This window comes from Oncorhynchus mykiss, chromosome 9 (genome assembly GCF_013265735.2).
Source record: "Oncorhynchus mykiss isolate Arlee chromosome 9, USDA_OmykA_1.1, whole genome shotgun sequence".
In the NCBI taxonomy this organism is placed as follows: Eukaryota; Metazoa; Chordata; class Actinopteri; order Salmoniformes; family Salmonidae; genus Oncorhynchus; species Oncorhynchus mykiss.
The window spans coordinates 70723009-70863008 of record NC_048573.1 but is presented as its reverse complement, the minus strand read 5'-3'; the positions used below and the strand labels follow the sequence as shown (position 1 = coordinate 70863008).

General features: G+C 42.3%; 8 protein-coding genes across 11 annotated transcripts; 2 read left to right on the top strand and 6 right to left on the bottom strand.

Moving 5' to 3' along the window:
* Nucleotides 1-24168: 24168 nt before the first annotated feature.
* LOC110533038 (LHFPL tetraspan subfamily member 5 protein-like) lies at nucleotides 24169-32633 on the top strand. Its single transcript, XM_021617163.2, has 4 exons — nucleotides 24169-25280; nucleotides 26875-27045; nucleotides 31642-31878; nucleotides 32049-32633. The coding sequence occupies exons 1-4, from the start codon at nucleotides 25004-25006 to the stop codon at nucleotides 32057-32059; spliced, it is 696 nt and encodes a 231-aa protein (XP_021472838.1). The 5' UTR covers nucleotides 24169-25003; the 3' UTR covers nucleotides 32060-32633.
* A 903-nt stretch (nucleotides 32634-33536) lies between these two features.
* LOC110532780 (SRSF protein kinase 3) lies at nucleotides 33537-62825 on the bottom strand. Of its 2 annotated transcripts, none has more exons than XM_036988900.1 (15): nucleotides 62724-62825; nucleotides 62024-62078; nucleotides 53556-53692; nucleotides 52229-52337; nucleotides 51706-51793; nucleotides 51361-51555; nucleotides 48547-48712; nucleotides 48397-48422; nucleotides 46980-47220; nucleotides 45994-46671; nucleotides 44480-44580; nucleotides 44146-44253; nucleotides 42891-42960; nucleotides 40526-40618; nucleotides 33537-35281 (listed from the first exon to the last, which is right to left on the bottom strand). In XM_036988900.1, exons 1-15 carry the CDS (start codon nucleotides 62734-62736, stop codon nucleotides 35094-35096), a joined length of 2268 nt encoding a protein of 755 aa, XP_036844795.1. In that variant the 5' UTR covers nucleotides 62737-62825; the 3' UTR covers nucleotides 33537-35093. The 2 variants fall into 2 exon arrangements, with proteins under 2 accessions (XP_036844795.1, XP_036844794.1); XM_036988899.1 differs by lacking the exon at nucleotides 40526-40618 and adding an exon at nucleotides 35900-35992.
* A 15336-nt stretch (nucleotides 62826-78161) lies between these two features.
* On the bottom strand, nucleotides 78162-84668 carry fam50a (family with sequence similarity 50 member A). Its single transcript, XM_021616928.2, has 13 exons — nucleotides 84330-84668; nucleotides 84079-84163; nucleotides 83852-83951; nucleotides 83563-83702; nucleotides 83386-83462; nucleotides 80498-80564; nucleotides 80268-80329; nucleotides 80051-80127; nucleotides 79670-79724; nucleotides 79530-79578; nucleotides 79350-79420; nucleotides 79129-79239; nucleotides 78162-78572 (listed from the first exon to the last, which is right to left on the bottom strand). Exons 1-13 carry the CDS (start codon nucleotides 84438-84440, stop codon nucleotides 78564-78566), a joined length of 1014 nt encoding a protein of 337 aa, XP_021472603.1. The 5' UTR covers nucleotides 84441-84668; the 3' UTR covers nucleotides 78162-78563.
* A 35-nt stretch (nucleotides 84669-84703) lies between these two features.
* LOC110532784 (transmembrane emp24 domain-containing protein 4) lies at nucleotides 84704-87183 on the top strand. Its single transcript, XM_021616929.2, has 5 exons — nucleotides 84704-84935; nucleotides 85258-85358; nucleotides 85506-85631; nucleotides 85745-85891; nucleotides 86070-87183. Exons 1-5 carry the CDS (start codon nucleotides 84797-84799, stop codon nucleotides 86217-86219), a joined length of 663 nt encoding a protein of 220 aa, XP_021472604.1. The 5' UTR covers nucleotides 84704-84796; the 3' UTR covers nucleotides 86220-87183.
* Nucleotides 87184-87572: 389 nt separating this feature from the next.
* LOC110532785 (pyridoxal phosphate homeostasis protein) lies at nucleotides 87573-103022 on the bottom strand. 2 transcript variants are annotated; one of them, XM_021616930.2, is made up of 8 exons: nucleotides 102865-103022; nucleotides 99364-99471; nucleotides 99236-99271; nucleotides 99076-99151; nucleotides 98644-98784; nucleotides 88603-88745; nucleotides 88377-88475; nucleotides 87573-88230 (listed from the first exon to the last, which is right to left on the bottom strand). In XM_021616930.2, exons 1-8 carry the CDS (start codon nucleotides 102952-102954, stop codon nucleotides 88075-88077), a joined length of 849 nt encoding a protein of 282 aa, XP_021472605.2. In that variant the 5' UTR covers nucleotides 102955-103022; the 3' UTR covers nucleotides 87573-88074. The 2 variants fall into 2 exon arrangements, with proteins under 2 accessions (XP_021472605.2, XP_036844793.1); XM_036988898.1 differs by lacking the exon at nucleotides 102865-103022 and adding an exon at nucleotides 102586-102786.
* A 293-nt stretch (nucleotides 103023-103315) lies between these two features.
* Nucleotides 103316-108714, bottom strand: LOC110532786 (small nuclear ribonucleoprotein G). The gene is made up of 4 exons (XM_021616931.2): nucleotides 108577-108714; nucleotides 104160-104182; nucleotides 103680-103804; nucleotides 103316-103539 (listed from the first exon to the last, which is right to left on the bottom strand). The coding sequence occupies exons 1-4, from the start codon at nucleotides 108606-108608 to the stop codon at nucleotides 103489-103491; spliced, it is 231 nt and encodes a 76-aa protein (XP_021472606.1). The 5' UTR covers nucleotides 108609-108714; the 3' UTR covers nucleotides 103316-103488.
* A 143-nt stretch (nucleotides 108715-108857) lies between these two features.
* Nucleotides 108858-112171, bottom strand: LOC118966110 (zinc finger protein 84-like). Its single transcript, XM_036988896.1, has 2 exons — nucleotides 112055-112171; nucleotides 108858-111445 (listed from the first exon to the last, which is right to left on the bottom strand). Exons 1-2 carry the CDS (start codon nucleotides 112157-112159, stop codon nucleotides 109928-109930), a joined length of 1623 nt encoding a protein of 540 aa, XP_036844791.1. The 5' UTR covers nucleotides 112160-112171; the 3' UTR covers nucleotides 108858-109927.
* Nucleotides 112172-113679: 1508 nt separating this feature from the next.
* Nucleotides 113680-135114, bottom strand: LOC110532787 (TBC1 domain family member 22B). Of its 2 annotated transcripts, XM_036988894.1 has the most exons (13): nucleotides 134842-135114; nucleotides 132691-132747; nucleotides 130976-131325; nucleotides 130641-130808; nucleotides 127901-127971; nucleotides 127474-127602; nucleotides 126946-127011; nucleotides 121203-121317; nucleotides 120241-120347; nucleotides 120015-120090; nucleotides 119768-119895; nucleotides 119526-119621; nucleotides 113680-119250 (listed from the first exon to the last, which is right to left on the bottom strand). In XM_036988894.1, exons 1-13 carry the CDS (start codon nucleotides 134895-134897, stop codon nucleotides 119122-119124), a joined length of 1548 nt encoding a protein of 515 aa, XP_036844789.1. In that variant the 5' UTR covers nucleotides 134898-135114; the 3' UTR covers nucleotides 113680-119121. The 2 variants fall into 2 exon arrangements, with proteins under 2 accessions (XP_036844789.1, XP_036844790.1); XM_036988895.1 differs by lacking the exon at nucleotides 132691-132747.
* Between the last annotated feature and the right edge of the window lie 4886 nt (nucleotides 135115-140000).

Here is a 140000-nt window from a genome sequence, read left to right as displayed (position 1 = left end):
ACAGGCTCAGTGAGCACAGCCTTGCCATTGAGAAGGGTAGACACAGGAAAACCTGGCTCCCTGTAGAGGAAAGGCTGTCCAACCACTGCACAACAGCAGAACCTGAGACAAAGCTGTACTTCCTGACAAAATGTCAAAAATATAAAACAATTAGAGACGGTCGTTACCCAAATGTGAAACCCTTATTCAACGTTTCAAAGACCTCTCTGATGAGAGTAGGCTACCCGTCCTGTTGGGGGAGTACGCAGAGAGCTGTGGGTTGGCAGTGCACTACATTGCTGCCTGCCATACGTTGAGGGACAGTGTCTGACAGACCAATCAACCTGCACATGTCCTCTACTGTATGCTTATTGTTATTGTTCAATGTATGGTTATTTTGACCCTTGGTTATTGTTGTTACTGTTGTCCCGTTGACAATTTTGATCCTCTTTTTTTTCTTTTCATATTGTAAATATCCAAAATAAGTTTTGGCAATATGTACATTGTTAAGTCATGCCAATAAAGCAAATTGAATTGAATTGATAGAGAGAGAAGAGAGAGACAGAGAGAGTTAGAGAGAGAGACAGATATAGTTAGAGAGAGACAGAGACAGACAGAGGTGGAGAGTGAGAGACTGAGAGACAGAGAGAGAGAAGTAAAGACAGAGAGACAGAGCGAGACACAGAAAGAGAGAGAGAGAAAAAGAAATGATGTCCACATACTTTTGGCCATGTAGTGTAGCTACACTGGGTTAGCTTCACTCCCAGCTCTCCGAAGAGACAACACCTGTGTTGCAGTGCCACCATGCCAGCTGTCCCTGGATCTAGAGAGAGAGAGAGAGAGAGAGAGAGCAGAGATAGCGACTGAGAGAGAGAAAGAGAACGAGAGAGAGAGACAGAGACAGACAGAGAGAGAGAGACAGAGACAGAGAGAGAGAGAAAGAGAGAGAGAGACAGAGACAGACAGAGAGAGAGAGACAGAGACAGAGAGAGAGAGAAAGAGAGAGAGAGAGAAAGAGAGAGAGAAAGAGAGAGAGAGAGAGAGAGACAGAGAGAGAGAGACAGAGAGAGAGAGACAGAGAGAGAGACAGAGAGAGAGAGACAGAGAGAGAGAGAGAGAGAGAGAAAGAGAGAGAGAGAGAGACAGAGAGAGAGAGACAGAGAGAGAGAGACAGAGAGAGAGAGAGACAGAGAGAGAGAGAGAGAGAGAGAGAGACAGAGACAGAGACAGACAGAGAGAGAGAGACAGAGACAGAGAGAGAGAGAAGGAGAGAGAGAAAGAGAGAGAGAAAGAGAGAGAGAGAGAGAGAGACAGAGAGAGAGAGACAGAGAGAGAGAGACAGAGAGAGAGAGACAGAGAGAGAGAGAGAGAGAGAGAGAGAGAGAGAGAAAGAGAACAAAAGGGACACACTGGGCTCTGACTCATCCAGCTGATTCCCTTGCAGTACGTGTCACAGCTGGTCTCCCAGAGGAATGAAGGATTCTATGATTCAAATCAAATCACATCTTATTGGTCACATACACGTGTTTAGCAGATATTGAGGGTGTAGCGAAATGCTTGAACTTCTAACTCCGACAGTGCAGTAATATCTAACAAGTAATATCTAACAAATTATACGACATATAGCCGAAACACACAAATCTAAGTAGGAATTAATTAAGATTATATACGTATGGACGAGCAATGAGCGGAATGAACTAAGACACAGTATATACATATGAGATGAGTAATGCCAGATATGTAAACCTTATTAAAGTGACTAAGATACCGTAGAATAGTATAGAATACAGTATATACATATGAGATGAGTAATGCCAGATATGTAAACCTTATTAAAGTGACCAGTGATTTCCTCCATTCCTTAAAGTGACCAGTGATTTCCTACTTTCCTTAAAGTGGCCAGTGATTTCCTCCTTTCCTTAAAGTGACCAGTGATTTCCTCCTTTCCTTAAAGTGGCCAGTGATTTCCTCCTTTCCTTAAAGTGACCAGTGATTTCCTCCTTTCCTTAAAGTGACCAGTGATTTCCTCCTTTCCTTAAAGTGACCAGTGATTTCCTCCTTTCCTTAAAGTGGCCAGTGATTTCCTCCTTTCCTTAAAGTGGCCAGTGATTTCCTCCTTTCCTTAAAGTGACCAGTGATTTCCTCCTTTCCTTGAAGTGACCAGTGATTTCCTCCTTTCCTTAAAGTGGCCAGTGATTTCCTCCTTTCCTTAAAGTGACCAGTGATTTCCTCCTTTCCTTAAAGTGACCAGTGATTTCCTCCTTTCCTTAAAGTGGCCAGTGATTTCCTCCTTTCCTTAAAGTGGCCAGTGATTTCTCTGCCTGTAGGCAGCAGCCTCTAGTGTGCTAGTGATGTTCCTAGTTCCTCTACTTATCAACAGCCATAGTAGTCATTAACAATGTGTTGATATGAATGTGACTGACGTGCAGAGGTATCCACCGGACCAGTCAGTACACCTGTATGTAAATAGCCCTGTAGGTAGCAAATAATGGTGTTGGAACAATTCTAGATGATATATGAGTGCAGTACTAGACATGCAAGTTCAATTGACTGTAAATCTGTTGTGTGGTACACAAAGCAAGTCTATTACTGCAAGGGATAACATGGATGAGGGTGAGGCTGTGTAAATATAATTCATATTGTACTCAGAACTTCTCTTTTTATTTTTGAAAACACACATTTGCATGAACATAAAATCTTAAACATTTCTCGTCTCGGCCATCGTCTTTTATTTTCAAAACGAGGTCAAAAACATTATTCCAACAGAATAATTGGGAGGAAAATTGTTTAACTATGTTTTCTTGAACTTCCAAAAGTCTTAATGTGCTGCTACAGAGGTTTTGTATAATTTCAGCCTGTTGTTTTGAAAGCAGTCTTCACAAGCTAAAACAGGTCCCCCAAAATTGTGCACAATGTCATCCATTTCCTGTGATATGTTACATCCTGCAAAATCTAAATATTGTTTTCCTGCAATTTGAAAATGTTATGAATTCCAATTTGTACAATATGTTCCAAATTTTAAAGATCACATTCAAGCACTTTAACAATTGCTGTTCTCTCTCTCTGTTCCCTCTCTGTTCTCTCTCTCTGTTCTCTCTCTCTGTTCCCTCTCTGTTCTCTCTCTCTGTGTTGTCTCTCTATGTTCTCTCTCTGTTCCATCTCTGTTCTCTCTCTCTGTGTTGTCTCTCTCTGTTCTCCCTCTCTGTTGTCCCTCTCTGTTATCTCTCTGTTATCTCTCTCTGTTATCTCTCTGTTATCTCTCTGTTCCCTCTCTGTTCTCTCTCTGTTATCTCTCTCTGTTCTCTCTCTGTTCTCTCTCTGTTCCCCCTATGTTCTCTCTCTCTCTCTGTTCTCTTTCTGTTCTCTCTCTGTTCTCTCTCTCTCTCTGTTCTCTGTTCTCTCTCTGTTCTCTACAAGAATACAAATACCTGGGTGTCCTCTTGGACAATAAGCTTCAGTGGAGTAAATGTACAGACCTGAAATACAAAAAGAACCAACGGAGGCTGTACTTTCTCAAACAGCTGGGATCTTTTAATGTAGACTGTACTATACTGACTCTGTTTTACAAACCTTTCATAAAGAGTATTTTTACTTGTTGTATTGTTTGTTAGTTTGGCAATGCCACTGTCAGACAGAGAAATATGCAGAGAAGGATTATCACCACAGCAAGCAAGGTACGTGGAGTCAAACAGACAGGCCTGGATGAGATCTTTAAGGTCAGGGCCTTCCCCAAGGCTCACAAAATACATTTTAGACACAAGCCACCCCCTGTACCCAGACTTTGAACTACTCCCCTCTGGGTGCAGGTATAGGGCACCCCTCAGCAGGAAAAACAGAACTAGACAAATCATTTGTGCCAGGTGTGATATCCCTCCTAAATAGCTCAAGCTAAAGTTCCTATCAACTCAGTAAGGCCAGCAGGCTAGACTTTTTTTAATGTTTAATTGTTATGTAACTGTTATGAAATTTGCATGACCAATTTTGTTTTGTACTTAAATGCCACTTTAAATGTGTACATGACACTGCAACAAAATTTCCCCATGGGGACAATAAAGTCAGTAAGTAAGTAAGTTCTCTCTCTGTTCTCTCTCTGTTCTTTCTCTCTTCTCTTTCTGTTCTCTCTCTGTTCTCTCTCCTATTTCTGTACTGTTTCCATTCTCTCTCTTCTCTTTCTGTTCTCTCTCTCTTCTCTCTTTGTTCTGTTCTCTCTCTGTTCTCTTGGTTCTCTATGTTCTCATCTCTCTCTCTTCTCTTTCTGTTCTCTCTCTCTCATCTCTCTCTTCTCTTTCTCTTCTCTCTTTGTTCTCTCTCTGATCTATTTATTTTCTCTCTCTCTTCTCTTTCTGATCTCTCATCTCTCTGTTCTCTCTCTGTGTTCTTTCTGTTCTCCCTCTGTTCTCTCTCTCTTCTTTGTTTTCTCTCTCTGTTCTCTCTCTTCTCTCTGATCTATTTCTGTTCTCTCTGTTATCTCTATTCTCTTTCTCTTCTCTCTCTGTTCTCTCTCTTCTCTCTTTGTTCTGTTCTCTATCTTCTATCTCTGTTCTATTTATGTTATCTCTCTGTTCTATTTATGTTCTCTCTCTCTCTTTCTGTTCTCTCTGTTCTTTCTCTATTATCTTTCTGGTCTCTCTCTCTCATCTCTATCTGTTCTCCCTCTGTTTAATTTCTCTTCTCTCTCTGTTCTCCCTCTCTCTTCTCTTTCTGTTCTATTTTTGTTCTCTCAGTTCTCTCTCTGTTCTCTCTCGGTTCTCTCTCTGTGCTGTCCCTTTTCCCAGTCTCTCTACATTCACCGCTGTGCCCATCCTTCTAAGTTTACCCCAGCTCAGACAGTCAGAAAGAAAGTGAGAGGACACAGTCACAGACAACACTACAGGGTAGTGTCCACTAAGCTCTACAGGGTGGTGTCCACTAAGCTCTGCAGGGTGGTGTCCACTAAGCTCTGCAGGGTGGTGTCCACTAAGCTCTGTGGGGTGGTGTCCACTAAGCTCTGTGGGGTGGTGTCCACTAAGCTCTGCAGGGTGGTGTCCACTAAGCTCTGTGGGGTGGTGTCCACTAAGCTCTGCAGGGTAGTGTCCACTAAGCTCTGCAGGGTGGTGTCCACTAAGCTCTGCAGGGTGGTGTCCACTAAGCTCTGTGGGGTGGTGTCCACTAAGATCTGCAGGGTGGTGTCCACTAAGCTCTGCAGGGTGGTGTCCACTAAGCTCTACAGGGTGGTGTCCACTAAGCTCTATAGGGTTGTGTCCACTAAGCTTTGTGTGGTGGTGTCCATGGTGCTGATTCAAGATACATTTTGACCGGTACTGTGAGGACAGCCCATTGAAGGTTCAGCTGTAGATTTTCCATTATGTTCTTGGGTAGAATGTCTAAGAACAGGCTTACCTTTCCGCCTACCTGTGGGAGTATTGTGTGCTTGGTGAATTATCAACGTGATCACACATATTACAAGCTAATAGGAGTGCATGCTGATCAGATCGCTGTCTCTATAATGTCACCATTAGTTTCTGCAGGATCAGAGAGATGGTCCTTTAGATGTAGTTTAGCCTTTAAAATACGTGTAGAATATTTAGTTAATTATTACGGTCTCATGGCCCCTCTGGGCTTAAGGGGTTGTCTGTACCGGTTCTCTCTACAGGATCTCTACTAGTCGGTCTGCATCCCTAAAAGCAACATATTCCCTACATAGTGCACTACTTTTGTCAAAGGTCCATAGGGCTCTGGTCAAAAATAGTACACTGAGGCGCCTCCCGGGTGGCGCAGTGGTTAAGGGCGCTGTGCTACCAGAGACTCTGGGTTCGCGCCCAGGCTCTGTGGTAACTGGCCGCCGACCGGGAGGTCCGTGGGGCGACGCACAATTGGCCTAGCGTCGTCCGGGTTAGGGAGGGGTTTGCCGGTAGGGATATACTTGTCTCATCGCGCACCAGCGACTCCTGTGGTGTGCCTGGCGCAGTGCGCGCTAACCAAAGGTTGCCAGGTGCACGGTGTTTCCTCCGACACATTGGTGCGGCTGGCTTCCGGGTTGGATGCGCGCTGTGTTAAGAAGCAGTGCGGCTTGGTTGGGTTGTGTATCGGAGGACGCATGACTTTCAACCTTCGTCTCTCCCGAGCCCGTACGGGAGTTGTAGCGATGAGACAAGATACTAGCTACTAAACAATTGGATACCACGAAATTGGGGAGAAAACGGGGTAAAATTAAAAAAAATAAAAATAAGTTGTACACTGTGTAGGGAATAGGATGGCATTTGTGACACAGTCCAAGAGATGGTGATGCAGGTTCCCTCCCTAGTTCTAGAACCCTGCTGTACTGATGGGGGTTAGATGTGTGGCTGCTGGACTCCAACTCCTCTCTCTCTCCATGTCCTATCACATCTATTGTCCACATATACAGTTCTGCTCTTCTCAGCAAACTCATCTTTAGTGAGCTATAGGTTACTGCTATTGTGCAACGTAAAACACAACAACCCTTAAATGAGATTGGGAAGATCCGTGATGTCATTGTTTTCTTAATCACGTTGGAGAAACAAGAGTGGGTGTCGTCTGGAACGGCATTACATTACAGTCTCTCCCATTGCACCCGCAGTGTCTTTAATTACACACACAGGAATAAGCACAGCTCTGCCTGATGAAAGTTGGCCTCTAACTGCAATACAACTGCCATGGTTACTATAACGGCCACTGTGCCACAGGGCATTTTTTCCTAATGGTTCTGCCCTCCTATTGGATTACCCAGAATACATCCCAAATTTCACTCTATTACCTTCATAGTACACTACTTTTGGACCAGGACCCATTGGTAGTAGTGCACTATACAGGATTCCAGTTGGGACGGAGACAACCTAGTTTAAAATATGATGTAGTGATTTTCCCAGGCAGGACACCTGTCTGTTTATAAAAGATGGATGCCAGAGAGAAAGTTTAATGCCACATGATTTTAGTCTGTCTGTAAATGTTTGATCTTTGAACTTGTATTAGGTGTTATACACCCAGATCTGAAACCGATGCCCCGATGACTTAACAAAGCCAGAAATGCATCACTTGTGCAGTTAAGGTGAAATTAGTCTTTATTCACGCATTTTAATTATCTGATTGCTTATTAATTGCTAAAGATATATTTTATAAGCAGCCTACTTAAAATGATTAAAGACCCATAAAATAAAACACAAAGGGTGAGTCAAAGTTAGCCTGGTCCCAGATCTGATTGGCCTGTCAAACTCAGTTTTGATCATCTGGGACTACATTAGAATCAAACTCAAAACAGATCTAGGACCAGATTAGAATCCGATCATTCCAGAGACAGCGACAATCATGAAGACTTATTGATGAAATGACCTGAGGCGTGTGTTCAGCGAGGAACATGTATAGGCAGGCTACACTCATTTTTCACACCGACATAGATGTCCAGACCATATAAATAAAATCACAACAACAGTTATTCTATTTCTGTGGCCCAGACACATCTACACACTTACCCGAATGCAAATCACCTGCAAATCATCTTTGACTTGCATTCCAGACGCTGGGTTCCAAAAACAGAACTATATTCCGGAACCAACGTGTACATTTAGAAGGGTCATCAAGCACAACAAAAACAGAACTATGTTGTGGTGTTCCGGAACCAATGTGTACATTTAGAAGGCTCATCAAGCACAACAACAACAACATTGCTTCGGAGAACAAAAGGACGAGCTTTTGATCTGTGATTCAGATACTGAGAGACAAGATGCCAAGTCATTTAGACTGTCCTTTTTGGCACCACTCATATTCTACTGAGAGTGGGAAGTGTCTGTCTTGCTGACCTCTCCATCCGCAGTCATCTCAAACGTAACCTCTCCCAGCAGCTTCATAGGGGCAGGACAGGGTCACTTTTCCTTTCATCTTGTTCGTTTAATGTTACTACGGTAAAGACATATGACAGTGAGTTGTACGGTCACCAGCAGTAGGTCTAAACTGTGCTTGTTTACTATTTTGAAAGGATCTTCGTGCTCCTCAACCCGGAACAGGACGAGTTGAGGAGACTGATAAAGAAACGTGACTGTCTGGTCCATCTGATGAAGCAGAAATACTAGGGGAGATGAGTACTCTGATGGAGTCCCGTGTAAGTGGCAGGGTAGCCTAGTGGTTAGAGCGTTGGACTAGTAACCGGAAGGTTCAAATCCCCGAGCTGACAAGGTACAAATCTGTCGTTCTGCCCCTGAACAGGCAGTTAACCCACTGTTCCTGGGCCGTCATTGAAAATAAGAATTTGTTCTTAAATGACTTGCCTAGTTAAATAAAGGTTAAATAAAAAATTTAAAGCAGCCGTTTCTTTCAATGAACCGCATTTAGGTCAAATTCCTTCATCAAATCAGGTTGTTTCATCCTGTTTGAATGAAGACGTACCAGGTTGTTTTTATATCATACCACCAAAGACGGCACAATAGGATTTCATTTTAAGTCAAAAAATATATATATTTGAAATTTATCAAGATACTAATATTTGACATTTTACTATTGATATTTCTTTGCAGCCTGTTTTTATTTGTGTTCTGCAGAGTTCTTGTTTAAGGCCTCAACGATTAAAGACCATCTCTGAATCTCTCCTGGATACTCAACCCGTTGTTAGAAGAACCCAAGCGTTACCATGCACTTCAATGTGTTTAGAAATGTAGAGTTGGCCAAGATGAAACAATGGTAAGATAGCTGGTCAGAAAGACCTTTAATATACCATGACTTTATTGGGCCTGTGTTTTTGTGTGGCATAACAATAACTACATGGACGGCCTTTATATAGAAAAATACATTATTTGAGGTGTAGGGTGAAAATAAGATATGCAGGATACAATGTGTTCTCTTCATAACAATAACCAGAGCCCTATGGTGCTGTCATGTGTCAGGTCTGTTATAGTGGATGCGTTGTGTTTACTGTGTTCCAGGCAGGCATACAGAACAGCCCTCTGCTCCTGACCCTGTTCTCCAACAGTGACAGTGTAGAGGAGCAGTTAGACTCAGACTGCTGGTCTCCCTCTCCTCTCACAGAGAGACCCAACATGACCTCGTCCAGAGGCTGCCCTCCTACTGCAACATGCTCCACAAACACCACATGGGATCCTGCCAAGTGGTGGGGTTCTGTCAGTCTTCTGTCTCTGTCAACTCCTGTCTCTCTGTCAGTCTCCTGTCTCTATCTGTCTGTCTTTCTGTCAGTCTCCCTGTCTCTCTGCCAGTCTCCTGTCTCTCTGCCAGTCTCCTTTCTCCATCTGTCTCTTTGTGTTTTCTCCATCTTTGTCTCTTTGTGTTTGTCTCCTGTCTCTCTGTCAGTCTCCTGTCTCTATCTGTCTGTCTTTCTGTCAGTCTCCCTGTCTCTCTGCCAGTCTCCTGTCTCTCTGCCAGTCTCCTTTCTCCATCTGTCTCTTTGTGTTTTCTCCATCTTTGTCTCTTTGTGTTTGTCTCCTGTCTCTCTGTCAGTCTCCTGTCTCTCTGTCAGTTGATCCATTCTTTTTACATTTAGCTGCTTGTGACACGGCTCCTCATCAAGCTAAGAACAGAGATCTGCTGAAGTCTCTCCTCAATTGCAGGGTGACTGAGTCGTAGCAATGTGAATGAGCGAGTCGTAGCAGGGTGAGTGAGTCATAGCAGGGTGAGTGAGTCATAGCAGGGTGAGTGAGTTGCAGCAGGGTGAGTGAGTCGTAGCAGGGTGAGTGAGTGAGTCATAGCAAGGTGAGTGAGTCGTATCAGGGTGAGTGAGTGAGTCATAGCAAGGTGAGTGAGTCGTAGCAGAGTGAGTAAGTTGTAGCAGGGTGAGTGAGTCATAGCAGGATAAGTGAGTGAGTCGTAGCAATGTGAATGAGTGAGTCGTAGCAGGGTGAGTGAGTCATAGCAGAATGAGTGAGTCGTATCAGGGTAAGTGTGTCATAGCAGGGTGAGTGAGTGAGTCATAGCAGGATGAGTGATTTGTAGCAGGGTGAGTGAGGGCGTCATAGAAGGGTGAGTGAGTTGTAGCAGGGTGAATGAGTTGCAACAATGTGGGTGAGTGAGTGAGTCATAGCATGGTGAGTGAGTGAGTCATAACATGGTGAGTGAGTGAGTAGTAGCAGGGTGAGTGAGTCATAGCAGGATGAGTGAGTCATAGCAGAGTGAGTGAGTCGTAGCAGGGTGAATGAGTGAGTCATAGCAGGGTGAGTGAGTCATAGCAGGGTGAGTGAATCGTAGCAGGGTGAGTGAGTCGTAGCATGGTGAATGAGTGAGTCATAGCAGGGTGAGTGAGTCGTAGCATGGTGAATGAGTGAGTCGTAGCAGGGTGAGTGAGTCGTAGCAGGCTGAGTGAGTCGTAGCAGGGTGAGTGAGTCGTAGCAGGGTGAGTGAGTGAGTCGTAGCATGGTGAATGAGTGAGTCGTAGCAGGGTAAGTGAGTCATAGCGGGATGAGTGAGTGAGTCATAGCAGGGTGAGTGAGTCATAGCAGGATGAGTGAGTCGTAGCAGGGTGAGTGAGTCATAGCAGGATGAGTGAGTCGTAGCAGGGTGAGTGAGTGAGTCGTAGCATGGTGAATGAGTGAGTCGTAGCAGGGTAAGTGAGTCATAGCAGGATGAATGAGTCGCAGCAATGTGAGTGCGTGAGACGTAGCAGAGTGAGTGTGTGTGTCGTAGCAAGGTGAGTGAGTGAGTCGTAGCATGGTGAATGAGTGAGTCGTAGCAGGGTAAGTGAGTCATAGCGGGATGAGTTAGGGAGTCATAGCAGGGTGAGTGAGTCATAGCAGGATGAATGAGTCGCAGCAATGTGAGTGCGTGAGACGTAGCAGAGTGAGTGTGTGTGTCGTAGCAAGGTGAGTGAGTATTAGCAGCTCCTTACAGGTCTCTCAGCCAGACAATGGACAGCAAATGTATGTCAATCACAGGCTATAGACCTGGGCCTGACCCTCATTATAGAGCCATTCAAAGCAGCTCCCCCCTGTCCCTCACACACAGTCACACACAATCACAGGACAATCCAAGGCCTAACCCTCTATACAGAACCATCAAAGTGGCCCCCCCACCCCCGTCACATACACTGATTTGTGGTCTGAGTACTGCAGGCGGATCAGGGTCACCTCCCTCCCACTTCTCTTTTGTGTAGCCACCTTTCTTCTTTGAGTTTTTTTTGGTTGTGCAGTTTCTTCTTTTCATTCTTGTTATAGTACTTGTTCCACCAGCCATCAGTGCTGTTCTCATGTCTCTGTGTTCTATTATATACAGTGCCTCTGGTGACAAACCCCATCTAAACCGTTCATCCTCTCCCCCAGGTGGAAGCATGGTTTCTGTCTGTGCTGCACCACTCCAGCCCCAGAGACAGTCTCCTCCGCTGGCTGGGCCTGCTGTCTAACCTGAGCTGCAGGTAGGTTTCTTCCTTCTAGGAAGTTGCTTTGCTTGCTGTTTTAGGGTTTAGGCCGGGTTTTCTGACTAGCCTGAGTGAAATTCAGTTTAATTGTGTTATCATACCATCTCTCCTTGTCACTCATTTTCATACCAGTCATGGCATGTCTGGCTTGACAAGGACACCAGTGGAGTAGGTACGAGCATGAACAAATCTGGGACCAGGCTACTTTGTGAAAACTGCAGCTGTAAATAGGGATATAACAATACATAAATGTGATTGTATTCTGCAGGGAACCACCAGGGGGAGCTCTGGGGCAGCGGTAAAATGAGGCCTCCCTGCACGCCCTGCTCTACTCCTGGCCCACCACGCTCCTCCAGGCCCTCTGGCCCCTCGCCCAACACAGTTACCCCAGGGCGAGGACTGCTGCTGGGTACACGATCTCCATGCTTCCCCTGCCTGGATCCCCCACCCCTAGATCTCCTCGTAGGTGCCAGACCAGGATGAGGCATGGATGAGCAGTGACAGAGCGGCTAAGATGCAACAGATAGTAAAGAACGGAGCGATCTCCCAGGGTGTGGTTATGGAGCGATCCCCTAGAGTGTGGTTATGGAGCGATCCGCTAGAGTGTGGTTATGGAGCGATCCCCTAGAGTGTGGTTATGGAGCGATCCCCTAGAGTGTGGTTATGGAGCGATCCCCTAGAGTGTGGTTATGGAGCGATCCCCTAGAGTGTGGTTACGGAGCGATCCCCTAGAGTGTGGTTATGGAGCGATCCCCTAGAGTGTGGTTATGGAACGATCCCCTAGAGTGTGGTTATGGAGCGATCCCCTAGAGTGTGGTTACGGAGCGATCCCCTAGAGTGTGGTTATGGAGCGATCCCCTAGAGTGTGGTTATGGAGCGATCCCCTAGAGTGTGGTTACGGAGCGATCCCCCTAGAGTGTGGTTACGGAGCGATCCCCTAGAGTGTGGTTATGGAGCGATCCCCTAGAGTGTGGTTATGGAGCGATCCCCTAGAGTGTGGTTATGGAGCGATCCCCTAGAGTGACGTTACGGAGCGATCCCCCTAGAGTGTGGTTACAGAGCGATCCCCTAGAGTGTGGTTACAGAGCGATCCCGCTAGAGTGTGGTTACAGAGCGATCCCCCAGAGTGTGGTTACAGAGCGACCCCCTAGAGTGACGTTACGGAGCGATCCCCCTAGAGTGTGGTTACAGAGCGATCCCCTAGAGTGTGATTACAGAGCGATCCCCCTAGAGTGTGGTTACAGAGCGATCTCCCAGGGTGTGGTTACGGAGCGATCCCCCTAGAGTGTGGTTACGGAGCGATCCCCCTAGAGTGTGGTTACAGAGTGATCCCCCCACGGTGGTTTAGACAGTTGACACATACACACCATAGTGTCATAGTGGTTGAAATAATATCAGTTGAAAAATGAAAATAGGGAGAATGGTGATTTGAATGCCTTAAAAAAAGGTAGAGAGCCATGGAAAGAGTCTGTTCTAATTCTGAGCAGCATCTTTCTCTATACTGGATCGACTGTGAAGGGTGAAGACTAAACATATCATAAGGCCGTGTACCGATTGCGTTTGTTTTAACGTCCTTGCTGTTTGTATCATTTCTATCCATAGCTATTTCCTCTATAACATTAGAGTGATGTGACTGATTTACAGTCAAATTTAAAAACAAATATGTTTATCAGACTTAAATGAATGCATCCATTTCATATGGTGTCATATGCAAATCTGTTTAGGAAGAGCAGATATTTCCTCTTTGAAATGTGTTAACAAAAGTAACTTGATCTATGAGCCAATTTAAAAACCTATTCAGCCAAGCCAAGGCATCAGCATTGTGATCACGGTTAAACCCCAAGCAGACAGCAAACACGGAAGGATGAATTTATATGGCACTTAGCAGCCGCTTTTATCCAAAGCGACGACATCCAACTGAGCTACACAGGTGAATATATCAATCAACATTTAATGGCTTAACGTCCCAATGCATCCATTGATGTCCAAGCAAGGAAAGATTTGGATGGATGACCAGGGTTTGAAGAATCACGAGTTTATAGAATAGTTTCATTTCTCCACTCAAGTGGAGATCTTTTGTTGACGCCCTTTTCCTGCTGCAATGGGGGGGGGGGAAGAAAGGAGAGAGAGAGAGAGAGAGCGAGAGAGAGAGAGAGAGAGAGAGAGAGAGAGAGAGAGAGAGAGAGAGAGAGAGAGAGACAGAGAGAGACAGATAGAGAGAGACAGAGAGAGACAGAGAGAGACAGATAGAGGGACAGACAGAGAGACAGACAGAGAGAGAGAGAAAGAGAGACAGATAGAGAGACAGAGAGAGAGAGAGATAGAGAGACAGAGAGAGAGAGGGATAGAGAGACAGAGAGAGAGACAGAGACAGAGAGAGACAGATAGAGAGAGAAACAGAGACAGAGACAGAGAGAGACAGAGAGACAGAGAGAGACAGAGAGACAGAGACAGAGAGACAGAGAGACAGAGAGACACAGAGAGAGAGAGAGAGAGAGAGAGAGAGAGAGAGAGAGAGAGAGAGACAGACAGACAGACAGACAGACAGACAGACAGACAGACAGACAGACAGAGAGACAGAGAGAGGGAGACAAAGACAGAGAGACAGAGAGGGAGACAGAGAGAGAGAGAGAGAGCGAGAGAGAGAGAGAGAGGATTTCTTCATTCCCATTGAGTATAATAACCTTTCCTCTCTGTCAGTCAGTGTGATCACTAGTCACAGTTGAATGTGTGGGTTGAAAGAGATGTTTTCATTAAATGTTTTATTTAACCAGGAAGTCACCTACGTGCTGGTTCCCAGTTGAAGCTTGTCTCAGTTGTTGTTGGGCTCCTTGGCGTTGGGGTTTCTTCACAGATGCTGTTGACCATGTAGTGGTACATCCTAGTACATCCTAGTACATCCTGGTACATCCTGGTGCATCCTAGTACATCCTGGTACATCCTAGTGCATCCTAGCTCTCTGTACATTGCTTTTAGATTTAGTATAACCATGGTCTCCTGTGCACCAGAAAGGTGCCTGCTAAGCTGAGGCTTAGGCATCGGCTCGGGTAGCCAGTGTAACTCTTATTAAGGGCAAGGTTAGACCTACTCATCACGCCTGTGTTGTAACGGAACCACCTCAGTTACAATTCATCATCCTTTGACCTCCTCCTCAACCTCCTCATCCTCCTCCTCCTCACAAAAGACCCAGCTCTATCATTCACTGTTAACCATTCACCATTTACTGTTAACCATTTACTGTTAACGATTTACCATTTACTGTTAACCATTTACCATTTACTGTTAACCATTTACCATTTACTGTTAACCATTCACCAATTACTGTTAACAATTTACCATTTACTGTTAACCATTCACCAATTACTGTTAACCATTTACTGTTAACCATTCACCAATTACTGTTAACCATTTACTGTTAACCATTCACCATTTACTGTTAACCATTCACCATTTACTGTTAACCATTTACTGTTAACCATTTACCGTTTACTGTTAACCATTTACTGTTAACCATTTACCGTTTACTGTTAACCATTTACCTTTAACCGTTTACTGTTAACCATTGACCATTTACTGTTAACCATTTACCGTTTACTGTTAACCATTTACTGTTAACCATTTACTGTTAACCATTTACCGTTTACTGTTAACCATTTACCGTTTACTGTTAACCATTTACTGTTAACCATTTACTGTTAACCATTTACTGTTAACCATTTACTGTTAACCATTGACCATTTACTGTTAACCGTTTACTGTTAACCATTGACCATTTACTGTTAACCATTTACCATTTACTGTTAACCATTTACTGTTAACCATTTACTGTTTACCATTTACTGTTAACCATTTACCATTTACTGTTAACCATTTACCATTTACTGTTAACCATTTACTGTAAACCATTTACTGTTAACCATTTACTGTTAACCATTTACCATTTACTGTTAACCATTTACCATTTACTGTTAACCATTTACTGTTAACCATTTACTGTAAACCATTTACCATTTACCATTTACTGTTAACCATTTACTGTTAACCATTTACTGTTAACCATTGACCATTTACTGTTAACCATTTACCATTTACTGTTAACCATTTACTGTTAACCATTTACTGTTAACCATTTACTGTTAACCATTTACCATTTACTGTTAACCATTTACTGTTAACCATTTACCATTTACTGTTAACCATTTACCATTTACTGTTAACCATTTACTGTTAACCATTGACCATTTACTGTTAACCATTTACTGTTAACCATTGACCATTTACTGTTAACGATTTACTGTTAACCATTGACCATTTACTGTAAACCATTGACCATTTACTGTTAACGATTTACCATTTACTGTTAACCATTGACCATTTACTGTTAACCATTGACCATTTACTGTTAACCATTGACCATTTACTGTAAACCATTTACTGTTAACCATTGACCATTTACTGTAAACCATTTACCATTTACTGTTAACGATTTACTGTTAACCATTTACTGTAAACCATTTACCATTTACTGTTAACCATTTACCATTTACTGTTAACCATTTACTGTTAACCATTTACTGTTAACCATTTACTGTTAACCATTGACCATTTACTGTTAACCATTTACCATTTACTATTAACCATTTACTGTTAACCATTTACTGTTAACCATTTACCATTTACTGTTAACCATTTACTGTTAACCATTTACCGTTTACTGTTAACCATTTACTGTTAACCATTGACCATTTACTGTTAACCATTTACTGTTAACCATTTACTGTTAACCATTTACCGTTTACTGTTAACCATTTACTGTTAACCATTGACCATTTACTGTTAACCATTTACTGTTAACCATTGACCATTTACTGTTAACGATTTACCATTTACTGTTAACCATTGACCATTTACTGTAAACCATTGACCATTTACTGTTAACGATTTACCATTTACTGTTAACCATTGACCATTTACTGTTAACCATTGACCATTTACTGTTAACCATTGACCATTTACTGTAAACCATTTACTGTTAACCATTGACCATTTACTGTAAACCATTTACCATTTACTGTTAACGATTTACCATTTACTGTTAACCATTGACCATTTACTGTTAACCATTTACTGTTAACCATTGACCATTTACTGTTAACCATTTACTGTTAACCATTTACCGTTTACTGTTAACCATTGACCATTTACTGTTAACCATTTACTGTTAACCATTTACTGTTAACCATTTACTGTTAACCATTTACTGTTAACCATTGACCATTTACTGTTAACCATTTACTGTTAACCATTTACTGTTAACCATTGACCATTTACTGTTAACCATTTACCGTTTACTGTAAACCATTTACTGTGAACCATTGACCATTTACTGTTAACCATTTACCGTTTACTGTAAACCATTTACTGTGAACCATTGACCATTTACTGTTAACCATTTGCCAATTTCTGTTTACCATTTCCAATTTTGAAAGAACCATTTTAACATTGTAATTTCAATGTGGCATAAATCATGTGCCCTGATATGAAGATATACATGTATTTATTCAGTTGAGCATTTAAACATTGCATTTTCAAACTGGCACAGATCATCCTCTATAGATCTAGGACCAGCAGGATAGTAAACCTCTATTACCCACTATCATCACTATCAACATGGACATCAGTTAGGATATCATTAGGAGCGGGGGCTAGAGTGGTGCAGTGGTCTGAGGCACTGCATCTCAATGCTAGAGGCATCACTACAGACCCAGGTTTGATTCCAGGCTGTATCACAGTGGTCTAAGGCACTGCATCTCAGTGCTAGAGGCATCATTACAGACCCAGGTTCGATTCCAGGCTGTATCACAGTGGTCTAACGAACTGCATCACTACAGACCCAGGTTCGATTCCAGGCTGTATCACAGTGGTCTACATCTCAGTGCTAGAGGCATCACTACAGACCCAGGTTCTATTTCAGGCGGTATCACAACCGGCCATGATTGGGAGTCCCATAGGGCGGCGCACAATTGGCCCAGCGTCATCCTGGTTAGGGTTTGGCCGGGGAAGGCCGTCATTGTCAATAAGAATTTGACTTGCCTAGTTAAAAAAAAGAGAGAGAGAGAGAGAGAGCAAAATTATTCAATCCCTGTCATGAGTAGCAGAGGCATTGCTGGTTCTGTCCACTGGAGGGTACTGTTGATCATATTCTTTTTACTAGGGTTTATACATTAGTCCCACATAACACTCACATGATGACCAAAATGGCTCCGTGCCCATGTGAGTTTGTCTATCCCCATCAGACGCGGTCAGGACATGCAGGTTAAAATATCAATTCGCGTTCTGAACCAACTACCAGTGGTGGAAAATGTAGTCAAAGTCATACTGTAGTAAAAGTAAAGATCCCTTAATAAAAAATTACTCAAGTAAAAGTGAAAGCCACTCAGTAAAATTCTACTTGAGTCAAAGTATTTGGTTTAAAATATAAAGTAAGTATCAAAAGTAAATGTAATGGCTAAAATATACTTAAGTATCAAAATCATTTCAAATTCCTTATATAAAGTAAACCAGAGGGCACCATTTGCTTGTTTTTTTTAAATGTACAGATAGCCAGGGTCACACTGACAACTCAGACATAATTTACAAACTAAACATGTGTTTAGTGAGTCTGCCAGATGACCAGGGATGTTCTCTTGATAAAGTATGTGAATTGGAAAAAAAATGTCTGTCCTGCTAAGCATTCAAAATGTAACGAGTACTTTTGGGTGTCAGGGAAAATGTATGGAGTAAAAAGTACATTATTTTCTTTAGGAATGTAGTGAAGTAAAAGTAAAAGTTGTCAAAAATATAAAGAGTAAATTAAATGACAGAAAAAAAAACTACTTATGTAGTACTTTAAAGTATTTTTACTTAAGTATGTTACACCAATGCCAACAACTATATATTCATTTGGGGACAGGTCTTAACACATATGAAATACTCGTGAACATTTAGCTAGCTAGCTAGCTGCTAATCTGTCCTGGGATATAAACATTGGGTTGTTATTTTACCTGAAAATGTACATGGTCATTTTTGTTGTTGTTGTTGCTGGATCTTTGTAGAATGTTGACCAGTTGTGGACACAAAACCGTGTGTTCTCTGATCCAACAATTGATCCAACAATTGATCCAACAATTAAACGACAGATAAAAGGAGAACTCTCGTTTCTAGTAATCTCTCCTCCTTCTATTTTAGAACCAAATTCTATTTTTTTAGAGACAATTGACACTTACATGCAACTTCTGCTATCAGCATAAGAAGATGGCATTGAAAAGACAGGTCTAGATGCACAAATGTTGCTTTGTGGTCTGATTGTGTTCAGACTTCTTCAGGTGTATGGATTTCTCCTCAGCCTGGACGCAAATCAGGCTACCGAAATCACATACAGTGGGCGAAGTCCTCAGCATTCCTCACACTAGTCTCCATAAAACGTGTGTTTTGTGACCCAGGGGCACCTCATAAATGTTATCATAAATGTCTTATATTTAGAAATAACAATGTTTCGTTTGGCTAGAGTTATGCTAACCCGTTTGCGATCCCTTTAACTTTGCTTGCTAGCTTGCTGACTAGCTACAGAGGTTAGCTGGCTAATTATCCTAAAGTAGTTAGCTACCGTCATCGGTTGTCGTGTTATTATAATATTTAGCCTATTCCACCGTTTGTAGAATACAAACTGGCATTTTATTATAGAGCAGGGAAAGGAAATCCAGACACATTCATGTAGGTGTAGATGCATGACCGTTCGGAATTCCATGATCAGAACTCGATGATAAATTCTAAAGCTGCATGAACTGTCAAGTCTAGACACGGCTTATGTCGGCCTTCCCTCGTCTGCGGTGGAAGGTGGCCAAGCAACAGCGGTGTTTGTCAGACCATGAGACATCCAGAAAATCAATCTTCTCACAAAAGAAAACGTCTGTAGTGTCTGAATGGTTGGCCTAATATGACGACTTAAGGGAAAGATTTGATTCTTACAAATGCCATTGTGTTCTCCACAAGTGTCACGGGACCAGTCTGAAGGTAGCTGTCACCGGTTTTAAAAATGAATGGATGTATAGAGGTACAGTGGGATGAAAATGTATGTGAACCCTTTAGAATTACCTGGATTTCTGCATAAATTGGTCATAATATTTGATCTGATCTTCATCTAAGTCACAACAACAGACAAACACAGTCTGCTCAAACTAATAACAAACAAACAACTATAATTGTTCATGTCTTTATTGAACACACCGTGTAAACATTCACAGTGCAGGGTGGGAAAAGTATGTGAACCCTTGGATTTAATAACTGGTTGACCCTCCTTTGGCAGCAATAACCTCAACCAAACGTTTTCTATAGTTGCAGATCAGACCTGCACAACAGTCAGGAGGAATTTTGGACCATTCCTCTTTACAAAACTGTTTCAGTTCCACAATATTCTTGGGATGTCTGGTGTGAACCGCTCTCTTGAGATCGCGCCACAGCATCTCAATCGGGTTGAGGTCAGGACTCTGACTGGGCCACTCCAGAAGGTCAGGACTCTGACTGGGCCACTCCAGAAGGTCAGGACTCTGACAGGGCCACTCCAGAAGGTCAGGACTCTGACAGGGCCACTCCAGAAGGTCAGGACTCTGACTGGGCCACTCCAGAAGGTCAGGACTCTGACTGGACCACTCCAGAAGGTATATTTTCTTCTGTTCAAGGCATTCTGTTGTTGATTTACTTCTGTCTTTTAGGTTGTTGTCCTGTTGCATCACCTAACTTCTGCTGAGCTTCAATTGGCGGACAGATAGCCTTACATTCTCCTGTAAAATGTCTTGATAAACTTGGGAATGTCTTTTTCGGTCGATGACAGCAAGCTGTCCAGGACCTGAGGCAGCAAAGCAGCCCCAAACCATGATGCTCCCTCCACCAGACTTTACAGTTGGGATGAGGTTTTATGTTGGTTTGTTGTGCCTTTTTTTCTCCACACAGAGTGTTGTGTGTTCCTTCCAAACAACTCAACTGTAGTTTCATCTGTCCACAGAATATTTTGCCAGTAGTGCTGTGGAACATCCAGGTGCTCTCTTGCAAACTTCAGACATGCGGCAATGCTTTTTTTGGACAGCAGAGGCTTCTTCCATGATGTTCTCCCATGAACACCATTCTTGTTTAGTGTTTTACGTACTGTAGACTCATCAACAGAGATGTTAGCATCTTCCAGAGATTTCTGTAAGTCTTTAGCTGACACTCTAGGATTCTTCTTAACCTCATTGAGCATTCTGCTTTGTGCTGTCATCTTTGCAGGATGGCCTCTCCTAGGGAGAGTAGCAACAGTGCTGAAATTTCTCCATTTAAAGACAATTTGTCTTTCTGTGGACTGATGAACATCAAGGCTTTTAGAGATACTTTCGTAACCCTTTCCAGCTTCATGCAATGCATCAATTCTTCATCGTAGGTCTTCTGAGATCTCTTTTGTTTGAGGCATGGTTCACATCAGGCAATACTTCTTGTGAATAGCAACTCAAATTTTGTGAGTGTTTTTTATAGGGCAGGGCAGCTCTAACCAACATCTCCAATCTCGTCTCATTGATTGGACTCCAGGTTAGCTGACTCCTGACTACAATTAGCTTTTGGAGAAGTCATTAGCCTCTAGGGGGCTCACATACTTTTTCTTGCCACTGTAGTTTTGTGCTAACAAAATAAGGGCTTAAACATGTGTCCAAAAAAAACCCACATCAAAACCTTATTCCTTATGATTTATTTCTGGACTGTCTGTGTTGCCATTTATGAATGTGTTATTCAATGTGCTTCTATGGGCTGTAGTAGTAAAGGCCTCATTCTATACTTTATCAAATCATTATTTTAATATTTGTTTTACACCTACAGGGGTCCTAAAATTCTAAATTTGAATAACTAAATGATGGATGGAATGACCATCTTAAAACAATTCCATATGTTAGTTTAGTTGAACAATAGTAAATGTATCGTTAAATCTTGTCATTTTGGTTACATTTAATTTATGTAACTGCATTTATTAATCACAGTCGTTTACCGTTCTCATTCTCAGAGTGGAAACGTTGTTTGCAGAGTTCACAACTTGCTACACTTGGGAGAAACACGATTTTTGGTTTCATGCCATAACCATCAAATCAAATCAAATGTATTTATATAGCCCTTCTTACATCAGCTGATATCTCAAAGTGCTGTACAGAAACCCAGCCTAAAACCCCAAACAGCAAGCAATGCAGGTGTAGAAGCATCATTTACGAGTTTTATATAAATACATGTTTGTGGTGCTCCATGTGAACAAAGAGCACGTGTCTGTTTGTTCTGTCCTGTTAATGTTGAGGGAGCCTGAGCACACATAGAAGTACTTTCTTCTCCGCAGAATGTAGGAAAGTCAACTCTTGTCTGTTTTTTTAGTATCCATTGCGAATGATAATATAGCCTATTAAAACTATAGTTCCTCACAGTAAGTTATTTAAAAAATATATTTCCTACAATCTCCCCATCAATAACCAACTAGCCTCGGTGTGGAAGAGCTAAATATAATGATCTGATGATCCCATATAACCAGTGGAAATTTCTTCAAATACCTGAACACTTTTTCCCTTGTGCAAAAAGAGCTGTCTGTCCCGAGCTCAGTGGCACGTTGATAAGTTAGTTGATAAGGCTAGTTGATAAGGCTAGTTGATAAGGCTAGTTGATAGATGTTGATAAGGCTAGTTGATAAGGCTAGTTGATAGATGTTGATAAGGCTAGTTGATACGGCTAGTTGATAAGATGTTGCAAGATCGCTGGCGAAAGCTTCCGGACAGACACGATTGATTGATTTGATACAAATGTTGCATTTCACTATAATGATTAGCTCAAGACAGATAGAAGTGGAGGCAGAGAGGCGGAGTAGAGAGTTCAATGTGATTGAAAGAAACAGAGTTGATCATCATATTTTCTACTGTTTTTATTTGTCAGCATTATGTAGGCCTATTTTTTTTTTTTACATAGTTAGCTATTAAAATTATAGGCCTACTGCTGGAATGGTCTATAGGATATGAGTTCCTATAGGATATGAGTTCCTATAGGATATGCGCTCATTTCTTTAGCCGCCAATGATCACAGTGAATCAGAGCGTTGGGCCAGTAACCGAAAGGTTGCTGGATCGAATCCCAGAGCTGATAAGGTAAAAAATCTGTCGTTCTGCCCCAGAGCAAGGCAGTTAACCCACTGTTCCCCTGGGCACCGAAGACGTGGATGCTGATTAAGGCAGCCCCCCCCGCACCTTTCTGATTCAGAGGGGTTGGGTTAAATGCGGAAGACACATTTCAGTTGACGAGGTATTCTCATTTCCATATAGCAGAGGCTGGTGCTCTCGAATTAGTAGAGTTTACTTTTTGATGTTTATCATTTTAATTGACTGACAGGGACCCTAAAAAAATTATTGGAACATTAAGTAAATTGTTTTCAATATTAAATTATGAAAGTATCATCAATAATATAATATTGTATTTACAATGTACTAATAAAACAGTTTAAAACGGTTTATTTTTATTTTCTTGTTTTTGGCAAAACGTAAACTTCAACAATCGACAAGGCTGTAGTGGAGCAGGTTGAGAGCTTAAAGTTCCTTGGTGTTCACATCACCAACAAACTAGAATGGTTCAAACACACCAAGACAGTCGTGAAGAGGGAACGACAATACCTATTCCCCCTCGGGAAACTAAAAAGATTTGGCATGGGTCTGGAGATCCTCAAAAGGTTCTACAGCTGCAACATCTGCAACATCGAGAGCATGGTTGCATCACTGCCTGGTATGGCAATTGCTCGGCCACCGACCGCAAGGAACTACACAGGGTAATGCGTATGGCCCAATACATCACTGTGGCTAAACTGCCTGCCATCCAGGACCTCTACACTATGCGGTGTCAGAGGAAGGCCCTAAAAATTGTCAAAGACCCCAGCCACCACTCTCTACTACCGCATGGCAAAACAGTACCGGAGTGCCAAGTCTAGGACAAAAAAGCTTCTCAACAGTTTTTACCCCCAAGCCATAAGACTCCTGAACAGGTAATCAAATGGCTCCCTGGACTATTTGTATTTAGAATTGTTGCTTAATTATAATTATAAAAGCACATGTTTTACTCCAGCAGCAACCAGCTGAGGATCTGCAGGAGAAATCCCTTTCAAAATATGCTGTGCTTGTGTGATAGTTGTGTTGGATAAATAAGATACATTACAACTAACGAAAATACACACAGGCCAATTTAATTCCACACGATTATGCAAATTAACCTATAAACCGATACGCGCGAGATTCAAATGTATTTACATCCACTGGTATTTTCGTATTTTTTTAAATATATATTTCTCCCGGTCATTTTGACCGGAAACAGTTTTATTTATCAGCTTTTCATTTAAAAAAAAAAAACAGCAATTGTCGGCTAATGGAAACCATGGGCCAGAGCTATATAATGTTTCTACAGTATTTAGCTATGCCTTGTGCTAGTATCGTGTGACTCCAATGTGACATGCCAGTAAACTCTGTACATTTACACCAGGGGAGAATGACTGCCCCCTCTCCCGAGAATGACTGCCCCCTCTCATTGAAGCAAGTTCAAGGCCGACCGCGGTACTGCAGAAAACATGATCGGGAATGGAGAAATGGCAATCTTCGTGGTGAATCTTCACTTGAAACGATTATTTTAAAAATTGCACACAGAAAAGTTCTAAGGATAATTTAGTTGCTGTCGGCGTTCAACTTAAGTTACTCAATTAGAGGGGGCAGCACTGAGAATTCACATCCTGGAGAACCTCAAACTGCGGGTATTATGTCTCCATGAGATGTCATCTTAACCGATTTAATTAGGCTTTAATGCGCTATTGAGTCTTCAAATAGAAAGGAATGGTGCTAAGTGATGGATGTATTTGTACTTAAATGTTACCCAGAAACGATTTGATATTGAGATAAAAACGGCTGCATTGGACATTTAATATTGTAACAAAGCTATGTTGTGTTATTAAAAACAACTACTTCTTGAGTTTGTGAACAATGTTGAGGTTAAAACATCACATTGGAGAATTGTCCCGTTAGTCAACAGCCTTATAAATAAATCAAATGATTAACACGTAGCTAGATGTATCTGGTTCCACTAAGCAACGTGGTCCATCACTCCTAACGTCTCTCATCTCCTTACCTTGAATAATTCAACATATCACACCATTACTGGCACGGTTTGATTCCAACACCTTAGGAGACACACCAACTCTTAACAAGTGGTATCTGTCTGCTGCTACAGAGCACTGATCTTCTCACGGACTTCAAGGCAAAGTAAAACAAAGACAATGATCTGAGCGCTCAGTGGGTCTTGTATTAGAAAATATTTGTTTTGTGGACTTACATCTTCCTTTTATACATTCAGTTATAATTCTATATGACAAGTTCATCTGGATCCTTGGAAGTGTCTGGCAGACGACCAAGCGGAGCGTTCACTGAAAACAAGTTGGCATTGAAGAGAAACTCAAACCGACAGTAACTGACAGTAAACCCTGAGAAGTATCTCACCTGAAAGCTTCATGCTCATACTCTCTGCTGACTCAAAACGGGTGACTTTCTGGTGACTCGAGAAGAGTTATCTGCGCATCTTCCACGTCTTCACCCTCACCACCCTCTATTTCCTCGTCAACAAGATGTCAACAACAGAGAAAGTTGAGACCAAATCAAAAAGTGAGAAAATGCTCCCTGCGCAGGAGGCGGCCAAAATCTATCACACCAACTACGTCAGGAACGCGCGAGCCGTCGGCGTACTGTGGGCGATATTCACCATCTGCTTTTCCATCATAGAAATGGTGGTGTTCATCCAACCGTACTGGATCGGGGACAGCGTCAACACCCCGCAGGCCGGATACTTCGGCCTGTTTCACTACTGTATCGGCAACGCGCTGACCTCGGAGCTCATCTGTAAAGGCAAGGCACTTAAAGGGCCAAGCTGCAGTTGCTACATCCATTTTTGGACATAAAAATAAGTGATACGAACCCGTTGATTCTTGAAGAATATAACTTATGAGCTTAGTTAAGCTTAGTTAAACTATTGTACCTCATCAGAACCCAAACTATAAGATTGTTTTACTTCAAATGTTTGTAATCAAAGTACATGTAATCAATCACTGTACAGCCTCAAGGTATGGTTACAAATATTATTTTGATATCATGGATGGTCAGTCCTTGCATCCATAGCTCTGTCTATACATTTGAGAGTGGTCAAATTTCTCCAGCCCCATCCCTCTGATTTTTACCGAAAGGAGTCGCTTTGCATTTGTTTCAACAGCAGATTGCCCCTTTAAAGAGTCACTTTACACAATAACTATCTTTTAGTATTTTGTTCATTAGTCCACAGTTGACACAATGTCAGCAGTTCATTCTTCAGTACAGAGTAAAAACTGTGATGAGAATGAAAAAACGCATCCCCTTGAACCATTGTTCTAATCACTAAACTGCTTAATGGGCCGCTCTTCTGCTCCAGCCTCTCCAACCCACAGAGATCCTATACTAATAACATGATGTCATCTTCTGCTCCAGCCTCTCCAACCCACAGAGATCCTATACTAATAACATGATGTCATCTTCTGCTCCAGCCTCTCCAACCCACAGAGATCCTATACTAATAATACAATGTCATCTTCTGCTCCAGCCTCTCCAACCCACAGAGATCCTATACTAATAACACGATGTCATCTTCTGCTCCAGCCTCTCCAACCCACAGAGATCCTATACTAATAGCATGATGTCATCTTCTGCTCCAGCCTCTCCAACCCACAGAGATCCTATACTAATAGCATGATGTCATCTTCTGCTCCAGCCTCTCCAACCCACAGAGATCCTATACTAATAACATGATGTCATCTTCTGCTCCAGCCTCTCCAACCCACAGAGATCCTATACTAATAGCATGGTGTCATCTTCTGCTCCAGCCTCTCCAACCCACAGAGATCCTATACTAATAATATGATGTCATCTTCTGCTCCAGCCTCTCCAACCCACAGAGATCCTATACTAATAGCATGATGTCATCTTCTGCTCCAGCCTCTCCAACCCACAGAGATCCTATACTAATAACATGATGTCATCTTCTGCTCCAGCCTCTCCAACCCACAGAGATCCAATACTAATAACATGATGTCATCTTCTGCTACAGCCTCTCCAACCCACAGAGATCCTATACTAATAATATGATGTCATCTTCTGCTCCAGCCTCTCCAACCCACAGAGATCCTATACTAATAATATGATGTCATCTTCTGCTCCAGCCTCTCCAACCCACAGATACCCTATACTAATAATATGATGTCATCTTCTGCTCCAGCTTCTCCAACCCACAGATACCCTATACTAATAATATGATGTCATCTTCTGCTCCAACCTCTCTGTATGTGTAGGCTATTCTGTGTGTCTTTCGGAGGGGTTTGAATAACGCAGAAGACAGAAGAAGAAGAAGAAGATGTTTCATTGGACATCAGAGATCATTGCAGTAATCTTCTTCTCTTCCTCCTCCTTCATAAAGGAAGTGCCTTGGACTTTGCTTCCATCCCGTCCCCAGCCTTTAGGACAGCCCTCTTCTTCGTGGGTACATCCATGCTGCTGATAGTGGGCTGTATGGTCTGTTTCACTCTGTTCTGGTTTTGCAACACCGGGAGCGTCTACAAGATCTGTGGGTGGATGCAGTTTGCATCAGGTGAGATTACAAGGCATTCTCTAACCTAACTAACTTGTTCATTTTAATGTATAGTGTGTCCTGTGTTTGGTGAGACACCATGTACATCCAGGAGTGGACCTAGGGGAGATTGGGGGAGATTGGGGAGGGGTCCACCTCTTTATCCAGCCTCTAGGCAACCTTGGCTCACAAACAGCCATACGGTATGTACAGTCATACCGGCCTCTGGTTGTAGTTGTCATCCCCGTTGTCCAGGAGAGTTGACAAACCTATCGTGTACAGTCATGTGACTCCCCAGTGACATCTCCTCTTTCAGAGGTGGCTTGGGTCCAGTGCTATTGTCAGCAGGTGACAACAACACTGTGGACGCCAGCCCAAAGGGGTTCTGTTTGAGTCCAGATTCTGACACCTACGTTCAAGCCTACCTTCAGGGGGTAGATGGATTACATGGAACATGATACATGTGATGTTTTGTCTCTCAGTGCAAGTCTATATCAGTACGAAAGCCTCCGTACATACTCAGGTTTTACGCCTGCCTGCCTGCCTGCCTGCCTGCCTGCCTGCCTGCCTGCCCGCCCGCCCGCCCGCCCGCCTGCCTGCCTGCACATATTACCTCAATCATTCACTGTATTTCTATACATTCACCTCCCTATGTATTCAGACAGTAAATTGTAAATGTGTCTCTATACTCCAGCATTTTGGATTTGAGATCAAATGTTTCATATGAGGCGCTAGTACAGAATATCACCTTTTATTTTGAGGATTTTTTTCATACATATCTGTTAAAACGTTTAGAAATAAAAACACTTTATGTACTCTGTCCATCTTGATAACAGTCATGTATAGTCTCTTCACTCTGTCCATCTTGATAACAGTCATGTATAGTCTCTTCACTCTGTCCATCTTGATAACAGTCATGTATAGTCTCTTCACTCTGTCCATCTTGATAACAGTCATGTATAGTCTCTTCACTCTGTCCATCTTGATAACAGTCATGTATAGTCTCTTCACTCTGTCCATCTTGATAACAGTCATGTATAGTCTCTTCACTCTGTCCATCTTGATAATAGTCATGTATAGTCTCTTCACTCTGTCCATCTTGATAATAGTCATGTATAGTCTCTTCACTCTGTCCATCTTGATAACAGTCATGTATAGTCTCTTCACTCTGTCCATCTTGATAACAGTCATGTATAGTCTCTTCACTCTGTCCATCTTGATAACAGTCATGTATAGTCTCTTCACTCTGTCCATCTTGATAACAGTCATGTATAGTCTCTTCACTCTGTCCATCTTGATAACAGTCATGTATAGTCTCTTCACTCTGTCCATCTTGATAACAGTCATGTATAGTCTCTTCACTCTGTCCATCTTGATAATAGTCATGTATAGTCTCTTCACTCTGTCCATCTTGATAACAGTCATGTATAGTCTCTTCACTCTGTCCATCTTGATAACAGTCATGTATAGTCTCTTCACTCTGTCCATCTTGATAACAGTCATGTATAGTCTCTTCACTCTGTCCATCTTGATAACAGTCATGTATAGTCTCTTCACTCTGTCCATCTTGATAACAGTCATGTATAGTCTCTTCACTCTGTCCATCTTGATAACAGTCATGTATAGTCTCTTCACTCTGTCCATCTTGATAACAGTCATGTATAGTCTCTTCACTCTGTCCAGCTTGATAACAGTCATGTATAGTCTCTTCACTCTGTCCATCTTGATAACAGTCATGTATAGTCTCTTCACTCTGTCCATCTTGATAACAGTCATGTATAGTCTCTTCACTCTGTCCATCTTGATAACAGTCATGTATAGTCTCTTCACTCTGTCCAGCTTGATAACAGTCATGTATAGTCTCTTCACTCTGTCCATCTTGATAACAGTCATGTATAGTCTCTTCACTCTGTCCATCTTGATAACAGTCATGTATAGTCTCTTCACTCTGTCCATCTTGATAATAGTCATGTATAGTCTCTTCACTCTGTCCATCTTGATAACAGTCATGTATAGTCTCTTCACTCTGTCCATCTTGATAACAGTCATGTATAGTCTCTTCACTCTGTCCATCTTGATAACAGTCATGTATAGTCTCTTCACTCTGTCCATCTTGATAACAGTCATGTATAGTCTCTTCACTCTGTCCATCTTGATAACAGTCATGTATAGTCTCTTCACTCTGTCCATCTTGATAACAGTCATGTATAGTCTCTTCACTCTGTCCATCTTGATAACAGTCATGTATAGTCTCTTCACTCTGTCCATCTTGATAATAGTCATGTATAGTCTCTTCACTCTGTCCAGCTTGATAACAGTCATGTATAGTCTCTTCACTCTGTCCATCTTGATAATAGTCATGTATAGTCTCTTCACTCTGTCCATCTTGATAATAGTCATGTATAGTCTCTTCACTCTGTCCATCTTGATAACAGTCATGTATAGTCTCTTCACTCTGTCCATCTTGATAATAGTCATGTATAGTCTCTTCACTCTGTCCAGCTTGATAACAGTCATGTATAGTCTCTTCACTCTGTCCAGCTTGATAATAGTCATGTATAGTCTCTTCACTCTGTCCAGCTTGATAACAGTCATGTATAGTCTCTTCACTCTGTCCATCTTGATAATAGTCATGTATAGTCTCTTCACTCTGTCCATCTTGATAATAGTCATGTATAGTCTCTTCACTCTGTCCAGCTTGATAACAGTCATGTATAGTCTCTTCACTCTGTCCATCTTGATAACAGTCATGTATAGTCTCTTCACTCTGTCCATCTTGATAACAGTCATGTATAGTCTCTTCACTCTGTCCATCTTGATAATAGTCATGTATAGTCTCTTCACTCTGTCCATCTTGATAACAGTCATGTATAGTCTCTTCACTCTGTCCATCTTGATAACAGTCATGTATAGTCTCTTCACTCTGTCCATCTTGATAACAGTCATGTATAGTCTCTTCACTCTGTCCATCTTGATAACAGTCATGTATAGTCTCTTCACTCTGTCCATCTTGATAATAGTCATGTATAGTCTCTTCACTCTGTCCATCTTGATAACAGTCATGTATAGTCTCTTCACTCTGTCCATCTTGATAACAGTCATGTATAGTCTCTTCACTCTGTCCATCTTGATAATAGTCATGTATAGTCTCTTCACTCTGTCCATCTTGATAACAGTCATGTATAGTCTCTTCACTCTGTCCATCTTGATAACAGTCATGTATAGTCTCTTCACTCTGTCCATCTTGATAACAGTCATGTATAGTCTCTTCACTCTGTCCATCTTGATAACAGTCATGTATAGTCTCTTCACTCTGTCCAGCTTGATAATAGTCATGTATAGTCTCTTCACTCTGTCCATCTTGATAACAGTCATGTATAGTCTCTTCACTCTGTCCATCTTGATAACAGTCATGTATAGTCTCTTCACTCTGTCCATCTTGATAACAGTCATGTATAGTCTCTTCACTCTGTCCATCTTGATAACAGTCATGTATAGTCTCTTCACTCTGTCCATCTTGATAACAGTCATGTATAGTCTCTTCACTCTGTCCATCTTGATAATAGTCATGTATAGTCTCTTCACTCTGTCCAGCTTGATAACAGTCATGTATAGTCTCTTCACTCTGTCCATCTTGATAATAGTCATGTATAGTCTCTTCACTCTGTCCATCTTGATAACAGTCATGTATAGTCTCTTCACTCTGTCCATCTTGATAATAGTCATGTATAGTCTCTTCACTCTGTCCATCTTGATAACAGTCATGTATAGTCTCTTCACTCTGTCCATCTTGATAACAGTCATGTATAGTCTCTTCACTCTGTCCATCTTGATAATAGTCATGTATAGTCTCTTCACTCTGTCCATCTTGATAACAGTCATGTATAGTCTCTTCACTCTGTCCATCTTGATAATAGTCATGTATAGTCTCTTCACTCTGTCCATCTTGATAATAGTCATGTATAGTCTCTTCACTCTGTCCATCTTGATAACAGTCATGTATAGTCTCTTCACTCTGTCCATCTTGATAATAGTCATGTATAGTCTCTTCACTCTGTCCATCTTGATAACAGTCATGTATAGTCTCTTCACTCTGTCCATCTTGATAACAGTCATGTATAGTCTCTTCACTCTGTCCATCTTGATAATAGTCATGTATAGTCTCTTCACTCTGTCCATCTTGATAATAGTCATGTATAGTCTCTTCACTCTGTCCATCTTGATAATAGTCATGTATAGTCTCTTCACTCTGTCCAGCTTGATAACAGTCATGTATAGTCTCTTCACTCTGTCCAGCTTGATAACAGTCATGTATAGTCTCTTCACTCTGTCCAGCTTGATAACAGTCATGTATAGTCTCTTCACTCTGTCCATCTTGATAACAGTCATGTATAGTCTCTTCACTCTGTCCATCTTGATAATAGTCATCCAAAAGTGATGGATAGAAAATTACACCATTTATAACAAATTTTGACTGTGAATATTTTCAAGTGCGGCCCTCCGGCCCATGGTGAAAATGAGTTTGGCACACCCTAACCATAATGGTAATGTCTGTCTGTCTGTCTGTCCGTCCGTCCGTCCGTCCGTCCGTCCGTCCGTCCGTCCCTCCCTCCCCAGCCATCCTGATGGTGATGGGCTGTATGATCTACCCTGACGGCTGGGACGCCCCAGAGGTGAAGAGGATGTGTGGCGAGAGGACAGACAAGTACACCCTGGGGAACTGTACGGTGAGGTGGGCCTACATCCTGGCCATGATCTGTGTCTTGGACTCTCTCATCCTTGCCTTCCTGGCCTTTACACTGGGTAACAGACAGGACAAACTGCTGCCGGATGACTTCGAAGTGGAGGGGCAAGGTGAGAGAATTAAAATTAGGTGATATTTGTTGTGCAAAGTAAATTTTTGGAGCATGGAGGGACACAGAAGAGTAAATGGCTTGGAGTGTGGGACACTGGGATTATCTCAAGACATCTCCCTACTTTTTAATTGATTTATCTAATTTTCATTCATCCTGTTTCCATTCCAGAAAAGCAATGAGGCGAGATGGAAGAACAATGCATCATTCTGGCACTCATGACTATCAGGCCGGGGATACGGCAAGGCCTCCACGGATAGTGTTTTTACAATATACACAAAAGGTTCCCTTTTCTCCAAAAACATGTTTTTTGGCTCATTATGTTAGAGGGCAGTTCTTTAGACTGTCCTGCCCCCAATGGCACCCTGTTTTCATTTGGTGTTTTGCCCTCTTTTCAGCCTTGGTAATTAAAGTTTTATTTTAATATTTTGGATGAATTAAATGTTTTCTGTAAACAGTAAGTGTACAATCCGTCAATACACATTTTACTTTCTGAATGAAATTCTAAAGTTTTCTGTTCCATGGTAAAAGTTCGTTGTACTTCTCGTGAAAAACCGTCCCATCAACAGTAGTTGGGCAAAGAATCAAGCTAGACAAGACGCTGAACTCATCATATGAAGACATTTTGTTTTAGTGCACAGTGTGGGGTGGTATACAATTTTAACGTGTCTTAAATTGACATTTCAAATATGTGTGATTAACCCTGACGGGCGAAACGGAGCTTGATGTACAGTTGAAGTGGGAAGTTTACATACATCTTAGCCAAATACATTTAAACTCAGTTTTTCACAATTCCTGACATTTAATCCTGGTAAAAATTCCCTGTTTTAGGTCAGTTCGGATTACAACTTTATTTTAAGAATGTGAAATGTCAGAATAATAGTAGAGAATGATTTATTTCAGCTTGTATTTCTTTCATCACATTCCCAGTGGGTCAGACGTTTACATACACTCAATTAGTATTAGGTAAATTGCCTTTAAATTGTTTAACTTGGGTAAAACGGTTTGTGTAGCCTTCCACAAGCTTCCCACAATAAGTTGGGTGAATTTTGGCCCATTCCTCCTGACAGAGCTGGTGTATCTGAGTCAGGTTTGTAGGCCTCCTTGCTCGCACACTTTTTCAGTTCTGCCCACAAATTTTCTATAGGATTGAGGTCAGGGCTTTGTGATGGCCACTCTAATACCTTGACTTTGTTATCCTTAAGCCATTTTGCCACAACTTTGGAAGTATGCTTGGGGTCATTGTCCATTGGGAAGACCCATTTGCAACCAAGCTTTAACTTTCTGACTGATGTCTTGAGATGTTGCTTCAATATATCCACATAATTTTCCACCCTCATGATGCCATCTATTTTGTCCCTCCTGCAGCAAAGCACCCCCACAATATGATCCCCGTCTTTCACGGTTGGGATGGTGTTCTTGGGCGTGCAAATCTCCCCCTTTTCCCTCCAAACATAATGATGGTCATTATGGTCAAACAGTTCTATTATTGTCACTGCAATATGCAAAGCTAATTTCTACTCTAAATTATATCCTCAGGTTCCTCTTAATATCCTCGGGTTCCTCCCCCCCCCCATATCTCCAAACCCTGACCATTAGATCACATCTTACGGACAAATAAAATACATTAACAGCTGACGGACGTTCACACAACAGAGCTTTCCCACTTCTTCCATATGCTTTATTGACACAGTACTACCCAGACATAGTAGTGTGCACCCTAAATGGCACCCTACATAGGGAAAAGGGTGCCATTTCAGCCACACACTACAATTGGTTAAAAACTGTACACAGCTGTAATATACAGAAAGGCAAATTCCTTGGTACAGTTATTTATATATATACACACATACAAACACACAGCCACACGTCATTTTATATATCTTTCCACAATTTCTCTTCTTTCGGGTGGTGTTCTTATGAACATATATTATTTAGTTAAACCCACAAAACCAGTCTCCCATTGGCTCAAAGTGAATATATGCAAAGTTAGTATTATAACAGATTTTGAAAATGGTTTTTAACTGGCTGATCTAAAAAAATAGCAAGACAGTCCTCCATTGTATTTATGGGTGGTGGGGACCTACAAATAGTTCAGTCAGAAAGGAGAGTAGAGTGCAACCTACGAGTCCGTTCATCTGCCCTATGTGCAACTTCCTAATACTACGCTTAATACAGACAAAATGCCTTACGGGTGAAGGAGTAACACAGAAGAACTCTTAAAGTGAACACAGACAGACATCAATGACGTTTTATCAGAGGAGAGAAAACGAGTGGTATCAAGTTATTTAACAGAAACAGGATTACAAAAGTGAAGGGAAGTTCATTGATCTTGATTTTTTTCCCCAGGTCTTTGTGCCGGTATAAAACGAAACAAGATGGTGGTGAGAGAGTCACAATAACAACAATTACAAACACAAGTCCTCATACAAGTGAGTAGTGTATGGAGCACAGAATTCTGGACCGCCAAAATGACCATAAACCAACGTTGCCTACAGGCTTATTTAAACACAATCAGTACAAAGGAAAGAAACACATACAAACGTAGACGCTCCTTGACGATAATAAGAACACAATGTAAGAAAACAAAACCAAAACAGAAATAAATAAGTCATCTCAGATATGGTTGAATTGGAAAGTGCTCTGTTGTTGCAACAAGTCTCTTGTGAGGGGTTTAATTTGCATCGCAGTGACCAGAGACGACCACTAGAGGGAATACATCCAGGGGTGTATTTAGGAAAATGAAAAGCTCATTTTACTTTTCACTCATTTAGCAGACACTTAGTCGCTCTGGATAAGCGTATCTGCTAAATGACAAAAAAAAATCCAAAACGTGACATTGAAGATAGAAACTGAATGAATAAAGTGGACCCAATTCCCAATTCTATTTGACAGATGATCGTATCTCTGTTCAACGCCATACATCTGAAGGTTCAGTAACTTTACATCCTCCTGAACATGGCCACATGGTTTTACATTGCAGTGGTTGGAAGGCTCCATTGGGGAGGGCAATCCAGGCCAAGGGGGTGCATTCAGCAGAACAAAACGTTCTGGAATGTTCTGATAGAAGTCTCTTAATGTAAAACATTAATGCCTCTATGACACGTAGAAAAGGGAATCATGTCACCTCTAGTCATGACAGTTATCTGCAACATTCCACAATGATTGCCTACTGAACAGGCATCGGGGTATTTTGATTTGCAGTACTGGAGGCTGTCACTGGGGGGCGATCCAGGGGTGGCGCAGGCAGTCCGCGGCCGTGGCCCTCTTCTCTGGTACCAGCTCCAGCATGGGGAGGAGGAAGTCGGCGAAACAATCAGTCTCCTCTTTGGGCCACTCATACTTATCCTGCAGCACCTCTAGTAACCCCCATGGCTTCAGCTTGGTGATGTGCTTCAGGTCACCTAGGAAAGAGAGCAGGTTTAGACACAGAGAGAGCACAGTCAGTCTCAGAAAGAGAGCAGGGTTAGACACAGAGACAGCACAGTCAGTCTCAGAAAGAGAGCAGGGTTAGACACAGAGAGAGCACAGTCAGTCTCAGAAAGAGAGCAGGGTTAGACACAGAGAGAGCACAGACAGTCTCAGAAAGAGAGCAGGGTTAGACACAGAGAGAGCACAGTCAGTCTCAGAAAGAGAGCAGGGTTAGACACAGAGAGAGCACAGTCAGTCTCAGAAAGAGAGCAGGGTTAGGTAGGTCAGTCAGACAGGGTTTCTCATCACACCACCATGACAGGGGGACATAACAATAACATAATCACAATGACAAAACTCCCCACCATGACACACACACACACACACACACACACCCAAGACTGTCATTAAAACATTATTTATTCTCTTGCTACACAACATTTAAGACCGTCATTCAGCAGTAAACCTGTGATTGTGATTTAACAGAATACCATTGAGCATAGAGGAACATCCAGAAAAACATTAAACATCACTATGAACAACACACACACACCAATGTTGACATTTACAACAATGGGGTGGACAGGTCTTCATTTAAAAAAAAACATTACCTTTCTTGGTGAAAAAATCCTTGGAATATTTCCCAGCCGTTATGAGTTTGCGTGGGACTTGCCCCAGCAGCTCAATGATCAATGCAATATGGTCTGACAAAATAAGAGTAAGAGAAGAGAGGGTGGGGTGGGGGGGGGGGGGGGGGGGGGGGGGGTGGAGGACACCAACAACATATTCATCAGACAGTGTTCCAGTCACAGGCCCACCCTGGGTGGAGGGGCGAGGGGGGGGTTGAGAGAGGGTCAGTCTGACAGCACTTAGAAGAACCCATCATTACTTTTGTGGTGTCCAATCCCTTTTAAACCCACTGAAAACGAAGTACAGGGGTCAATCAGTTTAAATTCAATTACTTTTTGACAGCATACGTTTAGATTTAAACATGTTTGCCTATGAAAGAAGTGGTTAGAAAGTCACTTTTTGGACCCTAATGCCAAAACATTCAGGATATAAAAATATATATATTTTTTAAAAGGTATCATTTAACGACAATTAGCTATAAAAAAATGGTAAACTCCATAATTATTTAGCCTATTCGCATATGTTGTAGTTTAGACCACATTCCACATAATCGGAGGTTGTGCCCACCATCGGTTGAGACACAACATTTTGAATTCAATTAGGTAGTTGCCATGACGCCCTGGCAGCAGTGTCCTCTAGACAGAGAGTGCCTGTAAGTTGTTACATATTTAGTTATTTTAAAAGGGGGATTTTAAACGTTTTTGGAACTAACATTTTTGTTTTTGATCATTTGTTTTTATTGCAAATATCTGGTGGTTTTGAGTCATGGATTTGCAGATTGACTGACAGGTCAACTCCTTTTTGCCTTGGCTAGGTTGGAATCCTAAAAGGCTGCTTCCTAAAGGCTGCTTCCTAAAGGCTGCTTCCTAAAGGCTGCTTCCTAAAGGCTGCTTCCTAAAGGCTGCTTCCTAAAGGCTGCTTCCTAAAGGCTGCTTCCTAAAGGCTGCTTCCTAAAGGTTGCTTCCTAAAGGTTGCTTCCTAAAGGCTGCTTCCTAAAGATTCAAACCTTCTCAAACAGCCCAATTCATTCTCTTAGAGGAGGTGCTCCCACAACAATGTCATTTGTACCACATGGAGGTTAAAGTATTGGATCCGTCACACACGCATCACACTAATCAAGCATTAAGCGACACCCGCAATAGCATCTGCTAAATCACATGTATGTGACCAATTAAAATACAATTTGATCCCAGTCCACTACATTTTCACGCTTGTTTACTATTATATGAAAGCAAGCTTTGCTTTAGACTTACAAGACCATCATGTTTGATTGAGTGAGCTGTTTTGTATTGTACTAACGTGGTGCCTGACTAGTTCGTTAAGCCTTTATTTGGCAATGTCATTGAGAAACATATATATTTCCATAAAACAACGTTGGGTCAGTAGGTGCCCAACATCACATCAAGGGGTGGCCTGTTAAGATACAGTCCCTCATACAGAGGTCTATAGAGCCTGAGAACGTCTGGATTGTCTTAGCAATTGTTATAAACAAGCTTCAAATGAAAACCGTGATGACTGCATTAAAATACGGTAGCTTGCATTGGCCAATATATTTAAATGATATTGGCATCCATTTTATGTTCAATCAATAGAGTTCTGTTTTGCTAATTGTAGGATACTGTCAATTGTTTTTGCACCAATTTCTTGATATGTAGGCCCTAACACATGCACAATGTGTCAAATATTTGCTTTGGTGCATAGCCTAAGCATTAAAATAAGCCGCCTCAATATTTGCCAATTGGTGATGTTTTCTCACGAGGATCTGATCCATGATCAGTATCTAAAATGTTAAGGAAAGATTTGAATGGAGAACGTTGAACAGAGAGCAACACTGCCTTTCTTTCAAACCAGTACAGACACATAAGCTCTAACGACGTGCTCATGGAAAGTTCTCCCTATGTGGTGTTTTGGGGAAACGCGTGAGAGTTCGTCGGACGTTATTGAAATGCTGAATCGTTAATTTCTTTAAAATTTAAAAACGCTCGAGTTCCATCGCTATCGGGAAACCGGGCACTGGGTATTAATTCGTTAGGCTATTTGCATTTATGCAAAACATATGGATTCTCCCTTTTAAAAAAAGGAGAGGGGGGTGAATATCAACAGCTGCTTTGCATTATGAACATACCAGTTCCTGTGACTCAAAGTACTGAATACGTGAGAACCCCAGATCCTCCCTCAAGTTATTTGCTTGTTGATGGTTATTTCGTATTACGGGGACATCTTTTGGACTTATTTGTTTTGGTGCGGTCCGGACTGGCCTTGATGTAGAAGTGCACGGACGGGATATTCCCCAAAAACACGCCACTTTGATACAAGTGACTTTTCGTAGCAGGTTAGGAGAGCGTTTTCGCTAAGCCGAATCCTTTTTCCTAACCTTAACCTAATTCTCCTAACCTGCTAATAAGTTAAATTCTCCTAACTAGCTGGATCGAAGTGGTGTGTTTTAAAGAGAATCTCTTCCATGGACGTTGATTTTTTGGTCCAAACCCAGTGGGAGGAGGCCGTCCACAAATCCCATAGAGATGGCCCAGTGGGAGGAGGCCATCAACAAGCCCATAGACATGGCCCAGTGGGAGGAGGCCATCAACAAGCCCATAGAGATGGCCCAGTGGGAGGAGGCCATCAACAAGCCCATAGAGATGGCCCAGTGGGAGGAGGCCATCAACAAGCCCATAGAGATGGCCCGGCTCTCTCAACCAGCTGGGTGTTTGCATTTCTATGTGACAGGCGTATGCCCACACTACTACACCCCCCCCCCCCCCCCGGGCAGTACAATAGGCCCCCCTGCCATCCAGCAGTGTGTTCCTGGGCAGTACAATAGGCCCCCTGCCATCCAGCAGTGTGTTCCTGGGCAGTACAATAGGCCCCCTGCCATCCAGCAGTGTGTTCCTGGGCAGTACAATAGGCCCCCTGCCATCCAGCAGTGTGTTCCTGGGCAGTACAATAGGCCCCCCTGGCATCCAGCAGTGTGTTCCTGGGCAGTACAATAGGCCCCCCTGCCATCCAGCAGTGTGTTCCTGGGCAGTACAATAGGCCCCCTGCCATCCAGCAGTGTGTTCCTGGGCAGTACAATAGGCCCCCTGCCATCCAGCAGTGTGTTCCTGGGCAGTACAATAGGCCCCCTGCCATCCAGCAGTGTGTTCCTGGGCAGTACAATAGGCCCCCCTGGCATCCAGCAGTGTGTTCCTGGGCAGTACAATAGGCCCCCTGCCATCCAGCAGTGTGTTCCTGGGCAGTACAATAGGCCCCCTGCCATCCAGCAGTGTGTTCCTGGGCAGTACAATAGGCCCCCCTGGCATCCAGCAGTGTGTTCCTGGGCAGTACAATAGGCCCCCCTGGCATCCAGCAGTGTGTTCCTGGGCAGTACAATAGGCCCCCCTGCCACCCAGCAGTGTGTTCCTGGGCAGTACAATAGGCCCCCCTGCCATCCAGCAGTGTGTTCCTGGGCAGTACAATAGGCCCCCTGCCATCCAGCAGTGTGTTCCTGGGCAGTACAATAGGCCCCCTGCCATCCAGCAGTGTGTTCCTGGGCAGTACAATAGGAATGGCGTGCATCTTACAGATGAGGGCAATAACCTCGTCCCTTGAGAGTCAGAGCTAGTCTCTCCTCCATTTTAGCAAGACATAAATTGCCTACTGCCATAATCAATTTCATAATCAAACTAACACTGTGTATGCAAATGTGCTCAAGCAGGCAATGATTCTGATGTTTTACCTTTGCAGCACCAGCACACCCAGACTACTTTTTACATTCAGTTTTTCTGGGCACACACTGAAAAGTAACTTGACACTTTATCAGAATGCCAGAATTGATTCTACATGTTTGAAACAGCGCTGCTGTCAGTCTGGTAAGTTGCTAGCATGCATTTGCACACTTGCAGTGCACAACTGAACCGAGGCTGTGTTTACATGTGCGTATCGGGGTTCAACCATTTTCTATATGCAGTTCAACATAGCTAGCTTACCGTTTCTTAAATAAAACATTTTCGGCTATGGTGCGTGTTGTAGTCTTGGTTATTCTTAGGTCGATGAAATGTAGCATAGCTAACTGCAGTGTGTCGTCCTGTTGGAGACCTGTCTACCTCGTCTTACTGTAGCTTGCTCTATTGAGTAGCTGTTGGCCTTACAAACATATTTCAGTGCAAAAAGGTGACAAGTCCAATGATCAATTTATGGATGCTGTAGTCTCCTCCTTATCCAACACCGACATATTGAGCTTGAGCTATATGTTAGGTTGGGGCAAGAAGTTGACATTTCTTCACCTAATGCTAAATGACCCTGTTAAAAATCCAGTACGTGGTTCTCGGTAACGGCTGGGGAGCTCATGACGAGAGACGAGGAGTGTGTTGTTTTCCTCCAATCAAGTTGATTGGCAAATGTTCATCAACATTGGTGCCATAGTGGCTTAGATCCGGATGGTCGGGAGATTTGAATTGAACTTCAACCAATCCCTACTATGGTTTGTACCAACTGGACATTGGAATGTTAGCAATTGGGATGGTGGGACTTCTGTTGCGGTCAGAGGACCTTGCCTGCGTTACCCTCCCTACTCTTCCCACACCCCTCCCACGTCCCCCAGGGCAGGCCACAGACACACAGTAGCATACCTCTTCTGGTGAAGTATTCCTGTGAGAATTTCCCACTCAGTGCATAGTGGCGGGGAACTTTCCCCAACAGCTCAATAATCAGAGCTAGGTGGTCTGGAGGCCCGGGGCAGATCACAGAGAGAGAGAGAGAGAGAGAGGGATAGAACGAGGAGAGAGCAGAAAGAGAGGAGGGAGACAAAGTGGAGGAGAGAAAGCAGGGGATACAGGGAAATAGAGGGGATGATGAAGAAGCAGAACAGAGCCAAGTGGCAGCATATTAAGACAAATGGATAAAGATGACGGCGTAATGGCATGAAATGACGCACATGTACGACAAAACCCTGGAATGATTCTAATTCTACAGAGAAAAGCCCACAGTCTCTTTGCCAACCAAACAACTGCAGTGGGCTTTAAGTGCAGAAAGCCTCTGTATTAGTGGACTGAAGCCTTGTGACAATGACCAAAGGAGTTGGGCAAGACGGCACAAACACGTCTGGAGCAGGAGCAAGATACTTGGTTTCTGTTTCACATTAGACACGCCAGTAAGATGGAGAATGGCAATGAAGTCATTCATTGGGGTTAGCTGTTAGAAACTCATCACAGCAGTATACACACACACACAGCCAATCTATAAGGAAGTGTTTGGATGCAAGGTGTGAGCAGTAGGAGATAGATAGCTGTAGCTGACAGCAGAGCCTGAAGACATCATAGAGTAAACTGAAATTCCTCCTTATAAGGCTGCACAAGCCAAGGCATGCCAGTTAGATGTAGCGTAGCCCAGGGCTTTCTCAGCCAACAACACGCCACTGAAACAATCAAGCCACTACAAACTGAAAAAGGTTATTGCACATGCAGATGTGAGCAAAGCATGGTACAGAGGCAGCAAAGGAGGTGGAGAACAGCTGAAGAGTAACGTAGGAATGAGGTGAATGAGGGATGAGTAGGAAAAGGGGTGGGGATATGTGGGCACCATCTTCAGAAATATGGCTCCAATTTGTTATAGTGGAAATAGACACAGGAATGCAAGTAGGTACCCAACATCACATGATCATAGATTTACTCATAACAATAATGTCCAATAAACACCAAACAGGTTTCCTTGGACTAAAAAGCGCTTTCAATGGAAGATCTACACTGAACGTGGTTTTTAGTCCAAGACAAGCCTTAAAATATCTGGGAAACTGGCCCTTTAAAGATGGACTATAACTGCTGCTGCCAACTCTTCTGGAAATATGGCATGACAATGATGGAATAGTTGGCTAAAAGCACAATGTATAGGACCAGGCTAGCTGACGTATGCTAAACCCGGACTCTCCAACCCTGTTCCTGGAGAGCTACCCTCCTGTAGGTTCACTCCAACCCTGTTTCTGGAGAGCTACCCTCCTGTAGGTTCACTCCAACCCTGTTCCTGGAGAGCTACCCTCCTGTAGGTTCACTCCAACCCTGTTCCTGGAGAGCTACCCTCCCTGTAGGTTCACTCCAACCCTGTTTCTGGAGAGCTACCCCCCTGTAGGTTCTCACTCCAACCCTGTTCCTGGAGAGCTACCCTCCTGTAGGTTCACTCCAACCCTGTTCCTGGAGAGCTACCCTCCTGTAGGTTCACTCCAATCCTGTTCCTGGAGAGCTACCCTCCTGTAGGTTCACTCCAACCCTGTTCCTGGAGTTACACTCTCCTGAGAACCTATAGGACGGTAGCTCTCCAGGAACAGGGTTGGAGTGAACCTACAGGACGGTAGCTCTCCAGGAACAGGGTTGGAGTGAGAACCTACAGGATGGTAGCTCTCCAGGAACAGGGTTGGAGTGAGAACCTACAGGATGGTAGCTCTCCAGGAACAGGGTTGGAGTGAGAACCTACAGGACCATAACTCTCCAGGAACAGGGTTTGAGAGCCCAAATGGCTATTCAACTAATATCACTTAAAGGACTTACACAAACCGTGGTGTTTATATTGTCAACTGGACTACTATTCAAATCATACAATAGTGTACCACCAAACTCATTGCACAGTATCGTACCATCGAATACACACCACCTACTGCAAAAAGCATCAGTTGATTTTTAAATCATTAATTTATATTTAGGACCAACTAAAACCCCAAAAGTGATGGAGATTAAATGACAAAGCATTCATATTTTGGTAAAGCTTTTCACAGTAGGCCAATGGTTAATATCACAAATCCAAAATGGCTCTCCCTGGCATATTAGGCAGCTGAAGCAATTTCCAACATATGTACATATCTGCCATTTTCAACATAAAATATAGCTCTACATTCAACATACATTAAAAACAGACTGCTACAGCGTAGAGACAACCATCGAAACACTAAAAACAGGAAAAGACCAGCCTAAGTAGATCCAAATCAAGCAGCAGAGTACGTATCACTACCTTCGTCCCTGGAGTAATCTTCCCCGGAATGGGGCTCAAACAAGTAGTCCCCAGTAGCCAGCTCAAAAGCCTGCAGAGACAAGTAAACAAACTATAAACATAAATAGCAACAAAACACAGACAGGAAACAGACACTATACTGTAGGGAGAAAGACAGTCAGCCATTCTAAATATTATCTACTTCCTGTACAGACGTTCCTCTTCCCGTAAAGTCAAATATCCTTTAATATCCCTAAGTTAGGAAATTTACTTGGCTAGTAAAAAAGGGAATTTTAGTCCTTAACTTTGTGATCCATCTAAGAATTTGTATATTGCTGATTCATGATCTATGTTAGGGTTCGTGCAGATATCCAAGGGTTTGAGACGTTCAGTAATGAGACTGATGAGGTAATAATACATTAACAGAAGACTAATCGACAAGATAACAAAATATCTGAAGTTAGTCAGGGAAATTGAAACTATAAACATTTTCCCGTGGTGCCCCAACTTCCTAGTTAATTACTATTCTGTGATTCTTTGAAATACAGAATACACAGAGAATTGATTTGATAATATACATTTTTCACATTTAATGACAGAAAACGCCACGACAGAGGGCATAGGCCCACCCACTGGGGAGCCTGGCCCAGCCAATCAGAGTTTTTCCACACAAAAGGGGTTTATTACAGACAGAAATACTCCTTCAGACGTTCCCACAGGTGAAGAAGCCGGGGGTCCTGGGCTGGCGTGGTTACACGTGTTCTGTGGTTGTGAGGCCGGTTAGACGTACTGCCAAATTCTCTACAACGACGTCGGAGGCAGTTTATGGTAGAGAAATTAACATAACATTTTCTGGCAACATCTCTGGTGGACATTCCTGCAGTCAGTATGCCAATTGCACGCTCCCTCAAAACTTTAGACTTCTGTGGCATTGTGTCATGTGACAAAACTGCACATTTTAGAGTGAACTTTTATTTTCCCCAGCACAAATTGCATCTGTGTAATGATCATGCTGTTTAATCAGCTTCTTGATATGCCACACCTGTCAGGTGGATGGATTATCTATTGCAAAGGAGAAATGCTCACTAACAGGGATGTAAACAAATTTATGCACAACATTTGAGAGAAATACATTTTTTGTGGGTATGGAACATTTCTGTGATCTTTTATTTCATCTCATGAAACAACATGGGACCAACTCTTTACATGTTGCGTTTATATTTTTGTTCAGTATGTATGCATGTAAAGTGTGTCAGTGGTTGTTGTCCAGTCTTACCATGCAGGCTGTACTCCATATGTCAGCTGGTGTGTTGTAGCCAGAGCCAATGAGCACCTCTAGAGAACGGTACTGTCTCGTCTGAATGTCTTCTGTAAAGTGCTTGTGCTGCGGAGGAGACACAAAGGTCAACGGGACTACTAACTACGGTTTCTGATCTGAGTAGAAACAGTAGTTAGTAGTCCCGTTGACTAAGAGTGAGCATTTCAGTGAGTCTATCAGGAGGGTGCCCATTTTCCATTGCACCAGGCAAGCTCAACTAAGCAGGCAGGCAACATCGATGCCTGGTAGACTTAAGCAGGAAATCCCTTGGGTCATCTGCACAGATACTCACCACCCAGCAGGCGTTCCCCAGGTCTGCTATCTTGACCTTCAGTCTGCCTGCATTCAGTGGCTCCAGGGGGTTGACCAGGAGGTTTCCTGCTGCTAGTTTGGCTGCATCCCCAGAGAGCGCGAGGGAGAGAGAGAGAGCAAGGGGAAGGTGGAGGGAGAGAGAGAGAGAGAGCAAGGGGAAGGTGGAGGGAGAGAGAGAGAGAGAGCAAGGGGAAGGTGGAGGGAGAGAGAGAGAGAGAGCAAGGGGAAGGTGGAGGGAGAGAGAGAGAGAGAGCAAGGGGAAGGTGGAGGGAGAGAGAGAGAGAGAGCAAGGGGAAGGTGGAGGGAGAGAGAGAGAGAGAGCAAGGGGAAGGTGGAGGGAGAGAGAGAGAGAGCAAGGGGAAGGTGGAGGGAGAGAGAGAGAGAGCAAGGGGAAGGTGGAGGGAGAGAGAGAGAGAGCAAGGGGAAGGTGGAGGGAGAGAGAGAGAGAGCAAGGGGAAGGTGGAGGGAGAGAGAGAGAGCAAGGGGAAGGTGGAGGGAGAGAGAGAGAGAGAGAGCAAGGGGAAGGTGGAGGGAGAGAGAGAGAGAGAGAGAGAGAGCAAGGGGAAGGTGGAGGGAGAGAGAGAGAGCAAGGGGAAGGAGAGAGAGAGAGGAAGGGAAAGGCGGAGAGGAAGACAACCAGCCATTTCAACACTGACCTGACAGTAAAATAAAGGACGAACACAAACTACTGTACTTAAAACTCAGGATGAGGCGATCACTTTGTTCAACCATAACTAACCTTCTGGTTGTATCGCTAGAGATAAACATATAGCCATGGAGACAGCTCCACCACAAGGCAGGGCTCTGAAAGTGAGACCATTTTACTTAAATATTTTGCTGTGCGACCTGACATTTTTATTCAGGAGCACCAGTGCGCCTAGAAAAATGATCAGCCCTGCAACGTAGAGCAGCCCAGCAACGTAGAGCAGCCCAGCAACGTAGAGCAGCCCAGCAACGTAGAGCAGCCCAGCAACGTAGAGCAGCCCTGCAACGTAGAGCAGCCCAGCAACGTAGAGCAGCCCAGCAACGTAGAGCAGCCCAGCAACGTAGAGCAGCCCTGCAACGTAGAGCAGCCCTGCAACGTAGAGCAGCCCTGCAACGTAGAGCAGCCCTGCAACGTAGAGCAGCCCTGCAACGTAGAGCAGCCCAGCAACGTAGAGCAGCCCTGCAACGTAGAGCAGCCCTGCAAGGTAGAGCAGCCCAGCAACGGAAAGCAGCCCAGCAACGTAGAGCAGCCCAGCAACGTAGAGCAGCCCTGCAATGTAGAGCAGCCCTGCAACGTAGAGCAGCCCTGCAACGTAGAGCAGCCCTGCAACGTAGAGCAGCCCTTGGGTGCCATGGAGATTCATGAACGTGGTTCTTACAGTAACGACAAAGAAAACGTTGTTACATCAAATGTTTTTTCATTGTGCTCCTATATTTTTTTCAGCTTAGGAACAAACGTGCTCCACCCTGCATAGCAGCGTAATGTTCACAACAAGATGGTCTACTCACCATCCTTTAGACTCTCCTGTTCTCCTCCATACTGGATGTTATCCAGCATCTCTGTGGCCTCCTCCTCCTCCTCCTCCCCATGACTCCTGTTCTGCTCCTCATCCTCCCAACTCCTATCCTGCGCCTCCTCCGTGACTTCCTCCTGATTCTTCTTCTCCTGTTCCTCCTCTTCCGGTGACAGCTCTTCCTCCTCCCGGACCCTGAAGCTTGTTGACTCCATCTCAGATGCTTCTCTCCTTATCTCAGTCACCTTCCTGGGTAGAGCTCCACTCCCCTCACTCTCTGGGGTCTTAGGTTCCTCTGTTTCTGGGGACACCAGGCCGTTACACACGGGTTGAGGAGGTGGAGACTCCTGACCATTTGACACCTTTTTTGACCCCTGTGGGTTTGATAATATTGACTCCTGTGGGTTTGATAATATTGACTCCTGTGGGTTTGATAATATTGACTCCTGTGGGTTTGATAATATTGACTCCTGTGGGTTCGACTCCTGAAGAAGACCGTGATCTTCTGCTGGGTCTGTGTTACCATTGTGTTGGTCTTCCTCCTTCCACTGTGCCTTCCTCTCCTTTGTTTCATCTTCCTCTTCCTCAGGACGAAGGCCGTTAAAGTTCACCTCTACCTCAGTTATTATGCTTTCTGGTACGAACCGCGTAACTTCCGCACCCGCAATGTACGCTGGGTAAACAAGAAAAGAACACATCATTAGATTTAGTGGAGGCTGGACTAGTAGTTCCCTTCTAATTAGTCTGATTCTGTGTTGTTCTTCATCCTGGTCTTGGAGACCCACTGGGTGTGCAGGTTTTTGTCCCAGCCCAGCTGGGCTTGATAATTAGTAGATTAGTCGAGTCAGGTACATCAGTGCTGAGCAAAAAGCCTGTAGAACCCAGTGTGGATCTCCAGGCCCATGATTGAAAAAGACTAATCTAACCAACTTCCCCTTGAGAGACAATACATTTGTAATGAGTTGAATTCCAGACACTCACCGGTTGTGTCTTGGCTGGCTATCTCCTGTAAGGAAACCTGTCTGAGAGGAGCACAATATGTCCGCTGCTGTTTGGAAGAGACTGGAGACTCTGGGTCCTCTTCATCTTCATCCTCCTCATCTCCCCTCCCCGGAGCCTTCTCCATCTCCTCCAGATCCAGAATGCACTTCTCCAACAGCTCCGCCTGACGCTTCTGCTTCTTCTTTAACTTCTTCTTCTTGTTCTTGGACATTTTGGTCGTCTGGAAAAGAGGAAGACAAACAGTGAGCCAGACAGAACACGACAGGGGTTCAGTAACAACGACAGGGGTTTAGTAACAACAACAACAGGGGTTCAGTAACAACGACGACAGGGGTTCAGTAACAACGACAGGGGTTCAGTAACAACAACGACAGGGGTTCAGTAACAACAACGACAGGGGTTCAGTAACAACAACGACAGGGGTTTAGTAACAACAACAGGGGTTTAGTAACAACAACAGGGGTTTAGTAACAACAACAACAGGGGTTTAGTAACAACAGGGGTTTAGTAACAACAACAACAGGGGTTTAGTAACAACGACGACAGGGGTTTAGTAACAACAACAGGGGTTTAGTAACAACAACGACAGGGGTTTAGTAACAACAACAGGGGTTTAGTAACAACAACAGGGGTTTAGTAACAACAGGGGTTTAGTAACAACAACAACAGGGGTTTAGTAACAACAACAGGGGTTTAGTAACAACAACAGGGGTTTAGTAACAACGACGACAGGGGTTCAGTAACAACGACGACAGGGGTTCAGTAACAACAACAGGGGTTCAGTAACAACAACAGGGGTTCAGTAACAACGACGACAGGGGTTCAGTAACAACGACGACAGGGGTTCAGTAACAACGACGACAGGGGTTCAGTAACAACGACGACAGGGGTTTAGTAACAACGACGACAGGGGTTCAGTAACAACGACGACAGGGGTTCAGTAACAACGACGACAGGGGTTTAGTAACAACGACGACAGGGGTTTAGTAACAACAGGGGTTTAGTAACAACAGGGGTTTAGTAACAACAGGGGTTTAGTAACAACAGGGGTTTAGTAACAACAGGGGTTTAGTAACAACAGGGGTTTAGTAACAACAGGGGTTTAGTAACAACAGGGGTTTAGTAACAACAGGGGTTTAGTAACAACAGGGGTTTAGTAACAACAGGGGTTTAGTAACAACAGGGGTTTAGTAACAACAGGGGTTTAGTAACAACAGGGGTTTAGTAACAACAGGGGTTTAGTAACAACAGGGGTTTAGTAACAACAGGGGTTTAGTAACAACAGGGGTTTAGTAACAACAGGGGTTTAGTAACAACAGGGGTTTAGTAACAACAGGGGTTTAGTAACAACAGGGGTTTAGTAACAACAAACAAATCTCAAGCAGAGACAACTTACTGCTTTTGGAGCTGGTGCTGTGCTGACTGAAAAGAGACAGAGCCAAGTAAGAATACAAACCAATAATAACCTTGTGCCCAAACCCAGAAAAAGCAGGGCCTCCCAATAAACTGGAAGTATGTCAGTGTGTACTGTGTGTATAGCCCCTACCTGCGGACCCCGAGGGGGGCGGAGCCCCTGCTTTCTGCCACTCTGTAGCCTCTGCGGCCAGCCTCCTCACATAAGGCTCATTCACCGTCAGCAGGATGTTCTCTGGCTTGATGTCAGTGTGGATGATCTCACACTTGGTGTGAAGGTAGTCCAGGCCTTGGAGAACCTGAATTACATAAATAACATTTGAGTCATTTTGCAGACGCTCTTATCCAGCGTGATTTACTTTCACTGCATTCAATTCAAGGAAGATAAAACAACCACATATCAGATATGGCAAGTAAAAACCTTCAAAACATCCACAAACACTTATAGGGGGAAACAATGTCTCTCATCACACATTGTTTAGATAAATGTGGATTCGTGTAGCTAGCTAGGTAGCACACGCAATATTTGGTTTTGGATTCTGAGATTAGGGTAGCCAAGGTACTAGTTACCCGTCCACGTGTTGCTACTAGTTACCCGTCCACGTGTTGCTACTAGTTACCCGTCCACGTGTTGCTACTAGTTACCCGTCCACGTGTTGCTACTAGTTACCCGTCCACGTGTTGCTACTAGTTACGCGTCCACGTGTTGCTACTAGTTACGCGTCCACGTGTTGCTACTAGTTACGCGTCCACGTGTCGCTCTTGGTGCTACTAGTTACCCGTCAGGTGTCGCTCTTGGTGCTACTAGTTACCCGTCAGGTGTCGCTCTTGGTGCTACTAGTTACCCGTCAGGTGTCGCTCTTGGTGCTACTAGTTACCCGTCAGGTGTCGCTCTTGGTGCTACTAGTTACCCGTCAGGTGTCGCTCTTGGTGCTACTAGTTACCCGTCAGGTGTCGCTCTTGGTGCTACTAGTTACCCGTCAGGTGTTGCTCTTGGTGTTACTAGTTACCCGTCCACGTGTTGCTCTTGGTGTTACTAGTTACCCGTCCACGTGTTGCTACTAGTTACCCGTCCACGTGTTGCTACTAGTTACCCGTCCACGTGTTGCTACTAGTTACCCGTCCACGTGTTGCTACTAGTTACCCGTCCACGTGTTGCTACTAGTTACCCGTCCACGTGTTGCTACTAGTTACCCGTCCACGTGTTGCTACTAGTTACCCGTCCACGTGTTGCTACTAGTTACCCGTCCACGTGTTGCTACTAGTTACCCGTCCACGTGTTGCTACTAGTTACCCGTCCACGTGTTGCTACTAGTTACCCGTCACGTGTCGCTCTTGGTGCTACTAGTTACCCGTCAGGTGTCGCTATTGGTGCTACTAGTTACCCGTCAGGTGTCGCTCTTGGTGCTACTAGTTACCCGTCAGGTGTTGCTCTTGGTGCTACTAGTTACCCGTCACGTGTCGCTCTTAGTGCTACTACAGTGCCATGCGAAAGTATTCGGGCCCCTTGAACTTTGCGACCTTTTGCCACATTTCAAGCTTCAAACATAAAGATATAAAACTGTATTTTTTTGTGAAGAATCAACAACAAGTGGGACACAATCATGAAGTGGAACGACATTTATTGGATATTTCAAACTTTAACAAATCAAAAACTGAAAAATTGGGCGTGCAAAATTATTCAGCCCCTTTACTTTCAGTGCAGCAAACTCTCTCCAGAAGTTCAGTGAGGATCTCTGAATGATTCAATGTTGACCTAAATGACTAATGATGATAAATACAATCCACCTGTGTGTAATCAAGTCTCCGTATAAATGCACCTGCACTGTGATAGTCTCAGAGGTCCGTTAAAAGCGCAGAGAGCATCATGAAGAACAAGGAACACACCAGGCAGGTCCGAGATACTGTTGTGAAGAAGTTCAAAAGACGGATTTGGATACAAAAAGATTTCCCAAGCTTTAAACATCCCAAGGAGCACTGTGCAAGCGATAATATTGAAATGGAAGGAGTATCAGACCACTGCAAATCTACCAAGACCTGGCCGTCCCTCTAAACTTTCAGCTCATACAAGGAGAAGATTGATCAGAGATGCAGCCAAGAGGCCCATGATCACTCTGTATGAACTGCAGCTGAGGTGGGAGACTCTTTCCATGGGACAACAATCAGTCGTATATTGCACAAATCTGGCCTTTATGGAAGAGTGGCAAGAAGAAAGCCATTTCTTAAAGATATCCATAAAAAGTGTGGTTTAAAGTTTGCCACAAGCCACCTGGGAGATACACCAAACATGTGGAAGAAGGTGCTCTGGTCAGATGAAACCAAAATTTAACTTTTTGGCAACAATGCAAAACGTTATGTTTGGCGTAAAAGCAACACAGCTCATCACCCTGAACACAACATCCCCACTGTCAAACATGGTGGTGGCAGCATCATGGTTTGGGCCTGCTTTTCTTCAGCAGGGACAGGGAAGATGGTTAAAATTGATGGGAAGATGGATGGAGCCAAATACAGGACCATTCTGGAAGAAAACCTGATGGAGTCTGCAAAAGACCTGAGACTGGGACGGAGATTTGTCTTCCAACAAGACAATGATCCAAAACATAAAGCAAAATCTACAATGGAATGGTTCAATAATAAACATATCCAGGTGTTAGAATGGCCAAGTCAAAGTCCAGACCTGAATCCAATCGAGAATCTGTGGAAAGAACTGAAAACTGCTGTTCACAAATGCTCTCCATCCAACCTCACTGAGCTCGAGCTGTTTTACCCGCCACGTGTTGCTCTTGGTACTAGTTACCTGGCGTATGTTGCTCTTGCTACTAGTTACCTGGCGTATGATGCTCTTGCTACTAGTTACCTGGCGTATGATGCTCTTGCTACTAGTTACCTGGCGTATGTTGCTCTTGCTACTAGTTACCTGGCGTATGTTGCCCTTGCTACTAGTTACCTGGCGTATGATGCTCTTGACGCAGGGCAGAGGAAGGCCCTGGTAGTTGGACTTGATGATCCACTTCAGTAGGTGATGCCCCAGCACCTCAAACACCATGCACACATGAGTCCCGTTAACGCCGGAGATCTTGAAGTCATCCAGTAGCTGAACCACCATCTCCCTCTTGGGATCGTCAGGGTCCGTGTTTCTCACCTACGAAGCAAAGCCAGGAAAAAAAAAAACTTATCAGAACAAATGTGTCTGACAGGAAAATAGAGGAGAATATAAAGGGAGGCATTTTACAGATGAAAACATCAGCCTGATGTTATGTTGGGTATAAATTACTGTTAGGGTAGTACTCACCGATCTGAGCAGTTTGATCTCATCCACGGCTGTTTCGGTGTAATGCTCTGCACTCTTCACAACCTTCATAGCCACAAACCGCTTCACCCTACAACACAGACTGTCAAGTCAGTCAAGCTGACACAGAAGACAGTCTCTCTGTCCCAAATGCACCCTATTCCTTATATAGCCCAATACTTACAGTGGGGGAAAAAAGTTTTTAGTCAGCCACCAATTGTGCAAGTTCTCCCACTTAAAAAGATGAGGCCTGTAATTTTCATCATAGGTACACTTCAACTATGACAGACAAAACGAGAAAAAAAATTCTCCAGAAAATCACATTGTAGGATTTGCAAATGATGGTGGAAAATAAGTATTTTTTTAAGTGTGAGAACTTGCACAATTGGTGGCTGACTAAATACTTTTTTTTGCCCCACTGTATGGCTGTGAGCCAATACAGTGCCATTTCAAAATGTGCTCAAAGAACACATCCACCTTTTTCATGTGTGTTAACAGAGAGAAACAGAGGAGAAGAAGCTCTTACTGTATGTCCCAGGCCAGCCACACAGTGGAGAAGTGTCCCCAGCCCAGCTTCCTGATCACATGGTACCTCCCATTGAACAGGTCTCCTATCTTCACATGGTGGTAGCCACCTAGACAAACAGGAGAGGGAGAATGGAGACAGAAGAAAAGCAAGTTCAGTCATTATTTTGTTATTAGGACTAATAATGTGAAGAGAAAAAAAAGATATATATATATATAACACACACTGAAATAAAATACTAACATGCAATAATTTCAACAATTTTACTGAGTTACAGTACATGTAAGGAAATCAGTTAATTTAATAAATAAATTAGGCCCTAATCTATGGATATCACATGACTGGGCAGGGGTACAGCCATGGGTGGCAATAGGCTCATCCACTAAGGAGCCAGGCCCACCCACTGGGATGCCAAGCGCAGCCAATCAGAATATGTTTTTCCCCACAAAAAGAGCTTTATTACAGACAGAAATACTCCTCAGTTTCATCAGCTGTACGTTGTGAGGCGGGTTGGACATACTGCCAAATTCTCTATAGCAATTTTTAAGGCGGCTTATGGTAGAGAAATCAACATCTCTGGTGGACATTCCTGCAGTCAGCATGCCAACTGCACGCTCCCTCAAAACCTAAGACATCTGTGGCATTGTGTCATGTGACAACTACACATTTTAGAGTGGCCTTTTATTGTCCCCAGCACAAGGTGCATCGATGTATTGATTACGCTGTTTATTCAGCTTCTTGATATGCCACACCTGTGAGGTGGATGGTTTATCTTTGCAAAGGAGAAATGTTCACTAACAGGGATGTCAACAAATTTCTACACAAAATAAGAAATTTCAGCTTTTTCTGCATATGAAACATCTCTGGGATCTTTTATTTCATTAAAATGTAAATGTGAGGGCCTTCCGGGTGGTGCAGTGGTTAAGGGCGCTGTACTGCAGCGCCAGCTGTGCCACCAGCACAGCTGTTAAGAAGATAGTGCTTCTTGTTTGGGTTGTGTATCGGAGGACGCATGACTTTCAACCTTCGTCTCTCCCGAGCCCGTACGGGAGTTGTAGCGATGAGACAAGATAGTAGCTACTACAACAATTGGATACCACGAAATTGGGGAGAAAAAGGGGTAAAATTAAAATATTTGTTTATTTTTAAAGTAAATGTGTGAAATTTGCATTTAAGTTTTGTAACTCTGTCGGTATTTCACTTATTTTCACCCAGATCCGGGTTCCGTGGCAATCGAGTGGATCAGAGTTCCGTGGCAACCGAGTGTAGTCTCGGGGTACTTCCTGGAAGACCTCTAGGACATCGAGTGTATATAAGGGCAACTCACCTTTGCAGTAGTCGTTGGGGTCTTCCTGCTCCTCGTCATCAGAGCCTAGGATCTCCTCAGGCTCATCTGGCTCCTGGGGAGAGGCCTCTGGCTGGGGCTGCTGCTGGGCTGCTGTCCCTCTGGGGTGGGCAGGATGCCTGGAAGACACACATGAATGTTATGACGGTATAATAACAGAACATAGTGCCTTCAGAAAGTATTCATACCCCTTGACTTATTCCACATTCTTGTTACAGCCTGAATTCAAAATGGATTAAATATACTTTTCACCCACCTACACACAACACTCCAGAATGACAAATTGAAAATATGTTTTAGACAATCTCGCAAATATATTATTAAAAAAAATACAGAAATCGAATTTACACAAGTATTCACACCCCTTTGCTAGGCCACTCCAAATTTGAGCTCCGGTGCAGTTAACTTCGTTTGATCATTCTTGAGACGTCGTTACAACTTGGAGTCCACCTGTAGCCAATTCAATTGTTTGGACGTAATATAAGAAGCAACACAACCTGTCTTTATAAAAAGGTCCTGTTGTAAACAGTGCATGTCAGTGCAGAAACTATAGCGTGAAATCCAAGGAATTGTCCGTAGATCTCTGAGATAGATAGGGGTAGCAGGTAGCCTTGTGGTTAAAGCGTTGGGCCAGTAACGGAAAAGTTGCTAGATCAAAACCCCGAGCTGACAAGGTTAAAAATCTGTCGTTCTGCCCCTTAACAAGGCAGTTAACCCACTGTTCCTAGGCCGCCATTGTAAATAAGAATTTGTTTTTAACTGACTTGCCTAGTTTAATAAAATAAATTAATAGAATTGTGATGAGGCATATCTGGGGAAAGGGTTTTAAAAGAGTCTATAGAGCTGTAAGTTTCCAAGAGCACAGTGGTCTCCATCATTGGGTAATATAAAACATATGTAACTACCCAGACTCTGATTAGAGCCGGCCGTCTGACCAAACTACGCAACAGGGCAAGAAGGACCTTGGTCAGGGAGGTGACCAAGAACCCAATGACCACTCTGACAGAACTACAGAGTTCCTAGGCTGAGGTGGGAGAACCTTCCAGAAGGACAACAGTCTCTATCTGGGATTTAAGGGAGAGTGGCCAGACGGACGCCACTCCTGAGAAAAATGGTACATGACAGCATGCTTGGAGTTTGCAATTAGGCACGTGAGAGACTTCGAGCATAAAGATTATGGTCTAATGAGAAATAAAATGGAACTTTGGCCTGAATGCAAATCGCCACGTCTAGAGAAAACCAGGGACAGCTCGTCACCCATCTAACACCATCCCTACCGTGAAGCATGGTGGTGGCAGCACCATCCCTTTTCATAAAAATAGACATTTTCCCTTGGATGACAAACGTTTCCCCCTAGAGATGAGTGACTTGCCTTGGCATTTACACTGACATTTGATACAGGACTGTTGCCCTTTCCATTCAAGACATCCCAAAGCAGTGACAGCCAGCTAACTGCCTTACTGCTCTCAAAATAAACTCTAAAATAAACTCTAACTAAAGTTATTCACATACATAGGATGACTGCAGTGAGGATATCCATTGTTTAGAAAAATACAAAAAGTATTTGCCAGAACTCTAGGCTGTGTTGTTCTGGGTGCAGACGAGACTAGGCTGCGTTGTTCTGGGTGCAGACGAGACTAGGCTGTGTTGTTCTGGGTGCAGAGGAGACTAGGCTGCGTTGTTCTGGGTGCAGAGGAGACTAGGCTGCGTTGTTCTGGGTGCAGAGGAGACTAGGCTGCGTTGTTCTGGGTGCAGAGGAGACTAGGCTGTGTTGTTCTGGGTGCAGAGGAGACTAGGCTGTGTTGTTCTGGGTGCAGAGGAGACTAGGCTGCGTTGTTCTGGGTGCAGAGGAGACTAGGCTGCGTTGTTCTGGGTGCAGAGGAGACTAGGCTGCGTTGTTCTGGGTGCAGACGAGACTAGGCTGTGTTGTTCTGGGTGCAGAGGAAACTAGGCTGTGTTGTTCTGGGTGCAGATGAGACTAGGCTGTGTTGTTCTGGGTGCAGAGGAGACTAGGCTGTGTTGTTCTGGGTGCAGAGGAGACTAGGCTGCGTTGTTCTGGGTGCAGAGGAGACTAGGCTGTGTTGTTCTGGGTGCAGAGGAGACTAGGCTGCGTTGTTCTGGGTGCAGAGGAGACTAGGCTGCGTTGTTCTGGGTGCAGAGGAGACTAGGCTGTGTTGTTCTGGGTGCAGACGAGACTAGGCTGTGTTGTTCTGGGTGCAGAAACTGCCATAAGTTCTGATAATGCCTTAATGAGCCGGGCATTTCCACCATCCATTATGTCACGCTTCAGTTAACCCGTGCTGCGAACTTCATCGTTCTCCTGCTGCTATAAATATAGCAGCACAGCAGATAGGCATTACATAACATAGGACGTCTGCAATGTGTGATGGCATAGTGTGGGTCGGCTTGGCTGTTGGGGATAAACCACAACCATCTTCATCCTTTCTATAATAGGACAAGGGCTGCACATTTTGGGGAACATTCAGGAGGAGGAAAGTTTCCGTGGTAATTAAACAGGAATATATGGGAATTAACGGAAATATATGCAAATTAATATTAATACCATTTAAAATGTAGATATTTAACGTATCATATGGAGACAGAAACATAAATCTTATCATAAGTAGACACTTGCAAATGATTAAATCCGTCCAATAGAAAAATATATATAATTTAATAACTAATTAAATGAGGTGACTCTTCACATGGGATGATTTCACTGAACAACAAAAGAAAGGGAATATTGAATGATCCCCAATGATCCATCACATCTCCCAAAATCGTTTTCAACATACATCTGTAAAATGATAGTCTAGAAACTAAAGCTTTGGTTGTCTTCCTCTCAGGCTTCCATGTCTTCTCCCTGAACCTCCTCAATGTCCACCTCTTGAACGTCAGACTCTGAGGCCTCATCTTCACTGTCACTTTCCAACCTTGTTGAGGATGGCTCGTTGTCAGGTTAAAAAAGCCTCAAATTTGCCCAGATGGCCACCATTTTGTAAACTCTTGTATTGGTCCGCCTGTTGCATAATTTGGTGTGTGTGTTCCCCGGAAAGGACCAGTTGCGCTCTGAGGCGGCTGATGTTGATGGGATTTGGAGGATGATGGAGGCAACAGGGGAAAGAGCTTCAGATCCACAAAGTCCCCTCCACCAGGTGGCTGATGAGATATGTTGGCATGACTGCCATATTGCATCTCCATCCCAAAGCCCTTGCTTAGAAGTGTACTTTTCCAGACTGCCAAGAACCTTTCCCTCGTCCAGATCGTGGCGAGACACGGTAGTGATGACACCATAGGCCTTGTTGATCTCTGCACCAGACAGGATGCTCATTTTCACCTCCAATAGAAGTAGAGGGACTTTTGTCAGAGGTTGCTTGTTTAGCGCAGAGGGAACTTTATGCACTTGGCCAGATGATTCTGTATCTTTGTTGCATTCTCCACATATGATTTGGCACAGTATTTGCAAATGTACACAGCTTTTCCTTCTACATTAGGCTGCAGTGAAATGTCTCCACACACCAGATAGTGCCCGTGGCATTGTCCTGTAAAGATTGGAAAAAAATTAAACATGTATGGAAACATGTGAATTAACACTCCTCAGTTAGCAGGCTCAAGCTAGCAAAACCCCACATGGTAGCAAAAACTAACTAGCAGAAATTGTCAACAAATTAAAAATGATTTCAACTCACTTTGCTGTAGGCTACTATTTACTAGTTAACAAAAAAATCATGCATGTCATAAAATATATTCACCCCACCCAGTATTATAATCAAAACTTACCAGAATGCATGTAGTCCTTGGCTCAGACAGTGTGGTAGTGTGGGCTCAATAGCATCTCATTAGTGGGCAAGATCTTGAGAATCAGCTGTACATGCAGAGGGTTGCAATTCCATTGAATTGCGGATGGTTTAACCAAAATATGCCACAAGACCTAGAATTGCCTTTTGTGTATCCCACAAAAAAAGGTTCACTGTTATAAGCTAACTTTTTTTGATGAATTTACGCAAAATTCCACAAATTCCCGGGCTTAACTTTCCATGGAAAACTCCCACGAAAAATACCACAAATTTACCAGAACGTTTCCAACCCTTTGCAACCCTAAACAGGATTTACTAAAATACTGTACATCATTCACAGTATTCATTATGGGTGTTATAGGATTACTTGAGGTCTAATGTCATTCTGGACAGGGCCAAGAGTCACCAACATGTGTACTAAACTTGTGTACCTGTCGTGGGATGCTTTAATCTGACCCAGTTACTTCTGGCCGCTTTAAATCTTGTGATATATAATTAGGGACTGGTTTACTGTAGACCTGGGACACCAATTAACAAATTAACTGAGTACAAGTAACTGTCAGATGGAAACAAAACAAAAACAGAAGTGCATTCAGACCCCCAGGAGTGGCCCTGCTGTATGGATTCAGACCCCCAGGAGTGGCCCTGCTGTATGGATTCAGACCCCCAGGAGTGGCCCTGCTGTATGCATTCAGACCCCCAGGAGTGGCCCTGCTGTATGGATTCAGACCCCCAGGAGTGGCCCTGCTGTATGGATTCAGACCCCCAGGAGTGGCCCTGCTGTATGGATTCAGACCCCCAGGAGTGGCCCGGCTGTATGGATTCAGACCCCCAGGAGTGGCCCTGCTGTATGGATTCAGACCCCCAGGAGTGGCCCTGCTGTATGGATTCAGACCCCCAGGAGTGGCCCTGCTGTATGGATTCAGACCCCCAGGAGTGGCCCTGCTGTATGGATTCAGACCCCCAGGAGTGGCCCTGCTGTATGGATTCAGACCCCCAGGAGTGGCCCTGCTGTATGGATTCAGACCCCCAGGAGTGGCCCTGCTGTATGGATTCAGACCCCCAGGAGTGGCCCTGCTGTATGGATTCAGACCCCCAGGAGTGGCCCTGCTGTATGGATTCAGACCCCCAGGAGTGGCCCTGCTGTATGGATTCAGACCCCCAGGAGTGGCCCTGCTGTATGGATTCAGACCCCCAGGAGTGGCCCTGCTGTATGGATTCAGACCCCCAGGAGTGGCCCGGCTGTATGGATTCAGACCCCCAGGAGTGGCCCGGCTGTATGGATTCAGACGCTCATATCTGACTTGGGCGTGCCGTGGTCAGAGTCACAACCACACACAGGTGTGATGTCATGAGCTAATAATATCAATATTTACATAGTGACATTTCCAGAAACGCTGCATTCCTCCTGCCTACAGAGAATAGACACGCCGTATTCCTCCTGCCTACAGAGAATAGACACGCCGTATTCCTCCTGCCTACAGAGAATAGACACGCCGTATTCCTCCTGCCTCCAGAGAATAGACACATCGTATTCCTCCTGCCTCCAGAGAATAGACACGCCGTATTCCTCCTGCCTACAGAGAATAGACACGCCGTATTCCTCCTGCCTCCAGAGAATAGACACGCCGTATTCCTCCTGCCTCCAGAGAATAGACACGCTGTATTCCTCCTGCCTCCAGAGAATAGACACGCTGTATTCCTCCTGCCTCCAGAGAATAGACACGCCGTATTCCTCCTGAGAATAGACACGCTGTATTCCTCCTGCCTCCAGAGAATAGACACGCCGTATTCCTCCTGCCTCCAGAGAATAGACACGCTGTATTCCTCCTGCCTCCAGAGAATAGACACGCCGTATTCCTCCTGAGAATAGACACGCTGTATTCCTCCTGCCTCCAGAGAATAGACACGCCGTATTCCTCCTGCCTCCAGAGAATAGACACGCTGTATTCCTCCTGCCTCCAGAGAATAGACACGCTGTATTCCTCCTGCCTCCAGAGAATAGACACGCTGTATTCCTCCTGCCTCCAGAGAATAGACACGCTGTATTCCTCCTGCCTCCAGAGAATAGACACGCTGTATTCCTCCTGCCTCCAGAGAATAGACACGCTGTATTCCTCCTGCCTACAGAGAATAGACACGCTGTATTCCTCCTGCCTCCAGAGAATAGACACGCTGTATTCCTCCTGCCTCCAGAGAATAGACACGCTGTATTCCTCCTGCCTCCAGAGAATAGACACGCTGTATTCCTCCTGCCTACAGAGAATAGACACGCTGTATTCCTCCTGCCTACAGAGAATAGACACGCTGCATTCCTCCTGCCTACAGAGAATAGACACGCTGCATTCCTCCTGCCTACAGAGAATAGACACGCTGTATTCCTCCTGCCTACAGAGAATAGACACGCTGTATTCCTCCTGCCTACAGAGAATAGACACGCTGCATTCCTCCTGCCTACAGAGAAAAGACACGCTGTATTCCTCCTGCCTACAGAGAATAGACACGCTGTATTCCTCCTGCCTACAGAGAATAGACACGCTGTATTCCTCCTGCCTACAGAGAATAGACACGCTGTATTCCTCCTGCCTCCAGAGAATAGACACGACCAGAGGCCATATAGTTCAAACACTCAAAGCCTGTAATGAATCAACTGCTGCTATGGAAACCAAAAGGACAGGTGCCATTCAAAGTCTTGTCAGAAACTTCACACAAAGCATGCCCTGCATTGTCTATATCACCACCATGCAGAGTCAGAACAATGCACTAGGCCTACTGTGTACACAAAACATTAAGAACACCTTAATATTGGGTTGACACAAACCGGTGCGCCTGGCACCTACAACGCCCCTCTGAATGGCACACACAAACCGGTGCGCCTGGCACCTACAACGCCCCTCTGAATGGCACACACAAACCGGTGCGCCTGGCACCTACAACGCCCCTCTGAATGGCACACACAAACCGGTGCGCCTGGCACCTACAACGCCCCTCTGAATGGCACACACAAACCGGTGCGCCTGGCACCTACAACGCCCCTCTGAATGGCACACACAAACCGGTGCGCCTGGCACCTACAACGCCCCTCTGAATGGCACACACAAACCGGTGCGCCTGGCACCTACAACGCCCCTCTGAATGGCACACACAAACCGGTGCGCCTGGCACCTACAACGCCCCTCTGAATGGCACACACAAACCGGTGCGCCTGGCACCTACAACGCCCCTCTGAATGGCACACACAAACCGGTGCGCCTGGCACCTACAACGCCCCTCTGAATGGCACACACAAACCGGTGCGCCTGGCACCTACAACGCCCCTCTGAATGGCACACACAAACCGGTGCGCCTGGCACCTATAACGCCCCTCTGAATGGCACACACAAACCGGTGCGCCTGGCACCTACAACGCCCCTCTGAATGGCACACACAAACCGGTGCGCCTGGCACCTACAACGCCCCTCTGAATGGCACACACAAACAATTAATCTCAAAGATTAAAAATCCTTATTTAACCACCTGTCTCCTCCCCTTCATCTACACTGATTGAAGTGGATTTAACAAGTGACATCAGTAAGGGATCATAGCTTTCACCTGGATCCACCTGGTCAGTCTGTCATGAAAACAGGAACCCCTCAACCCCTCTTGGAAAGAGGAGAGGTGTAGGCTGTGTCTTTGGCGTGTAAGAAGAGAGAGCAATAGTAATGGCGTCTTTTTCTAGGCAACAACTCAGCCATAGCTCGTTGGTCAAAGCCAATGGGGAAATTAATGTTTATTTACATTTTTTTATAAACACTGAAAATAAGGCCTGTGGTAAACAAGCATAGGAGATCTGACTCATATAATCAGAACAAAACATAAGATCTCATCAGCCTAGGATAACCTCAGACCTTCACTTCAGCATTTATCCCAACACCGTATTCTTCCTCATAGTAATGGTTGAACGAAAAGGTGTTGTGTTCCTGAATGTTCCAGTCTCCTTCCTGACTTAAATCTGCTTTTTTTTTTTTTTTTTTATAATCGGAGACCAGGTTTGACAATTGCTGTCCATCAATGATTCCCAACCAGATTGACTGAGTGAGGAATTTTTTACAAAAACAATGGATATACAGTATGTTACCCTAACAGTTGTGCACGGTCGGTAGATTAGTATTCAAAACAATTCACAGCTGTCAAAGGGTGCTTCACCAAGTATTAACTATGGGATGTGAAGACAATCAATAAAACCTCATTTTGTATTTCTAAGTGGAATAGGTTGAATAGATCGATTGGGTGAATGTAATCACTTTTTATTTTAAGGCAGCAAAATGTGAAGACTGTTCAAGGGGTGTGGAGAGTTTCACACAGAACTGTACTTCAACCTAAATAAATAATGAACTAGGTGTTATGGTGTGTGTGTGGTAGAAAAAACGGATGGCTATTGCAAACTCAGAACAGTCTGCTGTGCAAGTCTGGAGTGGACAGCACGTGTAGTCTAGTAGTAATGTGACTGTCACAGACCACAACGTCAGTACTTTTTAGCACACCACGGAAACTGGACCTTTGGGCCTCGAGCTGATTCAACGCCTTGGTAAAAAAAAACAACAACAACAAATGACTAGGTCATTAGACACATGTTTGTTGGCCAGTATGTTTGTGCATTGCAGAATGACTCACTTCTTGCTGGACTTCTTCGCTTTTGCCCTCTTCTTCCTCGCTTGAAGAGCTAAAACTAATGCAATGAAAGAGATGTATTCAATATCTAGGTAGCCATCACTTCAGCAGTATATTTATCTAGCTCTGTCCATGTAGTGACTCACTGGACGAAACGTTATGACATCTGAAAGCTGGCCTGTGAGCCAACTAGCAAATTAATTATTAGCCAGCTAACATTAGCCACAGTTGTTAGCTAACTATAGACAAAATTAAATTGTGGTCGCATTAGCTTACATAAGTGAGCTACTGGTTGAAGATATTCAATAACGTCCTCTTTTAAAAAGGAAGAGACAACTGCGATGTTTGGCCAGCTAACTAGCGTGCAACCACCACTCACTGAATATCTGCTCATGCCAATCGCACAAACAAATACATGACTCCGTCCACGTTTACTCAATTACTTTATCATAGTTTGCAATGACATTAAAATCAATGGATTGTAGTTAAGGGGTCAGGTTGATGGTACTAGCTTAGTTAGCATTAGCTAGCTGCGCCAGTGCGTTCAGGGGACATGCAATTCCACAAAACATTTCGTACATAAAGAGTACGTCGATACAATGAACAGTAACTTTAAATACGACACTAAAATCACGTTTGTTCATATATATTATGTGAACACCAAACAGATTAATTGTGTATTTTATGCCTTTATAACAATTACCTTTTCTCTCCATGTTGGTCGGGAAGCTCGCGTTCTGCCAACAGCACAAACGATGACGTCACGTGCATATGTAATGACAAAACCTTCAAATTAAAAGCCCACGTTTCAACACCAACAAAACCGACGCGTACGCAACTATGTGACAAACAGACGGGGTTGGCTTGGATTGTTGACAACATATAAACTATATTTGGTCTCCAATGTTTGTTGAAAACATAAATACATCTCCATAGACAAACATTGGCAGTAGAATGGCCTGTACAGAAGAGCTCATTGACTTTCAACATGGCACAGTTCATCATATTTCTGCACTGCTAGAGGTGCCTGGTCAACTGTAAGTGCTGTTATTGTGAAGTGGAAACGTCTAGGAGCAACAACGGCTCAGCCACGAAGTGGTAGGCCACACAAGCTCACAGAACGGGACCGCCGAGTGCTGAGGTACGTAGTGCATAAAAATCATCTGTCCTTGGTTGCAACACTCACTACCGAGTTCCAAACTGCCTCTGGAAGCAACTTCAGCACACAAGAACTGTTTGTCGGGAGCTTCATGAAATTGGTTTCCATGGCCGAGCAGCCGCACACAAATCTAAGATCGCCATGTACAATGCCAAGTGTCAGCTGGAGTCGTGTAAAGCTCACCGCCATTGGACTCTGGAGCAGTGGAAACGCGTTCTCTAGTGTGATGAATCACACTTCACCATCTGGCAGTCCGACAGAAGAATCTGGGTTTGGCAGATGCCAGGAGAACGCTACCTACCTGAATGCATAGTGTCAATTGTCTAGTTTAGTGGAGGAGGAATAATGGTATGGGGCTGTTTTTCATTGTTCGGGCTAGGTCCCTTAGTTCCAGTGCAGGGAATCTTAACTCTACAACATACAATGACATTCTAGACAATTCTGTGCTTTCAACTTTTCTGTAACAGTTTGGGGAAGGCCCTTTCCTGTTTCAGCATGACAATGCCCCCGCAAAAAGCGATTTCCACACAGAAATGGTTTGTCGAGATCAATGTGGAAGAACTTGACTGGCCTGCACAGAGCCCTGACCTCAACTACATCGAACACCTTTGGGATTAAATGGAATGCTGACTGCAAGCCAGACCTAATCGCCCAACATCAGTGCCCGACCTCACTAATGCTCTTGTGGCTGAATGGAATTAAGTCCCTGCAGCAATGTTCCAACGTCTAGTGGAAAGCCTTCCCAGAAGAGTGGAGGCTGTTATAGCAGCAAAGAGGGGGGACCAACTCCATATTAATTCCCATGAATTTGGAATGAGATGTTCGACGAGCAGCTGTCCACGTACATTTGGTCATGTAGTGTATCTGGCCAACCAGCACCACAACAACTCACATGCTTCTGCCCCATTTAAGTATGCACATCCTTTTAGTAATGTTTTCAGCTAACATCTATAACTGCTTCAATATATATATATATATATATATATATATATATATATATATATATATATATATATATATATATTCAATCAATGGCCACTTTTATTGTGGTAATAAAATGCAATAAGTAATTTATCAAAACAAATAAATGTTATTTTTTAAGACCAATAATGAAAAAAAATACAAACGTTGAGACTGGTATGTTAAGGATATTGTGCTGTAGAGAAAAAAAACTCACAATCGGTCTCAGCTAGTAGGGTGGAAATGATTCAGTAATGTCTCTACTAACCAAATATCATTTGTTGTTTAGGGGGACTGTGTCACACAGACTGCTGCTGGCTTTTTACTCTGCCCTCTCCATTGCTTTTTACTCTGCCCTCTCCATTGCGTTTAACTCTGCCCTCTCCATTGCTTTTTACTCTGTCCTCTCCATTGCGTTTAACTCTGCCCTCTCCATGGCTTTTTACTCTGTCCTCTCCATTGCTTTTTACTCTGCCCTCTCCATTGCGTTTTACTCTGCCCTCTCCATTGCTTTTTACTCTGCCCTCTCCATTGCTTTTTACTCTGTCCTCTCCATTGCTTTTTACTCTGTCCTCTCCATTGCTTTTTACTCTGCCCTCTCCATGGCTTTTTACTCTGTCCTCTCCATTGCTTTTTACTCTGTCCTCTCCATTGCTTTTTACTCTGCCCTCTCCATTGCGTTTTACTCTGCCCTCTCCATTGCTTTTTACTCTGTCCTCTCCATTGCTTTTTACTCTGCCCTCTCCATTGCGTTTTACTCTGCCCTCTCCATTGCTTTTTACTCTGCCCTCTCCATTGCTTTTTACTCTGCCCTCTCCATTGCTTTTTACTCTGTCCTCTCCATTGCTTTTTACTCTGCCCTCTCCATTGCGTTTTACTCTGCCCTCTCCATTGCTTTTTACTTCGCCCTCTCCATTGCTTTTTACTCTGCCCTCTCCATTGCTTTTTACTCTGCCCTCTCCATTGCTTTTTACTCTGCCCTCTCCATTGCTTTTTACTCTGCCCTCTCCATTGCTTTTTACTCTGTCCTCTCCATTGCTTTTTACTTCGCCCTCTCCATTGCTTTTTACTCTGCCCTCTCCATGGCTTTTTACTCTGTCCTCTCCATGGCTTTTTACTCTGCCCTCTCCCATTGCTTTTTACTCTGTCCTCTCCATTGCTTTTTACTTCGCCCTCTCCATTGCTTTTTACTCTGCCCTCTCCATTGCCCCCAATGGAGCTCGTCAGTTTGTAGTCCTAAAACCTGGAAAGGAGTTACCTCTGTTTTTTTCAGTCATTCATATGGGGAAAATGAATTAGGAAAGAATAGGGCATTGGGATTAACGCGAAAGAAAGATCTGACGTTAACACAGGCTTGGGAGATCTTATACGTTTATGAAATATCAAATCAAATTGTATTAGTCACATACGCCAAATACAACAGGTGTAGTAGACCTTACAGTGAAATGCTTACTTACGAGCCCCCAACCAACAGCGCAGTTTCAAAAAATACGGATAAGAATAAGAGATAAAAGTAAAAAGCCATTAAAGACGAGCAGTAAAAAATAACAGTATTTTCAGGGGGGTGCCGGTACAGACTCAGTCAGTTAATATGACCTTTATGAATTATGAAGCAATTATGTGCTTTTTATGATTCCATAAATGCTTCAAAATGAACAAAAAAGTTACGTTAGCTCATGAAGATGATCTCATGGAACAAAACGTTTAAGATTTTCCAAGTCTGTGTTTACCACAGACCTTATGTGCAGCATTTATCCAAACATCCTACAACAACAAAAAAAACATGAATTTCCCCATAGGTTTTGTCCAACGAACCATGTTCGGAGTTAGTGCCTCTCTATACACTGTATTACATATTGGGCTAGAGAGGGGCAAAACCTTACCGTCTCAGCTAAAGTGGGGTGAAAAAAGTAGTAGTAGTAGGGTCTCTACTAATCAAATATGTTTAGGTTTTGAGAGGGACTCTCATACATATTCAGCAGCATGGCATACTCCCCCTCCTTTTAAATAGGTTTGAACCAATGATTTATATACAGTATACACTGAATCAGAGGTACTCAAGATTTATATACAATATACACTGGATCAGAGGTACTCAAGATTTATATACAATATACACTGGATCAGAGGTACTCAAGATTTATATACAATATACACTGGATCAGAGGTACTCAGGATTTATATACAATATACACTGGATCAGAGGTACTCAGGATTTATATACAATATACACTGGATCAGTTGTGATGTTTATATGTTGTTGTGTGTTTATATGATATCCTACAATTTATTTGTCTGGACCCACGATCCGTATTGATCCCGTTCTTGGTCCAGATACGGACCGCCAGTCGAGTATGAGGGCACTAGATGACTGATAGGGGGCACTAGATGACTGATAGGGGGCACTAGATCACTGATAGGGGGCACTAGATGACTGGTAGGGGGCACTAGATGACTGATAGGGGGCACTAGATGACTAATAGGGGGCACTAGATGACTGGTAGGGGGCACTAGATGACTGATAGGGGTCAGTAGATGACTGATAGGGGCCAGTAGATGACTGATAGGGGGCACTAGATGACTGATAGGGGGCACTAGATGACTGATAGGGGTCAGTAGATGACTGATAGGGGCACTAGATGACTGATAGGGGGCACTAGATGACTGATAGGGGGCACTAGATGACTGATAGGGGGCACTAGATCACTGATAGGGGGCACTAGATGACTGGTAGGGGGCACTAGATGACTGATAGGGGGCACTAGATGACTGATAGGGGGCACTAGATGACTGGTAGGGGTCAGTAGATGACTGATAGGGGTCAGTAGATGACTGATAGGGGGCACTAGGTGACTGATAGGGCACTAGACTGATAGGGGGCACTAGATAACTGATTGGGGCACTAGATAACTGATAGGGGGCACCAGATGACTGATAGGGGCACCAGATGACTGATAGGGGCACTAGATGACTGATAGGGGTCGGTAGATGACTGATAGGGGTCACTAGATGACTGATAGGGGTCAGTAGATGACTGATAGGGGTCAGTAGATAACTGATAGGGGTCAGTAGATGACTGATAGGGGTCAGTAGATGACTGATAGGGGTCAGTAGATAACTGATTGGGGTCAGTAGTTTACTGATAGGGGTCAGTAGATGACTGATAGGGGTCAGTAGATGACTGATAGGGGTCAGTAGATGACTGATAGGGGTCAGTAGATGACTGATAGGGGTCAGTAGATAACTGATTGGGGCACTAGATAACTGATAGGGGGCACTAGATAACTGATAGGGGCACTAGATAACTGATTGGGGTCAGTAGTTTACTGATAGGGGTCAGTAGATGACTGATAGGGGTCAGTAGATGACTGATAGGGGTCAGTAGATGACTGATAGGGGTCAGTAGATGACTGATAGGGGGCACTAGATAACTGATTGGGGCACTAGATAACTGATAGGGGGCACTAGATGACTGATAGGGGTCAGTAGATAACTGATAGGGGTCAGTAGATGACTGATAGGGGTCAGTAGATAACTGATAGGGGTCAGTAGATGACTGATAGGGGTCAGTAGATAACTGATAGGGGTCAGTAGATGACTGATAGGGGTCAGTAGATAACTGATAGGGGTCAGTAGATAACTGATAGGGGTCAGTAGATAACTGATAGGGGTCAGTAGATAACTGATAGGGGGCACTATGCTCACACGCATTTATTAATTTCTTCATTAATGTTTTCTATTACAGACACCTTAAGGCATGCTTTTAAATTATATTATGTGAGTTAAACATGAAAAAAAAATATATAAAAACATTTTCATTAAAGTATATATATCTTTTTTTTACAGATTACTAATGTTACTGTCTCCACTTAAACTAAATACTTAGACACATGTCATTTTGAAACATTGAACTGAACTACTGTAGGATTCCATTCATTCCTATGGAGGACTGCTTGTTCTGGGGAGTACCAATATGGCCGACCAGCGGCTTCAAAGCCTCTCATTGGCCAATACATAGAATCAGTCATCTGGGTTTTATATGTACTCTGAACAAAAATATAAACAAGTCAATTGAAATAAGGCCCTTATCTAGAGATTTCACATGACTGGGAATACAGATATGCATATGTTGCTCAGAGATATCAAAACAAAACAAAAAAAAGTAAGAGCATGGATCAGAAAATCAGTCAGTATTTGGTGTGAGCACCATTTGCTTCATGCAGAGACATCTCCTTCACATAGAGCTGATCAAACTGTTGATTGTGGCCTGTGGAATGTTGTCCCACTTCTTTTCAATGGCTGAGTGAAGGTGCTGGATATTGGTGGGAACTGGAACGCGATGTCGTACGCATCGATCCAGATCATGCTCAATAAGGTGACATGTCTGGTGAGTATGCAGGCCATAGGAGAAGTGGGACATTTTCAGCTTCCAGGAATTGTGTACAGATCCTTGCGACATGGGGCTGTGCATTATCATGCTGAAACATGATGTGATGTCAGTGGATGAATGGTACGGTATGTGCATTAAAATTTACATCGATAAAATGCAATTGTGTTCGTTGTCCTTATGCCTGTCCATACCATAACCCCACTGCCACCATAGGGCACTCTCTTCAGCAAACCCCTTTACCCACACAACGCCATACGCGTGGTCTGCGGTTGTGAGGCCGGTTAGACGTACTGCCAAATTCTCTAAAACAACGTTGGAGGTACCTTATGTTTGAGAAATTAACATTAAATTCTCTGGCAACAGCTCTGGTGGACATTGCTGCAATCATCATGTCAATTGCACGCTCCCTCAACTTGAGACATCTGTGGTATTGTGTTGTGTGACAAAATTGCACATTTTAGAGTGGCCTTTTATTGTCCCCAGCACAAGGTGCACATATGTAATGATCATGCTGTTTAATCAGCTTCTTGATATGCCACACCTGGTGGATGGATTATCTTGGAAAGGGAGAAATGTTCACTAACAGCAACGTAAACAAATTTGTACACAGAAATATGCTTTTTGTGCATATCGAAAATGTCTGAGATCTTTTATTTTAGCTCATGAAACATGGGACCAACACTTTACATATTGCGTTTATATTTGTGTTCAATATACATCATTGGTTTGAACATACAAGTATTTGTGTAAACTTTCTAAATAAATTCTGGTATATGTATTTTCCCTAGGTAGTTGCATTGCTGTGCAAAATGTTTCCAAAGTTTAGCTTATTTTTGCAGGTGGGACTCTTATTTTGAGAAATAAATTACACGTTTGTGCTGCCAGCATAAAATCCTGCTGCTAGCAGAATGGAGAAAACCTATTCAGCTGGCAAACTCAATTGACTGGGCAAGCCAATCAAAATCCAGTTTCTGAATCCGCAGCTTTCTATGTAAAATAAAATCAAGGAATAAAATCAAATGTAGCTTATTGAAAAGAGAAGCTATATTAATTGGATTGCTACTTTTTTTCTGGATTGAAGGAAGTGACTGTCAAATTAGTTTATATTCTATCTTTAGTTTATAATCTTAACCGGAAGACAGTCAGACCGTTAATAAACAGGTTAACAGCGGCCACTAGCGGCTGTTCGGGCTAGCTAAATAAATAAATATGACCATTATCATGACATAGCACGTACAACACACAGTACAATAAAATACATCTGGATTTTGTATTTATTAAATTAAATGTAAGATCACATATCATACAACAATTTTTACAACAATCAGAATTTCCTCATCTCAATTTCCTCATTATAGTCTGTTTCAACATCTCAAAAGAGTTAAATCTGTTGGCCGGGGTGTAGAGATCAATCTGTTGGCCGGCGTGTGGAGATCAATCTGTTGGCCGGGGTGGGAGATCAATCTGTGGGCAGCATGCATAGAGATCAATCTGTTGGCCGGGGTGTGGAGATCAATCTGTTGGCCGGGTTGTGGAGATCAATCTGTTGGCCGGGGTGTGGGGATCAATCTGTTGGCCGGAGTGTGGAGATCAATCTGTTGGCCGGAGTGTGGAGATCAATCTGTTGGCCGGAGTGTGGAGATCAATCTGTTGGCCGGGGTGTGGAGATCAATCTGTTGGCAGTGTAGAGATCAAGCTGTTGGCCGGAGTGTGGAGGTCAATCTGTTGGCCGGCGTGTGGAGATCAATCTGTGGGCAGTGTAGAGATCAATCTGTTGGCTGGGGTGTGGAGATCAACCTGTTGGCCGTTGTGTGGAGATCAATCTGTTGGCCGGCGTGTGGAGATCAATCTGTTGGCCGGGGTGGGAGATCAACCTGTTGGCCGGGGTGTGGAGATCAATCTGTTGGCCGGAGTGTGGAGATCAATCTGTTGGCAGTGTGGAGATCAATCTGTTGGCAGTGTAGAGATCAATCTGTTGGCCGGGGTGTGGAGATCAACCTGTTGGCCGGGGTGTGGAGATCAATCTGTTGGCCGGAGTGTGGAGATCAAACTGTTGGCAGTGTAGAGATCAATCTGTTGGCCGGGGTGTGGAGATCAATCTGGTGGCAGTGTAGAGATCAATCTGTCGGCAGTGTAAAGATCAATCTGTGGGCAGTGTAGAGATCAATCTGTGGACAGTGTAGAGATCAATCTGTGGACAGTGTAGAGATCAATCTGTGGACAGTGTAGAGATCAATCTGTGGACAGTGTAGAGATCAATCTGTGGGCCGGGATGTAGAGATCTGAACAAACTGTACAGTCGGATGTATTTTCTTGAGAGATATGTTAACGTGGTAATTTATTTACAACAAAATGTACATGCCAAAATCATCTCATGAAAATGTATAGATTTCAATATTTCTTTACTCCAGTTTGCTGGTATCCTCTGAGACTAGTGAATCTAAAATGATCCACCATAGCCCATGGCCAACCCTTATCGCAGCACATATAACACACCAAGAACATAGTCCTTTTAACATATAAAAACAAGGCCATTTTTAAAACCTTATTTTGGTTCACCAGTCACAGAATAGTTCCCCATTGAGGACCACTTTGGAAACAGCTTTTTTAATTCATACTTTGTACATTGTTGTATATGTTTTTTTTACACAAATAAATTCCATTCAGCAGTCCCGGTCGTTCTAAACCAATGGCCACTGAGTTTGCAGAGCCCAACTGGGATGATGCCACTCATTACACCTATGGCCCAGTTTGTCCCGTGTGGCTCTCAGCTGGTAGAGCAAGGCGCTTGCAACGCCGGTGTTGTGGGTTCAGTTCCCACGGTGGACCAGTACAAAAATATATGGACTCACTACTGTAAATCACTCTGGATGAGAGTGTCAGCTAAATGACATAACTAAATGACATACAGTGCCTTGCGAAAGTATTCGGCCCCCTTGAACTTTGTGACCTTTTGCCACATTTCAGGCTTCAAACATAAAGATATAAAACTGTATTTTTTTGTGAAGAATCAACAACAAGTGGGACACAATCATAAAGTGGAACGACATTTATTGGATATTTCAAACTTTTTTAACAAATCAAAAACTGAAAAATTGGGCGTGCAAAATTATTCAGCCCCCTTAAGTTAATACTTTGTAGCGCCACCTTTTGCTGCGATTACAGCTGTAAGTCGCTTGGGGTATGTCTCTATCAGTTTTGCACATTGAGAGACTGACATTTTTTCCCATTCCTCCTTGCAAAACAGCTCGAGCTCAGTGAGGTTGGATGGAGAGCATTTGTGAACAGCAGTTTTCAGTTCTTTCCACAGATTCTCGATTGGATTCAGGTCTGGACTTTGACTTGGCCACTCTAACACCTGGATATGTTTATTTTTGAACCATTCCATTGTAGATTTTGCTTTATGTTTTGGATCATTGTTTTGTTGGAAGACAAATCTCCGTCCCAGTCTCAGGTCTTTTGCAGACTCCATCAGGTTTTCTTCCAGAATGGTCCTGTATTTGGCTCCATCCATCTTCCCATCAATTTTAACCATCTTCCCTGTCCCTGCTGAAGAAAAGCAGGCCCAAACCATGATGCTGCCACCACCATGTTTGACAGTGGGGATGGTGTGTTCAGCTGTGTTGCTTTTACGCCAAACATAACGTTTTGCATTGTTGCCAAAAAGTTCCATTTTGGTTTTTTGGCTGCATCTCTGATCAGTCTTCTCCTTGTATGAGCTGAAAGTTTAGAGGGACGGCCAGGTCTTGGTAGATTTGCAGTGGTCTGATACTCCTTCCATTTCAATATTATTGCTTGCACAGTGCTCCTTGGGATGTTTAAAGCTTGGGAAATCTTTTTGTATCCAAATCCGGCTTTAAACTTCTTCACAACAGTATCTCGGACCTGCCTGGTGTGTTCCTTGTTCTTCATGATGCTCTCTGCGCTTTTAACGGACCTCTGAGACTATCACAGTGCAGGTGCATTTATACGGAGACTTGATTACACACAGGTGGATTGTATTTATCATCAATAGTCATTTAGGTCAACATTGGATCATTCAGAAATCCTCACTGAACTTCTGGAGAGAGTTTGCTGCACTGAAAGTAAAGGGGCTGAATAATTTTGCACACCCAATTTTTCAGTTTTTGATTTGTTAAAAAAGTTTGAAATATCCAATAAATGTCGTTCCACTTCATGATTGTGTCCCACTTGTTGTTGATTCTTCACAAAAAAATACAGCTTTATATCTTTATGTTTGAAGCCTGAAATGTGGCAAAAGGTCGCAAAGTTCAAGGTGGCCGAATACTTTCGCAAGGTACTGTAACTAAATGACTCAGCTAAATATTTGTCTTGCTCTTTTACTTCCCTTTTCATCAGATCAATACCCGTGCGGTACATTTGGTAGGTGTGGCATGATCAATATGGGTTTGACCGTTTAAAATGACAGTGCAGCGTGACATACCTAATCGCCCTTCGGGGACACTATAATCACAATGTTCTTCAACTGGTCGTTCAGTACCGTTTCCATTGAATTTACTGGATAATGGTTCATTGTAAATAAACGGTAAAATCAAATGAAACGTTGTCATAGTGGAAGCAAACGGTGTCAGTGAACAATGTTCCTGTGTTCCATTTATGTCCAACAGCATGCGGTACTGTATAGTATGAGGAAGATTTACTGTGTGTGGAGAACATTTTTTTGCTGCGGTAGAATTGATCCCACAAGTCAGGAACTGGCAAGGCCATCAAAGCGACAGCATACTGGGCCCCCAGGGCTAGAAGCGAGGAAGGTGTCTGACTGGTACCCCTACAGTACAACACCAGTAAACACTGTTAGACGACGTGGGAATCTTGAAAAGACAACACTTGTTTTTATTGGCCCAATAACTTCAATCATTCTTACTCTAAATCGTGTTCACTTGACAATAGTTTTCCTTTGTTACCTTTCAGTGAGCATAGTGTATACCACTTTATGTAAGAACCTGGAGAGGTTTACCTTTATAAAAATAGGGTCATGTAAGCATGGTGTCCAATCCTTTTGGGCATGTGAGGCAGAGATAGAGAGATATTGCTGTGAAAGAGAAAGAGCTGACAGGCGATATGAGATCCTCCCACGACCTGGAAGCCAGGGAGCTCACTTATACTCTCAGCAAGGACTGAGAGTATAAGTGAGACAGTATCAGAATGGGTAATTAACAACAACAAAAACTACGGGTCTTAAATACATCTTAAATACAGCCATTTGATTAGATGTTCAGGAGTCTTATGGCTTGGGGGTAGAAGCTGTTTAGAAGCCTCTTGGTCCTAGACTTGGCGCTCCGGTACCACTTGCCGTGTGGTAAGTAGCAGAGAGAACAGTCTATGACTAGACAATTTGTAGGGCCTTCCTCTGACACCGCCTGGTATAGAGGTCCTGGAAGGCAGGAAGCTTGGCCCCAGTGATGCACTGGGCCGTACCCACTACCCTCTGTAGTGCCTTGCGGTCGGAGGCCGAGCAGTTGCCATACCCTATTTTCCTTGGTGCCCCGACTTCCTAGTTAATTACAGTTACATGATTAATCAGTTTAATCGCATAATAATAATTACAGAGAGTCATTTGATAAAGATGAATCTTCAGTTTAATGATGCCAACGACAATTTAATATTCTATTTTCAGTGAAATCACATTCTCTAAAAGTTTTAGTGGGTTTTGTGGACTTTAAACAACCAATTGTAATGACCACTACATTGGTTCTACAGTATATGATTGATAATTCGAAGAAAATGTTTGTATCTTGTTTGGCCTTACCAAACTGTCTGGGTTGCCAGGAGACAATGAGTGTGTCATATTTAGGATTCTGATCAGCTACGAACTCAGTCACATCTTGTGGAGCGCGGACATAATGCTGTGGCACACATCTGTCCACCCAGAAAGAAAAAAACATGGCCACTGAACACAACCTGGGGAAGATTATGCTAAGAATAGGATCATTGTAATAATGATTAAAATGAACAAACAGCTTTAAAATACAACTCTAAAATGGCCATGGTAGACATGCAAGAATATCGTATAGTAAATTAAAACAATTGTGACAGGCACTACAGTCTATGACACCTTGACCTATTCAGAGGTAAATTCTTAACATTCTTCAAAATCTGAAAACAAACATCACAAGTGAAAAGACAGAACGTTAACACTTAAGTTGTTTTTGGTTCGGTCTTCAGAAATAACAGACAACGGCTCCTTCTCGTCTCACTTACAGTGCCTTGCGAAAGTATTCGGCCCCCTTGAACTTTGCGACCTTTTGCCACATTTCAGGCTTCAAACATAAAGATATAAAACTGTATATTTTTGTGAAGAATCAACAACAAGTGGGACACAATCATGAAGTGGAACCACATTTATTGGATATTTCAAACTTTTTTAACAAATCAAAAACTGAAAAATTGGGCGTGCAAAATTATTCAGCCCCTTTACTTTCAGTGCAGCAAACTCTCTCCAGAAGGTCAGTGAGGATCTCTGAATGATCCAATGTTGACCTAAATGACTAATGATGATAAATACAATCCACCTGTGTGTAATCAAGTCTCCGTATAAATGCACCTGTACTGTGATAGTCTCAGAGGTCCGTTAAAAGCGCAGAGAGCTTCATGAAGAACAAGGAACACACCAGGCAGGTCCGAAATACTGTTGTGAAGAAGTTTAAAGCCGGATTTGGATACAAAAAGATTTCCCAAGCTTTAAACATCCCAAGGAGCACTGTGCAAGCGATAATATTGAAATGGAAGGAGTATCAGACCACTGCAAATCTACCAAGACCTGGCCGTCCCTCTAAACTTTCAGCTCATACAAGGAGAAGACTGATCAGAGATGCAGCCAAGAGGCCCATGATCACTCTGGATGAACTGCAGAGATCTACAGCTGAGGTGGGAGACACTGTCCATAGGACAACAATCAGTCGTATATTGCACAAATCTGGCCTTTATGGAAGAGTGGCAAGAAGAAAGCCATTTCTTAAAGATATCCATATAAAGTGTTGTTTAAAGTTTGCCACAAGCCACCTGGGAGACACACCAAACATGTGGAAGAAGGTGCTCTGGTCAGATGAAACCAAAATTGAACTTTTTGGCAACAATGCAAAACGTTATGTTTGGCGTAAAAGCAACACAGCTCATCACCCTGAACACACCATCCCCACTGTCAAACATGGTTGTGGCAGCATCATGGTTTGGGCCTGCTTTTCTTCAGCAGGGACAGGGAAGATGGTTAAAATTGATGGGAAGATGGATGGAGCCAAATACAGGACCATTCTGGAAGAAAACCTGATGGGAGTCTGCGAAAGACCTGAGACTGGGACGGAGATTTGTCTTCCAACAAGACAATGATCCAAAACATAAAGCAAAATCTACAATGGAATGGTTCAAAAATAAACATATCCAGGTGTTAGAGTGGCCAAGCCAAAGTCCAGACCTGAATCCAATCGAGAATCTGTGGAAAGAACTGAAAACTGCTGTTCACAAATGCTCTCCATCCAACCTCACTGAGCTCGAGCTGTTTTGCAAGGAGGAATGGGAAAAAATGTCAGTCTCTCGATGTGCAAAACTGATAGAGACATACCCCAAGCGACTTACAGCTGTAATCGCAGCAAAAGGTGGCGCTACAAAGTATTAACTGAAGGGGGCTGAATAATTTTGCACGCCCAATTTTTCAGTTTTTGATTTGTTAAAAAAGTTTGAAATATCCAATAAATGTCGTTCCACTTCATGATTGTGTCCCACTTGTTGTTGATTCTTCACAAAAAAATACAGTTTTATATCTTTATGTTTGAAGCCTGAAATGTGGCAAAAGGTCGCAAAGTTCAAGGGGGCCGAATACTTTCGCAAGGCACTGTATGTGCAATACAGTGCCTTGTGCAGTGACACATACCATCGTAGAAGATACCTTCAAGGTATAAGGTCTGTAGGGTGAAACCATTCCATCGTAGAAGATACCTTCAAGGTATAAGGTCTGTAGGGTGAAACTGTTAATTCTGACACGCACTTCTTGTACCTCAAAATGCCTCGGCAGAGGAAATGGGTTCTTCCAACATAAGATGGTGCATGAGAGGACAGGATATACATACATTATTTGGCGTCACAATAAATCCAATTCCCAAGGAGAGATTAGATATTTTTCCTAAAACAACTTCTATCACAAGAGAGTATGTATAGGTATATAGGCGTAATGGAACTAACGATGTATGTCACAGTGAATAGGTAAACACAGAGGTGGAGGAGCCCAACGGTCTGATCCTTTTCTTTACTCGCTGATTATTGGTTATCTGGAAGGCATTGTTACCCATAGGGCGGCGCACAATTGGCCCAGCGTCGTCCGGGTTAGGGTTTGGCCGGGGTAGGCAGTCATAGAAAATAAGTTGTTCTTAACTAACTTGCCTATTTAAATAAAAAGGTTAAATAAATACTCTTACGAGGGAACCAAACACAGCTGGAGTAAATTAGAAAACATTAACAGCCCGAGGCAAAGGCCTTCAACTGTCAGCTAGGTAGTATAGCAGGTAGACTAATGGCCTCCATCATGCTCACTAGCATTGCACGCTTTGGATAAAATGTCTGCTAAATGGCATATTGTTACGTCCTAAAGAGGGGAGAAATGACCATACGAGGGTAAAAACGACACACTTCCAATCACAGTTCTACTCTAAATCAACTCTACAATGAATCATTAAAAAAAGTCCTTCACTTATCCAGGTTCTGTAATCCTGCATGGCCATCCTTCACTTATCCAGGTTCTGTAATCCTGCATGGCCATCCTTCACTTATCCAGGTTCTGTAATCCTGCATGGCCATCCTTCACTTATCCAGGTTCTTTAATCCTGCATGGCCATCCTTCACTTATCCAGGTTCTGTAATCCTGCATGGCCATCCTTCACTTATCCAGGTTCTGTAATCCTGCATGGCCATCCTTCACTTATCCAGGTTCTGTAATCCTGCATGGCCATCCTTCACTTATCCAGGTTCTGTAATCAAGCATGGCCATCCTTCACTTATCCAGGTTCTGTAATCCTGCATGGCCATCCTTCACTTATCCAGGTTCTGTAATCCTGCATGGCCATCCTTCACTTATCCAGGTTCTTTAATACTGCATGGCCATCCTTCACTTATCCAGGTTCTGTAATCCTGCATGGACATCCTTCACTTATCCAGGTTCTGTAATCCTGCATGGCCATCCTTCACTTATCCAGGTTCTTTAATACTGCATAGCCATCCTTCACTGGTCGCAGTTGCCCTGGTAACATTTCAGCAATGCTAATGATAAAACTTATGGTAAAATATGATAAATAAAATATGATAAAAACCTGGCATATAAGTGTATAGCACCAGAAATAGAAGCATTTCTTCACCTGACACGTATACTTTGTCAGAGGACCTGGAAACAGTTGAAGCTGCCAAAATATTGCCCAAAGTTACAATCAAGTCAACAAGTCGTGGTCCAGAAAAATACGGCCTGATTCCTCCTGTATGTGCAGGGATGGGCGACTGGCGGGCCGGGACCCTCTTTTGTAGCTCAAACGACAAGTTGACAGTATTGTTCCATTTCTTCAATTATCTTTAACAGCCGAGTCTTACAATAGTAACGGAGATGCCAAACAAACCACATTCAGGACACTTATTACAATAAACAAGGCCAAATAAAAATGTTGTTTTTAATAATATAAATTAGTAAAGTTGATCGAATTTAATTAACACAGTGAACAGCGTCCAAGTGTAGGTTTGTTTTGTTTTTTGTTATTTTTAAATGATTTGGGATCACACATTTTCATAGAAATTAAAGCAGTAATATTTCATAAACAGAATGGTTATGTTATGGTAAAGAAATCACTATGGTTTGTTAGGCAACAACACTTTGGGGAAATGAAAAAAAAAAAAGGTTGAGGAGTAACAATGAAGAGAAACTTAATGATTTAAAGTGAACATAGTTTATCAATCTGAAAGTAAAATGCTTCTGACAATACATTAACAGTAAAACATGGGGGAAAAAATGTGTGTCCAGAAAGATCCCGAAGACAATATTTTCACCGGATCTGAAAAACAAGAAATACAAAAAAATATATTTAATTTAAGTTGCATCATCTTCATGTTTTACGATAAACCTCTCAACTTCATATCCATTCTTTACCTAATAATAAACGTTTTGGGCTATAATGATTCTATTATTGATAATAGGCCTATATTTGCTATTTCCTACATGTTTAATGAACTAAATAACAGCTGAAAGTGAACAGGCCCATATGCATGCAGCTCTGTAAGCGTCGACACTCATACAACGTCATGTGGAGAATACTTATGAAACTATCCTGTTCGTTTCGGCCCAAAAGTTGGAAAAGGGTATAAATCACAAGCCATTAAATGCACGATGATCTATCCAGCCAATGATGCTACATTCTTTTGCTGTTTCATTTGTACACCGTGACGTTGTGATTGGCCACAGCAGGAAATAATGTAGAGGAACACATTACATCACACTCGACATAAACCTAGAATACCAATCAGATCGTTTGATAAAACTATAAGAAAGCAATTATAATATTCCTACGTAGATATTGACAAGTGTGTTAAGGTTAGGAGATCACCACTCACGGTGTATTTGTCCCATTTCTTCTCTGGGTCGTAGGGCTCCCAGCGGCTAGCAGGGAAGATGTGCTTGTTCTTCTCATACCAGCACCTCAGCACCACTTTACCTGCGTGAGACTACGACACACCAAGGACACTCGTTGTTGTTAACGCTGCTGCACTGGCAAATAACTTGGATTCAAAACACACTTGGATATTGAATATTACAACAATACGGATCTCCTCACCTCGTCTTTTTCAACAGTGGCGTCGTTCACCAGCCGAATGTCATCGTGGACATCAAAGCTGAAGAGTGGACCTGTAGTGGAATAATATATATATATGATATAATGCCATCAGTGAAGTTACATAAATGTTTAAATATAACGGCGATTTTTAGATGACCTTTGAAGTCACCACTGGCTCACCAGATTTGCCTCGAGCTTTTGTCACAATGAAGTCATAGAAACTGTGATGCTAGAACATAAAACAGAGATAATTGTTCAGTTTAATATGCAGAAGAGACGTACATGTATAATAGTTCAGATCGGTGTACAGCAGCACTCACATGTGGGATGATCAGATCCTCTTTGATGTACATCAGCTGCTCGACACCAGCAGCCCTACAAAGACCCCCCAACCTTTTACAACCTTCCTTCATAAAGAATAACATTAAAAGGAAATCCTATAAAATGTTAGTGCCAATGGGCACCTAGGGTGTATTCATTAGACGAAGAACGTAGCAAACAGTCACAAAACATTTTTTTTAACAATGGAAACCGTTTACTACAAAACGGAAAATGCTCTGAGATGAAAAACACTTAAAAGTTTTTATTTGACGAATTCAGGTAGGGTCCCTCCCAGTTTCATTTGGTTTGCTTCTGTTTTCTAGTGAATACACCCACCTAGATAAAACCAAAGCCACCACTTCAGTCACATCTACTCTTACCTGAGCTCACTGAAATCTTTCCTCAAGACCTCCAGTGCTTTCTGAAGGAACTGCTGCATGGTATTGCCCTTCTTCATCTGCAGTAAACACACAACAGTGCACACTGATACATGCTATAGTATACAGGTGTGTCTCATGCGACCAAAGTTAATGTATGGCTCCATTTGCTTTCCGGCAGCACATCCATTGCTAAGCAACCGGTTCTCTCTTACTGTACCTTGACAGTCTTACGATGCCCCGATCCATCCCAGTAGGAGAACGTGATCTCAATTTCTTCACCTGCACAGAAGATGTGTCATTATCATGGCATTATCAATAAGTGTCATTATCATGGCAAGGGTAGTGAACTATTCATTCAAGCTCGTCATTACCATTAGGGACCAATATAAAAAGAGCACTGGATGTAATCGTCATGTGTGATTGTCGCGTGTAATCAATCTCTCTTACTCTTGATCTTTTCCTGCTTTCCCTCCCACTCCTGGCGCAGTTCCTCTCGAAGCCGATTCTCCTCCTCCTGAACTCCCAATAATAAACACATTTTAAGCTTGGGTTCTGTGTGTGTACACACACACACACAAACACAACAGTTATATAGTGTATACCCTGGGCTCTGTGTGTGTGAGTGTGTATTTTCAACCATTCAAAAATGTGGGGTCACTTAGAAATGTCCTTGTTTTTGAAAGAAAATCTATATTTTGTCCATTAAAATAACATCTTATTGATCAGAAATACAGTGTAGACATTGTTAATGTCGCAAATAGGCAGAGTTGCAAAGAAAAAGCCATATCTCAGACTGGCCAATAAAAATAAAAGATTAAGTTGGGCAAAAGAACACAGACACTGGACAGAGGAACTCTGCCTAGAAGGCCAGCATCCCGGAGTCGCCTCTTCACTGTTGACGTTGAGACTGGTGTTTTGCGGGTACTATTTACTGAAGCTGCCAGTTGAGGACTTGTGAGGCGTCTGTTTCTCAAACTAGACACTCTAATGTACTTGTCCTCTTGCTCAGTTGTGCACCGGGGCCTCCCACTCCTCTTTCTATTCTGGTTAAAACCAGTTTGCGCTGTTCTGTGACGGCAGTAGTACGCAGCGTTGTACGAGATCTTCAGTTTCTTGGCAATTTCTCGCATGGAATAGCCTTCATTTCTCAGAACAAAGATAGACGGACGAGTTTCAGAAGAAAGTTGTGTGTTTCTGGCCATTTTGAGCCTGTAATTGAACCCACAAATGCTGATGCTCCAGATACTCAACTCGTCTAAAGAAGGCCCGTTTTATTGCTTCTTTAAATCAGTACACCAGTTTTCAGCTGTCCACTAAAAATCAGCCGTTTCCAGCTACAATAGTCATTTACAACATTAACAGTGTCTACACTGTATTTCTGATCAATTTGACGTTATTTTGGCAGACACATTTTTTTTGTTGCTTTTCTTTCAAAGACAAGGACATTTCTAAGTGACCCCAAACTTTTGAACGGTTGTATATATATGCATGTATGCCCACACACAACATTTATATAGTGTATGCCCTGTGTGTTTTATCACACCTTGCTATACTGTGGATGTGTTCTTTAATGGAAGCCTCTCCAACATTGTCCAGGTAGAATCAGGAATTCCCCAGGGCAGCTGTCTTGGCCCCTTACTTTTTCAATATTTACCAATGAAATGCCACAGGCCTTGAGTAAAGCTATGTACAGTGCATTCTGAAATTATTCAGACCGCTTGACTTTTTCCACATTTTGTTAGGTTAGAGCCTTATTATAAAATGTATTAAATTGTTTCCCCCCCTAATCAATCTACACACAATACCCCATAATGATGAAGCAAAAATAGGTTAATATAATTTTTTCAACCTGTATTTAAAAATAAACGGACATATCACATTTACAGAAGTATTCAGACCCTTTACTCTGTGCTTTGCTGAAGCACCTTTGGCAGCGATTACAGCCTCAAGTCTTCTAGGGCATGACACTCTAAGCTCGACACACATGTATTTGAAGAGTTTCTCCCATTCTTCTCTGCAGATCCTCTCTTGCTCTGTCAGGTTGGATGTGGAGCATCGCTGCACAGCTATTTTCCAAGTCTCCCCAGAGATGTTCGATCGGGTTCAAGTCCGGGCCACACAAGGACATTCAGACTTCTCCCAAAGCCACTCCTGTGTTGTCTTGGCTGTGTCTTGGCTTCAGCGCTCTGGAGCAGGTTTTCATCAATAATCCCTCTGTACTTTGCTCTGTTCATCTTTCCCTTAATCCTGACTAGTCTCCCAGTCCCTGCCACTGAAAAACATCCCCACAATACAATGCTGCCAAACCCATGCTTCACCGTAGGGATGGAGCCAGGTTTCCTCCACACGTGACATTTGGCATTCAGACCAGAGTTCAATCTTGGTTTCATCAGAGCAGAGAATCTTGTTTTGCATGGTCTGAGAGTCCTTTTACTGAGGAGTGGCTTCCGTCTGGCCACTCTAACATAAAGGCCTGATTGGTGGAGTGCTGCAGAGATGGTTGTCCTTCTGGAAGGTTCTCAGAGGATCTCTGTCAGGATGAACATCAGGTTCTTGGTCACCTCCCTGACCAAGATCCTCCTCTGATTGCTTAATTTGGCCAGGCGACCAGCTCTAGGAAGAGTCTCGGTGGTTCCAAACTTCTTTCATTTAAGAATGATGGAGGCCACTGTGTTCTTGGGGACCTTCAATGCTGCAGTAATTTTTTGGTACCTTTCCCCAGATCTGTGCCTCGACACAATCCTGTCTTGGAGCTCTACGGACAATTCCTTCGACCTCGTGGCTTGGTTTTTGCTCTGACATGAACTCTCTACTGTGGAACTGTATATAGACCGGTGTGTGCCTTTCCAAATCATGTCCAATCAATTGAATTTACCACATGTGGACTCCAATCAAGTTGGAAAAAAATGAATTTAATCAATTTTAGAATAAGGCTGTGACTAAACTGCTTGGGGTGAACCTGGATTTTGAACTGCCTTGGCAGCAGCTAATAGGGATCATTAATAAATGCAAATACACTCCCTCAATGTAAGGGAGGTTTGATTTGGAGAAAATAAGTGTGACTGGTTGTATATACAGTGCCTTGCGAAAGTATTCGGCCCCCTTGAACTTTATATAATTTTGCACGCCCAATTTTTCAGTTTTTGATTTGTTAAAAAAAAGTTTGAAATATCCAATAAATGTCGTTCCACTTCATGATTGTGTCCCACTTGTTGTTGATTCTTCACAAAAAAATACAGTTTTATATCTTTATGTTTGAAGCCTGAAATGTGGCAAAAGGTCGCAAAGTTCAAGGGGGCCGAATACTTTCGCAAGGCACTGTACATAAGGCTCACCTCTCTGTCCCGGTCTGGCAGGAAACTGGTGTCCACATCTGGGTTCTTCCCTAGCTTCTTCTTCTTAGCGGGGAAATCTTTGGAAGATAAAAGTCAGTATTTATCGATTGTTCTTGGACAATAATATACACACGTATTGTGGCTATAAACAACAGCCTTATTATGAACACCACTCACAGTCCTCTTCCTCCTCCTCCTCCTCTTCCTCCTCAGTCTCCTCTTTCTCCTCCTCTTCATCTTCAGGATTAAAGGATAAACTGGCAATCTTTCTCTTCTGCTCTTCCTTTCTTTTCTTCTCCTTCTGCTTCTCCAGCTTTCTGAAGGTAGACAGAAAGAGAGCCAAGATGAGACACTGACAATAGCTTTTGACTGAAGATTTCACCCATAATCAGGTGTCATTGAGAGATCATTAAAGAGATAGAAAAGTGTCAGGGAATCAAGTAACTCGCGGAATACAGTAACTCACAGCATCAACTCCTTTGATTGCTCCTTCTTGGCCAGTTGCTTTTCTCGTTCTTTCACAAGAGCCTCCTGCCTGGCCTTCATATCATTGAGTGTCACCAGACCTGACAGACAAGGGAAGACCATATTGCAGTAAGATTGTGTTCTTCACAATTATGTATTCAAACATTCATCATTATTTTTAAAAAAAAAGGCAAGTCTGACATGGAAAAAGTTCCATAATATACTTACCAACAGTGCTGGATTTGAGCTCTGCTTCCACCGCATCATAATGAGCTGAGAACTTCTTGTCTATGTTGGACTTGACCATGTTGTCCTGTATGAGATATTCGGGTAGTAAGAGGGGGACACATAGCTAGGAACGTTAAGGCTACTCCTGTAAACAGTCTAGCGCAAAGGCTATATATTGCTCGTTTGATATATTTCAATAACTAGATAGCAGTGAATAAGCAATACTATTACTTAGCTAACAAGGGACTGACCTGAGCAATTTTCTCCTTTAGCTGTGAAAGTTGTTCTCTTTCCTTTTCACGCTTTTTTATCAACTGCATGGCTCTTCCAGCCTCGCTTGCTGCACCTTTGTACTGCGCCATGCCTATATCTTCCCGAGAATCAAACAGCAATAATAATCTGGAGAAAAAAAAGTAGCTAAACGCTACAGTCACAGACAACTTGTCTAAACAACAACTAATCACTGTTTTTATAACAGTGTAGAGCGAAACGTTATTGTAGCTAGATGCTGAAATGTCCTCGCATCATAACAAACACAACCGAAAATGGTCTCGGTGAAGTGCATTCTGGGTAGTGTGCGAATCAGTTTTAAAAAAAGAAAAAGGCCCGTGCAACCACTTCCGGCGGGGTTCCAATCATTTCAAAATAAAAGTAAAGTAGCAGCTGGTTGCATTTACTACACTGACCCTGCTGCAGGGGACAACAAAGCTGATTTGACATGATGCTCACTGCACCTGGCGCTGGAATTATCATATTATTTGCTTGGCTCTCTCCAAGTTACGCTCTCTATTTTCACATTGGAGAGACGGAGAAAAAATGCTTTATAGAGGAAATTCCAGATGAGACTATGGTTATTGGTAAATTCTTATTTTTGCGTTAGATAACGTTAAAACTGGTTAACTAGTCAGCTGCTTCTGGCTCATAGGCTATTTTGATTAATCCAGTCAGTTAGTGCATGAATGTCTTTCATTTCCTGACAGATGTAGCTAGATTTGATGGATAAAAATATATCATGGGTCTTAATAAATAAATAAAAATTTGCTGGCTAGCTACAAAGATGAGAAGATTATACAGGTTGTGACTGTTGGATTAGCCACCGTGTTATTTGATATGGAATATTCCCTTTATCGAGGATGCGAGAAATATCCTTTCATCTGGCATCTATCTCTCTATTATCAGGGAAATACAGGACCCAGCTGTGGGACAAGCAGATGGGATCCTTCCTCCAAACCTCCCCTGGCCTTGGAATGCATGTGGAGATCAAAGATCCGGATACTAAGGTCAGTCAAACAATGAGAAGATTAGATACAAGGTTACCACACTCAAAAGTGAACAGACATACACAAACTGTAATGAATCTTCATACACACAAAGCCTCCACGTATGTTTCATCGGTATGTCTCTCTCTCTCCAACCCTCTATTCTAGATAATTCTGTCTCGTCAGTATGGGTCAGATGGACGGTTCACCTTCACTTCCCATACACCAGGCGAGCACCAGATCTGCCTGCACTCCAACTCCACCAAGATGGCCCTTTTTGCTGGCGGCAAACTGGTATGAATGGCATGATGTTCTGGACATTTTCTTCTCACAATGAAAAATAAAACATTTCGTATAGCAGTAAATATGCAGATAGTCTGGTATTCTAACCTTGTGTTCCATCTTAGAGAGTCCACCTGGATATTCAGGTTGGTGAACATACCAACAACTACCCCGAAATCGCAGCAAAAGACAAGCTCACAGAGCTGCAATTGAGAGCTCGACAATTACTGGACCAAGTAGAACAAATCCAGAAAGAGCAGAACTATCAGCAGGTGGGTTGAAAGAGAACATCTACATTGAGTTGAGTAACTACGCCACAGCCATAAGAGGATAATAAATATTTACATGTATTTTAACCTGTATAATGTCACACAAAGCTGTTGTGGAATCCACATCTTACCCCTGTCTTTTAACGATCTAGTGACTGTCTGTGTATCTCTCTCTCAACAGTATCGTGAGGAGCGGTTCCGCATGACGAGTGAGAGCACCAATCAGCATGTGCTTTGGTGGTCTATAGCTCAGACACTTATCCTCATCTTCACTGGCATCTGGCAGCTCAAGCACCTCAAGAGCTTCTTTGAGGCCAAGAAGTTGGTGTAATGCTCACAGGACATCACTGATTGAGTTCAAGACGGGAGTAACAACCATACAGAGCTGACTGGCAGAGAGAGACGCTTAAACCCGGGAAGCAAATTAATTAAGAACATCCAGTGTGTTATGTATTGTCCATTATTAATTATTCCGTGACTTAAATGATTGTGATCAGTAAGCAAGCACCTGTGTCCATTTCCTTGTTTTTCCCCCCCACTTTTGTATTGTTTCATGTCAACTTTGTTGGACTGCACATAAGGAGTGGCAAATGTACCCAAGGTAACATTCAATTCTGTTCCACTTTGTTTTGTAGATTTGTCATTCTGTATACTTTTGGTTTAAACAGGTGGTGGTTTAAAGTGGTTAGAGCGTTGGGCCAGTAACCGAAAGGTTGCTGGATCGAATCCCCGAGCTGACAGTCTGCCCTTGAGCAAGGCAGTTAACCCACTGTTCCCCGTGCGCCAAAGACGTGAAGATTATGCCCCCCCCCGCACCTCTCTGATTCAGAGGGGTTGGGTTAAATGTGGAAGACTCATTCAGTTGTACAACTGACTAGTTATCCCCCTTTCAATTATTGTGGTTTAGTCTGATAACATAATTATAGCAGAGCTAATAATACTTTTAGCTCAATGACTAACCTGTTCAAACATCCTTAACGTCTGTAGAAGGGCAGTATCATTCCAGGAAGCAGGGTATTATTGATTTTTAGAGGATGGTCCAAGCAAGACCATTTTTATTTTCTTCCAAAGACCAACATATCTTTAAATCAGGTGCAGATTACATTTGAATGTTATGAAATGAAGGCCTATGATTAAAATACCCTCACGTTATTTCAAACTGATCTAGATATCAGTAAGATGTGAATATAATATTATGATGAGGTATAAATTCATCGACTTAATTTGTAATTATGAAGGTTTTTACTTTTGGTTGGCTGTCATTTTCAATGTATGCAATAAAAAAGTAAAAGTAATTGGTTGTGATTCTTTATGTAAAATTACTGTACATTTCCTGTATTGGAAAAATACAAAACCCAAGTTATTTTCAATTATTTTGTTTGTCACCTTCTGCAGTATCAATTTAATCCTGTATCTCATTTAAGTGAATGTTTTGCAATGTTTATTTGCAGTTCTCTTAGTTATGGATTTTAGTTTTACATTAACTATGAAAATCATAGCGGAATGAAACATTCAGTGCACCAACACACAACTCAGACCAAAATAATCACTATCACAAATAATACTAGTGTAAACATATTGTATGAGTGAATCTACCTGCAGTTTTGTAATTGTTTATCAAGAATAAACATTTAAAAAGTATTTGACAATTCCATACCGAATTGAATTGACTCACAATACCATCCATCATAAAGGGGGGGGGTATGTTTATTAAATCACAAGTATTTTGCCAGAAAAATAGGACATTTTACTATGTAAGATTCCCAATCACTGGGATATTCAAAACAGTGAAGAGTTCAGTATATTAATTATCAAAACATTTGCTAGATATAAACTCCATCTCTGCTTGACTCTCTGAATGATCGATATACTGTATTATGTTATCGTGTTAAACGGTATCTATTGAATCTAGGGTTGGCACAAGATCGAGATGTGAGCTATAGCTTCTTATATCCTACATCATCAATTGGGTAATTAGAATCTATGCCTGATGTGAGAAGTGGTTTAAAAATCTCAGTTTGTAACGTCAACTTGAAGATCGAATTCCTTCCAAAAACGCTCAAATGAATGGGCTCCGTAGAAATGAATTGAAAATCTACATCAACCAAAGACATTTTTCCCCCAGTTAATTCTCATAAAATACTGAATTCCTTTTCAGCCTGTTGTGAGTGTAGGAAGGAGAAACATCACTGTTCTGTCACAGTGAGACGCTCCATCTTCTTAGCTGCTTCTTCTGTCGGCACCTTTGACTTTCTCTCTGGACTGGGAGTGGGAGTGTTGGGATAATCCCTATTACCAAAAATAGTACTACCAACTCGCACGTTGGTTGAACCCACCTCAATCTAAAGGAGGGAAATGAAAAAGAATACCTCAGAAGGGTATAATTTATACAAACAGCATGAGCATTCGAGTAGTAATGGGTAGCTAAATCAATATGTTAAGAACACATTGTATTAGCCATTAAGAAGGCTGAGACAGTGGAACTTACCGCGTGTTCGAAGTCAGTGGACATGCCCATACTAAGTTCTACATCCTCAAGGGGCAGCTGTAGACTGGCACACACTTCCTGTCGCCGACTCAGCAAAGCCTGGTTGGTGATGCACAACAGACTTAACACACATTTATAGATCTTTACCAAAAGCCTTAACATAAAATATATATATTTTTTAATTTATTTAACTAGGCAGGTCAGGGTAATCAGAAAAGACAAATACCTGAAAATCTGGGTTAGGGCCATCAGCTAGGTCGTAGCCATAGCGACCAATGGTCATGAGTCCAGAGAAGTGTAGGGCAGAGCATTTGGATAAAATGTGTTTCACTGTGTTCACTGTCTCACCAGGAGGCAGTCCATGTTTACCTAGAGGCGACATAGAACGGTAGTTAGTGTGTCTGTCTGGCAGGCAGGCAGGTTGACGTTTATTGTCATGAGTCTTAGCCAGGAGGAAAAACTGAGCGGGTTCCTCTAGATGGGCCAGTTGCAATTGGCTATATGGTAAACAAATATATATATACATGCGAAAACAAACATTTGCTTTTTGGTCTTAATTTAAAAAGGGGAATGGAAACACTTTAGGAAGTACATCTAAAACAAAGAGATGTACTCAAACCACTAATACTAAACATGTTCATTTAACATAAAAACATCTCTTATATTTAGTATTTTGATTGCCGACAAGGTTTATTTGAGCAATGGTCAGCGCGTCACAGGCAGGAACCAGCTAATTGTCTGGTATTGAGTTTTCACGCAGAGAATTAATCGAAGAGAGAGAGAGGTTAGGTGCGGACAACGAAGATGGCAACACCAAGTAGTAATTCAAATATGAACTGTATAGCGCCAGGCTGTATGAATTGGCTCAACAACAACAACAATCCCTCGGTAAACTACCATCGGCTGCCCAAGGAACCACAACTTTTGAAGAAGTGGCTCCATGTCCTGAAGAGGAAGGACGTGCCAGATCGAGCAAGCAGGATCTGCAGACAGTACTTTGCGGAGGCAGACTTCGCGATGAAGGGCACGTTCGATGCGGCAACCGGGAGTTTCCGAATGGAAAGGAGTCATAATGCCTACGTTGAAGCCCTCTGCTTGCGCCTCCATTTGAAATGGAGGATTATGGTGTAGAGGTTACCGACCAACCATTCATCAACATCGCAAACTGTTGTTGACTAGGCCAGCGTTAGATGTCCCTGTATTTGCTGTGTGTGTTGACAAAGCATACAACACAGGAAGCTTGTTAACGCCAACTGATATATGAGGGTTTACTTGTCTTCACAAAACATTTGTTTGTTTTCAGGATGCCATCTTCATCCCTGAACATGTTTTCATCCTGGAGGAGACTGTGCAGTAAGCAGAGGTGGTTCATGGCAAATCTATGTTATTTCTAAAGGCTATTGTTTATTTCCAAGTATATGCAGTGATTCTTGAATATAACTAGAGCCTAATAGACGCCTTCATTTCTTTCTACCAACAGGAAGGAACGGTTAGTGCAGCATGCCGAACTGACCCCTGGGTACCAGAGTGTTCCTGTGCTGCGGTGGAGAAGAGGGTCCACCGGGACCATCACTAAAGACCTCGGGGTCCAGATAGATTGAGCTCACAACCATCAGTATACAGCCGAATCCTGCCCCGATAGGCCACAGACGGAGATCAGTGAAGACCATAACCTGCTGTATGAACCTGAGAGCTCAGAATCACAATCACAGTGCGAAGGTGTTCTGAAAATGGAGAAGGAGCCGGCCGTTCAACAGCGAATTGAAAAGATACGCCCATCCATAAAGGAAATCGGAGTGGACGTGCTACCATGTCCCGGTTCTGTTGTTTCGACTCTCTCTCTCAGCCTATGAATGCTCAGCTATGAAAAGCCAACTGACATTTGCTCCTGAGGTGTTGAACTCTTACACCATCTATAACCACTGTGGTTAGTAGTTTATTTTTTATTTTTTTTCACCCCTCCCCCCCAATTTCATGGTATCCAATTGGTAGTAGTTACAGTCTTGTCTCATCGCTGCAACTCCCATACGGACTCAGGGGAGGCGAATGTTGAGAGCCATGCGTCCTCCGAAACACAACCCAACCAACCGCACTGCTTCTTGACACAATTCCCATCCAACCCGGAAGCCAGCCAATGTGTCGGAGGGAACACCTCACACCTGGCGACCGTGTCAGCGTGCAATGCGCTCGGCCCGCCACAGGAGTCGCTAGTGCGCGATGAGACGAGGATATCCCTACCGGCCAAACCCTCCCTAACCCAGACGACGCTGGGCCAATTGTGCGCTGCCCCATGGGCCTCCCGGTTTCGACAGAGCCTGGGCTCAAACCCACTGCGATGCAGTGCCGTAGACCACTGCACCACTCGGGAGACCTTGTGGTTAGTATATTAATGTAAAAAGGGCTTTTGTAAAATACATTTGATTGATTGTTTGCTGTGCTGGATATTCACTGTCTGAGTGATGGGACATGCTTATAGTATCTGTAACATATGTTGTTGCGTATTTAATCTGTAGTAGTAAAAACAATTACAAAGTGTCTCCCTGCTCCTCTTTTGATAAAAAGCTGAGGGATGGGGCTGGAGAAATATAACCGCTCTCAAATGTATAGACAGAGTTATAGATAGAATGACTGACCATCCATGACATCAACATTGTAATCCTGTTTCTATGATCTGTTGCCACTACCATGTACCCAGTTCGCTTTGGATAAAGACGTCTGCTAAATGGTATATATTATTAAAGTCTACTTTGACAACTAGCTGCCCAGTGTAGTTACCATTCCTTTCCAATAGATGGCAGCCAAAGCTAGTTGAAGTCACTAATCTAGCGAAAGGGACACAGGGATTAGTGCGCACTGAAAGTCGTTTTTATCTTCAAAGCCAGTTTATCTGGTTACGCTTGAACCTGTTGTTATAGTGGACAAGCTAACTAATACTATTTTTACATAAGGCGCAGGCATTATGTCTCTGTCTCAGGTTAGGCTACATGTACTAAATGAACTGGTTCTATTCAAGGCCTTTGCTTCTGGCTATTATGCGCCTTTTGGAAGAAACGATACGTGCGGGGATGAAATGCCGTACACCCCTTCTAATTCTCCCTCGTGCCCACAGGGTGACCTGGCGATAAACTGCCAGCCTGTATACTCTGCAAACACAATCAGAAGAAAAGTTAGTCTGATACCGAAATGAAATCACTATGTATTTACACTGCTCAAAAAAATAAAAGGGAACACTAAAATAACACATCCTAGATCTGAATGAATGAAATATTCTTAAATACTTTTTTCTTTACATAGTTGAATGTGCTGACAACAAAATCACACAAATTTGATTTCCATTGATAATTTATCAACCCATGGAGGTCTGGATTTGGAGTCACACTCAAAATTAAAGTGGAAAACCACACTACAGGCTGATCCAACTTTGATGTAATGTCCTTAAAACAAGTCAAAATGAGGCTCAGTAGTGTGTGTGGCCTCCACGTGCCTGTATGATCTCCCTACAACGCCTGGGCATGCTCCTGATGAGGTGGCGGATGGTCTCCTGAGGGATCTCCTCCCAGACCTGGACTAAAGCATCCGCCAACTCCTGGACAGCCGCGCCCAGCCGCGCCCTCAGAGCATGCGCAGACCAGCTGGCCGGTGTGTTTACGGACATATTCAATCAATCCCTATCCCAGTCTGCTGTTCCCACATGCTTCAAGAGGGCCACCATTGTTCCTGTTCCCAAGAAAGCTAAGGTAACTGAGCTAAACGACTACCGCCCCGTAGCACTCACTTCTGTCATCATGAAGTGCTTTGAGAGACTAGTCAAGGACCATATCACCTCCACCCTACCTGACACCCTAGACCCACTCCAATTTGCTTACCGCCCAAATAGGTCCACAGACGATGCAATCTCAACCACACTGCACACTGCCCTAACCCATCTGGACAAGAGGAATACCTATGTGAGAATGCTGTTCATCGACTACAGCTCGGCATTTAACACCATAGTGCCCTCCAAGCTCGTCATCAAGCTCGAGACCCTGGGTCTCGACCCCGCCCTGTGCAACTGGGTACTGGACTTCCTGACGAGCCGCCCCCAGGTGGTGAGGGTAGGCAACAACATTTCCACCCCGCTGATCCTCAACACTGGGGCCCCACAAGGGTGCGTTCTGAGCCCTCTCCTGTACTCCCTGTTCACCCACGACTGCGTGGCCACGCACGCCTCCAACTCAATCATCAAGTTTGCGGACGACACAACAGTGGTAGGCTTGATTACCAACAACGACGAGACGGCCTACAGGGAGGAGGTGAAAAGCCCTCGGAGACTGTGGACTCAGGAAAATAACCTCACACTCAACGTCAACAAAACTAAGGAGATGATTGTGGACTTCAGGAAACAGCAAAGGGAACACCCCCCTATCCACATCGATGGAACAGTAGTGGAGAGGGTAGTAAGTTTTAAGTTCCTCGGCGTACACATCACAGAGAAACTGAATTGGTCCACTCACACAGACAGCATCGTGAAGAAGGCGCAGCAGCGCCTCTTCAACCTCAGGAGGCTGAAGAAATTCGGCTTGTCACCAAAAGCACTCACAAACTTCTACAGATGCACAATCGAGAGCATCCTGTCGGGCTGTATCACCGCCTGGTACGGCAACTGCTCCGCCCACAACCGTAAGGCTCTCCAGAGGGTAGTGAGGTCTGCACAACGCATCACCGGGGGCAAACTACCTGCCCTCCAGGACACCTACACCACCCGATGTCACAGGAAGGCCATAAAGATCATCAAGGACAACAACCACCAGAGCCACTGCCTGTTCACCCCGCTATCATCCAGAAGGCGAGGTCAGTACAGGTACATCAAAGCTGGGACCGAGAGACTGAAAAACAGCTTCTATCTCAAGGCCATCAGACTGTTAAACAGCCACCACTAACATTGAGTGGCTGCTGCCAACACACTGACACTGACTCAACTCCAGCCACTTTAATAATGGGAATTGATGGGAAATGATGTAAATATATCACTAGCCACTTTAAACAATGCTACCTAATATAATGTTTACATACCCTACATTATTCATCTCATATGTATATGTATATACTGTACTCTATATCATCTACTGCATCTTTATGTAATACATGTATCACTAGCCACTAACTATGCCACTTTGTTTACATACTCATCTCATATGTATATACTGCACTCAATACCATCTACTGTATCTTGCCTATGCCGCTCTGTACATCACTCATTCATATATCTTTATGTACATATTCTTTATCCCCTTACACTTGTGTCTAAGGTAGTAGTTTTGGAATTGTTAGCTAGATTACTTGTTGGTTATTACTGCATTGTCGGAACTAGAAGCACAAGCATTTCGCTACACTCGCATTAACATCTGCTAACCATGTGTATGTGACAAATAACATTTGATTTGATTTGACAGTCTGTGGTGCAAAGTGCCGTTGGTGGATGGAGTGAGACATGATGTCCCAGATGTGCTCAATTGGATTCAGGTCTGGGGAACGGGCGAGCCAGTCCATAGCATCAATGCCTTCCTCTTGCAGGAACTGCTGACACAATCCAGCCACATGAGGTCTAGCATTGTCTTGCATTAGGAGGAACCCAGGGCCAACCACACCAGCATATGGTCTCACAAGGGGTCTGAGGATCTGATCTCGGTGCCTAATGGCAGTCAGGCTACCTCTGGCGAGCACATGGAGGGCTGTGCGGCCCCCCAAAGAAATGCCACCCCACACCATGACTGACCCACCGCCAAACCGGTCATGCTGGAGGATGTTGCAGGCAGCAGAACGTTCTCCACGGTGTCTCCAGACTCTGTCACGTCTGTCACATGTGCTCAGTGTGAACCTGCTTTCATCTGTGAAGAGCACAGGGCGCCAGTGGCGAATTTGCCAATCTTGGTGTTCTCTGGCAAATGCCAAACGTCCTGCACGGTGTTGGGCTGTAAGCACAACCCCCACCTGTGGACGTCGGGCCCTCATACCACCCTCATAGAGTCTGTTTCTGACCGTTTGAGCAGACACATGCACATTTGTGGCCTGCTGGAGGTCATTTTGCAGGGCTCTGGCAGTGCTCCTCCTGCTCCTCCTTGCACAAAGGCGGAGGTAGCGGTCCTGCTGCTGGGTTGTTGCCCTCCTACGGCCTCCTCCACGTCTCCTGATGTACTGGCCTGTATCCTGGTAGCGCCTCCATGCTCTGGACACTACGCTGACAGACACAGCAAACATTCTTGCCACAGCTCGCATTGATGTGGCATCCTGGATGAGCTGCACTACCTGAGCCACTTGTGTGGGTTGTAGACTCCGTCTCATGCTACCACTAGAGTGAAAGCACCGCCAGCATTCAAAAGTGACCAAAACATCAGCCAGGAAGCATAGGAACTGAGAAGTGGTCTGTGGTCACCACCTGCAGAACCACTCCTTTATTGGGGGTGTCTTGCTAATTGCCTATAATTTCCACCTGTTGTCTATTCCATTTGCACAACAGCATGTGACATTTATTGTCAATCAGTGTTGCTTCCTAAGTGGACAGCTTGATTTCACAGAAGTGTGATTGACTTGGAGTTACATTGTGTTGTTTAAGTGTTCCCTTTATTTTTTTTGAGCAGTGTATAATGAGCACGTCCCATTATTGGTTAGAATGAGATTTCGTGAATCTGTCTGCGATTCGAACTCCGGTTGTCTAATTTAAAAGGTAAACGTGTTATCATAGCGCCAAACAGCGCTGATAATAAACATCTTTATAGGATACGGATTATATATATTGAGCACCTACCTACTACTGATATTAACCTTATATTTATAATCAAGCTAAATTTCACCAATTATTTAACTGGCATATCGGCTGCTGGTGACTGGTTGAGTAACCTCTCCTACCAGGAGGTCCTTCATAAGGATTAATGACACGTCCAATACATACATCACCATCCAGACAGACTGACAGGATGTAATACATCACCATCCAGACTGACTGACAGGATGTAATACATCACCATCCAGACAGACAGACAGGATGTAATACATCACCATCCAGACAGACAGACAGGATGTAATACATCACCATCCAGACAGACTGACAGGATGTAATACATCACCATCCAGACAGACTGACAGGATGTAATACATCACCATCCAGACAGACTGACAGGATGTAATACATCACCATCCAGACAGACTGGCAGGATGTAATACATAACCATCCAGACAGACTGGCAGGATGTAATACATAACCATCCAGACTGACTGACAGGATGTAATACATCACCATCCAGACAGACAGACAGGATGTAATACATCACCATCCATCCAGACTGACAGGATGTAATACATCACCATCCAGACAGACTGACAGGATGTAATACATCACCATCCAGACAGACTGACAGGATGTAATACATCACCATCCAGACAGACAGACAGGATGTAATACATCACCATCCAGACAGACAGACAGGATGTAATACATCACCATCCATCCAGACTGACAGGATGTAATACATCACCATCCAGACAGACTGACAGGATGTAATACATCACCATCCAGACAGACAGACAGGATGTAATATATCACCATCCATCCAGACTGACAGGATGTAATACATCACCATCCAGACAGAATGTAATACATCACCATCCAGACAGACTGACAGGATGTAATACATCACCATCCAGACAGACTGACAGGATGTAATACATCACCATCCAGACAGACAGACTGACAGGATGTAATACATCACCATCCAGACAGACAGACTGACAGGATGTAATACATCACCATCCAGACAGACAGACTGACAGGATGTAATACATCACCATCCAGACAGACAGACTGACAGGATGTAATACATCACCATCCAGACAGACTGACAGGATGTAATACATCACCATCCAGACAGACTGACAGGATGTAATACATCACCATCCAGACAGACTGACAGGATGTAATACATCACCATCCAGACAGACTGACAGGATGTAATACATCACCATCCAGACAGACTGACAGGATGTAATACATCACCATCCAGACAGACTGACAGGATGTAATACATCACCATCCAGACTGACTGACAGGATGTAATACATCACCATCCAGACAGACTGACAGGATGTAATACATCACCATCCAGACAGACAGACAGGATGTAATACATCACCATCCAGACAGACAGACAGGATGTAATACATCACCATCCAGACAGACAGACAGGATGTAATACATCACCATCCAGACAGACAGACAGGATGTAATACATCACCATCCAGACAGACAGACTGACAGGATGTAATACATCACCATCCAGACAGACTGACAGGATGTAATACATCACCATCCAGACAGACTGACAGGAACCTCTGACCTAGATGGAATACAGTGGGATTTTGTGCTGTATCGCCACCATTTCTCTACAACACACACACTCATACTCTAGCCATTATCTGGCAGCATCCCCACTCACACCAGTTTGTGTTTGCCTAGGCAACCCTCTAGCTGAGGTGTTTCAGGGGGCATGTGTTGTTGTGTTGTTACTGCTACGAGAACAAACTCTGATCTGGCGCAACGATTGGCTCAAACATGAACGGCTTCAGTAGTTTTATTGGCTCCCTAACTAAAGTGATTTAATTCTCTGTTATGAACTCATTCTCAGTCTCGGAGCTACTCTGTAAATTCAGACATTTTGGGGAGTTCCAAAATCTTCTCTCCTGTCAGTGATGCAACAATGTCAATATGGAGATTTACAGTTACAGTTAGCTGACGTTCTAAATCCTGGTGTGTTTCCGTTCCCCTTTAAGGTCAGGCATTAGGGTTAGCTGACGTTCTAAATCCTGGTGTTTCCATTCCCCTTTAAGGTCAGGCATTAGGGTTAGCAGTGTGGTCGTGGTTAGGCATTAGGGTTAGCAGTGTGGTCGTGGTTAGGCATTAGGGTTAGCAGTGAGGTCGTGGTTAGGCATTAGGGTTTGCAGTGAGGTTGTGGTCAGGCATTAGGGTTGGCAGTGAGGTTGTGGTTAGGCATTAGGGTTAGCAGTGAGGTTGTGGTTAGGCATTAGGGTTAGCAGTGAGGTTGTGGTTAGGCATTAGGGTTAGCAGTGAGGTTGTGGTTAGGCATTAGGGTTAGCAGTGAGGTCGTGGTTAGGCATTAGGGTTAGCAGTGTGGTCGTGGTTAGGCATTAGGGTTAGCAGTGTGGTCGTGGTTAGGCATTAGGGTTAGCAGTGTGGTCGTGGTTAGGCATTAGGGTTAGCAGTGTGGTCGTGGTTAGGCATTAGGGTTAGCAGTGTGGTCGTGGTTAGGCATTAGGGTTAGCAGTGTGGTCAAGGTTAGGCATTAGGGTTAGCGGTGTGGTTAAGGTTAGGCATTAGGGTTAGCAGTGTGCTCAAGGTTAGGCATTAGGGTTAGCAGTGTGGTTGTAGTTAAGGTTAGGCATTAGGGTTAGCAGTGTGGTCAAGGTTAGGCATTAGGGTTAGCAGTGAGGTTGTGGTTAGGCATTAGGGTTAGCAGTGAGGTTAGGGTTAGGCATTAGGGTTAGCAGTGTGGTCGTGGTTAGGCATTAGGGTTAGCAGTGAGGTTGTGGTTAGGCATTAGGGTTAGCAGTGAGATTAGGGTTGAGCATTAGGGTTAGCAGTGTGGTTGTGGTCAGGCATTAGGGTTAGCAGTGTGGTTGTGGTCGGGCATTAGGGTTAGCAGTGTGCTTGTGGTCGGGCATTAGGGTTAGCAGTGTGCTTGTGGTCGGGCATTAGGGTTAGCAGTGTGCTTGTGGTCGGGCATTAGGGTTAGCACTGTGCTTGTGGTCGGGCATTAGGGTTAGCAGTGTGGTTGTGGTTAGGCATTAAGGTTAGCACTGTGGTTGTGGTCAGGCATTAGGGTTAGCACTGTGGTTGTGGTTAGGCATTAGGGTTAGCAGTGTGGTCAAGGTTAGGCATTAGGGTTAGCACTGTGGTTGTGGTTAGGCATTAGGGTTAGCAGTGAGGTCGTGGTTAGGCATTAGGGTTAGCAGTGTGGTTGTGGTCAGGCATTAGGGTTAGCAGTGAGGTTGTGGTCAGGCATTAGGGTTAGCAGTGAGGTTGTGGTCAGGCATTAGGGTTAGCAGTGAGGTTGTGGTTAGGCATTAGGGTTAGCCTCTCTGCAGAGCTGCCTTACATGTTTCCAGTACATGAGCCATCTCAACAAATGCCTCCAGTACATGAGCCATCTCAACAAATGCCTCCAGTTCATGAGCCATCAATAAAATCCAACCTGTGTGTGTGTGTGTGTACACTTACTTTCCTCCCCACTGGTGTTGATCTGAACCATGATCTTTAACTTCTGCGTACTAGCTGCTCTTAACCTCTGCCAGGAGCTGTTCACCTTGTCGGCCAACTTGGCTGAGTCCACCGTCTCCACCATGAACAGGTTTGGTACACCTATGGGATGTGTGTGAGTAGAATTAAGATCTGTCGGCTCTACTAAAGGTTTCTATGGACATGTGTTCAAAGCTTGACAAAGATTTTGAGGTCGAAAGATGAAACTTATCAGCTTTTTTTTTTTTTTATTAGTTTTAATAAAAGTGTGAGTAGATTGACGGGTTTTAGGAGACATGCAAGTTGATGTTGAAAGCGTTAAATATAGAGGCCTTTGGTGCACCTGAGCAGAACACTACACTATTACAAATATGAAAACACAAAACATAACATGTTTCACAAGATGTTACTTACCCAAAAGTTTGTTGACATTATTCTTCTGTAAATGGCCAATAAAATGCCACTCGATTTCTGGGCATGATTCTAAAATCTACATTAGGACATAAATAAATATTTTTAACGAATGTCGGATAGACATGTCATGAGATGAAGAATAATGTGACTTCAAACCAACCTGAGGATTTGATGCTTTATCCACAAGTTCATTCACCTAAAAGTCAAATTAAAAAGTTAAAAAAAAACACCAATGTCGTAACACTAGCAATAAAAGTTATGTTTAACATGTCCAATACAAATACTCACATAGTTTTCACCAAAATTGCGATGCCCTTTTCGGTACGCCTCGATCACCATGTCAGGTGGTTTGGTCTTACTTACGGCTACCAGGCGGGGCGGCACCGCAGGCAACGTCTTGAATGGGAGAGCAGAGGAAAAAGAAGAGCAATATAATACATGGTGAATAAATGAATGGATGTGTGGATGACATCATCATAGACAAAGGGATAGTCACATCTTGATAAACTACTTCAGGACAGTCCAGTACATATCTGGTGCTCCTTCAGGAGGGCATACTGGGGGCACAATATGGAACGAAGAGAAATAGATGGTGTAGACAATGAAGAATTGTGCTCGCTGGCATTAGGGTTAGCAGTGTGGTCAAGGTTAGGTATTAGGGTTAGCAGTGAGGTCAAGGTTAGGCATTAGGGTTAGTAGTGTGGTTGTAGTTAAGGTTAGGCATTAGGGTTAGCAGTGAGGTCAAGGTTAGGCATTAGGGTTAGCAGTGAGGTCAAGGTTAGGCATTAGGGTTAGCAGTGTGGTCAAGGTTAGGCATTAGGGTTAGCGGTGTGGTTAAGGTTAGGCATTAGGGTTAGCAGTGAGGTCAAGGTTAGGCATTAGGGTTAGCAGTGTGGTTGTAGTTAAGGTTAGGCATTAGGGTTAGCAGTGTGGTCAAGGTTAGGCATTAGGGTTAGCAGTGAGGTCAAGGTTAGGCATTAGGGTTAGCAGTGAGGTCAAGGTTAGGCATTAGGGTTAGCAGTGTGGTTGTAGTTAAGGTTAGGCATTAGGGTTAGCAGTGTGGTCAAGGTTAGGCATTAGGGTTAGCAGTGTGGTTGTAGTTAAGGTTAGGCATTAGGGTTAGCAGTGTGCTCAAGGTTAGGCATTAGGGTTAGCAGTGTGGTTGTAGTTAAGGTTAGGCATTAGGGTTAGCAGTGTGGTCAAGGTTAGGCATTAGGGTTTGCGGTGGCAACGTTTACAACACTACCCAGATATACTGTCCAAATGCACTTATTTTAGCCTGCTGGAATTTCCTTACAAGATGTCATTAAAATCGGAAATGGTTGTCTGCGTCTGTCCACGCAGTTGGATATTATGTCGCGTTAGTCGTGTCAGAAATTAGTTCAAATGAACTCAAATTATTAGTGAGATATCCGATGGGTTGGACGATTCTCTTCTCATCGCTCATCTTTAACACAATGGAAAAATATGATTTATTATTTAAATATTTGAAGTGCGTGGGCTACGGCGAGAAACCAAATGGTGCAGTTTCAGGCCATGTGGAGGAAAATGATGCGGGCGCTGGAGATGGGGGTGGAGGCTAGTGGGTCTGGTCAGGTGTGATGTAGCTGTCGTTTGTATGTGTATGTTCTGTATTGTTTATCAAATATAAAATTAAATCAATATTTCATAACGCTGCGTTAATGTCGGAAACTCGGGACCTCCGAGTTCAAATGAATGAGTTTACGTGCGCACAGTATTCCCAGATAGCAGCTAATATCCCGCTTAAGGTCTTATTTGGGATAAGATATTTAGATGCACCTTTCATATCCCGCTCACGAGTATCCCTTTATCCGTGACTAAACAGAATATTCCTAATATGGGTTAAATGAAATAGTAATTTAAATATGGACACAGTCTTTAGATCTATGACCTTTCACATGTATCCTAACTCCTGCAGAATGATGCATTTCTTGCAGTAAAATTATACAACAAAATGTTCATTTTGTCTCAGGAAGAGAGTGGAGAATTATGATTTATTACTTTCAGCATCTCTTGAGAAAATGCGAATTCGGTGTAGTGTTATCTTTGACTCTTATGCAAGCAGACAGTATTTCAACCACAAAATATGTACTCAAAACGAACTGAAGTCTTATCAGAAACGTGTTTTATCATTTTCTCAACTTTTCATTTCCTTAAAACCGGTCAAACTGATAACATTTGGACATTTTCCACAGGATCAATCTTCCCAGTGTTTTTGCGTTCTCCCCGGTTCCTAATGCATTAATTATATCAATGCAAGATATTATTCTGGTGAGCACTACTTTATTTAGTCTTCTGGGGCAACAAGTTATGACAGAAGACAAGATACATGTAAAAATGGCCTACCAATTATAATATAGCCTACCAAATGTCTGAAATTATAAATTGAAAGTGGCCTAAATTAGGGTTGAATGTAGCCAGAAGCCTATACGGTGATGTACGGAGTACCAACAAAATACATTATGGAATTATGGTGTATGCGCACGTGTAGCCTACAAAGTGATTTGTTTGACAATCAGACGAAGAAAAAAATTTCTAAACACCCATGATGTTAAACTGAGCCGTATCAGACCGCCTGCGAAACACAGCAGTAAATGTGGTAAGATGTTTGCATGCCACGGTATCTTATCCGAGTTTCTCATAACCGGGATACAAGCTTTTTGGGGTTATTGTAAACGTGATATGTTTATATGTGTCAAGTCAAAAACAGAATACTTGAGTATCCCGAATAACGGGATATTGGTGTGCATGTAACGTGGTCATTGACCTCTACACAGAAAGTCCTTGCTTGGTGGGCTAAACAACAAAAAAGCGCCACCTGCTGGATGGAGATAGATGTTCCGTCGAGTTGGGCATCTCTTCCTCTCTGGTATTACCTACCGGCTGGGAAAATCAACCCTAGACGATGGTGCCGTTTCTAAACCCAGAGGCGTAACACCGCAACACTTCCGGGAACGCTTGCGAAACATACCAAATTTACCAGGCCAAGTCAATAAGAAGTGAACAATTATTCCTTAGTTAATTTTCTCGAAATCTAAAAAGACAACCTAGATTCGAGCCAATATCTTAAATGATGTAGTTGAACATGTTATTAACTCCAACCTCGTGAAAGTGATTTTTTCCCGTCAAAAACAACTTCAAATCAACATCAACTTTACAAAAGATCGAAAGGGGTGCCTTTGAGTTGACGGCCTACACATGCGCAGTTCGGCGCGATACAACCGTTATGACCCAATGACGTGAATCTACGCATGAGATTAGATGGCCAACGTCACCACGACATCGCCTACAAGTGTCATCGGGGATTTCTATTTGGAGAAGCAATTTTTGGATCTCTACATAACTGTCTTTGGTGCAGATCGAGCGCTCACTATCATAGGCTAGTTCAATTGTAGTGGGATGGTGTCGATTGAACCATTACAAACGTTAATTCAATTACTAAACAGGTGTGCACGGAAGTTGATCGAATAAATGTTTTGCAATACTTACGAAACATTGACGTTAACAACAAAGTGGAATAATCACTGCAGCAGCAGCTAGTAGATCGTGTACAACCCTCCGCGTGGTAGAGGTGGTTTAAAGAGTTGGCTTCACGGGCCATGCGATAGGAAAGCGCTAAGTTTGTTAGCTAATTAGGTGATATCAAAATGCAATGTGCATTTTATGGTGTAACGTTTGCCTGACATACAACTGGTCCACCCCCGCTTTTAAAGATGACAATTTCGCACGACTCTAAAGTAGATACGGGTTCTTCCCAACTTGACTTACCTTGGGGCGACGAGCCGCCGCTTGATTTACCCTGTCTACCACCGCGTGTAACGCTTTTCCAACCTCCTCCGACATTCCTACTTTCCACATACCCTCAATACACTGTGCAACCAATGGTAGAGACCGGCTCTGCGTAATCAACACAAACGTGATCAACCCGTCAAAATAAAAGTCCTTTCTCTACCATAGAAAGCCAGTGTGAAGTGATACGGCGACCCCTTGTGTTGACTGTTGAGAAATCAACCCGTGTCCATTAATTGTAGTCACGTGTGTAAAGAAAGGTGAGAAATTGGGGCAGTCAGTAACATGAATTTATTAGGGATAATAGCCCTCAATGTTTGAATAGATATATCTATATTGTATGTTATCACCTAACTATAATTTGACATTAAATGTAATCCATCAAGTGCTTGAAACATGTAGAGGTAAAAAAAACACATTTGCGCAAAAATAAAAACAAAATACCCAGTTTATTCACAAGATTTCAAAATTAAAACATTTCCAACTGAAATATCTGTCTAAACGTATCAAATACATAATCTATCAACAGGAAAAAAGGAAATTACATAAAAAGTGTAATGGCCATTATTCCACTTCTTTCAAGCAGTTCTGTCATCCCCGCCCTCATACTCTCTCAAGTGCCTCCAACATGATGATGCTGTTTCCTCTGATTACCTACAGAAAGTAAACAAGAACAAAAAAAAAATGATTTACACGCATAAAAAAAAGTGTGGTGACATTGATGAATAAAATCAAAATGTGTCTGTCCCCAGAGGTAGTGTGTAAATGTAGTTGACAACGCCGTTGGTACTGACCACCATGCCTATGGTGTTCTGTATTCCCCCAGGGGCCATCTCCAAGCAATCATCCATCACCAAGTTCATGAAGGGGTCAAAACCTCGCAGGACTCCTTGGACCTGCCTGCCACCGTTCAGCTTCACTGAGGAACAAGATGTAGAACTCTGAAGACCCGGGGTGCATTAATTTCACAGCTTCTGTTCCAAAAAGTTTCATAAAAACGCTAGCGAAGTGAACAGGGAAGGACATATCAGAATTTGTCCGCTAGAAACTCTCCGTTTGGACTAATGATTACACCCGTGGACAACATTTCAACAACAGTAATAATGAGGCAAGCCAAATTGGAGACACTTTCTATTTCATATGGCTAAGACATTGTAAATTGGGTTTGTCAATTCATGTAATCAAAGCCTTGGTTGGCTTTGCATGCAAAGAGATAATTCATAGTTTGTCAATTCAACTCGGCAGAACCATCGATATTCAGAATCAGTACTCACGAGAAAGCTTCTTGTCCATGAACCTGAAATTAGCAGAAAATATGTTATTATTATTTGCTAATAAAGATAGTTACACCACAAACTGTATGGCCATACCAGAGAGGGTTTGGCTATGTGTGAGTGTGCCAGACTAGCTCTGGTCCACGCGCATACGTCTGATTTACACAACAAGCTGCATGGTCATTTTTTAAAATTGAACCTTTATTGAACTAGGCAAGTCAGTGAAGATCAAATTCTTATGATGGCCTTCCCCCAGCCAAACCCTCCCCTAACATGGACGACGCTGGGCCAATTGTGCTCCCGATCACGGCCGGTTGTGATACAGCCCGGGATCAAACCAGGGCCTGTAGTGATGCCTCTAGCACTGAGATGCAGTACTTTCTATTTTCTACAGAGATCGCAAAACAATTAATATGTTGATGTAGAGCCCATCAGCCTCTGTGTTGGTAAAAATACGTTGGTTTCCATCTCAAAGAGCACCAAAATGTACACTAACCATGAGCCTTGTGGTTACTATCGTCCAATCACAGAGCAGATACAAGTCATGTGATCTGTTAGCGATCACGTGACTTGTATCTGCTCTGTGATTGGACGAAACCGACAGCAATGCTGTATTGGATGATTAGTTTGTTTGCCAACTAACTCTGGTAGGTACACAGTCTTGACTTTTCTTTCATATAACTTTAAAAAATAAAAAAAGTGATTTCTTATCTTTTGAATTAATGCTTCACCCCGGAGATTGTTATACCTATTCAGCGTTTGGAACCACGTGACCAACATGTTTTAGTCTCAGTTCCGGAACCATAGCTGCGGAAAGAGATGTTTTAGCCTCAGTTCCGGAACCACGTGACCAACATGTTTTAGCCTCAGTTCCGGAACCACGTGACCAACATGTTTTTGTGAGTGGTGAGGAGGAGCTCCATGGACCCTTTGCCCCCGGAAGACATTTAGCCATTCATTATAGGTCATTGCGCTCTGTAGAGTTGCTATTTTCTCGAGTTTTCTCGTGTCAATTAACTCCTGGCTTTCCTAGATTACTCACTATATTAATAGTCTGATTTGATCACCAAATATGACAAGTCAATTTAAAAAAAAGTTAAGGGTACAAAACTGTGTCTGGCTGTGTTGGCAAACATAGGTAACAGGCAAGGTAGCCTAGAGGTTAAAGCATTGGACTAGTAACCCGAAAGGTTCAAACCCCCAAGCTGACAAGGTACTGTCGTTCTGCCCCTGAACAGGCAGTTAACCCACTGTTCCTAGGCCGTCATTGAAAATAAGAATTTGTTCTTAACCGACTTGCCTTTTTAAATAAAGGTCAAATTAATATGCTTGTGGATAGAAACTTTAGCAAGAAATTGAAACGTCTGTTTGATTTGAGCGTTCAGAATCTTTCAGTTTATCTGAGTAATTATTATTATTATTTTTTATTACAAACATGTAACGTGAAACGTTAATGTTGTAGTTGTACATTTTCAGTGAAAATGACTACAATAAATGTAATGTTGGTAGAAACCACCTGTCACTGTGAAACAGTCTACACTTCTCAATGGGGAGTTTGTGTTTCAAGCCGGCAACACAAGAACACTGGGCACAGTGACCTTTGGCCTGCTTGCCGACTGCTGTCTGGCAGTAAAGAGAGGGAAGTAGCCAATAGCAGGCCAGGGTGACAGCTAAAGCACAAGTTATTTATCGTGTAGGCTGTTATCCTACTACAAATCGAATCAAGTGGGAGGAAACAAATTGGAGATGGGACCAAATCCAGATGGTGACCAATACGACATGTTTTCCCCCCGCCCTTACCCATCAAAATAAACACTTTATTTTACTAGTGCCATGCTGCTGTTGTTGCCAGCATAAACTAGCTAGCTGGGAAGGGCTCACCAGGACCAGTGACTGAACTGAATCCATTCGTCTCCACACTTGACTCTCAGCTGAGCAACATTAAGTTATCCATTTGGGCACCAGGCGTGTCCGTGTAGCCTCTCCCAAAATAAATGAGTGGTGAAGTCGCTGCCGAAACCTGAAGTACAATAAGAACTGGAGACTGCGTCCAAGATGTCCGCCCGTTGTTTTCAAGGTAACTCACGTTCGCATACGCCGATTCATGAACCGTCTATATCCGGGTTACATCCGGGTTATATGGACCAAAATTACATGCACACTAGCACTCCATGTGCACAGGAAGTAGCGTCATCACGTCATCCAAAAACATATATTGGATTAGGGCTGGGCGATATGGCCATTATCTCATATCCCGATAACCATGCATATCACGATATTGCACATTTTCTGTAAATTCAATGAATAAATAGTTTATATAAAATGACCACATGTAAAGGCCTATTTCTTATTACATTTTGAATTACTCAACAGATAAAAAGGTACTTACTCATATTTTATTTAGAACCTGTGCAAATGTTCAATTAAGCATGTAACAAAATCTAAAATATTAACGTATAAAATCTAAAAAAGTAAATAGAAAACACTTCAACTATAGTTGCAAACAAAAATAAATATAGGCCTAAAATACTAATATATAACGAACCTGGGCTCTGCCGCTTGATCATGATTTTGGGGCACAGTCGACAGCGAGCTGGACTTCGGGCTAGAAGGTCGAGGGTTCGAGGCCTGCTCCCAGCCTGTTTCATTACATTACATTTTTTGGAGGCTTGCCTGTTTTGCATGTTATTTTGGCATTAATACGTGTACATATCAATTTGCATGTGGTACTTTGGGTTGAGTGTTAGCACCAACTCACGAAACACCCGTTTCCCGACCGTGTAAATTGGGGCCATGTCTTTACAGATGTAAGTTGTAACTGCAGCTGTTCTCTCCTTCCATCTTCATGGTTCTTTGCCATATGGTGTGACGAGGACAAAAGCCTGTTGCAACGTCTGAGTCAGGGGTTTGTTTTGAGCACCCGACTGTACTTTTTTGGGTCTCATCCGTAGACTCTTTCCGTTCTGTTTCACATGATTCTTGCGTTGGTGGTAAAAGAGGTTAGTGGTGTTTGAGTCTGTTGTCAGGACCGGTCTGCTGCATATTTTGTAGAGGACAGTTTTCTGGTCCGTGTCAGACTTTTCATACCCAAACCACGTCCACGCGACCGAAGTTGCCCCTTTTTTAGATACGGTCTCCGTGCTCTGTGTCACGTTCACTCTCCTCCGCGTTTGTTTGTGCAAAGCGTTATCCAATTGACTAAAAATATTGCCGTAAAGAGTGATTTGTGACACAAAATAAATTATACAGCATAATATGAAACGATAAGACGTTTTTCTATCGTCACACAATGTGTATCATCCAGCCCTACATTGGATGAATATAAAATGTAAATATCTTTGGCCTCAGCTACATTTAAAATAATTTTATGGATGTTTTGTGCACAAAGGTGATGACTAACGTGTCTTAATAGGACATTTCAAATTTGACTGTGTATGAAAATTGTCTTTCTGGGTCGGGCTTCAGTTAAACTGCAGTAACGAAAACAAAACAAAAAAACTGTAGGAGCAGTCGAAACCGTGCTTTTAGACCAGAACCCTGGCCCCCTGGGTTGACTCCTCACCACCACCTGAGGAAGAGCGGCCCAATTCGGTGGAAATCTGTCTCCCTCCAGGAGGTGGCGGTTTTTCGCCCACCAAACAAGGGGTTTTTGTATTTTTTGTATAGGCTTAAATTATTACGAGTGTACTGATATCAGTAGGACACGTGACATCCTGGCAACTTTGAGAAGAAAAAAAACAACACTTTATAGCAGAGTTTCCTCGAGATGGCTATGCATATTAAAGGGTTTGAGGCTAATATCATATCGTCTTTCCATTGAATACAGGCGGGTTCACGTCAACAACACGAACATTCAAAATAAGCTTACAATACTGTATCCACCAATTCAAAGGAAGGATGGACGGAGAGACATGTATCTTGTCAGTATATCCATAATATTTCCAACCACTATTGAACATGAAGACGGACACTAACCCACATGTGGGGGGGGGACTCCTTTTAATGCGACTGAGCGCAGAGCGTCGGCAATGGGCCAGAACTAGACTGCCACAAGATTAATAAACCAAAAACAGAGGATCCCATCCATTAAAAAAACACTTTCGTTTGTAAAACATTATTTTTTTTTAAACGATATTCAATGTAAATGTTTGCATGGTTTAACTAGCTGACATTTTCATTCATTAAGTTAGCTAGCAATTTGACTAGCCGCACAACAGCAGCTAGCTAACGTTACCGATTATCGGTAGCTTTGTTGGCTAGCGCGTAGCTAATCATGTTAGCTTGCTAGGCACATGATCTACAATGGACCGTGAAATACGGTAATATTGGCAATATGTACATTGCTACGTCATGCCAATAAAGCAAATGTAATTGAAATATGATCGTATACCAAATGTTTATTAAAAAAGGAACTCACTTTTTCAACTCTGGTGGGTGTGCTTTACTCATGTTTCTTTTTGTAGTGTTTCCTTCAGTTCGTGAAAAAGCGGAAAGAATGCGCAACAAGCAGAACCGGAAACAGTCATGCAGACTTCCTTTAACATAAATGGGCACATCGCCGCCTACTGACTAGATGTAATTGCAGCTTGCTTTTTCTCTTCGTATACACACGGTGTACAAAACATTAAGAACATATTCCTTACAAGTGTCTTGCCATGTTGAATTCTGTAACTACACGAATGGAGTAAACACAAAACATTTTTCATGGGAGAATATTTTTAATGAGGTATGTTCTAAGAAAAGTTTGCTAACTCGGATACAAAGGCACTTTCCTAAGTTGAAACCTAAAATCCTTTTTAAAAATAACATTTGACATTCTTTTAAGATTTTATTATATTTAATTTTTTTTTTTACAAAACAGCAGAAAATGGATAACCTGGTACACCAATTGCTAACAAACAATTGCAGGAAGGTTGCTATCACTGCTTGTTTTGCATAATAATATCCAAGACAAAGCTTCTTCCAGAGAAAATGAACCTGTTATGTCACATTGTTAGACAGCCTTTAGTGGCTCCATGAGTATGCATATCTCTCTCTCTCACACACACACACACACACACAGGTAAATAATCATGAAATTGATGCTAAACCAGTGTCACACTTACAAGTACAATGCCATAAAGAGTTGAAAAAAAATCACATTAAATGGAAATATGGTCTTCATTTGAGTCATCAAATCAAAACCTGTCAATATTATAGTACACTATGTCACTGTCCATTCCAACTGCTATGTTACATAAGAAAATACTTTATTTAAAAGCTTTCTGAAACCACATCTTAGGCCATGTTATTTGTAACAGTGCAGTTAATATTGCAACCCAGATTTGTTGGAAGTTGAATCGGGTTGTTTATAAAGATTAAAAAGTAATATATTTTAATGCTCCAGCAACATGCTAAATTAGGTCTTGCCGTATATTAATTTCATTTAAACCAAATCAACAAATGGATGGTTGGATCTGATTTGCGATGGGATATAAAAATGTAGAAATCAAGAATTAACATGACGAGGATATAGGCCTAGGAAGATTGTGTCTTCAGCGCTTCCAGTGTACCATTGTTGGTCAGTCACAAAAGGTATCAGACAACACACACATTTTTGTTGTTTCAATGTATTGTTGCAACTGGAATGGCATGTTGACATGAGTTACATCCAAACAGCTATTCTGGCGAGAGGTCTAAATATTTCACACTTTAAAATGTACATGTACACATAATATTCTCTTGGGAACTCAGTACAGCTTGTTAAAAAAAATGAAGAGTACATCATCTCAGATTTTGCCATCAGTGTCTGAATAGCTCCTCTCCTCATCGCCACTGACAACGAGGTGATTTTGGCAGTGTTGTAAGAAAGTGTCCAGTGTTACAAAAGCCTTCAGGCAGGGCACACAATGGTAGGCCCTCCGAAGCTTGGCCCGAGGCTTCTTAGAGATACTCATGCCCTGATTGCACACGCTGCAGTGTCTCATACTCCCTGTAGGCTGATGCAGCTCCTCATGCTCCTTCAGGGCAGACTGCAAAGAAAACACCTCAGCACAAGACGGGCAAGGAAACTCTCCCTCTTCCTCTTTCATGGGAATTTTCTTTGGTCTCCCTCTGCTAACCTTGACCAAAGTTCCTCTCATCTTCCGTGATAGGTTGCTTTTAGTCTTTTTTGGCATCTTCTCAGCTAACTTGGGCTCCTTGGCTGCTTTCCCAACCTGCTGAACATGGCTTGGTGGTTCTCGACTATGATTCTTGACGTGTGCTTTAAGTGACAAATGGTGCAAGAACACTTTACCACAAACGTCACATGGGTAAGTCTCTCTTTTCCTCCGCTTGCTAATCAGCGGCCTTGGATCTCTTCTGATATCCTTCTCTCTGCTGTGGGATTCTTGTCTGTGCAAGTACAGCTTGGCAGTGCTTGGGAAGACCCTGTCACAGGAACGACAGGAGAGGAGTTGACTCTTCTGCTTGGATTTTCTATTTACCCCATTTGTGCCTCCTTTTGGCGGGAGATACTTAGAGATACTCCACTCCTTCTGGTGTGAGGATCGCTGATGGCAGGCAAGGCCAGCCCCTGAGCGAAAGCTCTTGGAGCAAAGTGGGCATTGGTTTGGCCTGTCAGGAACTGGAGCACTAGTGGCATCAGGGGAAGGAGAGTCCGAGGGGGGAGAGTCAGGGGGAGAAGAGTCAGACAGGGCAGATTCAGGCGAGGGAGAGTCAGCGGGAGGGCTGACAACCTTTGCAGTTCGTGAGGCAGATTTACTACAGCCAGCCTGCTGATGGTGAAGCAGCGCTTGCTTTTGGCTAAAGCCTTTACCACACGGAGCACAGGCATATGATCTGCTATCATGATGGTGGGACTGGTGATGAAGGGACTTATCCTGGACACTCTGAGAGTCTGAGGTTGAAGCCTTGCATGCATTGCATGGAGCATCTAGCTGAGGTTTACCACAACAGACCTGACAAGGGGCTGCATCATGAATACACTTGTGCAACTGCAAAGAGGATAGGAGAGAGAACTCCTTGCCACAGGAAAGGCATCGGTGACGCTTAGGTAAGGCATGTTCTCCCTGCTGGTGGTGCAGTAACTCAGCCATGTCAGAGAATCCCTGACCGCACTCTGCACACACACACGGGCACACATCAGGCAGTAGTTGGTTTTGGTTTTTACTCTCTTGCTTTTGTGCCACAAGTTTTGCCAGCTTTGTTAGCGCGTCTGATGCAGGCTTAGTCCGAGCAAACGACTCCTGAACTCTTGTTTTGTTCCAACTGCAGGGAACTGCATCCATCTTCAACCAAGGCACCTAGTTGGAGGTACAGAGGACAGTCTATTAGACACGTTAATGAATAAAGTAAATATAGGAAATTCATCATCCTAATGCAAGGGAAAACTTAGCTATAACCTACAAAACATTTCCTTGTTCTCTCTATTTATAGTACAATGGTTGGCTGCAGAGACGACTGTATATTTGTCACCCTCTGTAAGCTCAGTTGGTAGAGCATGGCGCATGCAACGTGGTGGGTTCGATTCCCGAGACCACCCATGCGTGCACGCATGACTGTAATTCGCGTTGGATAAAAGTGTCTGCTACATTTCATATATAAATCCCTTGACACGTATCCTTAACTACCTACGGAGTCTCGCAACTCAAATTATAGCAGGCACTGCAAATGTGGTAGTTGAGTATTTAACTAAGTCTACACGCAGTGGTAATAAAACAAATAGCAGGAAATCGCTATAACGTTAGCTAGTTGCGTTAGCTAGCTAGCTAAACAAGACCGAATGTTAAAAGTGCCCCCACTCCTACAACGAAATGAGCGTTTTTTGTCAAACAAACTTGAATACAGGCAACATATTCGTTTCCAACAAGTGTATAAGTAATTTTTCAAGATAAGTACTTGGCTAACGTTACCAAAACTTTGTTTTCATTTCCATGTAGCACCGTTGCCATGTGTTCCAAAGTGAAGCCAAGTTGTTTGTGTACTTTGAGTTTAGATAAGACTACAAAACCTAGCATTCTGGTACTTCCGTTTCCACCAATGAGTCATTCAAGAACACTAACGGGTTCAGGAAAGTTGGTAATGTTAGAGAACAACCCAATGATATAATGTACATATAGGTAGGGGTAAAGTGACTATACAAAGATAATAAACAGCGAGTAGCAGCAGGGTAAAAATGAGGGAAGAAACTGTTTAGGAGCCTTTTGGTCCGAGGCTTGGAGCTCCGGAGAGAACAGTCTATGACTTGGGTGGCTGGAGTCTTTGGCATTTTTTAGGGCCTTCCTTTGACACCACTCAGTATATAGTGGTAGGTAGCCTAGTGGTTAGAGCGTTGGACTAGTAACTAAAAGGTTGCAAGATTGAATCCCTGAGCTGACAAGGTAAAAAAATCTGTTGTTCTGCCCCTGAACAAGGCAGTTAACCCACTGTTCTTAGGTCGTCATTGAAAATAAGAATTTGTTCTTATCTGACTTGCCTAGTTAAATAAAGGTAAAAAATAAATAGGTCCTGGATGGTAAGAGCTTGGCCCCAGTGATGTACTGGACTGTACACACTACCCTCTGTAGTGGTTGGAGGCTGGGCAGTTGCCATACTAGGATGTGATGCTCTTGATGGTGCAGCTGTAGAACTTTCTGAGGACCCATGCCAAATCTTTTCAGTGTTTTGAGGGGGAATAGGTATTGTCGTGCCCTCTTCACGACTGTCTTGGTGTGTTTGGACGATGATAGTTTGTTGGTGATGTGGACACCAACGTACTTGAAGCTCTCAACCTGCTCCACTACAGCCCCGTCGATGAGAATGGGGGCGTGCTTGGTCCTCCTTTTCTCTAGTTCACAATCATCTCCTTTGTCTTGATCACGTTGAGGGAGAGGTTGCTGTCTTGTCCTGGCACCACACTGCCAGGTCTCTTGACTTCTGGCAGAAGTCCGCAAGTTGTTGTAATTCTAGATGGCCAGATAGCTATCAACAATGACAAGAAACTGCCATGTGGGGGAATCATAAGTGACTTGTTTCAGCTAGTTTTATCTTGTTCTTGATACCATGTCCTGTTTTGAGGTGTTTTGACTGATGCTAATATGGCTAGCTAACCAACAACTGTAACAATGTATTTGAGAGACAACAAGTGCTCATTGTACCAATTTATTTATGTTTTCAATAAACATGGAGATTAAATATAGTTTACACGTTGTCAAAAATCAAAGCCAAACCAGTCTGTTTTGCCCCATGGTTGCGCGCACATCGGTTTGGTTGCTATAAACAACCAACCAATCTATCTATACCTTGCAAAATATTTGTTACACCAGTGGAGGAGTACTAAAATGGAGGCGCGTTGGCTTCAAAACAGCAACCCCTATCAGTTATCTAGTGTGTGTATATACTGTATATATATATATATCATTGGATGAACCCCAAAGTTTATGATTAGAGAATTAAGTGGAATGTAAAAGATATAAATATTTTATTTAGCCAGAGAGGAGTATAAATCTGAGCCCCCCCCCCCCAATGCACAACACATAACAACATGGCTCAGTCAAAACAAAGGGTAACAATCGTTTAATATAAACAAAAAGTTAATATACAGCAGAATACTGTAATATCTCCTCAATTTAAGGCTAAAACCAGTAATGACTACAGAAGCATGGGACTGAAAGAAAACATTATTGGCTGAATAGTTTGGTTATTGAAGATTAGAAAAAGACAAATGAATGATTGGAAATTTGAATTTAGACAATGACTTCAGGTTTCATTGTCCTATATCTCCTGTTTTTAAAATCAAAATGCAGTGAACCTTTGCATGACCATGAAACAGTGCGACATGGAGTGAATAATACAATCGGAGAATGAATTAAATTAAAATTACACAAAGTCAGAATTTTTTTTGAGCAAATAAACAAATGAGGACAGAGCACAGTTTAAGGCTGAAAGGCAACTACTTAAATACACCAACAAATCATTCTAAAATGTGAAAATGCCAACTAAGAACACAAGTCTGCATTTTTCCTACAAAAACACTGACTTCAGAAGACATGGTAAAATATGTACCTGGAACAAGCAGAAATCTAAAGTAGAATGACAATTAGATGATTTAATAGGCAGAAAAATCCTAATTGAACTACATGGTGATCTTAAAAACCAATATGAGAATTATACTGGTACAGAAGTTATGGCACTTCAGTTTTCTCATTATCATGATTACACATCCAATACCACCAAGTGCACTGTTCTAGCACTGATTATTGAAAAACTAACCAGGATCTTCAGATTGTGCCAGAAAAACTGATGCACGAAAAAACGTACTTCAGTTTTATTATGTTAGGTTGTCATAGGGTCACAAAAAAAACCTGACAAAACTAATTTGAGCCATATTGTTGAAACTGAACCTAAATGCCAATCAATTCATTGGTTGCACCTCCATCACTCGGTCGCGTCATACCATTCTTATGAACGTTCTCCATCTGCCCTTGATCTAAAATGCATTGAGTAGAATGCTCAGTCGGCCATCAGTTCAAAACAAACGTTCAAAACCATATTGTGACGAAACAAGCAACCATGAATACAAGAATGACTGTCACATCTTTCCTACCATAGCAGAGAAATGGGTATGAAAGTTGGAAATGTAATTACTATTCCTGATTTACATCAGCTAAGTGAGGTCAAGGCAGGTAGGCTACGACATAACCCCAATATCAACTGGTAGGCTACTACATAACCCCAATATCAACTGGTAGGCTACTACATAACCCCAATATCAACTGGTAGGCTACTACATAACCCCAATATCAACTGGTAGGCTACTACATAACCCCAATATCAACTGGTAGGCTACTACATAACCCCAATATCAACTGGTAGGCTACTACATAACCCCAATATCAACTGGTAGGCTACTACATAACCCCAATATCAACTGGTAGGCTACTACATAACCCCAATATCAACTGGTAGGCTACTACATAACCCCAATATCAACTGGTAGGCTACTACATAACCCCAATATCAACTGGTAGGCTACTACATAACCCCAATATCAACTGGTAGGCTACTACATAACCCCACTATCAACTGGTAGGCTACTACATAACCCCAATATCAACTGGTAGGCTACTACATAACCCCAATATCAACTGGTAGGCTACTACATAACCCCAATATCAACTGGTAGGCTACTACATAACCCCAATATCAACTGGTAGGCTACTACATAACCCCAATATCAACTGGTAGGCTACTACATAACCCCAATATCAACTGGTAGGCTACTACATAACCCCAATATCAACTGGTAGGCTACGACATAACCCCAATATCAACTGGTAGGCTACGACATAACCCCAATATCAACTGGTAGGCTACGACATAACCCCAATATCAACTGGTAGGCTACTACATAACCCCACTATCAACTAGTAGGCTACTACATAACTCCAATATCAACTGGTAGGCTACTACATAACCCCAATATCAACTGGTAGGCTACTACATAACCCCAATATCAACTGGTAGGCTACTACATAACCCCAATATCAACTGGTAGGCTACTACATAACCCCAATATCAACTGGTAGGCTACTACATAACCCCACTATCAACTGGTAGGCTACTACATAACCCCACTATCAACTGGTAGGCTACTACATAACCCCAATATCAACTGGTAGGCTACTACATAACCCCAATATCAACTGGTAGGCTACTACATAACCCCAATATCAACTGGTAGGCTACTACATAACCCCAATATCAACTGGTAGGCTACTACATAACCCCAATATCAACTGGTAGGCTACTACATAACCCCAATATCAACTGGTAGGCTACTACATAACCCCAATATCAACTGGTAGGCTACGACATAACCCCAATATCAACTGGTAGGCTACGACATAACCCCAATATCAACTGGTAGGCTACGACATAACCCCAATATCAACTGGTAGGCTACGACATAACCCCAATATCAACTGGTAGGCTACGACATAACTCCAATATCAACTGGTAGGCTACTACATAACCCCACTATCAACTGGTAGGCTACTACATAACCCCACTATCAACTGGTAGGCTACTACATAACCCCACTATCAACTGGTAGGCTACTACATAACCCCACTATCAACTGGTAGGCTACTACATAACCCCACTATCAACTGGTAGGCTACTACATAACCCCAATATCAACTGGTAGGCTACTACATAACCCCAATATCAACTGGTAGGCTACTACATAACCCCAATATCAACTGGTAGGCTACTACATAACCCCAATATCAACTGGTAGGCTACGACATAACCCCAATATCAACTGGTAGGCTACGACATAACCCCAATATCAACTGGTAGGCTACTACATAACCCCAATATCAACTGACACAAAACAGAAGGTCAAATGACAACATTTCAGTTTTCCATGTTAGACAGTAAAAGAAAGAGAGCATTACACATTCTTATAACAAAGGCTTGAAATACAGCTGTGTTGATATCACAGGACACCGTTTTCAATAGATCAAGTAACTGTGTAGGGAGGGTTACTAAAAGTTTCCTCTGAAAATCCCCATCAGCATTTAGCAACCCTCAGAGTCAAGGCAAAACACAGTCCATTACTATATAACAAATCTGAACATTTGACTTCTTAATATACACCATTTTCACTTCTATAAAGTTTACAGACAACTGTTTAAGTTAACCATTACTAAATAAGAGTAGATGCTGTTGCAAACCACAAACAGGGAAGTACAACAGTCATTTTCTCTCCTATCTGAAGAGCTTCCTGGATGGTCGTTATATTGTGTGGCAGATTGTTGATTTAGATTGCACTGGTTTGTACATTTCTTCAGGAAGAGGAAATAGACAAAAGCAACATTTGCATCGCATTGTTATGAACACCACAAACACACACAATATACGTTTGATAAAGTGTCAGATCCCCTTCAGGTTTACACGATTTGAAGGGTAGACAAGTCTCATTCAGTTGCAAATGACAAATTCATTTTTGATCCAATTGATCAACTTTCATACGTGCCACAGTTTCATATAATCTAGAAAGAAAATTGAAGTCTGACGATTACTAAACAAAATAGCAAATAATCAGATGATAAAATACAGCTATATCTAGTTCAACTAATACTTTATATCTAGTCCAAACTTTACAACAATACATCAACAATTAAAGGTCGCTATTCTCATCCGATTCACATTGAGGCCTTGGGATTCAATAAGGCACCCCTATAGATAAGCCCTGAAGTAAAGTACCTTTTCCTGGTGTACAGAGCGGCTATAGGTAGCAGCCGTGACTCCTCCCGTATCACGTTGTACTACATTGGACCATTTCTTCACTAGATATTCAGACTGGCCTTTTGCTGGACTCAATATTCCCACGAAGGGAACAAGTGAGGACAAAGTGGTCAAATATATGTGGGCTAGCTTTACCACAGAACTCTTGTCATAAACAAACGACAAAACAAAATAACTCAAGTATATTCTCTCTGAAACTTAAAGGATGATCAAACTGTCATCGTCATCCATTCAGAGTTCGGTTAAAACCTTTGAGACAAACAATACTGATTTAATGCCAGTATGAATTAATTTGAACTAGCCATTAACCGATTAGCCAAGTACTTATCCCTTCCAGATTAAAATACCAGTCATTTATACAGTACAGTATAGAGTTCCAACAGCAGAACTCACAGCTGTATGCCAGGACCCTACTCGATGCCTACGGCGTGAACTGTAACAGACTACTACTGAGACGTTCAAGCCACTGGCTCTAAGATAATACACTGCAGAGTCGGTGGAATGAAACTTGCCAATGCAATTATTAACAGAGAAAGACGGCAAGAAAAATATTGTACAAACGGTAGTTCAGGCCAGGGTTTTGAAGTGCATAATCTATCTATACGCATGTGCAAGGTATTTTACAGTATGTCCGTCAGTCATGTCAGAGGAATAAAAACCTACATATCAGCATATCTCTACATATCTCTACATATCTCTACATATCTCTACATACCTACATATCTCTACATATCTCTACATACCTACATATCTCTACATACCTACATATCTCTACATACCTACATATCTCTACATATCTCTACATATCTCTATATACCTACATATCTCTACATACCTACATATCTCTACATATCTCTACATACCTACATATCTCTTGTTTTACAATCTGTTCACCAGTGCATATAGCAGTGGTTTTCAACCTGTGTGACGCAGCACAGTGTTGTGCCTTGAGGAACTTTCAGCTGTGCAGTGAAACTTTTCCAAATCTTAATTATTTTTTTTGGGGGGGGGGGGGGGGACACTAACGAATGTGAACTGTGGAATTTGGACTTGGGAGCACCAGCGCCGTTCAGATAATACATTGAATGGCACATGGTTCCATCTGTGTGGCTGTTTCAAGTCCAGTGCACTCAGGCTGTTGTTACATTTTGTATCATTTGAGGGGCGCGCATCACGAGAAAGTACATTTATATCCCTTTACTTCGCCTGTGAGAACAATTAGCATAACCAAGTCTGATTAGGTTTAGCTGTACCACAGCCGTTGCCGTAGAAACAAACAGAGCGTGGCTTTGTGTCCGTGGTTGCACCTTTAACAATGCAGAAAACTGTTCATATGTAGCCCAAACTGTAAAAAAATTATATATATATATATATATATATATATATTTGTAACAGACTATATATACATATAACCGGACCTATAAAAAAAAAAATCTAACTCGGATTCACAGGACACTCTTTAAGGGGTAGACACACATTCAGATTAAGGAACGATCAAATTAACTCCATTTAACCTATAAAAAACATTTGTCACAGAAAATAGATGATTTGCAGTATGGATCATGTAAGATGCATGCCATTACCACTACATGAATAGGGAAATTGCAGGTGTGCAGCACAATGTTTTATCCTATCAAGGTGTGCCACGGTTAAAAAAAAAGAGTTGAAGAACCAGTGGCATAGAGGCCTATCTCTTGTAGTGATTGGGCGCGTCAGCGAACATATACTTGAGTCTGTATGCTTCAGCCAGGAGAAGGCCCACTTCCTCGTTCCCCCAGTGGATTGTAGGAAGGTTCTGGAGTAACATGAGAAGACCCTGGAAAGGCAGAGACACATTTTATGACATAAGCACCATTTTTGGAACTGGATGGGACGTGTGTGAATAATCCCGGATGGGCCTCAGTCACAGGCACCATCTGCAAAGTGTCATGAACACTGAAATATGCAGATCATTTTTTTTAATGAGAGCTTTTCACTGGAGGGTCTGTCAGGACATAGAAAAAAAGGTAATATGTTTTCAAATACCTTGATCAACAGAACCTGCTCGAGTACTGTACAAAACAGTTCAACAGTCGACAGAATTAATGGTACCTGAAAATCGACCATGGAGAGGATCTCTTTGCGCCACTCGATCAGGAAAGCAGCACAGACGTAGAGGTGGAAGTGGGAGAAGCCCTCTTGTTCAGCCTGCAGGGATAAACGACAGGTCAGCATGTGATGAACACGTACACATCATCTATGTAAATCCCACAAACATTCAGATCTACATGCAAACGTTGAATGCAAATATCTATATGTGTGTGTGTGTGTGTGTGTGTGTGTGTGTGTGTCACCTGATAGGTGTCCCAGAGGCGTATGGTGCAGCGTAGAGGTAGCTCTCTCATCAGCAGGTTGTTCATCCAACGAAAAGCAAACTGCAGGTACTCCACCTCATACCTCTTAAAGTAGTTGTGTATGTCCTCTGTGAGAGAGAAAAAGGGACACAGTCACACAGAGAGATGAAAACTGACCCTGAGGTCATCTGAAATAATACACACTGGCCTCAGACACTGTAAACAACACGAGGAGACCATATCTCACCATCGATTCTGCTGACCAATTCTTCCAAAGCTTTAACTTTGTTCTGTATCCCTGGCTGAGCAAAAGTGTAGTTGTCCTGTACAGATACAACAACAATAATACCAACAACACATCACGAGGAGGATTTTATTTGTGATTGTGTTTGTGTGGGGGGGGGGGGCTGCTGGAGACAGAGGTTCATTGGCACAGATGGAGAAAATAACTGAATAACATTCTAGATACCAACCTGTATTCCGTCCAGCAGCTTGGTCATGCACCAGAAGCTGTCTGCCTCAATGTTCCTCTGGGTCTCAAGAGGCAAGGATGCTACGTCAAAATTCTCCACATCCTCCTCTGTAGAGACAAACCCCAAATATCACAGTCATCCACCCCTACATCCAACACACTCATGGAAGCAGAGGTGCCGGTTTGCAATGCTGAAAAATAACTACGCAGGGTGGAAAAAAAATTAATGCATGTAACTGCCAAAATAAAGGAAACACCAACAACGTGTTTTAATAGGGTTGTTGGGCCACCACGAGCCACCAGAACAGCTTCAATGCACCATGGCATAGATTCTACAAGTGTCTGGAACTCTATTGGAGCGATACAACACCATTCTCTGTGAGAAATTCCCTCATTTGGAGTTTTGTTGATGGTGGTGGAAAACGTTGTCTCAGACACCACTCCAGAATCTCCCAGAAGTGTTCAATTGGGTTGAGATCTGGTGACTTTTTTTATTTTATTTTAACCTTTATTTAACTAGGGAAGTCAGTTAAGAACAAATACTTATTTTCAATGACGGCCTAGGAACAGTGGGTTAACTGCCTTGTTCAGGGGCAGAACGACAGATTTGAGAGATATACATACCCTTTAAACCCTCTAGGTTCTTTTGAGGCCTCTCTTTCAAAGTCACTGATATCTCTTCTTCTAGCCATGGTAGCCAAAATAAAGGGCATCTGGGCATTTTATACATGGCCCTAAATACTTAATTAACTCAGGAATCACACCTGTGTGGAAGCACCTACTTTCAATATATTTTGTATCTCTCATTTACTCAAGTGTTTCCTTTATTTTGGCAGTTAGCTGTATATTAATCCTTCGGAAATTAAATATAAGACACGATTATTGGACACCCTGTCAGAGGATTCAGTGGCCATTTTCATTTCATACGGAAAAGCCTCGTCTGGTTCACATCAGCCAACCTACCAACAAATTCGGAAAGGAATACCACAAAGAATGGAGTGACCAAGTCATTGATTCCCTGGACGTAGCCGCTGGCTGGATGGCGGATAGCCCAGATGAAGAGGATCCTCTCAAACACCTGATGAACACAAGGCACAGACAGGCATGGATACAATCCAACGAGATATTACACGTATACACTCTTAGAAATAAAGGTGTTATCTAGAACCTAAAAATGGTTCTTTAGCTGTCCCCATAAGAGAACCCTTTGAAGAAAGGGGTTCCGTGTGGAACCCATTCCACAGGGGGTTCTACATGGAACCCAAAATAGTTCTACCTATTTCGGGGGATATCCATCAATGCCCAGTACCTCACTTTATCACGAACCCCATCAAACTGCACCCAGGCTCCTCTTGTGAACGTTGGATGAAGAGTAACAGCAAAGCTTTGGTGTGTTTGGAAGGCGCGCAGTGGATTCATCTAAAATGCAGCGAATTCTAGCTTTGGACATGGGGTCAATGAAGCTTACTGTTGCTGTCGGTGTGCTGTACCGGCGTGGTGCTGTACCGGCGGTGTGCTGTACCCGCGGGGTGCGTGAGCATTGAAGGTGGAGTGGGACCAGAGGACTTCCTGAGGGTGGAGAGTGCATCGGAGGAGGTGGGGGGGGTCCACAGCGGAGCGGAGACCACCAGAGGCGAGTGACGGGGGGACACGGTGGTGAGGACGATGGAGTAGCACCTGGGGAGGGGTGCTCCATGGCAACAGAGGCGCCACCGGAGGCAGTGCAGTGGGAAGATGGCAGCGCAGTGGGAGGCGAGTTACAAGTGGATCGGGAATTCAATGAGGCCTTTGGGAAGAAAGGATTACATTTTGTGCACTTAAACGTCAGAAGTCTACTACCGCAGATCGATGAGATACGCCTGTTGGTTTGCAAATCAGAGGTGGGTGTCTTATGTTTCACGGAGACATGGTTGGATTCATCTGTTTGTGACTTAGAAATTGAGATGGGTAATTACTCTGTTGTCAGGAAGGATCGGAATCGGAATGGTGGGGGGATATGTGCGTTTGTAAGATCCGATATTGCTTTTAACGTCAGATCAGATTTAAGCGCTGATCCTGAGATTGTCTGGCTGGAAATCTGCCATCCCAAAACCAAGCCGATTTTGTTTGGGGTGTGTGTTATAGGCCACCCAAGCAGAATGCATTCTATCGAAGGTCTTATAATTGTGTTGTCAAACTGTAATGATTCCCTGGTGAAGGAAATAATTTGGGGATTTCCATACTGACGTCTGCACAAAGAATAGCCCAACCCACAATGTATTTATGCACTTTTGTAGATCACTTGCTCTGACCCAAATGATAAAAGATCCCACCAGGATATGTAAAACAGCGCAAAGTACGATTGACTTAATATTGGTGTCTGATAATCTAAAATATCGCAGAGTGGAGTAATAGTCTATGGAATCAAGTGATTATTATATTACATTTTGCACAAGGAGGATTCTTAAAGATAGATTTAAGTGTCACAACACCGTTAGAATCAGAGGACTCAAAAAATACTGTGTTGAAATGTTTAGGGAGGAAGTGGGTAAAATTGACTGGTCACCTGTGCTAGATAGTGTAGAGGTAGACAGTGCCTGGGAAGTCTTTTAAATGTAGATTCCTTGATGTGGTGAATGTGATGGCTCCCATTAGACGGGCCAGGGTAAAGCAGAGTTCTAGAACTTGGTTTAATCATGAGATTCTAGAATCTATCCATGCAAGGAATAAGGCCTTTAAGAAAATGTAAGAACTCTCAAGAGCAGCATGATTTTGTCCTATATAAACGTCACAGAAATGAAGCACAGAGCAGGATGGATGAAGCTAAGAGGGGTTACTTTGCTGAGAAAATAATTGAGAACAAAAATGACCCTAAAAATCTTTGGAAATCATTTAAGGAATTAGGCTGTAGTAGTACTACCAAAAACAAACTAAACAGTATTGGACTGAATATCAAGGAGGAGATGGTATATGAAAAAGCAGAGGTTGCCAATGAATTCAACTCTTTTTTTACTTCTGTTGCCAGCAAGCTGGTTAACAAGCTGCCCACCAGTTCTGGTTTGTATGGAAGCAACCAAGTCAAGAAATATTATGTAGAGTTAGGGCTTCAAACTCTTTTTCTTTTACAAAGGCAGCAACAGCCAAAATAGTCAGTATGCTGGCAGAGCTTACATGCTCCAAAGCCACAGGCCTGGAGAATATTCCTGCAAGGTTTCTAATAGATTCTGCTGAGCAAATTGGCCCTTGTATTACGCATATCATTAATCTCTCTCTTGAACAAGGCACCTTTCCCAGGGACATGAAACAAGCTAAAGTTATACCTCTGTATGAGAAGGGGATAAAGTCTGACCCTGGGAATTATAGGCCTGTATCTATCCTCTGTGTAACATCAAAGATCCTGGAGAGAATTGTACATGAGCAAATGTATGAATATGTTAACAAACAGGGTCTAATGTATGATTTTCAGTCAGGTTTTAGAAAAACATACTCCACTGATTCATGTCTACTTTACTTGACTGACTTCATCAGGAAAGAGATTGATGAGGGAAATCTGTGTGGAATGGTACTGCTTGACCTACAGAAGGCCTTTGATACAGTTAACCACTGTCTCCTAATCTCCAAACTGGAGGCACTGGGGTTAAGCAGTATCCCTCTAGGCTGGGTAAAGTCCTATTTATCGGGAAGGGAGCAAGTAGTAGAGGTTATTGTCTCAGGCAAAAACCAATGAGTTGTGGCGTTCCGCAGGGGAGCGTGCTTGGGCCTCTGCTGTTTTTGTTGTACATTAACCAGTTGCATCTCTAGGGGCGCTATTTCATTTTTGGATAAAAAACGTTCCCGTTTTAAGCGCGATATTTTGTCACGAAAAGATGCTCGACTATGCATATTCTTGACAGTTTTGGAAAGAAAACACTCTGAAGTTTCAGAATCTGCAAAGATTTTGTCTGTAAGTGCCCCAGAACTCATTCTACAGGCGAAACCAAGATGATACGTCAAACAGGAAATGAGCAGAATTTCTGAAGCTCTGTTTTCTAATGTCTCCTCATATGGCTGTGAATGCGACAGGAATAAGCTTAGACCTTCTGCCGTTTCCCCAAGATGTCGGCAGCATTGTGACGTATTTGTAGGCATATTATTGGAAGATTGACCATAAGAGACTACATTTTCCAAGTGTCCGCCTGGTGTCCTGCGTCGAAACTGGTGCGCAAAGCCATGTGCAAGTATTTTTCCATTTGATTGAGAGGGGAAACCATGCTTCCACGAACGATATATCATCGAAGAGATATGTGAAAAACACCTTGAGGATTGATTCTAAACAACGTTTGCCATGTTTTCAGTCGATATTATGGAGTTAATTTGGAAAAAAGTTCGCGTTTTGAGGACTGAATTTTCGTTTTTTTTTGGTAGCCAAATGTGATGTACAAAACGGAGGTATTTCTAATACACAAAGAATCTTTTTGGAAAAACTGAGCATCTGCTATCTAACTGAGAGTCTCCTCATTGAAAACATCTGAAGTTCTTCAAAGGAAAATTATTTTATTTGAAGGCTTTTATGTTTTTGTTGAAATGTTGCGTGCTGGATGCTAACGCTAATGCTAACGCTAAATGCTACGCTAGCTAGCTACTTTTACACAAATTATTGTTTTCCTATGGTTGAGAAGCATATTTTGAAAATCTGAGATGACAGTGTTGTTTACAAAAGGCTAAGCTTGCGAGATGGCATATTTATTTAATTTCATTTGCGATTTTCATGAATAGTTAACGTTGTGTTATGCTAATGAGCTTGCTGATAGATTTACACAATCCTGGATACAGGGGTTTTTTCATAGCTAAACGTGACGCAGAAAACGGAGCGATTTGTCCTAAACAAATAATCTTTCAGGAAAAACTGAACATTTGCTATCTGAGAGTCTCCTCATTGAAAACATCTGAAGTTCTTCAAAGGTAAATTATTTTATTTGAATGCTTTTCTGTTTTTTTGTGTAAATGTTGCCAGCTGAATGCTAATGCTAAATGCTACGCTAAATGCTACGTTAGCCATCAATACTGTTACACAAATGCTTGTTTTGCAATGGTTGAGAAGCATATTTTGAAAATCTGAGATGACAGTGTTGTTAACAAAAGGCTAAGCTTGAGAGCTAGCATATTTATTTCATTTCATTTGCGATTTTCATGAATAGTTAACGTTGCGTTATGGTAATGAGCTTGAGTCTGTATTCACGATCCCGGATCCGGGATGGGGAGATCAGAAAGGTTAATGATATGAAAGATGTTTGTTCATGCCGTCTTTTTCTTTATGCAAATGACTCCACACTTCTGGTGTCTCACAAAAGTAAAACTATGTTGGAGAGCATACTTAGCACAGAGCTTACTAACATTAGCAAATGGCTTGGAGATAATAAGCTATCTCTGCACTTAAGGGAAAACTGAAGCAATTATTTTGGGATCCAGACCTAAATTGTGTAGGTCGTCTGAAATCAGAGTGGGATGTATCCTTGATGGATGTATCCTTGATGGAAGCTTGGGAGGTGTGAGAATGGCCAATAAGGTGCTAGGGAAGGTTAATGCCAGGAGTTTTTGGCTAGAAAGTCCAAGCTGCTAGATAAGGACTCCATGAAAGTGCTAGCTACTGCCCTCATTCAATGCCATTTTGACTATGCTAGTACTTCCTGTTTTGGGGGCTTATCTAAACTTATGAAGGGGAAGCTCCAGATAGCCCAGAATAAGCTGATCAGGGTAGTATTGAAGGTGAGTCCACGTACTCAGGAGCTGAGGCAGGAGCTGCTTTCAGGAACTAAACTGGCTGCCTGTTGAGGCTAGGGTGTCCTAGATTAGAAAAGGTTTGGTTTACAGGAGTATTTATGGTCCTGCGCCCAGATATCTAAGTGATTACTATCCTCGTGTTAGGGATGCACACAATCACAGCACCAGATCAGGTGTTGCTGATGTGTGCTTATACGGGTTCAGGAGTAATGCTGGGAAAGGTACTTTCTTGTGTACTGGAGCCTCAGAATGGAATGAGTTGCCTCTGCCTATAAAAACAACGTCCTCTCTGGGCAGTTCTAAAAATAAACTTCAAATATATTTGATGTCTTCTGTGCCCATATGAATAACCCCTATGATGTAACTGGAATGAGGAGATGTTCTTCTTCTCTGTTTTTGATGAGATAGATTTTCTTCTTCTTCTCTGTTTTTGATGAGATAGATGTTCTTCTTCTCTGTTTTTGATGAGATAGATGTTCTTCTCTGTTTTTGATGAGATAGATTTTCTTCTTCTCTGTTTTTGATGAGATAGATGTTCTTCTTCTCTGTTTTTGATGAGATAGATGTTCTTCTTCTCTGTTTTTGTTTTATTATTTCACTGCCATACTGTATTCAATCTTGCCTATTCATCTTGTCTCAAGAGGACCACAATGGAAATAAGTCCCAGACTTTATTGTGTGTTATGCTCTATGATTTTATTCATGTGCATGTATGGCTTTTGAGTTGTAATGTGTGCTTGTTTTTTAAAATGGTCGAATTAATAAACTAAACTAAACTACCTGAAACCAAAAAGGGTTCTACCTGGAACCAAAAGGGTTTTCCTATGGGGACAGCTGAAGAACCCTTTTGGAACCATTTTTTCTAAGAGTGTATTAAAAAACCCATCTATATAAAAAAATATAAAAAATGAATTGTTGCCTATCCAAGCCAGGCAAATAGTATGAAGAGCTGAGAGAGAGAAGCTCACCTCTTGCACCGCAGGCTGCTGGAAAAGTGGAATTAGTGGGTTTGTCCTCGGAATATCAATGTGGATCTGTGGAAACAAAGCATGTTCTACTTAAACACTGACTCACTACAGTAGGTATGATCTACTTAAACACTGACTCACTACAGTAGGTATGATCTACTTAAACACTGACTCACTACAGTAGGTATGATCTACTTAAACACGGACTCACTACAGTAGGTATGATCTACTTAAACACTGACTCACTACAGTAGGTATGATCTACTTAAACACTGACTCACTACAGTAGGTATGATCTACTTAAACACTGACTCACTACAGTAGGTATGATTTACTTAAACACGGACTCACTACAGTAGGTGTGATCTACTTAAACACTGACTCACTACAGTAGGTATGATCTACTTAAACACTGACTCACTACAGTAGGTATGATCTACTTAAACACGGACTCACTACAGTAGGCACATGCTACTTAAACACTGGTAAACATTGATATATTAGGATTTGGTGATTCATCTATATTACCTGTCTATATGTGTCTTTGTAAGTTTCGTCTGTCCTGGAGTGGTAATACTGTTCAATGAAACCAAAGTACTCATCTCTCTTCCTCTTCAGCACCAGGTCTCTGCGCTCCATGTTGACTGGGAGGTAACCCTACCATTGATAGAAATGACGAGAAGAAAACATGTTGTTTATTAATCAAGAGGAAATACTCAGTACCGGAACAGGAAGTGTGATAAGTTTGGGAAGTGATATTATTTCACACTGCTACAATTGCTCAGAGAAAGACATTTTGTTGAACAAGTAATAATAAAATAAAAACATCTTAAAAAGATAGGATGTGAAACCCACCCCAACATATCGTCATACTCCTTTGTGTGTGATCGCCAGCTTAGCCAAAGGTCATCATGGTACTTACAGAGAGTAGGTCAAAGGTCATCATAGTACTTACAGAGAGGAGCCTCCATGTGATGGGCCTCACTTCTCGTGGAATGCCTGACCAGCTGTGCTTCCGGAGCTCCTCTGTGGATCACAAGGCCCAGGAGATAGAATGAGAATACATACTTTACATTGTAAATAATAGAATGAGAATACATACTTTACATTGTAAATAATATGAGAATACATACTTTACATTGTAAATAATAGAATGAGAATACATACTTTACATTGTAAATAATAGAATGAGAATACATACTTTACATTGTAAATAATAGAATGAGAATACATACTTTACATTGTAAATAATAGAATGAGAATACATACTGTACATTGTAAATAATAGAATGAGAATACATACTTTACATTGTAAATAATAGAATGAGAATACATACTTTACATTGTAAATAATATAATGAGAATACATACTTTACATTGTAAATAATATAATGAGAATACATACTTTGTAAATAATAGAATGAGAATACATACTTTACATTGTAAATAATAGAATGAGAATACATACTGTACATTGTAAATAATAGAATGAGAATACATACTTTACATTGTAAATAATAGAATGAGAATACATACTGTACATTGTAAATAATAGAATGAGAATACATACTTTACATTGTAAATAATAGAATGAGAATACATACTTTACATTGTAAATAATATAATGAGAATACATACTTTGTAAATAATATAATGAGAATACATACTTTACATTGTATATAATAGAATGAGAATACATACTGTACATTGTAAATAATAGAATGAGAATACATACTTTACATTGTAAATAATAGAATGAGAATACATACTGTACATTGTAAATAATAGAATGAGAATACATACTTTACATTGTAAATAATAGAATGAGAATACATACTTTACATTGTAAATAATATAATGAGAATACATACTTTACATTGTAAATAATATAATGAGAATACATACTTTACATTGTAAATAATAGAATGAGAATACATGCTGTACATTGTAAATAATAGAATGAGAATACATACTGTACATTGTAAATAATAGAATGAGAATACATACTTTACATTGTAAATAATAGAATGAGAATACATACTGTACATTGTAAATAATATAATGAGAATACATACTTTACATTGTAAATAATAGAATGAGAATACATACTTTACATTGTAAATAATAGAATGAGAATACATACTGTACATTGTAAATAATATAATGAGAATACATACTTTACATTGTAAATAATATAATGAGAATACATACTTTACATTGTAAATAATAGAATGAGAATACATACTGTACATTGTAAATAATATAATGAGAATACATACTTTACATTGTAAATAATAGAATGAGAATACATACTGTACATTGTAAATAATATAATGAGAATACATACTTTACATTGTAAATAATAGAATGAGAATACATACTGTACATTGTAAATAATAGAATGAGAATACATACTTTACATTGTAAATAATAGAATGAGAATACAAACATTGTAAATAGAACATTGGCCTTCAATTAGCTTCCTCAATCTACACTGAACAAAAATATAAACGCAACATGCAACAAATTTCAAAGATTTTACCGAGTTACAGTTCATATAAGGAAAGATGTAATAAATTCATTAGGCCCTAATCTACAAATTTCACATGACTGGGAATACAGATATGCATCTGTTGGTTACAGATACCTTAAAAAAAAGGTAGGGGTGTGGATCAGAAAACCAGCCAGTATCTGATGTGACCACTATCTGCCTCATGCAGTGTGACACATCTCCTTTGCAAAGAGTTGATCCGGCTGTTGATTGTGGGCTGTGGAATGCTGTTCCACTCCTCTTCAATGGCTGTGTGAAGTTGCTGAATATTAGTGGGAACTGGAACATGCTGTCGTCCACGTTGATCCAGAGCATCCCAAACATGCTCAATGGGTGACATGTCTGGTGAGTGTGCAGGCCATGGAAGAACTGGGACATTTTCAGCTTCTAGGAATTGTGTACAGATTCTTGAGACATGGGGCCATGCATTAACATGCTGAAACACGAGGTGATGGTGGAGAATGAATGGCACAACAATGGACCTCAGCATCTCGTCACGGTGTCTCTATGCATTCAAATTGCCAACGATAAAATGCAATTGTGTTCGTTGTCTGTAGCTTATTCCTGCCCATACCATAACCCCACCACCACCACGGGGCACTCTGTTCACCACATTGACACCAGCAAACCGCTCGCCCAGACAACGCTATACACGTGGTCTGCGGTTGTGAGGCGGGCTGAACGTACAACCAAATCTTTTAAAATGATGTTGGAGGCAGTTTATAGTAGAGATATTAATATTAAATTATCTGGTAACAGGTGGACATTCCTGCAGTCAGTATGCCAGTTGCACGCTCCCTCAAAGCTTGAAACATTTTTGGCATTGTGTTGTGTGACAAAACTGCACATTTTAGAGTGGCCTTTTATTGTCCCCTGCACAAGGTGCACCTGTGTAATGATCATGCTGTTTAATCAGTTTTCTTGATATGCCACACCTGTCAGGTGGATAGATTATCTTGGCAAAGGAGAAATGCTCACTAACAGGGATGTAAAGACAATTTGTGCAAAAACATTTGACAGAAATAAGCTTTTTGTGTGAATGGAACATTTGTGGGATCTTTTATTTCAGTTTATGAAACATGGGACCAACACTTTCCATGTTGTGTTTATATTTTTGTTCAATGTATAGGGTGTTGAGTCTCACCGAGGTCGGTGTTAGGACAGGACAGAAGGTATTTGAATTTGTCCAATCGACTCTTGTCTCGCACTGTCATGATTGGGGCCCCCGATGAATTTTGGTCAGAGATTCTGGCGACTAACGGGATGATGGGGCGGACTGGGAGAGACTGTTGCTTCTGCAGAGTGGAACGCACTGTGGAGGAAGAGAGTGGAGGATCATGGGACTGCAGAGTGACAAGTCACAAAGAGCAGATTATTGACCATATCAAGGCAGTATTGAGTTGATAATGAGCAATATCTTAAATGGGATAACACATGTTCCCTAAAACCCACCCCTGACTTTAGTGTCCTGTTCATTACCTGTATTGGTGTTGAGCTGGGCCTCACTGCTGGACTTCACCACCACTCTGCCATTGGCCTCCTCATGCTGAAGGCGGACCTCTGCTGTTGGGGGAGCCAGCCGGTCTGCAGGCCCTGGCCCTGTGTCTGGCTCAATGGTGGTGTTAATGGGTTGTTGTGGAGGAAGAGGAGGTACCTGTTGTGTGGAGAGCAGGGTGGGTGGGAGAGATGAGGGATGGATGGGAGCTAAGAAGTCCTCATCCTCCTCATCGTCAATGTCCCAGGCATCGTTTGTGCTGCGGGCAAACTCGTGGAAACTAGACGCCTTTTTGGACTTGAGATTATTTGCCTTTGGAGTGTCTTTAGGAAACCTGCAGAGAGAAAATGAAAACGTTTAATCTACGTGCCACTGGTATAAAGAAGAAACCATTGAGCAGCTACAGCTGTCTCATGGTAAACACACAATGATACATTGACAATATACACTGAGTGTACAGAACATTAAGAACACCTTCCTAATATTGAGTTGCACCCCCTTTTGCCCTCAGAACAGTCTCAATTTGTCGGGGAATGGACTCTACAAGGTGTTGTAAGCGTTCCACAGGGATGCTGGCCCATGTTGACTCCAGTGCTTCCCACAGTTGTGTCAAGTTGGCTGGATGTCCTTTGGGTGGTAGACCATTGTTGATAAACACGGGAAACTGTTGAGCGTGAAAAACCCAGCAGCGTTGCAGTTCTTGACACAAACCGGTGCGCCTGGCACCTACTACCACACCCTGTTCAAAGGCACTTAAATCTTTTGTTTTACCCATTCACCCTCTGAATGGCACACATACACAATCCATCTCAAGGCTTTAAAAAAATCCTTCTTTAACCTGTCTCCTCCCCTTCATCTACACTTAAGTGGATTTAACAAGTGACATCAATACGGGATCATATCTTTCACCTGGATTCCCCTGGTCAGTCTACGTCATGGAAAGAGCAGGTGTTCATAATGTTTTGTATTTTCACTATATATAATATAAAAAGGAACCGCTGAACAAAAAGGAATAAAAAGGAATAGTGTAAAAAAAAAGATCAATGTAATAACGTGGAACAATCAAACTAAACAATTATCATCCACACATATTCAAAGGCTTGGCAATACAGACAAGACACGAACGTCAACAATCTAAACTAAACAATTATCATCCACACATATTCAAAGGCTTGGCAATACAGACAAGACACGAACGTCAACAATCTAAACTAAACAATTATCATCCACACATATTCAAAGGCTTGGCAATACAGACAAGACACGAACGCCAACAGTCTAAACTAAGCAATTACCATCCACACATATTCAAAGGCTTGGCAAAACAGACAAGACACGAACGTCAACAGTCTAAACTAAACAATTATCATCCACACATATTCAAAGGCTTGGCAATACAGACAAGACACGAACGTCAACAATCTAAACTAAGCAATTATCATCCACACATATTCAAAGGCTTGGCAATACAGACAAGACACGAACGCCAACAGTCTAAACTAAGCAATTACCATCCACACATATTCAAAGGCTTGGCAATACAGACAAGACACGAACATCAACAATCTAAACTAAGCATGCGAAAATCTATGTTGAATCAATTAAAAACATAAAGGGTTAAATAAAAGAAGATGTGCTGAATGACATATAGTATAAATCCCCGTGGGTTCCATGCAGATCAGCTATGCAGAGCACTTACGTGCGGTGGATTCTGGGGTCAAGGGGAGGATGCTGTGCTCCATAAACTGGCTGTATACTGTAGAGGGGAAAGAGCAGTAGCCTAGCTGTACTTCACTGGGGAGAACGTGGGCCCATTGAGGCCTCTTTTCATGATTCATTGACAATGTTGGTCATAAGGCCGTCATTGTAAAAAAACTAATTTGTTTTTAACTGACATGCCCAGTTAAATAAAATGTTTTTAAAAAATCATAATAATACAAAAATGTATAGTCAACTCATTATGAATTTTACACGTTGAAAAGCATAGACCTCCCCCAGAGCAACCATAATGGGTATACTGAGGACTTCTTAGCTCGCTCCTAAAATATTAATCTAAATTCTGTTTTGGTTTTGGATAATGGTTGTTACAGTAGTACTGTAGGTATATACTGTAGCTCTAAGAGATTCTGTGAACAGCTTGCCAGTGCGAGTGACAGACTTACTGCCACCCCATGGAGAGAGTATCCTGTTCAGCGGATGCTAGCATGTTGAGCACTCATCTGATGATGCTACAAGAGCTGTGACCTGCAACACAGTCCAAAGGCGCCTGTGTGCCTGTCTCCCTTTGTGTTCTGACGTGAACCAAGCTCCGTCGAGGGGGAAATAGCCAAATGTTATCTAGGCTACGTTGTGTAGATAACTGAATTAGTCAAGTCACTGGGTCTTTGACACAATAATAGCTCATGTTGTAGTAAAATGACTCGTCAGCTGTGTCTTTCGGGGATATTTGTAGAATATTGACTTTACCTAGTAACCTTTTAATATAATGTATTTATTTACAGACTGTATATTTGTGTAAAAGGCACAATGGTAATGCCCTATCATGTCTGGATGGTATCTCATAATGGATCATTACGTAACTTGTTCTGTCAGGATTGGGAACAGTGTTGTTTCCTCACCAAAGGCAACACCCACTCCTTAGAGACTCCTCACATTACCTTGGTACCCACCACACCCTACCCTTGCCCTGGAGCCTCAACAGACCCGGGCAGCCTGGCAGGAAAACAGCCATTCAACTGCCTGGGCTGATTTGAGGCCTGTAATTCACAAAGCATTTTTTAGAGTAGGTATGCTGATTCAGTATCAGGTCACCCCTGTCCATATAATTGTATTCATTGGGATCTAAAAGGCTAAACTGATCCTAGATCAGCACTTTGTGAATATGGGCCTTGGTCATGCATTTCCAATGTCACTGACATCTGTGTTCTCCCATCCCCCATGTGACTGACTCAATTAGTGACTTAGAAGGGCTCGAGAGTATTAAAGAAAAGCACCAACCCGGAGAATAAACCTGTAACCAGAATGATTTGTACTTTCCATTCAACATTATGTATCTAAAATAATGGATCATATTCAATCATAAAACTGTGCATAACAACTCAAATGTAGCCTATTGGGATAGAATAACGTTATTTGCTAATTGTTCATAGGAACAAGATGAAAACGTTTGATTTTTTTCAAAAAACGTTCTGCTGAAATATTTAAACTAGGTTCAAGAGTTTTTAAAACGAATAAATCAAGATCTTCACTCTTGACCAGAAATGACTGTCAACTCTAATAGCTACAATGTTGTAATCAACTTCCCCTTATGATCGTTTCTGAAGAGATACATTGTGATACCTCATCATGGGCCATAATTAGATAGACACATTGTGTTGATTTTCCCACCGGTAAAGGGGTTCCACAACAAAGGCTCATATGCCAATCTATTAGTTAAATACTCTATTGGGGACGTTTCTGAAATGATTTTTTTCTCAGTCTGCTGCATATGCTACATGTCAACATTCCCCCGTTACAGACCACATGACATAGGTTGTATATGTAACGTTAGGTAACAACATATGTTAGCCAAGACAAAGGCATGATTGTGGCCTCATATGAGCTCTAATAAGTGCTCCTAGTGCAACAAAGACCACCACTTCTTTATTGTCAAAGGCTTTATAAACTATCCATCGAACAGGGCTATTAAGCATATGTTTTATTAACCTTTAATGGCACTGTAATGACGCAAAATCAACGACGTTATGCCCACTAAAATACAGGAGTTATTAACTCCTTATCAGAATACACCATTCTAATCTTAATAATCACGAGATTGTTATCATTGACGAGAGGGAGAACTGAAACCTACCTCCCTGGAACCTTTGCGTTTTTCCTCCAGAAATGAATTCTGTTATCGGTGGCCATGCTTGGAAATCCCCTCAGACCATCACCGCGCGCAGTTCTACAAATGTACAAAGCATTGGAGACGATTTTAACGTTTCCGATTCAATATACTAAACCGTGTTGTATTTTCTGCGACCAACAACAACGTTTTGACATGTGACAATAATGTTATTTTGTTGCAATTGGCGAGAACGTATAATACAGAACGATGGAGGTCGCCATCTTGGACACATTTACATGGACGTGTGATTGGCGGACGGGTTTAACAGGTGCATAGACACTTACCAATAGGAATACTATGGCGACAGAGAGACAACCTTCTCTGAACACGCATCCTTCATCTTGTGGTGTTACAAGTAACATTCATGAACCCGGGAAAATAAACATTCGTTATTATTATGTTATTATGACTTAGGTGTAATAAATAGTAAACTAGCTAGCCTGAGGTCTTCTCTTGGCTTGTATTTTATGTTACATAGTTAGTACTTCGTAAGGGACAGGGTTATTTTTCCAAACAGGAACAAATCAGCATGAGAACAAATACATAGACTCATATTTCAAAGCAGAAACAATCATTTTGTAGACCTTGTTCCTAAGGCTGGGAATTGCCAGAGACATCACGATACGATATTGTCCACTTCACGATACTCAGGTGCCGATACGATATGTAATTGCGATTCTCACGATGCAATGTGCATTGCGATTTGATGTTCCAAACTATATATCTGCTGCAGAGCACACAAGAGAAAGAGTTTTGATCAGTCGGGGAAATAAAAGTGCTGAAAACATATTGGCTCACCATTTTAAAGGAAGATGGAGAACAAGTCGGTACTAGGAGTCAAATAATATAACATCATCCAAATAATATCACAATATGTAACTATCGATTTGTTCCCCCATCGCTACTTGTTCATAATTTCCATGCTCTGCATTGTGTTCTTATTCCCACAAGAGGGCAGGCATTTTCTGATGTAGATTGATGCTACGCAGAATTGTGGGCTATTGTTATTCTATTGCTATCAATACAGCATATTGTTGTTCTATTGCCATTAATACAGCATATTTCTATTCTATGGCCTTCAATACAGCATATTGCTATTCTATTACCTTCAATACAGCATATTGTTGTTGTGTTTATTTCCTTCAATAATGCAGATTTTTATAATCTGAATCTATAGAGCACATACTCAATGGCTTTCACAGATTGCTCTTTCAAATGCAAATGTGAGGAAATTGCAATTCTGCTCATAAATGAGTTGGTCTTTCCTCATTCTACATCACCTTATATTTAAATGTCAGGTAGACTCCTCTGTCTGGTTGCTTAGGGAAATGTGAGGTAGAATCTCTGTCTGGTTGCTTAGGGAAATGTCAGGTACACTCCTCTGTCTGGTTGCTTAGGGAAATGTCAGGTAGACCTCTCTGTCTGGTTGCTTAGGGAAATGTCAGGTAGACTTCTCTGTCCGGTTGCTTAGGGAAATGTCAGGTAGACCTCTCTGTCTGGTTGCTTAGCGAAATGTCAGGTTGACTTCTCTGTCCGGTTGCTTAGGGAAATGTCAAGTAGACCTCTCTGTCTGGTTGCTTAGGGAAATGTCAAGTAGACCTCTCTGTCTGGTTGCTTAGGGAAATGTCAGGTAGACCTCTCTGGTTGGTTGCTTAGGGAAATGTCAGGTTGACTTCTCTGTCTGGTTGCTTAGGGAAATGTCAGGTTGACTTCTCTGTCTGGTTGCTTAGGGAAATGTCAGGTTGACTTCTCTGTCTGGTTGCTTAGGGAAATGTCAGGTTGACTTCTCTGTCTGGTTGCTTAGGGAAATGTCAGGTTGACTTCTCTGTCTGGTTGCTTAGGGAAATGTCAGGTTGACTTCTCTGTCCGGTTGCTTAGGGAAATGTCAGGTTGACTTCTCTGTCCGGTTGCTTAAGGAAATGTCAGGTTGACTTCTCTGTTTGTAGGGAAATCACTCCAATCTTACACGTCTTCCCTTTCTTCTGTTGACGGCCTTCAACTGGCAAAATGCAGGTGAGCCTGTTTTTACTACCTACTGTAGCTAGGTAGAAACCTTTTATTTCTCGTACACATTGAGAAGAGTAGCTAATGTAGCCTCCAAACAAAAATACTGATGTGTTTGTTATGTGTGTTTTAGGGTAATTTATGTATCCTTCTCAGACTAAGTTTGTTCTTTACTGTGCCTCTGTCTGACTCAGTGGCCTACTCTCTATGTAAATTAACAGGGTTAACTTTTTGAAAACTTTGTACAATTTTTTTTCTCAAACAGGTCTTGTGATCTCTTTCCTTCTTTCCTTTTGATATGGGTTAACTTACCAAAAACGTGCTTGGGAAGAATGTCACAAGACATGACAATAACTAACTCATTTTCTGAAATGAAGGACTGTTAGTGGTGCCTGAGACCGAATGAGGCTCCTTACTAAGTCAGGTTGAGCTTTAGAGTGATACAGGAATATGGTTTATAACGGTCTTTATAACAGTCGTTATAACAGTCTTTATAACGGTCTTTATAACAGTCTTTATAACAGTCTTTATAACAGTCTTTATAATGGTCTTTATAACAGTCTTTATAACAGTCTTTATAACAGTCTTTATAACGGTCTTTATAACGGTCTTTATAACGGTCTTTATAGCGGTGTTTATAACAGTCTTTATAACAGTCTTTATAACAGTCTTTATAACAGTCTTTATAACAGTCTTCATAACGGTCTATATAGCGGTCTTTATAACAGTCTTTATAACAGTCTTTATAACAGTCTTTATAACAGTCTTTATAACGGTCTTTATAACAGTCTTTATAACAGTCTTTATAACGGTCTTTATAACGGTCTTTATAGCGGTGTTTATAACAGTCTTTATAACAGTCTTTATAACAGTCTTTATAACAGTCTTTATAACGGTCTTTATAACAGTCTTTATAACAGTCTTTATAACAGTCTTTATAACAGTCTTTATAACGGTCTTTATAACGGTCTTTATAACGGTCTTTATAGCGGTGTTTATAACAGTCTTTATAACAGTCTTTATAACAGTCTTTATAACAGTCTTTATAACAGTCTTTATAACAGTCTTCATAACGGTCTTTATAGCGGTCTTTATAACAGTCTTTATAACAGTCTTTATAACAGTCTTTATAACAGTCTTTATAACGGTCTTTATAACAGTCTTTATAACAGTCTTTAAAACGGTCTTTATAACGGTCTTTATAGCGGTGTTTATAACAGTCTTTATAACAGTCTTTATAACAGTCTTTATAACAGTCTTTATAACAGTCTTCATAACGGTCTTTATAGCGGTCTTTATAAAAGTCTTTATAACAGTCTTTATAACGGTCTTTATAACAGTCTTTATAGCAGTCTTTATAACAGTCTTTATAACGGTCTTTATAACAGTCTTTATAACGGCCTTAATAACAGTCTTTATAACAGTCTTTATAACAGTCTTTATAACAGTCTTTATAGCAGTCTTCATAACAGTCTTTATAACAGTCTTTATAACAGTCTTTATAACAGTCTTTATAACGGTCTTTATAACGGTCTTTATAACGGTCTTTATAGCGGTGTTTATAACAGTCTTTATAACAGTCTTTATAACAGTCTTTATAACAGTCTTTATAACGGTCTTTATAACAGTCTTTATAACAGTCTTTATAACAGTCTTTATAACGGTCTTTATAACGGTCTTTATAACGGTGTTTATAACAGTCTTTATAACAGTCTTTATAACAGTCTTTATAACAGTCTTTATAACAGTCTTTATAACAGTCTTCATAACGGTCTTTATAGCGGTCTTTATAACAGTCTTTATAACAGTCTTTATAACAGTCTTTATAACGGTCTTTATAACAGTCTTTATAACAGTCTTTATAACAGTCTTTATAACGGTCTTTATAACGGTCTTTATAACGGTGTTTATAACAGTCTTTATAACAGTCTTTATAACAGTCTTTATAACAGTCTTTATAACAGTCTTTATAACAGTCTTCATAACGGTCTTTATAGCGGTCTTTATAACAGTCTTTATAACAGTCTTTATAACAGTCTTTATAACAGTCTTTATAACGGTCTTTATAACAGTCTTTATAACAGTCTTTATAACGGTCTTTATAACGGTCTTTATAATGGTCTTTATAGCGGTGTTTATAACAGTCTTTATAACAGTCTTTATAACAGTCTTTATAACAGTCTTTATAACAGTCTTCATAACGGTCTTTATAGCGGTCTTTATAAAAGTCTTTATAACGGTCTTTATAACGGTCTTTATAACAGTCTTTATAGCAGTCTTTATAACAGTCTTTATAACGGTCTTTATAACAGTCTTTATAACGGTCTTTATAACAGTCTTCATAACAGTCTTTATAACAGTCTTTATAGCAGTCTTCATAACAGTCTTTATAACAGTCTTCATAACAGTCTTTATAACAGTCTTTATAACGGTCTTTATAACGGTCTTTATAACGGTCTTTATAGTTGTGTTTATAACAGTCTTTATAACAGTCTTTATAACAGTCTTTATAACAGTCTTCGTAACGGTCTTTATAACAGTCTTTATAACGGTCTTTATAACAGTCTTTATAACAGTCTTTATAACAGTCTTTATAACAGTCTTTATAGCAGTCTTCATAACGGTCTTTATAACGGTCTTTATAACAGTCTTTATAACAGTCTTTATAACAGTCTTTATAACAGTCTTTATAACGGTCTTTATAACGGTCTTTATAGCGGTGTTTATAACAGTCTTTATAACAGTCTTTATAACAGTCTTTATAACAGTCTTTATAACAGTCTTCATAACGGTCTTTATAGCGGTCTTTATAACAGTCTTTATAACAGTCTTTATAACAGTCTTTATAACAGTCTTTATAACGGTCTTTATAACAGTCTTTATAACAGTCTTTATAACAGTCTTTATAACGGTCTTTATAATGGTCTTTATAACGGTCTTTATAGCGGTGTTTATAACAGTCTTTATAACAGTCTTTATAACAGTCTTTATAACAGTCTTTATAACAGTCTTCATAACGGTCTTTATAGCGGTCTTTATAAAAGTCTTTATAACGGTCTTTATAACGGTCTTTATAACAGTCTTTATAACAGTCTTTATAACAGTCTTTATAACAGTCT

What these genes read in the sequence shown, in the direction of transcription:
- LOC110533038 (XM_021617163.2), top strand. Translation starts at nt 25,004, where the DNA reads ATGTCAACAACAGAGAAAGTTGAGACCAAATCAAAAAGTGAGAAAATG. An exon ending in CTCGGAGCTCATCTGTAAAG is followed by an intron (nt 25,281 to 26,874) that starts GCAAGGCACTTA and finishes TCCTTCATAAAG; the next exon opens with GAAGTGCCTTGGACTTTGCT. An exon ending in GTGGATGCAGTTTGCATCAG is followed by an intron (nt 27,046 to 31,641) that starts GTGAGATTACAA and finishes CTCCCTCCCCAG; the next exon opens with CCATCCTGATGGTGATGGGC.
- LOC110532780 (XM_036988900.1), bottom strand. An exon ending in TCAAGAGCATCATACGCCAG is followed by an intron (nt 48,713 to 51,360) that starts GTAACTAGTAGC and finishes TATGTAATTCAG; the next exon opens with GTTCTCCAAGGCCTGGACTA. An exon ending in AGCCAGCCAAGACACAACCG is followed by an intron (nt 46,672 to 46,979) that starts GTGAGTGTCTGG and finishes TTGTTTACCCAG; the next exon opens with CGTACATTGCGGGTGCGGAA.
- fam50a (XM_021616928.2), bottom strand. Translation starts at nt 84,440, where the DNA reads ATGGCGCAGTACAAAGGTGCAGCAAGCGAGGCTGGAAGAGCCATGCAG. An exon ending in AAAGATTTCAGTGAGCTCAG is followed by an intron (nt 79,725 to 80,050) that starts GTAAGAGTAGAT and finishes GGGTCTTTGTAG; the next exon opens with GGCTGCTGGTGTCGAGCAGC. An exon ending in CCACTGTTGAAAAAGACGAG is followed by an intron (nt 79,240 to 79,349) that starts GTGAGGAGATCC and finishes GGTGTGTCGTAG; the next exon opens with TCTCACGCAGGTAAAGTGGT.
- LOC110532784 (XM_021616929.2), top strand. Translation starts at nt 84,797, where the DNA reads ATGATGCTCACTGCACCTGGCGCTGGAATTATCATATTATTTGCTTGG. An exon ending in AGATGAGACTATGGTTATTG is followed by an intron (nt 84,936 to 85,257) that starts GTAAATTCTTAT and finishes CTCTATTATCAG; the next exon opens with GGAAATACAGGACCCAGCTG. An exon ending in TCAAAGATCCGGATACTAAG is followed by an intron (nt 85,359 to 85,505) that starts GTCAGTCAAACA and finishes CCTCTATTCTAG; the next exon opens with ATAATTCTGTCTCGTCAGTA.
- LOC110532785 (XM_021616930.2), bottom strand. Translation starts at nt 102,954, where the DNA reads ATGTGGAAAGTAGGAATGTCGGAGGAGGTTGGAAAAGCGTTACACGCG. An exon ending in TAATGTCAACAAACTTTTGG is followed by an intron (nt 98,785 to 99,075) that starts GTAAGTAACATC and finishes CACATCCCATAG; the next exon opens with GTGTACCAAACCTGTTCATG. An exon ending in CAACACCAGTGGGGAGGAAA is followed by an intron (nt 88,746 to 98,643) that starts GTAAGTGTACAC and finishes TGTCGCCTCTAG; the next exon opens with GTAAACATGGACTGCCTCCT.
- LOC110532786 (XM_021616931.2), bottom strand. Translation starts at nt 108,608, where the DNA reads ATGAGTAAAGCACACCCACCAGAGTTGAAAAA. An exon ending in CACCCACCAGAGTTGAAAAA is followed by an intron (nt 104,183 to 108,576) that starts GTGAGTTCCTTT and finishes TGCTAATTTCAG; the next exon opens with GTTCATGGACAAGAAGCTTT. An exon ending in AGAACACCATAGGCATGGTG is followed by an intron (nt 103,540 to 103,679) that starts GTCAGTACCAAC and finishes TACTTTCTGTAG; the next exon opens with GTAATCAGAGGAAACAGCAT.
- LOC118966110 (XM_036988896.1), bottom strand. Translation starts at nt 112,159, where the DNA reads ATGCTAGGTTTTGTAGTCTTATCTAAACTCAAAGTACACAAACAACTT. An exon ending in GAAATGAAAACAAAGTTTTG is followed by an intron (nt 111,446 to 112,054) that starts GTAACGTTAGCC and finishes ACCTCCAACTAG; the next exon opens with GTGCCTTGGTTGAAGATGGA.
- LOC110532787 (XM_036988894.1), bottom strand. Translation starts at nt 134,897, where the DNA reads ATGGCCACCGATAACAGAATTCATTTCTGGAGGAAAAACGCAAAGGTT. An exon ending in CCAGCTCAACACCAATACAG is followed by an intron (nt 130,809 to 130,975) that starts GTAATGAACAGG and finishes CTTCCTCCACAG; the next exon opens with TGCGTTCCACTCTGCAGAAG. An exon ending in CTGTCCTAACACCGACCTCG is followed by an intron (nt 127,972 to 130,640) that starts GTGAGACTCAAC and finishes TGTGATCCACAG; the next exon opens with AGGAGCTCCGGAAGCACAGC.